The sequence below is a fragment of the Ceratotherium simum genome, chromosome 2 (assembly GCF_057802395.1).
Source record: "Ceratotherium simum simum isolate JZ-2026a chromosome 2, ASM5780239v1, whole genome shotgun sequence".
In the NCBI taxonomy this organism is placed as follows: Eukaryota; Metazoa; Chordata; class Mammalia; order Perissodactyla; family Rhinocerotidae; genus Ceratotherium; species Ceratotherium simum.
In genome coordinates this window covers 7,713,705-7,854,988 of record NC_141901.1, presented here as the reverse complement: position 1 = coordinate 7,854,988, position 141,284 = coordinate 7,713,705, and the positions used below count along the sequence as shown (strand labels likewise).

At 40.7% G+C, this 141,284-nt stretch overlaps 3 protein-coding genes across 6 annotated transcripts; all 3 read right to left on the bottom strand.

Annotated features, from left to right (window-relative positions):
• Nucleotides 1-19,606: 19,606 nt before the first annotated feature.
• Nucleotides 19,607-43,738, bottom strand: FMO4 (flavin containing dimethylaniline monoxygenase 4). Of its 3 annotated transcripts, none has more exons than XM_087437878.1 (10): nt 43,501-43,738; nt 41,768-42,055; nt 38,967-39,106; nt 36,576-36,764; nt 35,780-35,942; nt 29,676-29,818; nt 28,265-28,464; nt 26,561-26,913; nt 24,237-24,306; nt 19,607-22,014 (listed from the first exon to the last, which is right to left on the bottom strand). In XM_087437878.1, the coding sequence occupies exons 3-10, from the start codon at nt 39,096-39,098 to the stop codon at nt 21,594-21,596; spliced, it is 1,671 nt and encodes a 556-aa protein (XP_087294004.1). In that variant the 5' UTR covers nt 39,099-39,106; nt 41,768-42,055; nt 43,501-43,738; the 3' UTR covers nt 19,607-21,593. The 3 variants fall into 3 exon arrangements, with proteins under 3 accessions (XP_087294004.1, XP_087294002.1, XP_087294010.1); XM_087437876.1 differs by having other exon boundaries at nt 41,917-42,055; XM_087437884.1 differs by having other exon boundaries at nt 41,917-42,051.
• An 11,853-nt stretch (nt 43,739-55,591) lies between these two features.
• On the bottom strand, nt 55,592-83,539 carry FMO1 (flavin containing dimethylaniline monoxygenase 1). 2 transcript variants are annotated; one of them, XM_087418338.1, is made up of 9 exons: nt 71,923-72,007; nt 70,227-70,299; nt 69,816-70,004; nt 66,793-66,955; nt 63,434-63,576; nt 60,653-60,852; nt 58,549-58,904; nt 57,888-57,960; nt 55,592-56,352 (listed from the first exon to the last, which is right to left on the bottom strand). In XM_087418338.1, the coding sequence occupies exons 1-9, from the start codon at nt 71,940-71,942 to the stop codon at nt 56,010-56,012; spliced, it is 1,560 nt and encodes a 519-aa protein (XP_087274464.1). In that variant the 5' UTR covers nt 71,943-72,007; the 3' UTR covers nt 55,592-56,009. The 2 variants fall into 2 exon arrangements, with proteins under 2 accessions (XP_087274464.1, XP_014638918.1); XM_014783432.2 differs by lacking the exons at nt 70,227-70,299; nt 71,923-72,007 and adding an exon at nt 83,408-83,539.
• Nucleotides 83,540-100,840: 17,301 nt separating this feature from the next.
• Nucleotides 100,841-134,389, bottom strand: FMO2 (flavin containing dimethylaniline monoxygenase 2). The gene is made up of 8 exons (XM_014783433.2): nt 134,255-134,389; nt 124,632-124,820; nt 122,057-122,219; nt 118,520-118,662; nt 108,292-108,491; nt 106,212-106,567; nt 103,203-103,275; nt 100,841-102,181 (listed from the first exon to the last, which is right to left on the bottom strand). The coding sequence occupies exons 1-8, from the start codon at nt 134,384-134,386 to the stop codon at nt 101,830-101,832; spliced, it is 1,608 nt and encodes a 535-aa protein (XP_014638919.1). The 5' UTR covers nt 134,387-134,389; the 3' UTR covers nt 100,841-101,829.
• Between the last annotated feature and the right edge of the window lie 6,895 nt (nt 134,390-141,284).

Genomic DNA, 141,284 nt, shown 5'->3' with positions numbered 1-141,284 from the left:
AAACAGCAAGAAGTTATTTGCAGCTTTTATTGATCTTTCCTTGGCCTTTGCCTCTGTGGTTAGGAATGTATTCTGAACTTAGCTGCTTAGCTTCATATAGTTTTCAGAGCTACTGAAGCTAATGTAGAATCTGTGCTTTAATAGCATCATGAAAATCTGGGTCAATAGATATTTAATTCAGTTGGAAGTAAAATGTAATGTGACGTAGCCTACACACTCCTTTTAAAGCAGCTCTTCAATGGTGGCTTGACATTGTGTCTCTCTGAGCTGGGTGCATAACCCCTTGCTAAGGAGATAAGCACACCTATGTGCTGATACCATGATTTTATTATCAGGAATTACTGTAATCTCTTACTGTAAAAAAGAACATCCTAGATCAACTTTAGAGAATTCAGTAATGCTTGTGTGTGTGTATTTATGCAAATTTAGTATATTAAAGGTGGCGTTTCAAATCAAAGGGGAATAATGAAGCATTTAATAAATGTTATTGGGAAAATTGGTTATTATTTAAAAAAATGTTTATTCTTATCTCACAGCACTCTATAAAATAAATTCCAAATTGTTTAGAAGATTAAGCATAAGAAGCTATACTTATGATTTGCTAAAATAAAACAAAGATTATTTTAGTAGTTTTTGGGAGAGGAAAGTACAAGCAAGACAGCAAACCTAGAAGCCTCAAAGAAACAGATAAACAGAAGTCCTCTTGCAAAATTAAAAGTGTTTTCATGATGAAGGCTACCATAAACAAACTAAAAGATAAGAGACAGACTTGGAGAAAATATGTGCAACAAATATAACAGACAAAGGGTTAATATTCATAAAACAAAAAGAGCTCCTATAATCATTAATTAAAAAAAAAAAAGTCAAACTATAGGAATTGTGAAACCACAAAGGAAGAAATACAAATGGCCCATTTGCTTAGAAAGTTGCTAAAGGTTCTGCACCCAGTTACAATGTGGGACCAATTCCATTGTGTGTGGAGAGGGGGTTTCCCCACACCGTCACCAACAAGCAATTCTCCAACACCAGCTGGGTGTCCTACAATTCAACTCAATTCTGACACAGTCTACCTGGAGATAGCATCAGATCCCACAGGTCAATGAGGGCTCAGTCCAACAAGACTGCCCTCCACTTCAGATGCTAGTCACAAGTCTCAGGTGTTACCTGTGCTTCTGACCGATTGGTTATAAATCAGAGATTCCTATGACCCCCACTTTGGGTTCTATTAATTTCCTAGAGCAGCTCACAGAACTCAGAGAAACATTTTACTTACTAGATTACTGGTTTATTATAAAAGGACTTAACTCAGGAACACGGAGATGGAAAAGATACATAGGGCGAGGTATGTGGGAAGGGTGTGGAGCTTCCCTGCCCCCTCAGAGCACTTCACTCTCCCCAAATCTCCACATGTTTACCAACTGGGAAGCTCTCCAAACCCTGCCCTTTTGAGTTTTTATGGAGGCTTCATTATGTAGACATGATTGATTAAATCGTTGGCCATTGGTGACTGATTCAACTTCCAGCCCTTCTACCCTCCCTGGAAATCAGTGGGTGGAACTGAAAATTCCAACCCTCTATTCATGGTTGCTTCCCCTGGCAACCAGCCCTCATCCTTAGGTGCTTCCCAAAAGTCACCTCATTAACGTAAACCCAGTTGTGATGGAAAGGGGCTTCTTATGAACCCAGTTGTGATGGAAAGGGGCTTCTTATGAACAACAAAACACCCATTTCACTTTTATGGCTCGGAAGTGATTTCAGGAACTGAAGACAAGATACCAAATATTATGATGAAAGATGCTCCTGTTGCTCCTATCGCTCAGGAAATTCCAAGGGTTTTGGAACCTGTGAGCCAGGAACTGTAGAAAAAGACGAAACACATATGAGAAATATATTTTGGTCATCTGAATAACCAAATATATTTCTTTTCTTTGTTTTCCTTTTTTTTTTTTTTTTGAGGAAGATTAGCCCTGAGCTAACATCTCCCAATCCTCCTCTTTTTGCTGAGGAAGACTGGCCCTGGGCTAACATCCGTGCCCATCTTCCTCTACTTTATATGGGAAGCCACCACAGCATGGCTTGACGAGAGGTGTGTCGGTGGGCACCTGGGATCCGAACCTGCGAACCCTGGGCTACAGAAGCAGAGCATGCACCCTGAACCACTACACCACCAGGCTATCTCCTCAAATATACTTCTTAAAAATCACAGTATCACAGTTGCTCAACCAAGAATCAGGGAAATGTGAATCAAAATAAGATTTGGTTTTTCACATTTATTTGTAAGTTAAAGTATAGGAGATAGAAATTATATAAAAGAACCAATAAAAAAAAAGACTGATACTATCTAGATTTGGCAAGAGTGTGAGGGAAAGGACACTGAAAAGGGTTTGCCAGTGTTAAAAACAAGCCAACAGGTCCAAAATGGAGTTGCTTATGCTAAGACCCATATCACCAAACTGAGACTTAATTAGAGTTTTGGCTCTCCCAGAAATGAAATCTTAAACCAGTCAATCAGGACTTGCCTGGTCAGCAGTAGGGAGGTCATCTGCCTGTAGGGGAGGAAGACCTATCCTCTACCCACTCTGGGTCCTTTCTGACTGGGCTACGAATTAAATTGACATGTGACGGAATAACAAGAGAAAATCAAACAAAGCTTTATAACATGTATACATAGGAGAGACCCAGGAAAAATTGGGTAACTCAACAAAATGGCCGAGGTTCACATCTTAAATACTATCTTTAGCTAAAGACAAAGGAGGATGTTGGGGGTGGGGGAAAGTTAGCTATGGGAGATTACCAGAAAAGCACAGTAAACAAGAGTATGGTTAATATGCAAATTTAAGTCCTTGCCTTCCATACTGATAAGAGTTTCTAGAGATAAGGTCATCCCCCCTTCTTCCTGGTACATACCTTTACAAATGGAGATTTCCCTTATAAATGTAAATGTCTCTTACAAAGGATAACTTCTACTTTTACTTGGTTTTCAGAGCTTTGATAAGAATGGGCTTAGCAAGGACCCTCCCAGTCTATCCATACACAGAGTTATCTATGGTGATGGCCTGTCCTGGGGACAGGTCTTCTATCTTAAATTCTTTTAGGCAGTTAGTGGGGGGGAGGTCAAAGTTTCTTTCTGAGTCTTCTGAGCCTTTATTTTCTTCAGCTCGAGATAATCTACATGCCAGAGTGACACATCTTGGGGCAGCCTGCCCTGAAGACCATCATGCCCAATAGACCCCTGTTAGCCCCTAAAGGAAAGTGACTTTGCAATAACCAACCTACATTTTAGCCTAGTATAACTTCCTTGGTCCCACTCTCTTCTGCCTATGAAAGTCATTCATCTTGTACAGCTCCTCGCAGGTCCTTTCTATCTGCTACATTGGATGCTACCTGATTCATGAATCGTTAAATAAAGCCAATAAGATCTTTAAAGTTTACTCAGTTGAATTTTGTTTTTTAACAGTAGTATCTATCAATTTTGTCTATTGGCCCAGCAACCCTACTTCTAAGAATCTATCCTATAAAATTGTTATTCATGAAATACCATGTATATATATACACACATATATATATTTGTGGGGGATCTGAATTTGCCACCCCAAAATGTGTTTCTTTGGCTTGATTATTTTTAAGAACAAAAGACTCAAAGAGAAACTTTGACCTTTTCCCTAACTGCCTAAAAGAATTTAAGATAGAAGGCCTGTTCCAGGAAGGAGCTAATACTCTCAGATAACCATAGTATAATATAAACTAGGTGTGATAGATGGGGAGGAACCTAACAAGGGCCATTTAATCAAAGTCCTCTCCATTTCTCACCGTCTTTGCAAGGCATGGTCAACATTTGTTTATAAACATCTGCTTTTCCATCTCCATGTGATTGCCTTCCTCCCCATTGAAGTCTCAAGCCACTACCCCCAACATCCTCTTTTGTCTTTAGCTGAAGATGACATAAGGGGGTGGCTTCAGCCATTTTGGGGAGTTACTCAGTTTTCCTAGGTTCTTCCTATGGGGGATCAGAATTTGCCATCCCAAAATGTGTTTCTTTGGCTTGATTATTTTTTTATTTTTATTCTTTTGTGAGGAGATCAGCCCTGCGCTAACATCTGCCAATCCTCCTCTTATTTTGCCTAGGAAGCCTGGCCCTGGGCTAACATCTGTGCCCATCTTCCTCCACTTTATATGGGATGCCGCCACAGCATGGCTTGCCAAGCAGTGCATCGGTGTGCGCCCAGGATCCGAACTGGTGAACCCCGGGCCGCTGCAGTGGAGCGCACGCACTTAACTGCTTGCACCACCGGGCCGGCCCTGGCTTGATTATTTTTAAGGACAAAAGACTCTGAAAGAAACTTTGACCTTCCCCCTAACTGCCTAAAAGAGTTTAAGATAGAAGGCCTGTTCCAGGAAGGAGCTAATACTGTAAGGTAACTACAGTATAATCTAAACTAGGTGTGATAGACAGGAAGGCACTAGCAAGCCCATTTTTATCCAAGTTCTTTCTCTTGGGTCAAATTGTCTATAGATGGCTCAGCAAACACTTGTTTATCAAACATTTGCATTCCATCTCCATGTGAATTGTCTTCCTCCCCTTTGAAGTCCCAAGCCACTACCCCCAACATCCTCCTTTGTCTTTAGCTGAAGATGATATTTAAGGTGGTGGCTTTGGCCATTCTGGCAAGTTACTCAGTTTTCCTGGGTTTCTCCCATGTGTACATGTTATTGAACTTTGTTTGATTATCTCCTCTTATTCTGTTTCCTATCAATTTAATTCTTGGACAAGCCAGAAGGATCTAGAGAGTAGAGGAATAGTTCTTCCTCCCCTACAGTATATATATATATATGTTTATGTTTGTTTTTCTCTGAGCTCTGGATCCTTATTTCAATTTCCAATTGGTTACTGAATAGTTCCATTTGGATGCCTCACAGACCTCTTCAATCTATACCCCCTCATCCATCCTACTTAAACTGAACTCTTGATCTTCCTATTCTCAAATCTGATTTTCATAGTATCTCCCCCATACCAGAAAATGGTGCCTCTATCTAATCTATTTTCATGCCAGAAAACCAAGGGTATCTTTGACACCTTCTCCTTCATATCACATGTCTAATCCATCACCAAGTCCTATGGATTCTAGCTTCAAAATAGGTCTTAAATCTGTCTGTTCTCCTCCACCTTCACTGCCTGCCCCCCACAAACTAACACCATCTGCCTGCAGTAGGGCAATAGCTTCATGACTTGCATACTCTTATCCCCATCTATTCAAATTCCTAAAGAGTAAGACAATGAAAAGACAAAGCACAGACTGGGAGAATATATTTACAACTATATATCTGATTAAAAAACCCTTTTATCTAGAATATATTAGGAACTTATGACTCAATAATAAGACAATCTAATTTAAAAAATGGGCAGACAATTTGAATAAACACTTCACCAAAGAATATATACCCATCTACACAGAAATTGAAATATAATGATGTATACCTGAAATTTATACAATGTTAGAAACCAGTGTTATCTCTATAAGAAAAAAGAAGAAAATATATATATACACACAGCAAAGGAGCACAGAAAAGAACCTCGTGTTCAACACTATTATTCACTAGGAAAATGCAGATTAAAACTACAAAGAGAAACTACCATACACCCACTAAAATGACTAATATAAAAAGTCAGACAGTAACAGGTTTTGGTGAGGATGTAGAAGAAGTAGAAGACTTGTGAATTTCCTGTGGGAATGTAAAATTGTGCAGCCACTTTTGGGAAAACAGCTTGGCAGTTTCTTAACAAGTTAAACAGAAACCATGGGACCTAGCAATTCTGCTTCTAGGACTCTACCCCAGAGAAATGAAATATATGTCCACACAAAGACTTGTGGATGAATGTTCATAGCGGCCTTATTCATAGCAGGTGCCCCTTTGAAACAATCCAAGTGTCCATCAACTGATAAATGGATAAATGTGTTATATGCACAGCTTGGAATGCTACTCAGCAATAAAAAGAAACAAACTACTAATACACACAATGACATCGATGAACCTCAGAAATGTTGTGCTAAATGAAACAAGCCAGACACAAAAGTCTGCACGGTGTATGATTCTATTTATATAAAATTTCTAGAAAAGAAAACTACGCTAAGACAGACATCAGAATAGTGTTTGCCTCAGGCTAGGGGTAGGAATGAATAGGTGCTAATGGGCACAAATAAACTTTTTTGAGTGATTGTAATGATGGTTGCCTAAATGTATAAATTTATTAAAACTCATCAAAATGTAGGCTTGCAATGGATAAATTATATGGTAGGTCAATTATACCTGAATAAGGCTGTTAAAAAAATCCTTTTGTTGTACTTCTGGTTTACTGTTGTAACAGATGTCTTATCTTAGGTAAAAGCAGACGTCTTTCCCATGGCCTATACGGTCTTCATTTGTTTGGCTTGTTTGGCTTTGATTCTTCGGAATCCCCCCCTGCCAATCTCCTTGCTCACTGATTTCCAGCTGACAGGGCTATTCCCAGCAATGCTGTGTTCTCTTTTGCCTCAGGGAATTCCTACTTGCTGTCTTCTGCCTGAAATACTCTTAATCATTCGCTTTTTATTTTTTTATTTTTATTTTCTTGTGAGGAGATCAGCCCTGTGCTAACATCTGCCAATCCGCCTCTTTTTTTTTTTTTTTTTTTGCTGAGGAAGACTGGCCCTGGGCTAACATCCGTGCCCATCTTCCTCCACTTCATATGGGACGCCGCCACAGCATGGCTTGCCAAGCAGTGCGTTGTTGCACGCCCGAGATCCAAACCAGTGAACCCCGGGCTGCTGCAGCGGAGTGCGCGCACTTAACCGCTTGTGCCACTGGGCTGGCCCCAACTTTTTTTTTTTTTTAATTGTTTTATTGAGGTCATATTGGCTTATAACTGTGTAAATTTCAGGTGTACTTTATTATATTTTAGTTTCTCTAGAGACTGCATAGTGTTCACCACCAATAGTCTAGTTTTTATCTTTCGCCATACCTATGTGCTCCTTTACCCCTTTTGCCCTCTCCGCAACCCTCTTCCCCTCTGGTAACCTCCAATCTGTTCTCCGTATCTATCTGTTTGTTTATCTTCTACATATGCATGAAATCATATGGTATTTGTCTTTGTCTGACTTATGTCGCTTAGCATAATACCCTCAAAGTCCACGCATGTTGTTGCAAATGGCATGATTTTGTCTTTTTTATGGCTGAGTAGTATTCCATTGTATATATACCACATCTTCTTTATCCATTCATCAGTCGGTGGGCACTTGGGTTGCTTCCACATCTTGGCTATTGTGACTAATGCTGCAATGAACATAGGGGTGCATAAATCTTTTTGAATTATTGATTTCATGTTCTTTGGCTTAATCCTTCACTCTTTAGCTGGAGAGCTATTACTAATCCTTTACATCTCAGTTTAAATGTCACTTTCTCAGAGAGAGCTTCCTAAACACATCCCTTCACAGTTTAAATTAGGTCGTTCCATCATTGTCTCTTCCTGGACTGTTCCTTCAAAGCATTTTTCACAATCTGTAATTTTATATTTATTTTGCGATGATTTAAGTTCCATCTTTCCACCTGAATGTAAGCTCTAAGAGGGCAGGGACCATACTTATTTTATATATTGATTTTCAGGAGGTATCCTCCAACATTTCGTTGGTTCATATAAAATAAACAGGTCAATTCATTTAATTATGCAGGATTACGTACTGCGTTAGAATACCTTGAAGGGTTCACCACAAAATACACTGCTAAAATTAAAATAAAAACACTTCATTAAAGTTTTATTTTTACCAGTTAGGCGATTGGTAACATGAGCTCAGAGAATTTTTCAGGCTAAAGTTATTGCAAGCAAGCTCTATGATATAGAAGTGTGGGTTCTGGGCCGTCCCCGTGGCTTAGCGGTTAAGTGCACGCGCTCCGCTGCTGACAGCCCAGGTTCGGATCCCGGGCGCGCACTGACGCACCGCTTCTCTGGCCATGCTGAGGCCGCGTCCCACATACAGCAACTAGAAGGATGTGCAGCTATGAGATACAACTATCTATTGGGGCTTCGGGGGAAAAAAAATAAATAAAATTAAAAAAAAAAAAGAAGTGTGAGTTCTCATAGTTATCCAAATGTCTCTGTCTATATTGGCAGAATTGATTGTTAAAGTTCAGACACTCCCTTAATTGACCACATATCCGAAGTGAGCCGAACTCTCGCCAAAAGCTCATTTGAAAGGAATAATAGCATTCAGGGAAGGTTTCTAAAGGATATGTAGTCCTTCCAGAGCATCAGTTGCCTGTTTACTCATACTGGGCTATTTTGATCCCTCCTAGAATTGCTTTTACTAATTTGTGCCATCAGTTAATAGACAGAACAACATTATAAGAAAAACTCCTGCTGAATTTATTGCAGAAATGAAGTGTTCTACACTATCCCATGCTCTCTTCATAAGAACCCAGTATCTCTCAGGAGCTCCAGGCTTGAACATCCAGCAACCCACTAGGCATCTCCACTTGGATGCAGAACAAGGAGGAGAGTAAGTGGATGGCTGAGTTTAACACAAGCATAGAATCCTTTGCTATTAGAGTTAGTAGGAATGATTGGCTTCCAAATTTTTAGCAAGGTATCATTTTCCCTAATAAAATGTTACTGGGTACCCCAATATGTAAAACAGATAAAAAACCAGGAGTGTGGGTGGGTTTTTGGGAAGCCATGCTTTAATTGTTTCCTCCTATTCAAGTATCTGTGGTCCCCTGAATAGGTAACAGGGGAATTAAAAATCACTGATCTAGTCCAATCCATCCATCTGGGACTGTTGTGTGCCCTACTGAAAAACAGAAGCACACAACTCCTTTAATGAAACGTAGACATTGTAAATGACTCCTCAGAAAGATATAGGAGAGAATTTCCTCAAATGCTTAGCAGATATTAATACAGCCTACAGTGACAGGAGGCTGCCCGAATTAACACAGTGTGTGAGCAGGACCAGTCAAAACGTTGTATGAGGATTCACCAAATGTCCCTCAATCCTGCCTCGAGGACTCTGGCTTTTGAAAGCATGTTTAAAAACTGGTCAGTAGGGAGAGCTGTTTGTTAATGTTTCCATGTTTTGGGTGGGGCTTCTCCAACTTTCCTAAATGAAATAGGCAGAAGAGAGTGGGACCAAGGAAGTTATACTAGGCTAAAATGTAGGTTGGTTATTGCAAAGTCACTTTCCTTTAGGGGCTAACAGGGGTCTATTGGGCATGATGGTCTTCAGGGACATGACTTGAGAGCACTCTGCTGTTCTACTTGGAGTCCCTGTCTCTCTCTGTCTTCCTTTTGGTCCCTCCTCTTCTTGCTTGTGTCTATTATTGTTTTGGCTGCTGCCAGTGTGTCATGACATCTGATTTTTTGACTCTTGTACCTGAAAATTAATTGAGGATGGTTGAGGGAGACCAGATTGCCTGGTATGAGTAGAGTGAGGTCAAATGAGCTCTGTGCATGTGTGGTGTGGATAAAGTTCTGTTTCTGTCCTCCAGAGGGAATAGCAGGTGCTCTGATTACTATCCCCACGGGGACTCAAGAGTCACCTTGAAGAGCTATAGTGAGCTCAATTTGGGGAGGATCAAGGTGTTAGAACTTGCATGCATAAGGATAACCCAAGAAAATAAATGCTTTTGAGCTTCATTTATTTCCACTTAAGTTATTAAGTTTGTACTGTTATTAAACTAGAAAATGCAATCTCTGAAGATTAGTCTTTTTTTTTTTTTTTTTTTAAATGATTTCCTCTTAGCTTGAAGGATTTCCTTTTGGGGAGATAAATGTTCAGAAATTGCATAACAGAAGTATCTAATTGTGATGCTGAGCTTTGAACACATTTTATTGTTGAACAAGAAACTTTTACAGCTGGTTTATTTTTCATTTCTTTGAATGACCTTGCAAAATGTGATTTGCCTCATAATACTTGTTAATATTGCCTTCTTTCATTTAAATTATACTTTTATGTTTAAAAACTACAAATTATATAAGTGATAGAAGATAAAATGACTTTAATAATGTTTTTAAGATGTCGTGGGACTATGGATCATCCCTGGGACCTGTGTTTTTCTCAGCCGAGGAGGTGGGAAGACTCATAGCTGCTGCTCTGAGGGAAGCTGCTTCAGCATTGGCCAGAGCCATCACCCCTGACTAAGGCCCAAGTCTGGGCCCAGACTGGATTTTCCAATTGCCATCCTCAGTGACATGCCATACAGCAGGTCAGGCACTTGATTGGCCCTTCCCCGTCTGTGAGACCTGATCAGAAATACCTGGTCAGCAAGGGTCGGGCTAGGGCTGGGCTGAGTTTCCTTAAGCAGATCTTAGTTTCTCTGTTATTAGGATTTGAGGATTCCTGAAATTAGACTCCAAGGTGTGTTGCAAGCTCAGGTTGGCGGCACACGGCCTGCAGGTCACACTTTGCTCATAATTGTGCTAAATGGTTGAAATTGCAAAAATCTGCCAGAAAGAATCTGCAATGCCAGATGAAGCATTTATGAAGTCTCATAAATGTAGTGATTCACCCTCACCTGTATTTCAGGGGACTTGCATGGGGGCTGTAAAGGAAAAACACTCCTCTGCGTCTTCTCTGCTCTCAATACTCTGCTGCAACACTACTTCACTTCTGACACTAGAGGTACGGGCTTTCCACACATCAAGCAATTCTGGAATACAAGACTACCCCCACCCCCCACAACTCAGAGGCCAATCTCAAGTCTAGGTTGTCACCTGTGCTTCTGACCCACCAGCTGTAGATTGGTGGTTCTCACAACTGCCTCCTAGGGTTCAATTAATTTGCTAGAATGACTCACAGAACTCAAGAACACAGTTTACTTGCTAGATTATTGGTTTATTACAAAAAGATATAACTCAGAAACAGCCAGATGGAAGAGATGCACAGGGCAAGGTATGTGGGAAGGGGCTTGGAGCTTCCCTGCCCTCTTTGGACATGCCCCTCTCCCAGCACCTCCATGTGTTCACCAACTCAGAAGCTCCCTGAACCCCGTCCTTTTGTGTTTTTTTGGAGGTTCCATTATGTAGGCATGATTGATTAGATCAGGGGCATTAGTGATTAACTCCCCCTCCAGCCCCTCTCTCCTCCCAGGAGGTCCGGAGGTAGGGCTGAAAGTTCCAACCCTCTATCATCTGGTTGGTTACCCTGGCAACCAGCCCCCATCCTTAAGGGCTTTCCAAAATTCACTATATTAACATATACTCAGGTGTGGTTGAAAGGGGCTTGTTATGAATATAACATTTTTATAGCTCTTGTCACTTAGGAAATTCCAAGGGTTTTAGGATCCCTGTGCTAAGAATGGGTACAAAGACCAAATATATATTGCTTATTATAAATCATAATATCACACATACCTAAGCGACTTCTCATACAAATTATTTTTATTTAAACTTTTCTCCCAGATGTGTATATGTTAAAGCCTGTATAAGGAGATCTGAATAGACAGAGTTCTTAGGTTCTTAATTAATAGTAGTAACTCCTTACATTTGTTGAAATACATTTCCAGGCTCAAGATGGAGCCACTCCACTTTCACGTCCTGTAAATGCTCCACTTGACCAGAAATGAAGTATACACAGTCAGCCAGTCCCCACTGGCCGAGGCAACTCTGGGCTCTATACTGTACTTATTTCCTTATTCCTTCTCACCTGAAATAAAGTTGAAATATGTGGCTCAGCCAATGAGATATTTTCTATTTTTCTCTTCCTTGTTCTTGATTCTTTATCCTATGAAAACTTCCTGCCTTCTGCCCATTTTGCAATTCTCCCAATGAAGACTGTCTGCTTCATGAAGTTGTTGACCTTAAACAAATAGACAGATGGTTATTTCTCCAGTAAAAATGGGTTTATTCGTGATCAACAAAGAATTGCAATTTGGGATCTGCAACAATGGTGAGCCACATGCAAGTTCCAAGCAACAAGCAGAGAAGAAACACTTTTATAGAGGGGAAGAGGGCTATTGTAAACAAAGAGTGCATTGGAGGAATTGAGAGTTGGAAGTATAGTGGCTTTTCATTGGCTGAGTTGTGACAGTCTCTTTGTCTGAGCTGTTGCTGGGTGAGAAGGGGAAGTCGTCCTTCTTCCTGTTGGGCTCTGCCATCCTCCCAGGGAGTGAGAGCTCCCCCTTTTGGCCTCCCAACTCCATTTTAAATGAGGTTTCTGTTTATTAATTTTCACAAAGTTTTAAAGTTTGTATCACCTAAATTGTCTTCTTTAATCATCTTTAACACATTTGAATAAATTTCATATTTTAAAACCCACTTTCAGAAGAAAATATATCTTTGAATAGTGAAGATGATAAATCTGACTTGGGGAAAATATTTCTAGTTACAAATAAAAATCATTTCTCTGGAAGAGTCAAGGTGAGTAAATGTTGGTCTTAATCTGTAACTTGGATAGAAGACATTATATATGAGTGGTGGTAACAAACATATGCAGAAGAGAAGGAAATTGGATGTGGACCCAAGTTCCAAAGTGGCCTCTGGAGAACTGCCTGAATTATAAGAGGCTGACTTTTGAGGCACAGTGGCTGGGTGGCAAGCTCACACTTAACAAGGCAGTGGCTGGCACTGGAATATCCAGTTCATTGATGAAACTCAGCCCTGAAGAAATTAAGTGGCATTTAGTCCTTGGGCATCAAGTAGTCAGATGATGATACTTTCCATTCAGGACGTATGCCACAGTTGTGTGGTTCTCCAGCCATCAGGAAATGTTTAACTTCTGTAGAGGACTGATTTGAGCAACTTTGCACAAAAGTGTTCAGAGGAGGGCTGAGCATCAGTTAGAGGAGAAGTAACTGCATAAAATTTGGAGGAGGGACAAAAGCTCAGTTCCATCCATCCATCCATCCATCCATCTTCAATTGCTTGTTTGCTTGATTAATTCAACACTTATTTATTGAGTCCCGTCTTTGTACAAGACGTTGAACGAGGTACTGGGGATATAATGGAGAGCAAAACAGGTATAGTCTCTGTTTTCCTGGGGCTTACAGCATAATGGGTGTGATAGAGGTTAATTAACTAATAATTATAAATCTATAATTACAAATTGTGAGAAGAGTTCTGAAGCAAAGACACGTAATTCTGTGAGAAAAAATAATAGGGAACTTGACTTAGTCTGGGGATCAGGGCAGCTCCCCTGATGAGCAAGTGTTTCAGCTGAGATCTGAAAGAGGAGAAGGAGTTACAAGGTGAAGAAAGGGAGAAGAGTGAGCCAGCTCATACAGAGGCGCCAGGGCCGCTTGTAGTATGTATCTCTTCCCAATCCTTTGTTCAGGTTGGTGGGTTGAAGTCAGCCAGGGTGGGCATATTTGCACCATGGAAATCTGCAAACACTACAAACAGGGCTTTCTTTGGAAAGCCGTCGTGAGACATTTGCCAGCATCCTCCTGGGAGAAGGAGGAGGTAACTGATATGTGTACTAATAACCTACTAGGACTCAGGCACTATGGTAAATATTGGATATATTACTTCATTTAATGCTCACAATAACTCTGTGTAGTAGAAATATTCATCCTTGTTTTATAGACATAAAGCGAGACTTAGAGAAAGAGAGTGAATTTCCCCAAATCGTTGAGCTAGAAAGTGGACACAGTCATATTTGAACCCAGGTCTTCCTGGCTTTAAAGTCCCTGCCCTTTCCCTTGCATCCTGCTGCTCATGACTTTGGAGCAGCAGCAGGTGCCAGGCACGCACTTCTCACAGGTTTAATTGGTTGTGGGAAAGATTTACTTAGAAAGAGTCCTTGTAAATTGTTCACTCACGTCTAGAGTGTAAAAGTATAATTTTCAGAAGTTAAAAATGTAATATTTTTTGCAAACATAGAATGAACCCACGTCAAAGATTTAATCATCTCACTAATTAGTGAGGGAACCAGTACAATGGTAAAGCTGGTTCAAAGAGCATTTAAAGAACTGGGTATTTATATGCAGTTTTAATAAAGAAATGTTAGAATAAATTATCTAGGTTAGAAACAAAATGATTAATGTTTTACGGGGAAATAAGCCATAACTTTTGGGATTGTCTCTTCTACTAGAGAGAAATCATTTGCATCTTTATTGGACATAAATCTACAAGTTAACATAACTTCATCCAGTCTGAGTCCCTGACTAATAGTAATAGAAAACTCACAAATTCTCCTAGAGATTCTGGGTAAATTCTCCTAGAAAATGAAATAATCCTTGAGAAGATTGTTAAACAGTGCTTTAGTGTGACATTGAAAGGGTATGCAGGTATTCTCTTAGCCTTATTTCTGTGTTTTGTGTAATTTTTCTCGAGAAGTGTGAGCAGGTAACTTTCATTCTAACCTATGTGTCTGTGGTGGTCTAACTTTAGGGTGGTGCAGCCCATGAGGTTCAGGACACACTACCCCAAAATACGGCCCCTTGGCATATTGAATACTTTAAGCTGAAAGAGTTTGGGAAAACAGCAGAAGCAAGAAGGTCACTCTGAGCTCCCCTGCAACCCCCCACCTTCTTCCCTGAAACAGGTCATTGAACTCCCCTGTGCCAGGAGGAAGGAAGACATTCTTATCACCAGAGATGGGGAATTGGAGGTTGAGAAATCTGTGCAAACAAAGCTTGTTAAACTAACCGTTATCTTCCTAGTTACTTCTTCACCATTTACTACCCCTAGCCCAAACCACTCTGTCTTGTCAATTCTTCACAAATGTGTTGTTTCTTTGACTAAAAGGTATAAAAACTTCCTTCTCTGGTCACTTCTTCATGTCTTCACTCTCTTGTGAAGGCTCCCATGTACATGCAAAATTTCAATAAAACTTGTGTGCTTTTCTCCTGTTAATCTGTCTTTGTCAGTTTAATTTTCAGGCCCAGCCATGGACCCTAAAAGGGTCGAAGACAATTTTTCCTCCGCTACAGTGATATGTGGTTAAGTGCAGGGACTCTAGAGCAAAGATCTGCCCTGGTTTAGATGGTGGTTCCAGCCCTTAGTAGCTGTATGGCCTTGGGCAAATTAGATAACCTCTCTTCTTCAAGTTCTTCATCTGTAAAATGAGGGTAATAGTAATTGGGCTTACCTCCTAGGTTGTTGTGAGGATTAAGAGGTGATGGGAGCTTGGATTGGGCTGGAACCATATAGTCTTCTCCTGTCAGCCTTGATTGCCAGCTGATCTCTGTTTCCGAAGCAGAGTCAATATAGAGAGTAAGTTGTAGGCTAAAGTATGTTGATAACCCTTTGAGGTAGGAAGCTGATAAAATAACAAGCCAATAAATAAAAAGGAAAGAATGTGATAGTAGTAGGGTTTTTATTTGGCATTTTGATGATGTACTAGTAAAGATCATGATTCTAAGCGAAAAACTAGAAAGTGGGGTTTAGAAGTACAATTAAATGGCAATTTGCTAGTGTACAATATTGGGGTCTCAGAGTCCCCACCCCTAAATAGTAACTAATTTCCTCACCCGAGTTTTAGGCAATTTATAAAATAAGCAGTAAAGATTCAGTCCAAAATGCTCATTTCATTACTGATAGAGGTTAAGCTAGAATTTATGGGCCTGCTAACTAAACCTCAGAGTTAGGAGACTTCCCCATCCTGTGCCTAGGGCAGAGCAGAGCTTATGTTGTCTGTGGGCAGACCCACTTCCACCAGAAACACAGTGGAGCTGGTGGGAGAGCAGTTATTCTCCTCAAATTTATCAGATAGATAAATCACTATACCTGCCCAGACCCAAAAGCAGTGTGGGTAAGGGATGGAGAGAGGCCCAGGGCTATACTAATTAAGGTCCTTTCACAGGAGGAAGCATTAGGGGTAGGGGAGAAATGTATGTGGGGATGTATAGGATCCAGAAAGAGAATGGTATATTTCACAGAAAGGTGCAGAGATGGTGTGGACCACCCCAACCCTCTGTCTTGCTACAAACAATATTGCAAGGAGAGTCAACCCCTGGACCCTGTTTGGTCAAGTAAGAGTTTAACCTTTTTCTCCTCTGGGTAAGGTTGAAGTTTTGGAGTATAAGAAAGTTATCTTTAATAACCATTGACTGTTGACCTCTCTCCTATCTTGTTGACTTAAAATTGACACATTCCTTGTACCCAGAGGTACAGACTTTGGACCCGCTAAGGGCCCCATAGACCTCAGTCCCATTGCTCTAGTCATTAGACTATTCTCGGAGTCTATTGAAAATAAATCTGGGAGATGTTCAGATGTTCAGAAGCCTAATTCAATTCAATGAACTGCTTTATTGAACTGCCTTTCATCAGTTCCTGCCGTCCGAGAATGCATAACCTAGAGATGTAAAGAAATAATCACAAGGAGTCTTTCTTATCTGAGGGTTGTTATTGGAATCTCTCAAGTTACAAGACTATAGGAAAGTGAAATTGTCATAATACAAAAATATTCACTAGTGAATGTTTTAGTATTATTCTTCATTTCCTTCCGCTTTCTTGCCCCATCCCTTCCACTCTGTCAAATTTTCTTCTTACAGGTCTTCTAACACAAAGCTTCCCACCCACTGTGCTGGAGAAATTGATCCCCTTAGCCCTCAGGTTGGCCAGGTGAGACCAGGGGCCACCAGAGCCCCTGGGCAGGGGTCTGAGACTGAGAGCAGCCTTTCTGACAGTGTGCTCTGCATCATCCAGTCAGGGGGCAAGCATGATGTAGGAATGCTGCATTTGCTGCTTCCCCCGGCTGCTCTAAGGTTTGAGCTGAACCACCCGGGCAGTTATTTCACCAGGACCTGTAGAGTGTGCCATTGCCCACTGTGGACAAGGGGCCGTGGGCTTGCTGGCGGAGTTGGTATGGTGCGTTGGTATGAATGGTGGTGATGGTGGGTGGGGTGTTGAGGGGGCAGGGAGTAGGTGGGGTTTCCTGGTGGGTGCAACTCCCATTCTATCTTCACATATAATAGATAATTCTGTGCATTTGTGGCCAATGAGCCCTTTCAGTGCATCCAAGTTGCCTGCAGGGGGAATACTCTAACCAAGCACGCTCCTTCTACTTATTCGAGCTATGTCTTATTTGAATTACTTGCTTTGAAAAAGTTTGATTGGACTTGAATCTATTCCTATAATACAAAAGACTTTCAAAGTTACATTTATCGATGAAAGAAAAGAAATAAATGTTACATTCTTTAAATATTTCAACCGTTGTGATTTTTTGAACGGCTGTGAAATGGTCTTAACATTATTTTCACACCAGCTTGTGGCAACTTAAAGAGATTGTCCTTAAAAATCTTAATTAGGAATTATGCCCCCACCCTCCTAGTTTATCCCAGTGTGGCATACAAACAGCATCATTTTCTATGTGTGTCACAATGTCAACAAGGTTGCAAAGTGTTCTTCTGACATTCCTGCCTTGGGTTCTCCTTGCTGATCCCTCTGCCTGAAACAACAGCCTTCTGTAAAATATTCACGTGGGTCTTATCCTCACTTCTTGCAAGTTCTGATGAGGACATTTCAAGAGTCTCTTCTTCAAAGAGGTCTTGTCTGAGCCTCTTATCTAACCACCTATCACTCTCTGTCTCTTAAACCTACTTTATTTTTCTTCCTGGCACTTACAACTATCCAACATTTTATTGTTTATTTTCTGCCTCTCACATTGGATTATAAATTGCGTGAAGCCAAGAATGTTTTCTCTTTTTATTCACTGCTGTATGCTCCTGGTCTAGAATAGGGCTTGGAACCCAGTTGGTAGTCAATAAATATTTGTTGAATGAATTGATGAATTAACTGACCACCTAAAAATTTATTTTGTCTCAGACACATATCCTTACTCATCAGGAGAGTCTACTCTGGATGTCTTCATCAATGTCTTTGTGGTCAATCTCTAATGCTTGTTTGATATTGCATACCATACAATGCAAAATATATAACAGCAAGTGAAATTACAAATCCTTTACAATAAGAAGGATTTCGTGAAGTAGATAAAGGTAGTATTGGAGAACTGCTGAACTATTGGCAAATCTGGATCTAGCAGAGTTAAATCATGCAAGAAATTTTAAGAATGAAATGGAGATAACTGATAAGCATGATGAGAAGACAGAAGTTTCAAAAGAGAGTGATTTAAATATGAAAGAATTAGAAGAGTTATTGGTAAAATCAATGAAAACTTCGGAAACTTTTACAAAATGACCAATCTTATAAGTTTGCTTTGGAAGTCAAACATGAAGTAAAGAATATTATGAGAACGTATGAGGTGGTAGATGTTTTACCTTACTGTTATATAAATTGTCAGATAATTAGGCAATTCCCGTTAGCATATAGTCGCAATTATAATCAAAATTTGGTTAAATAAAAGATGAAGCAAACTTAGTTTTGTAATTTCTGGTTTTATTTCTAAAGTTCAAGTCTTGGTAAAACCTAAATCCGCCCTCCCCAACTATTTACTATGAAATTTTGATTCCCATTTGAAATGATTCACTTGCAATGGCCTTTTCCCGGTACACTTGTTCTTTGAGAACTGGGGTCACAGGCATGATAAGTACAATATTTAGAAGTCTATTCAAGGTTCAGGGAGGAGGTGTCCAGTTTGGGGCTTCATCAACAAGCAAACTGAGGTGGTAAGGGGCGAATGGAAGAGTTGTCTCCCAAGGCAACTAGGGAGGCAGCCTAGGCTTTAGGGTTGCATATGCTTGAGTTCAAATCTCTGTTCTGTCTCTTACTTGCTGTGTGAATCAGGGCAAATTACTTAACTTCTCTGAGTCTTTGCTTTCTCGTCTAAAAATTAATACATGAAAAAAATAGCAACGTTATATATAATGAGCAAATGAAGACATCTCAGTTCTGCTTTCTCCTTCAAGAACTTGGGTAGAGAAAGCTTAAATGTGACATTGCTCCTGTTGACCAGCTTTAGTTGGTTTTGAAGATTTGGAATTAGGTGCCCCTTCTACGGGGTGATGTTGTCTATAAACACCCAGACATATCAACAAGTTATATCAGAGGTCCACTCCTAATGATTGAGAACAATTCCTTCTTTGCTAATGTTTACCTGCTACCTGTTCTGGAGGGTCCATCTGAGGAGCACATGGGTGGAGTGGTGGTGGCGGCAGCAATGGTGGTGGCAACAGGCCTCAGTGGTTTAGTGGGAGATCCTAGCTGGAAAGTGCTAGTGCGGAATCCAAGGGGAGCAAAGGCCATACTTTCTGCCTAGGCAACAGGGAACAGAGCCAGGCAACAGATTTCAAATTCTTTAATTCAGTGAACTGAAGATGTCCTCAGACTCTTCAGCTATTAATAGTTAATTTACTGTGTACCTAACCCCCGCTATGGTCTCACTTAATGTTTGCTTTTGAGGTAAGTACTATTATTACCTTTCTCCTCATTTTCCATATGAGGACACTGAGGCTCAGAGAGGCTAAGTAACTTGGCCAAGACCTCACAGCTAATGGCAGAGCTGGGATTATAATCCAGGTCAAATTCCAGAGTTAGTTCTTTCAACCAGCACACACAGCTCCCAGTTACTGTATAACTGTATTTACTCTAATTGCCACATGGATTGACTTTCACTTGTAAAATTAGCTGTTGGTGGACCGTCCTGGTCCATCTGCTTGGCTGAGGTAATTTATCATGTTGGCAGAAGAATAGAATGTGGGCTAGAAGAGGACAGACAAGGAATGTCAGCCGATGAGGCCACTGTTCAATCATCAAATATTTATTTAGCAATACTTTGTATCAGGCAGTGTTTTAGCTGAACAAGACATGGTTCCTCTCAGGAACTCACAATTTATTAGCAGACAGATACAAAAAGGAAATTGTACTACAGTAGGAAAAGAGCAATAACAACAGTACCTGAGGGGCATTCATTATGCAGGGTGGTCAACTCTGCTTTGGGAATTTGGGGCAGGCTTCACAGAGGGAGAGAATTGAGCACTCCCTTGAAAGACAAATAGTCAGGGGTAGATTCTCGCGCCTGGCAGAGGCAGCAGCTTGTGCCAAAGTGAGGAGGTATGACAAAGTGAGGAGGTCGTTTGGTGGTACTGGATGGTAGGGTTTGAAGTGGGGGAAGCTGCAGGACAGGATGCTGGTGACGAGGGCAAAGGGACTTAGAACATGAAGGGTCTCCTCTTCTAGGCCAAGGAATGTGGATTATTATCTCTAACCAAGGGAGAAGCTTTGAAGGATTTTAAACTGGAAAACAACATGTCTGCACTGGATCCTTCCTGTTTGCCCTTCCATATACACTCTCCATCATCTTTGCTTTGCTCCGTGCCTTAGGAAGCTGACCTCCACGGACGACATCAGTCAGTGTATTAGTTTCCTAGGATTGCAGGAACAAAGTACCACAAACCGGGTGGCTTATTCCTTCACAGTTCTGGAGGCTAGAAGTCTGGAACCCAGGGGTTGGCAAGGTTGGTTCCCTTGGGAGGTTCTGAGGGAGAATCTGTTCCATGCCTCTCTCCTAGCTTCCAGTGTTTGCTTGCTCGGCGATCCTTTGTAGACGCATCTCTCCAATCTTTGCCTGTGTTCACATGGCATCCTCCAGTGTGTCTGTGTCTGTATGTCTTATCCTCTTTTTTTTTTTTTTTGGTGGGGAAGATCAGCCCTGTGCTAACATCTGCCAATCCTCCTTTGTTTTTTTTTTTGCTGAGGAAGACTGGCCCTGGGCCAACATCCATGCCCTACTTCCTCCACTTTATATGGGACGCTGCCACAGCATGGCTTGCCAACCAGCGCGTTGGTGCGTGCCTGGGATCTGAACCGGTGAACCCTGGGCCACCGCAGCAGAGCACATGCACTCAACCACTTGTGCCACCGGGCTGGCCGCTTATCTTCTTTTTATGAGGACAGTCATAGTGGATCTAGCTCACCCTACAGTATAAGCTCATCTTAACTTGATTACATTTGCAAAGATCTTATTTCCAAATAAGGTCACATTCACAGATGCCAGGGTTAGGACTTGGATATATCTTTTTTGGGGACACAATTCAATCCACAACAGTCAGCAACCTTGCCCTCTGAGTTTTGGTTAGGTTAGGCCATTGGGGAGCCAGGGCAGGGGATCAGAAAGAGGGAAGAGAATAAGGTCAGGCAATTTATTTCCCCAGCTCTGTACTTTTGGGGTCACCATGGACTGCCTTTGTCTGTCAGCTGAAGGTCACAGCTCTTGAGAGGTGGCTCCCTCTACATCGTCAACCTCTCCTTCTCTCTCTCATAATTGCTCTCTCCCCTTGCCTCATTAGGCCTAGGGATGGTAAAAATACCTTGCTGTTACTAGTCTGAGGGTATTTCATTATCCCTATGATTTCTCTATGCTCTGCCCAAACTTTTTGAAATAATCTCTAGATTAAAATTTCCACAAATTACATAGTTTGAGTGCCATCTTATTCCCACCAGGATCTTGATGGAAACAGTGACAATATTTTTATTTTAGAATAATTTCTTAGGCAGCAGAGTAGAATATGGATTGGAAAGGGAGGCAAGAAAGGAGGTACTGAGACCAGAGAAGACATTACAATAATTCAGATAAGAGATGATTGGACCTGACCTTGGATGATAGTAGAGATGATTGGACCTGACCTTGGATGATAGTAGTGATGATGGAGAGGAGAGTAGGGCTGCACAAGATATATGGAGATGGAATTAATATGATTGGTGTAACCCTTGTAACCAACCAGATTCATCCTCACCAGATACTTGCTAGGTAAGGGGAAATTCTATCCTGTAGATTATCTTGTACCAATTTCAAAACAGGTGAAGATCTACAGATCAGAAGAAGAGAAGCAAGTAGGACAGGTGCCCCCCAAGTTTTTAAGTAATGTGACATGGAGACGGGCTCGGAGGAATCAGGAACAAATCGAGTTTTTAAGGGTTTCAGTGTCCTGTCCCACTGGGTCAGGATGGCATTTCTGGCTCCATCCCATTTTCCAGGGCCTATTAGGCGATACTGGTAAGGAGTACATGGTCCAAAAAAAACTTCCCAAGCTAGTCTGGGATCCTTGAGGAAGAGAAATGGGACATTGGGCTTCGCGCCTATGCATGCAGTGAGGTCATCGAGGTAGGAAATGAAGTCGAGCTTGTCTTCACTGCTATCTTTCATCACCCCCCTGAGAGGAAAAAAGATGGATCACTTTTCATTCTCAAGTTATATTCCTCCTGCCATTTTCTTTCTTTTTATTGGAGTCAAACTATGTTTGGAAATGTTTTTCTATGTTGGAAAGAAAAAAATAAGAGGAGTTTATCTACAGAGGGTATTTGTGAGGGTAATTAATTTTGTTAAAGGAGATGGTTAAAGGAGGCAATTGCGAGAGGAGCTTTAAATAATGTTTTAGGTTCTCGAATTTCATATGAGCATAAAATCTGATCGGTCCAAATACAATAGTTGTTGAATGAATGAACATGACCAGAAAGCATCACATATGTGACCACCTAAATTATTATTATTTTTTGTGAGGAAGATCGGCCCTGAGCTAACATCTAACAATCCTCCTCTTTTTTTTTGATGAGTAAGACTGGCCCATGCCCATCGTCCTCCACTTTATATGGGACGCCGCCGCAGCATGTCCCGACAAGCAGTGTGTCGGTGCGCGCCCGGGATCCGAACCGGCGAACCTCGGGCTGCCGCAGCGGAGTGCGCGCACTTAACCGCTTGCGCCACTGGGCCGGCCCCTAAATTATTTTTATTGATGTTAATTGCGAGTCGAGAGGGCCATACTTGGTGTACCGGTACTAAACATGACACAGATATGAGTATGTGAGTATAGCCTATGATACAAGTATATCCGTATGAGTATAATGTATCTGAAGGCTTTATTCCTAACTATTTCTGTTGTTGGTAAACTTTCATGATGTCCCAAACTCATTCATTCACTCATTCAATAAATAAATATTGAGTATCTTTCACATGACAGGCACCATCCTAGGTGCTGGGTGTTCAACAGGGAATAAGACAAAGTCTTTGCTGTCAAGGAGCTTACATTCTAATGGGGGAAATCGACAGGGTATGAAAAAACAGCCAAGGGGATATGTAATATATCAGGTGGTAACGGGTATTATGAAGAAATACAAAGGAGGGTAAGGGGGAGAGGCAATGACGAGACTGGGTGGGTTGCCATTGTATACGGTGGTGCCAGAGACGGCATCTCTCTTATGAGGCCATATTTGAGCAGAGGGAGCCTGCAGGTATCTGAGGGGGAGAACATTCCAGGCTGAGGGAACAGTAAGTGCAGAGGTTCTGAGGGGGCTATGCTCGGCATGTTGAGGACCAGGGCGGAGGCTGGAGTGACGGAAGTAGTGTGGGTGAGGTGGGAGAACGGTAGGCGAGGAGGGCACAGAGATAGCTGGTTGCTCCGTCGAGCTGCGGAGCTGCAGGGAAGTTTCTTGGCAGTGAAATTGGAAGCATCGGAGGGTTTTGAAGAGCAATGTGGTGCGGTTCACTCTTGATGTGGTGTCAAGACAATAGCCAGAGTAGAAGCAGGGAGACCAGATAAGAGGTGACAGCAAGTGTCTTGGTGAGAGATGAAGTGGCCTGGACTGGGGTGGCAGCAGCAGGGGCAAGAGAAGGGTCTGGATTCTGGATTTATTTGCAGGTAGGAGCTGACAGTATTTTCTGGTGGGGGTGTGAGAGAAAAAGAGGAGAAAAGTATCCCTCCAGGGTTTTTGATTGATCAACTGGAATGAATAGCCATTGACTGAGAAGCGGAAAAGTCTCAGAGAAGCCCATGTGCAGGATGGGCGGGTGGGTGGTGGAGGTCGAGAGTTAGTTTTTGGACATATTAAATTTAGATACCTTTTACATATCTTAGTGCAGATATCTAGAGGGAGCTGGAGTTCTGGGGATGGATTTGGACTAGAGACACAAGTTTGGGAGCCATGAGTATATGGTGGCATTTGAAGGCAGGGGCCTGGATGAGGTTGCCTAGGAGTGAGTGTTAATAGAAGTGAGAAGAGCTCTGAGGATTAAGGTTGGGTTCACCAATTTTTAGGAGTGAGGAAGAGGAGACACCAGTAAGTGCGGACAAAGAGCATCCTGAGAGAGAGGAGAACAAAGACCAAATGGAGTTCCGGGTTCAAGTGAAGACAGGATTGCCCTCTGCTGGGGGCCAGCTCTGTGTTCCACTGGGGTGGCCTGGTGCCCCCAACTGACATGTCTAAGGCCACAAATCTAGTTGATGTAAGAGTAAAGACTAAAAACATGTTCTTCTGACCCTTAATGCAGTTATTTCAAACCCACCATACTGCTTCTCTAGGAATGGCTTTTATATTGAGAATCTTTTTTTTTAATGGAATATATTGGTAAGTTTTCCCTGTAGCAAGCTATAGTTCTTACCTTTCTATGAGTTGCTCCTTTTTAGCAATCTCAGCCATCAATTTTTGGGATGGGGGTATCTTGCAGAGTCCTGTGAGAAAAATTGGAAACAACATTAAAGTCACACATGGCTTTTCCTTTGAGTTCTTTTCCTGGTCATGTCTGGCCTCCCGCTGCTCCAACCTCAGGACATGTGATAGTCAAAGCTTAGAAGGGAATCCAAGTGCAGAAGATCATTTTCTGGAGGTAAGATCCCCCTCCAAACTCACTTAACCAGGGATCTCTACAGCCAGAATTGTGAGGATGGACGCCTTGTGGCCCAGCCCTCAGCCTGGTCCTCACTGGTCATCTGCACCACTCCCTTCATCTGCTCTCATATTATATATATTTACATCTCATATTATTTATATTATATTGTTTATATACCCCCACATTGTATTTGTGTGTGTATGTGTTATAGCTATTAGTTGGTTCAATGGAAACACTTAAAATGACCCCATTTTTATAACCCTGCTTTGGCACGTCTTCACTTTTGTTACACGGGGAGCCTCAGGCCTGGAAAGGGCCCGGCAGTCTCTCAGTCTCACAGAGGCTCCGTCTGCTTGAGTTGAGAGGACGTGCTTGTTCCCAATCTCCCATCTGTTCCCAAGTCTCACCACCTGGACTCTGCTCTGCTGCCCAGTCATGGCCCTTCAGGTGCCAAGTGCCCACCCCAGGGTGAGGGGTTACTGTCCACATGAGATAGGTCTGACTTAGCTCTCTAGTGTATTTGCCACTAGGGTCCCATTTATCCTGTAAAAAGCCAGAAAGACTTTACTTGGTGGTTCCTGGGTTGCCTCTTGGAGGCTCTCTGGTGAAGCAATTCCTCCTATGGTGCGAACTTGACTTTTGTCTTGTCAGCTCTCTCATTCTGATAGGCATTTTTGAGCTCATTATAAAGTACTTTAAAAAAAAAGTCTTCTGTAGTTTTAATGTAATTGGATAATGCTGTGAAAGCACTTTAATTGGTCTTAAAGAAATAAAAATATGTGACAATTTAATGAAAGGCTGTGGAATTTTTCTGTAATGTAAATAAATGAGATTTTCTAAGCTCCTCCTCCTCTTCCTCCTGGCTCACCTCCCCCTGACATTCAAATAACATGTTTGCCCACTTAGGAGAACATACAGTTTTGTTTTTTGTTTGGTGAGGAAGATTGTCCCCGAGCTAACATCCATGACAGTCTTCCTCTATTTTGTATGTGGGATGCCACCACAACATGGCTTGATGAGTGGTGTGTAGGTCCACGCCTGGGATCCGAACCTGCGAACCCCGGGGCCGCTGAAGCGGAGTGAGCGAACTTAACCACTGCACCACCGGGCTGGCCCCAACATACAGTTTTAAGGTATGGTTGATATCTCTTACATTTGTACAGTGTGATAGAAGTCGAAACTACTTAGTACTGTGTTATGTGCTATTTATAAATTATTGGTGATTGTTTTTATCCATTAAGGACAAAATTCTGCTAAAGGACAGCTGGTTGGCCCAATTGTGATTGCTGTTTATATTTAAAAGTCATACAAATGCAATTCTTTAAAATGCTTACTAATCTAAGACTTGCCCTACTTTAGGGAGAAGTGATAATAATAGGACCAGGAAGAACAGCAGCCATCACCTCCTGAGCATTTACCGGGTGCAGAGTACCCTGCTAACTGCCTTGTAGACATTACCCACTTTACAACATCCTTGTAAAAGAGGCTTTATATCACCATTTTATAGATGAAGGGGCTGAGATTGAGAGAGATCCTCACAAAGCCAACGAGTTTCAGAGTTGGGATTGGACCCAGTCACTTGTGCTCTTACAGTGATAACAACAGCAGTTAGTGTCCAGTGTCTAGAATATTTTTACAGGCATTTCTTAAAGGTTCTTATCTCCTCAGATCCCAACTTTATTTACAGTGTATGTTACTCTGATATCTTTCTTTGGAAGCAATGTAAAATTCTACTTCTAGTAATGAATGGAAAAGCTTAGGAGTAAATAGACTAGACTAGACTGGAGTAGACCAGAACAGAATAGGATCCTGAAGCTTCCAATAATTTCAGGTAATCTGAAGAATGTGATTATATTCTGTCATCCAAATTTATCCCATCTACAGAGTCAAAGCCTCTTTTTCCACTCAGCCACATTAGTGACATAAGCACACACATCATAATATTATACACATATAAAATTAATTACTCATTAAACTTTTTTTTTTGTTGATATTTTATGTTACTTTAGCTCACATCTGCTTGATTTTGGCTAAATCATAGGGCACTAATTTGAAGACTCAGTTGATCACCAGGGCTTTAAATGGAGTCGAGGTACCTTTAAATACTCGTGTGGCCCATCGTGCTTGGACCTCCGTGCCTGACAAGATGGATCCTTTCAGGCCAATGAAGCCAATGAGAGCTAGTGTTGCCCTCTCTAGGTTTGAGGGAAAGACCTGCTTGTACAGGAACAACTTCTTTGTACAAAGGCTTCTGAGAGGTTCTTCAAAAAAGGGAAAAGAAAATGTGTATCCCGTAGTGAAGATCACAGTATCGATGTTTTCTTCCACTGTCCCATCTTCAAAGAGAGCGGAGGTTTCTGTAAACTCCTTCACGCTGGTTTTCATGGTGACTGTCCCACAGAGGATACAGGTTGGCAGCTCATCATTCACAATAAATTTTGGTTTTTTCCTTTGACACAGAGGAGAAAATTACTCACTGTAGTTGTATCTATGAGACCCCTCAGCCAATGATTTATTTGGTTAATTCAGGGAAATTGTCTGCCAAGCCAAGGGAGCGAATTGACCGATGTCTCACTCAAAGTTCCCCAACTTACTGTTTCTGTAACAGGTTTGGTCTCCCTCCTTCCGCTAGGAGGCATGTGGAGAATGACTAAACCTACTCTTTCCTGCCTGGGGTTTACAATTCTCTCTCTTGGAATTAACCTCTGGAGCAATGCTTTCCTTGGAGTGTCAGGCTTGAGTCACAACAACCCGTGTGATGAGCAGTTTTGGGTCTCACATCACCCGGGCCTCAAAGGATTGACATTAGGCAAAGAGAAAATTAGTAAGAAACTTTTTGAATAAAAATAAAAAAGTCTGAATCTGTTTATACTGATAAATATTTTCATTATGAATATCATTCTACCCAATCACAGCAGACATAATGTCTTTATAAAATTTACATATCAAATCATCTATTGGCATTAATTTTCCTTATGAGTTGAAATATATCTCACCAAAGAAAAATATTTAGGTCAATCATATAATAAAAATTGCATTTAGAGCTAGCCCGGATGGCCTAGTGGTTAAAGTTTGTGGCGCTTCACTTTGGTGGCCCAGGTTCGGTTCCCGGGCATGGAACCACACCACTAGTCTGTCAGTTGCCATGCTGTGGTGGTGGTTCACATAGAAGAACCAGAAGGACCTACAACTACAATGTACAACTATGTACTGGGGCTTTTGGGGAGGGGGAAAAAAAAAAAGAACAAGATTGGCAACAGATGTTAGCTCAGCAAAAAAAGAAAAAAAAAACATTTAATGACCTTACATGCATTTCAAAGGTTTTCTTTTTCTTGCCAATGCGCAATTCTATACAGATGTATATTAAAATACATAATTCCAGGAATTCCTATTGGAAATTCATACCTCTAATCATTTAGCCAGAGTAGACATTTATTAAGGGTTAGTGAGAGCTGGCCATCTGTACTCACTGATACTGCAAATATTATATTTGTAGGTGACAGCCATTCGAAGATTCCTCAAAGCCAATTTAAATTTCCTGATTTTCAAGCTGGAAATGAAAAGTTTTCATGTTTCATTTTCTTCTAGCCTCATGAATTACTATTTTTGCTACCAGACAGAGAATACTCCTATTTCAAGAACTACTGTGGTACCTGATGGACATTGTATTAAGGAAATAAGCTTAGAACAGGATAAACAAAGACAGCATCACAATTGTTGAACATTTTGAGTTCTGAATAAAATAGAATGAGAAATACTGATTCAATAATTTTATCATTAAATAAAAAAAATTTAAGTACCCCTTTGGAATACTTAATCCATAATTCTCATGGTTAAATCTTTTATTACTCCTCCTCTCTTGAATCCACTTCAGTAAACATGAAGGCAGAACTTGTGCAATAACATTATGGCATCTTCTTATAGCCATCATACTTAATGGATAGCCTCCTTCTGAAGAGCGGCTCAGAACCCAGCTACCAGTTCTGGTACTGAGAAGTACCTAAAAAGTAAGGCAAGAAGGATAAATACATGTCCATCATTTTGTAGTATTTTTCTTCCATGTGTTTCAAACGGTCTTATAATATTCTGGTCTTATAGCAACAGAGGACTGGTGAATTTGTACATTGATCTACAAACCACTATCTGTTTCTCCCTCTGTCATTGTTTTCACAAATCACTTTGACCTGACCTATATATCTGTTAAGTATTTTCATCATGTTTAATATAAAGAATTGTAGTACCAGTAATTACGCAGTTTTTCAAAATGCAAATAATGTTGAAATTAAAGTGCAGTTTAGAGAAAGCAATTTTAACTGAATTAAATAAAAATCTATTCTTTCTGGATCTAATCATTGTCCTATAATTTATGTTAAAGTGGAATAGATTTCTGATTTGTGAATCTATGCTTGGACTTTCTAAAATCATTATGTACACTTCTTGGGCAAAGTAACAGTTGCTTTTATCTTAAAACAAAGTATAAATCTGACTTCTTTTTTTTTGAGGAAGATCAGCCCTGAGCTGACATGCATGCCAATCCTCCTCTTTTTGCTGAGGAAGACCGGCTCTGAGCTAACATCTATTGCCAATCCTCCTCCTTTTTTTCCCCTTTTTCTCCCCAAAGCCCCAGTAGATAGTTGTATGTCGTAGTTGCAGATCCTTCTAGTTGCTGTATGTGGGATGCCGCCTCAGCATGGCCAGACAAGCGGTGCGTCGGTGCGTGCCTGGGATCTGAACCCGGGCTGCCGGTAGTGGAGCGCGAGCACTTAATCGCTAAGCCACGGGGCCGGCCCCCCTAAATCTGACTTCTAACAGAAAATTGGGAGATGTTCAGAAAACAACCTCCCCTTTCTATTCTTACACGGAAGTTTTGCCAGAATTACAAAGAGAGAGTGTAAAAGAAAGCTAATTGGGCTGGCTAGAGCAATTTGCCCATTTAGCGTTGTTTCTGAAGGAGCATCTCTGAAAAATGCCTCGTGGTCTGGCATCCACAATTTTCCTAGACCTTTCTCGGAGATGGTTCAGTTCTGTAAAGCATGGATTCTTAAATAGTTGAGGGAGGATCATGAGTAGCTTTAAGGATATCAGAGGTTTTTTTCCTCACTCTGTGTCCACATAATTTAGCAACTGGCCAGTGTGTTTTATAATCTTGAATACCTCTCCGGTCACCAGAAATGATGCTGGCAGTAAGGGCATGGATTCAGAGAGGTGTACCTGAGCTGCGATTTGACTGAGCTCCACTGCAATGTCCCCTCCGGTGTTCCCAAGACCGATCACTAGGACGCGTTTGCCCTCAAAGCCATCTGGGATCCTGTATTCTTGACTGTGCAGGACCTGGCCTTTAAACTTATGGATTCCTGAGTGGAAGGAGGGATCAGAAAATCAGAAATATTTAAAGTTATAATTCCCTAGTATGCAGGCATAGGGTCTGTGGGAAAAGAGAAGTCCCAGAAACATGGCAGCGCTTTGCTCCTGCTGCTAATTGCAGGAAGTAGAACCAGCATATCATCCCCTACCCCGTTGGATGCCGTGCCCCCAGATATAGATTTAGTACACCGTGCCTTGTTAAAAATATAGGAGAACTTATATTCTGTATCAGTGTTTCCTTTTAAAGCCATTACTTAGGGAAATCAAGTTTACTGCAGACAATAAGAAATGTCTTACGCATGACCCTGAACACCCTAGGCAAGGAGTAGATTATTGATGCAAGTTATTTTACCTAATAGATATATGCTATAAGAATGTGATTTGTGTATATAACATGTTTACAAATTGAATTTTAACTCAATTAAAATTTTCCACAAAAGAAATTTTATGGCAAGTTCTTGTGTAAATAAAGTAATTATTCTTGTGATTTAGGCTGTTACTTATACCTTATGCTTATTTTACTTTATGCTTTATTGTATGCTTAATGCTTTAATACACTGTATGCTCATTTAGACTTTATTTTTATTTATATTTGTGTTTCTGACTCAACTTGCAAGCTCCTAACATTCTGCAAATGGACGTATCACTTATGATATTTACATATGTGAGAAGGGCTACCAAATATTTCTCCTCTTTATTTATTTTTGGTAATTATCTCTGTGGCATATATAAAAGACATAAATCATGGATTCACATAAACTAGGAATGGTAGTAACAGTGGAAGCAGAGGTCTTTACAGTGGAGGCTGCAGCAATGGAAATTATTCCATTATTATAATGAAAATTATAAGAGGTGCCAGAGGAAACAACAGTGATGGGGCCAGTGACAGTGACCATTAGACCCATTGATGGATGAGACGAAGCACTGACAAAGACTCAGAGAGGGAAGCTCTGCAGTTTAGAGGACCTGGCAGCCTCCCACCACAATGCTTCAAGTACTTTTGAAATTTTAATGTACAAAGATGAAACTATCTCCTAGAATATATCATTCTCCAACCATTCAGTCATTGATTCATTAATTTACTCAATAACATTTATTGAATAGCTACTATATATAACATGATGTTTTAATAGGATTCTTTGCCTGCTGAGATCAGAAAAGCTGAAAACTAAATACAATAGTTGCCACATTCCAAGTGAGGTGCTAAACCAACTATGCAGAGTTTGCAAAGAATGGTACATAGAAGACCAGTTTTGTCATCCTTGGCCCCTCACCCACCTTGAGGATGTCAAATTAATAAACAGAAACCTCATTAAATTGGAGTCAGGAGGCCAAAAAGGGAAGCTTTCATGCCCTACATCCACAGCAGAGCCCAACAGGAAGAAGAAAGACTTCCTCTTCTTGACCGGCAAGAAGCTCAGCCAATGAGAGACTGTCACAGCTCAGCCAATGAAAAGCCACTACACATCAAACTCTCAATTCCTCCAATGGACTCTTTGTTTACAATAGTACTCCCAACTTCCTCTTCCCCTCTATAAAAGAATCTCTACCCCCTTGCTGCTGGGAGACTTGCACATGGCTCACCATGGTTGCAGACCCCAAATTGCAATGCTTTGCTGATCCTGAATAAACTCGTTTTTGCTGGAGAAACAACTGGCTATTTGTTTAAAGTTAACAAGGACTTGAAGTTGAAGTGGGCCAGGAGTTGAAAATTGGAGAATTTCATGAAAGCATTTAAAGTGCGGTGGCATTTTCTATCCTTTTGACATGGAGCCAGGTTCACTGGGCTTCAAAGAGACCACTGTGAGACCTTGACTCTTGGAGTCTATGGAGCACAGAGACTGGTGTTTGACCCATGCCTGAAAGGCTGTGACTGGAACCACCTTCAAGGGCCGCTGGCTGCACTGGTAGCAGGTTGGCAGTGTTAGATACATAGTATTTCACATGGGCCAGATGAGAGCCATGTAGGAGAGAGCCCGTCTGATGCCACTCTAAAGGGACCTTGCACAAGGTAGCCATTGGGACAGGCAATGAGACCTTAACAGATTGTCTGTGTGGAGATGACCTGCGCAGGAACTAGGATTTAAGGAGTTGTAAGCGGCCAGCTCAAGAGTGTGTGGCCTGCAGCAACGGGCTGCAGTGAGAGATCCCCAGTGGCAAAGCATTTCTCTGAAGCAGAACCTATTAAAGCACCCCACAAAGCATCAATCTTAGACATCTCCAAGGCTGGAGAAAACTAGCACCTGATTGGCACCAGTCAAGGAAAACATTTGACCTGCAATACTTCTCCTCTTTCCCTCGACTTCAAATCTGGAAGATTCAGAAACTACAGCTGGTGGATGAAGAGTCTGGTGGGAGGAGGAACTGGCAGAGAAAGGGAGAAGCCGTGTTCACCATCTCTTCCCACTGCAGCTGTCAGCCCAAAGCTTCACCATTACGTGTAGTTGCCAGTTTTGACAGTTGCATGAGAGGACATTTTGGTTATGAAAAGGAGAATTTTTTGGTGATTTTAAAGTGATCAGAGGATTTTTCTTTCTCAGAGAGTGAGCAGAAAAGCAGTGGAAACTGCCTCAAATTGCAACCAGAGGCAAGGGAAGGACAAGCCCCGCAGTTCAGGTCTGCAGGGCACTACAAGAAAAAAAATATAATTGGTTAATAATTGTACCTTACATGACCCACCCTTCCAACACTGTATGCGCCAGGTTTAGGTTTAGGGGTTGTGAGGATAAAAGGCAGTCTCTACCCTCAAGGAGCTCATCTCTGGTGAGAAATAAGTAAACGGACAATAGCTAACATTTATTTAGCCCTTATGCGAGTCCCAGGAACTCTTCTAAGGGCTTTATACATATTAATTAATTTAAACCTCACCACAACCCCATAGAGTGGACAATATTATTATTCAATTTTACTAATGCTGAGAGGGAGGCACAGAGAGGTTAAGCAACTTGCCCAAGGCCATGCAGTAAGTAGCAGAGCCTGGACAGGAACTCAGGTCATCTGACTTTGGAGCTCAGCTGTCAAGCATACTATACTGCCTCCCAGAACAGGAGGTATTATAATGGCTCCAGTGGGGCATCTGGCCTAGACTGAGCTAGGAAAGGCATCCTAGAGGAGGTGATTTTTTTTTTCAAAGGACGACATTTGAAGGATGATTAGCAATTTGAATAGAAGAGCACTAGAGGGTTCCGAGAAGGTGACACAGCGTGTGCACTGAATGCATTAGAGAATGGAGCTTCAAGCCATTTACTGAGGTTTTGCTGGAAAGTAGCTTTTTGAGGGCCCCACCTTGGTTCATAGATTTTGTATCTTTCATGTTATGCAACACAATGCCTTGCAAATGATAGGTTCTTCATAATTGCATATTTGAGCAGGGGACCCAGGTAAAAGTCTAGAATGTGCAGGTAGTTCTGAGTCAATGATTATGTCAAAGATGCAGTGCCAAAAAAAAAAAAAAAAAGGAATCTATTTGGTAAATTAAAACTACTAATTCAAGAAAAAAAGTAAAAGGCAACTCATATACCTAAAAACAAGGTGATACCTTGTAGACAAAGCTTATCTTTTCAATGGATTTTTTTGATAGATAGGGTAGAAATAGCCCTGATACTTTCTATATGGAGAAAATGTTCCCAACTAAAACATTCATGTCGACATTAGTCTTAACATTATTTGTGAAAGATACTGTGGTATTAGTGAAAAGCAGAAAAAGAATCTTAAAAAGAGTAAACTTTAGCCAGATGTCAGAGTGGTTTTGACAGCATTTTAAATCATTACCCAAACAGCTGTGGCTCTCTTGCACTCTGGTGTAAGTAAAGATTGACAGAAATTGCTGTATTTATTCCCAAACTATTTGGCTTTTGGCCAGGGCTTTGTCTTCCAATGCCCTGCCATTTCCTTGAGGGAATCATAAGGCTACTTGATGTTATTTTCTGGATTGCTGGGGTGTTTGAGATATTTACTTTTCCACTGAAGGAGTTCAGGACACGCCACCCGAAATAGGCCAGGGTTACAACTTAACCAAGAGGAGTAAATACTTCTTAGTCTGGGGGAATCACATGTCTCTTAGGAAGCAGGTTCTTATGACTAATTCTTAGAAGGTGGGTAATCATTCACAGTGGGTCATGACTCATAGCAGTAGTGACTAATGTTTGTTTATAGAGTGCCTACTGTGTGCTCTGTGCTATGCTAATATTTTATGTGGATGATCACATTTAATCCTCATGACTCCTCTATAAGAAGAGAACTCATTTCCACTTGGATGAGGCTTAGAGAGATTAAGTTGACCCAAGATTATTTGACCAGTGCCAGGATTTGGTCCAGGCTGTTTCACTCCAGAACTTTGTTCATAACCATTATGCTAGAGGCCACATATCCAGGGCCATTGGCCCGAGGGAACTGCAGCAGACCAGGACTCCCCAGAAACCTTACACCATGTCCATTCACCAAGATACTCACTCTGGGAACACAGAGGAAATTGGGATTATCTGTCCTCGTGTACCCTGTAACAGATCCTTCTAAAGCCTGGTCAGAAACAAAGACCTCCTCCTCCGGAGTCTCTGAAGTCCATAGGAGTGGGTTTCTTCCTTCTCCATAATATGAGTTTTAGGGCAAAAGAGAGGGGCACCTGGATATTTCTATTGAAATCATTCTTTTCCCAGAGGTCATTAAGGTATATAGAAATGTTTGCTCTCAAAATGATCCAAGCAAGACCACCTTGCTATTCTAGTTTATGTTTGTCCAGTCCCTTTCCTCGGACCATCTCTGCCAGTTGATACACTTTACACTGCCACAAGGCTCCTCCCCTGTCAGCTCTTGATTGATCTTTTGCAGCAGCATTCTTTACATATAGTCTAAGTGGAGCTAAAGGAAGTTAGAAGTAAAGGGTGAGCCATCCCAAACCCGACAAGACACTAAATTCCAAAAGTATCAGTTGTTTGAAACTTGTAACACATTTCCCCATAGAAACACTATCAGAGGAGGTGGTTATATACTCCTGTAGTACTGTGCAATTGTGTATTTAGCCCCCAGAGGAGCAGCAAGCCCGAAGATGAACCACTATTTACAATATTGTTTCTTTGTAAAATTATGTATTGAATTCTCACTCGTTCTCTTAACACATTTTTTTTGAATAGCACATTTTGTTAATTTGAGATTACATTTATAAGATTTATATTTCATTTTTTTATATTGGTCAAGGTTTGCAAGCTTTATTCCTCACACTCTTCCTTCCTTAGAAGTTCTTTCAATTCCTTAAAGAAGTTTCAAAACTTCACTTACTCAATTGCCTTTAGGGCCAATTAAAAGTGACAGAAGAAGAGTAGCTTCACTACATCTTAGTAATCCTCATTTGATCTCAAAAGATGGAGATTTTCCAATTGTGAGAATATTAAAAGGAATGTGCTGTTGGAGTCAAAAGCATTTCCAAAAGGGAATTTCTAAAACTCTTTTGTGTTGATGGCCCCAGTATAAGAGATGTATGGATTAGTATGGTGGTGACTATTTTGAAGGGTGAAAATATTCCTTTGGATGTATAATTTCTGGTCTGTTTCTTAAAAAAAAAAAATCTGTCAAGTCTCCTTATAGTCTCACCTCCTTCAAGTTATTAAATTACAGGTCGCTGCTGATTTAAATGACCTGTAATTCAATGACAAAACTCAAAGCCTTTACTTTTTCATGACAGATATGATAGTTTTGAGCCTGATGTGATCACTGAACTTGAATCAGACAGGCATGCTAAAGCTTAAAAAATAATAATAACATTTATATTAATAAGTAAGTAACAAGACCTGATACCTACATAGTGCTTTCTATCTTTCAAAGTTATTTTTTACATATTATTTCTGAGGGTGAATATAAACTTGTCGATAATCATTAGGAATTATTTCCAATTACAAATCAGTAACTTTTCTTCGAGAAGAACCCAGAAGAGTAGGCATCGGGTGGAAATTACTCACCAGGAAAGGACTTCAAAGGAAAATGGGGATTCAAGAAGCGTCCAGTGCAAACCATGACAGCATCAAAGACAGCTCTGTCCTGCTTCCCTTCTGTCTCTGTGACGACTTCCCACTGACCAGTTTTGGAGAAGTCTGGATGCTTCGTTACGCTGCACACTGTGGTCTGAAAGCAAAAGACAAACACTTTCTACCAATCACCTTGGGACCTCAGGCAGTGATTGGTGTGGTAAACATGTCTGTTATTTTGAGTGGGCCAAGACAGTCCCATGACAGGAGATCTGTCAATATTGGTTTATCTTCTTCCTAGAGAAGTTAAGTAACTTGTGCCAAGTCTCAAAAGTAGTCATATGGACTAGGACCCAAAACGTCCGAATGCCTTCATTGGGAGGAAGAAACATTCAGTCGTTATTCCTGGCCAGAAGGAGATGAGTTACAATACTGGATGCATGGGAAAAATTTAGGAAAATGAGTTTTGACCCATTATAATTTTTGTGGTTCAGACTTCTAGTCATGTCTTCCCAATGGGTTTCATGAACAAAACTGATTTTTCCTTTCCTCTCTAAAATCTAAATTTCATCCTGAATGAGAGTTTGGATTTAGAGGAGGAATCAGGAAATTCATTATTTTAATGATTTGTTTGAGGAAAACATGAGAAGCAGAAATGAGGAGTCTTTATTATCTGGCTTATTCATATAGAGACAAAATCAGGAAGAAGTTTACTTAAGCATCCCATTTCCACTAGATCGCTGAATGGGCCAGCCCTACTCATCAAGCTTCACAACCCAAGGTGTCTTACCCTAAACTGAATGTATTTCAGAAGGTCAAAGTGCTCAGCAAATTCTTGAAGATAGTCCCAAAATTTTTCTTGGTTCATGAAATTGGGATAATCTTCTTGGAATGGGAAGTCACTGTAACACGACATTTCTTTGCAGACATTTGTCACTAATGACCTGTAGACCCTGGTCATCCCATCTTTAGAAGTTTCCTGTGGTGAAAGCATAGTTAGCCTGACGGGGTGGAGGAGACAGGAGGAAGAGAGCAGAGATCATCAGCAGTTAGTGTTCCACTTGTAAAGAGTTCCAGGAAAACTTAGCCTTGGGTCTCCATGCTATAGTTACCAGAAATCATCGGTGGGATTGGAATGATTAAATACAGTATCTTTCTCAAATTACAAAGAAGCTAAGCTAACAAAGTTTAACAGGGCTCTCCAAGACTAACACTTCCCCTATACAACGCCATGAACCCAGGGCCCATGGTCTCACTTGCTCATCTTCTCCTTCTTCCCCTGCCATGAGTGATCCCTCCACTCATACTCTGGACTTCTTCCTCTTGCTTTTGCTCAGGGAACTTCTTGCTGATTTTTCTGTTTATTGTCTATGTATATTTTTGGTCACTCTCTCTTTGCTGGCTCTTTCTCACCAGCACTTACAATACTGAAGACTCTAGTTTTAGAAACAAACAAAGCCCCCTTTCAACCTATGTCCCCTTCCAGCCTTGTCCCTCTGTACTCTCTCAATCTTCATGAAAGAATCATCATGCACTCGCAGCCTCTGTTTTCTCATGGACTGCTCAACTTGTTGTCTCGTCTCAATCTCCATCACTCAAAAACCAAAACAACAAAACAAAATGATCTATATTAAAGGCACCAATGAACTTCTTGCAGCTGCAACTAATTTCTATTTCTCCTTCAAGTCTTTTCTTAGCCGTCACTTTCTCTAAGAAGCCTTCTACGCCCCATCAGATCTGCATAAGGTAGCTGTTGTGGCCCCACGACACCCTGTACTTCTAACATACAACTGATCACACTGCATTGTGATGATTTGCTTACTGTTTCTGTTCTCCACCAGACTGTAAGGAGTGCAGGGTCCCTGTCTATCTTGTCCCCTATTGTGTCCTGGTAGAGGGACATCATAAGTACTTGTTGAATGGATGAAAGTAATACTACAATTGCGTTTTTGAATAAAAAGTATACATATGACTGGAAGAAATTACATACAAATTTTAATAGTGCTGACTGTGGATATTGGTATTATGTTTAGTTTGTATTTTTCCTTTTGTTTAACTCAATATTATTTTCTAAAGTTAATCTAGACTGCTTTAGAATAGGAGAAGGAAACCAAACCAATCGTGGGGTCAAATAGCAGAAGGTACACAAACCAGACCCAATACTTTCTTTCCATGTTGACGTTTGGTGGCTTGATGAAACTCTCAGTACATTATAAGAATTTTTTTTCCTAGTACACTATAATCCTAGGGTTGTGACCATTCCTGCTTACATATATTTGCTTATTCTATTTTCTTCACTATCCATCAAAGATTGGCAAATGCCACTTCCTCCATGAAGGCTTCCCTCATTCACACCAGTTTGAAGTACTCTGCCCCACATTGAGGTCCCACTGAATGTTGCTCTTCTCTTCCCCTTGAAGCATTTAGTACTTGGGCTTCCCATCTTCTAACACCTTACACACCACCACTGGGGCAGATCCCTCGATCCCCACTGAAGACCCTGCCACACCCAGTAACCAGGACCAATCCTGGCCAGAGGCAGGTGGTATTTAGCCACTTCCAGCCCCACTCTCTAATGCTCATGTCATCTAATGGCTGGCCTAGCCCTGACCATATCCCACTGGGCTGCATATTCCACTCTTAAGAAGGGTTGATCAGTGCCTGGGTTCCTCTTTTTCTGATAATGGGAAGGCTTCTCCCCCCCCCCGCCCCCCCGACTTTTCAAGGTCTGGATTCTTGCCTCACTTTTGCCAGTTCTCTTCCCATGCCTGGTGGCTGGGGCTCCACTCCCTGATGCCAACTTCCATCATCCCTAGAGTCCTCTGCTCCATATTCACAATGCCTTTCAGCTTACCCAATGTGACACTCTGCTGCTATGTCTTAGAATGCCCATGGTCTAGAAATCATCGTAACTTCTACGTGTACGTCTCAGACTCAACTCTTCCTTCTTCTCTCTTCCAACTGTCCCTGCCCCTGCTCTGACAATTCTCCAGGTTCACCCCCTATCACACTGCATCCTGCACAGTGTTGTTAGCATGGCACCATGCCCCAGCTTGTGTTGTGACAGTGTGCTGCTGCCGTACTTGATCACCAAAGTAGGCTAAAGCCACCACACCTGAGCAGGGACAAAGCAAATGGCCAGATTATGACTGACAGAGGTGGGAAGGTCTGAACTACGCACGGTATACTTCCATAGTCCCCCGATGTCATTACTTCTTTCAAAGCAGGTGGGCTCCAGGTCCTCATCCAAGCAGCATTTGATGGAGGACAGGCCACTCACACCAGCTCCAACCACTGCAACTCGCTTGGCCATGGTTTGCTCTGTTGGAAGAAGGTCGAGCAGAGCTTCTTTATATGACAAGGCTGGAAGGGAGCCCTTGTCACAAAACTCAACTTTTTTTTTTTTTTTTGAGGAAGATTAGCCCTGAGCTAACATCTGTTGCCAATCCTCCTCTTTTTTGCTGAGGAAGATTGGCCCTGGGCTAACATCTGTGCCCACCTTCCTCTCCTCTCTATGGGGCGCCACCACAGCATGGCTTGACAAGCGGTGCATTGGTTCGTGCCGGGAATCTGAATCTGTGAACCCCTGGCCACTGAAGTGGAATGTGCAGACTTAACCACTAGACCACCAGGCTGGCCGCCAGAACCCAACTTTTTTAGTGATATAAATACTCTCCTTTCACCTTTGAGCTGAGGCAGAATGACATCTTGGTTAAAAATTGAAGGCTCTGGGGGCTGGCCCGGTGGCGCAAGTGGTTAAGTGCGAGTGTTCTGCTGCAGCGGCCCGGGGTTCGCTGGTTTGGATCCCGGGCACGCACCGATGCACTGCTTGTTAAGCCATGCTGTGGCGGCGTCCCATATAAAGTAGAGGAAGATGGGCACGGATGTTAGCCCAGGGCCAGTCTTCCTCAGCAAAAAAGAGGAGGATTGGCATCAGATGTTAGTTCAGGGCTGGTCTTCCTCACCAAAAAAAAAAAAAAAAAAATTGGGGGCTCTGAAATCAGACTGTTTTGGTTTAAATCCTAGGATTTAGGTTAATCCTTCACTTATTAACAGTGTGACCTTGGGCTACCTGTTTATCTTCTCCCTGCCTCAGTTTTATCATCAGTTAATGTAGGTGGAAATAATAATAATAACAATGCCTATTTTAAATATTTGTATGAAACTAAATGACTGATACATGTTGGAAGGGTGTAGGAGTGTATCTGCTACATAGTAAGTGCTCAGTTAAATTTAGCTCCTATTATTAGCTAGTGTTCCGGGACCTTGATCCCCTCGGGACTTCAGATCCCCTTAGTAAGAAAGGGGCCCTTTGCTGGCACCTAGCTGCTCTGAACTCTAGGAATGGCACCCAGCATACATGTTAGTTTTTATTCAAAGCATCTAGAGTCCTGAAGAACAGCTGGTCCTGGGCCATGTCCTATCATGCAACAAAGATATTTCATGAATTGAGGGAGGTTCTTAAACCTGACACAGAGGCAAGATTGACCATAATACAGAACAACGTTCCCAAGGAAAGTCATATGGGGCATTCTAGAGTCCAAGATGAGGTCATACGGAAATGTGGATGCCCATGCTTGCCAGGGGAGACTGGAGGAAAAATGTGTCTTGGAGATTTATAACCAGTTTTTCTTGATTTTATAATTTGGGCTTCTTTTTTTTTTTTTTTTTTTTAAGATTTTATTTATTCATTTTTTTCCCCCCAAAGCCCCAGCAGATAGTTGTATGTCATAGGTTCACATCCTTCTAGTTGCTGTACGTGGGACTCGGCCTCGCGCTGGACGGAGAAGTGGTGCCTTGGGGCGTGCCCGGGATCCGAACCCGGGCCGCCAGCATCAGAGCGCGCGCACTTAACCGCTAAGCCACGGAGCCGGCCCTAATTTGGGCTTCTGTACGCCTCAACATAGCTTTGGCTTTGATCAGATGGGCTAACGAGTTAGTTAATTCCAGCAAATCAGGATCATGTCACACTCAGGCCCTTGACGTGTCAGGTGCTGCCTTTCCCTCAACCCCCTTGGCCAACTGAAAAACACATCAAGAGCAGTGGAGACCTCCAAGCATTTGTTTTATAAAATATTTATAACTGATTTGACTTTGCCTTTGAACACAAGTTACTTTTTGAAGAATGATCTTGCTGTGTAATTCTTATGTGATTTCTGTAGTGTTATGCCACTTATCATAGTGGTATTTGAGTTGGGGCAACCATGAGAGAAAATATTTATTGATCGCTAAGCACCAGGAAATGGGAGAACATACAGCATCATCATTTGACATGACTTAAGGTCACACTGCTAACAAGAGGCCAAGTCTGAAGTGTCTCTGGGTCTCTGACTCTGAGCCTGGATGTGCGCATCTCGTTGGTCTGAGAGCCCGAGGTGTCCTGTGATTTCCTGTTACTAAGCCTTTCCCCTCCCCTGTGCTCAGCTTGCTGCTGCACCTTTGGCACGGGCTTGGGGGACTTTGTCCCTATGGCTTTGCAGCTTGCCTCTTAGATCAGGACCTGCAGGCACAGAAATAGTAAATTTATGACTTTACAGGGGGCAGAAGAAGACCTCTGAGCCCTTGGACCCCTTGGACTCACCTGGAGCAGATCTAGGGACTTGCAATGAGGATCAGAGGTATTTCTCAAGGCTGCCTGTTTCCAAATCTTACTTGCCATCCTGCCCTTTGTAAGGTTGAGACCTTCGTGCCTGGCTTTGTTACTTATAGCAAAACTTACACTTCTTCCCCTTAGACTTTGGTTTATTTAAGAGGTTCTATTGATTTGGGAGAGCTAGGTAGGCTGCAGTGAGAACAGACTTTGGAGGCATCAGAACTGAGTTCGAACTCTGTCTCTGCAGCTGACTAGCCATGTGACCCCGAACGACCAGAGGTATTTACCTTAAACACCTTAAGACTTAAACACCTTAAGATTTTTATAAAATAAGAAAAATACCCATGTTGAAGGATTGTTTCAGTTTTAAACAAAGTGACATTACTTACACAAAAGTGCCGAGCACCAAATGTTTACTTAGTGTGCATTCCCTCCTCCCCAATTCCGTGTCTCCCTCCTTTCCTCTCTTCTCCCTAGAAAAGACAGCTCACACAGATAAAACTGATCAACAAGTTTGGGAACAAGTAGGTAAACATACCTGTGGTTTCCTTTGGGTTGAGGAGTAGGAGGTCTAGACAGCTTCTAATCAGAAATAAATGGCTCCACCAATAAGAATGCTGGAATTTCCAGGCCAGTAGGTGGAGGTCTGGGGTTGGCAGATCTTGGCTGTGCTCTGTCTTTGCAATAATAACATGAAAGAAATGGTTGCTAACTGCCCTGGTAAAATGCAAAATGTGCTGCAGTGAATAGACTGGAGGCAAATTAATTCATTCAACAGACGCACCCTGGGTACTTCTAAGGGCAGGTGTGGGAGCCCCAAAGATGATGGCCAGTGGCTAAATAACAGTAGGAATAAAAGACCCAGTGACTGTCCACAAGGAGATGCCACTGTGTGGAGAGAAGCCAACACACAGCTTCTGTGTCATGTGGGATGTCCTATGGCGGCAGGGAGCTCTGGGTACAAACGCTTGCACACATTCTTGGGCTGTTTAGCTATGCCTGGAGACGTAGTCAGAGACACAGGGTGGGCTGTTTCTCCAGGGCAAAAACACCTTGTCCTTTACAGACTGACTTAGATACTGAACCAGCAGCAAAAACAAATTGGGAATGCACCTCTTAAAATTACCATATTTGCAGAATATGAATTTCTGAGTGGGGGCAGCCATTTAAAAAATATCTTTATGTGAACAAGGGCAGTTGGTAAGTGAAATGGAAGTTGGAAGATCTCAGTTCTAATTCTGCTTCTGCCTCTAACCAACTGCATAAACTTGGACAAAATTCTTGATTTCCCCGTGAAATTGTTCTCACATTTGTAAAATAGAAGGTTCTAGTAGTTTTCTCTTTGTTCCCTTCTAGCTTGAAAGAACTCTTTAAAAAATGAATGCCAAATAATTGGTGCCAAAAACAGATGTGAATTGAAAGGTAGGGAAGAATACTGCAGGCTTGGAGGATCGGAGGACATAAGAATGTGCAAGCTCTTTGTAAACTATAAAGTGTGCTGTAACCATAAGGTCCTTTGTAGCTCAAAGGCTGCTTATATTTAGTTCCTTAACAGAATTAAGCCCTAAACTATTGAACTGGGCTTTTGATCATGAAAACCCCACGACAGATCAGAAAATGTAGGAATCATTTTTGAGACATGGAGAGACTTGGGTGATTTGCAAATCACGTAATCGACTATGATATATTTGAGTTTGGAATTTGATCTGTTTATATTTCTTATTTTCACCCCACCAATGCTCTGACTTTGTTACAGGATTCCCTATCATACCACTTGTGGATTCTTTTGTGTTTCCCAATGTCTGGCACTCCCATCTTATCCATCAGATGAATCAGAGATGAGTCTAGAATCACAGAAAGTCTCATGATTCTGTTATTCTCACCAACACCTTCCTGTCGATGGTTTCCCCCTGCATCATAACTTTATTTTCTTACAATGTTCCTTTGCTTCCTCACTTTCTCCTTAATTCTGTTGCTTTAAACCTAATCAAGGGGCTCCTGAAGAAGAGAATCACATTCACTCTTAGGGAATGCACTCACCAAGGAGAATATTCATCCTCTGCAAAAGCAGCTTCTGGAAACATTTCCCCATTAAAAAAAAAAAAAAATCCAGGACACTTACCTTGTTGGCATAGAGCAGATACTCTGACAAATTATTTCTCAAAGCCAATAGTCAAAGATAGTGTTCGTCTGTAAAAAGAAAATCTCGAAACTCAAAGTCTGTTCTAAAAGAAAAATAAAGGCAGGCTAACTTGAATCAAAGTGCTCTCAGTTTAAAACAAAAACCATTAGTCTTTCCTGTTGTGCTGATGACAGCAGAAAGTTATCACTGAGGAAAAATAAGTTGTGTAGGACAAGAGCTTGAGACTTCCGTGATCTCAAGGGAGGGCTAAATGACGCGTTAGAATACTGCTTTTGGATTCGAAGGACATGAACGACTTCTGCCTCTTGCCCCCACCCTCCTAAACGTCACAGTTCCGGCAGAGTCCTAAACTTAAAGGGAAGCACGTGGTAAGCGCTTTGTTCTCATTATAGCCTTTAGAGGGCGCCGTCACCCCAAATCACAGGTCTCAGTGAAACAGGCGTTCGTTCTACCTACTGAACTCTGACTCTTGTCCCTTGAACCAGCGTGGGAGCTGTCTGAAGGAGAAAGTAGTTTAGGGAACTATCACCTTATTAAGTTCTTCCATGTCTAGAGTTCTCTAACCCCAGAAGTGTGATTTTAAAATTCAGAACTTATAAGGAATTTGAGAAGTTTCATCCTTTCAGAAAGGGTCAGCAGAGGGAGCTGGTAAAATGTGTTTGAGAAAGCATAAGATTAGTTTTAGATATTAACCTAGGGCACAAGAAGAGGAATAATTACAGAAGCAGTGGCAATAATAGAATACTGAGTAGGCATGACCTTTTTTCCTTTTTTTCCTTCTCCATTGAGTTGAAAGGAGAACTCAATGGAAGCTAGCTTAAAAGACCACCTCAGGTTCACGGAAGAGTTTCTAGACCAGGAGCACGAATGCAAAGGCCCACAGGGGTCAGAAGGTAACCCAAAGGAGGGAAGAGGGCCAGATAAGATCTGACTGGAAAGCGCATCCACCATCTATTAAGTTCAGCTAAATGGTGCTATTTGAGAGCATGAGCCCAATATTCCCGGGTTTTAGGATTTTTTCAATAGAAACTAAATCTAGATTTTTATATGAAATCTTCTGTTGGCAACAAATTAATTTTTTTTTAAAAAAAATATCAAGCCCACAGAAATGTTGAAAGGACAGCTTCATTAATGAACACCAATGTATCCCTCAGCCATTTCATCAACTACTAACCTCTTGGTATATTTTCTTTTGCGCCCCCCATGCATGCATGCATGTGCGCGCGCACGCGCACACACACACGTCCACATATATCTGAAAGTAGTCTTCAAACATCAGGATGCCGTCAGGATTTTTCAGCATGTATCTCAGAAGAATAAGGGCATTCTCTCACACAATCACATTACCATTACCACATCTAAGACAGTCAATATAAATTCAATAATATCATCCACAGTCTACTTTCAAATATCTCCAATTGTCCCCAACATGTCTTTATCTAGTGGTGAACCAGATCTGGCCTGTACAGTGAGAACGTGAGCATCTATTCCAACCCCAAGTTCAGTAATATCACGGTAACTTGACAATGGTCATGGAGGGAATATTTACACCATGGAACTTATCAAACACTGCAAATATGGGATCCCCCCAGACCCCCAGCCGGTGGTTAAACATTTATCGGCATACCATTCTTTTTTGTTTAACAGCTTTATTGAGGTATAATTAATATACAAAAAATACTGCGAATATTTAATGCATATAATTTGATGAGTTTGGACATATGCATACACCTGTGAAACCATCACCACAATCAAGGTGATAAACATATCCATCACCTTTGAAAGTTTCCTCGTGCCCCTTTGTTTGTTTGTTTGTTTTAGTAAGAATACTTGACATGAGATCTACCCTCTTAACAAAATTTTTAAGTGCACAATGCAGCAATTCAACTATAGGCACTATGTTGAACAGCAGATCTCTAGAACTTATTCATCTTGCATAACTGAAACTTTATATCCATTGAACAACAACTCCCCATTTCCCCTTCCCCCCAGCCTGTGACACCACCATTCTACTCTCTGCTTCTATGAGTTTAACTATTTTAGATACCTCATATAAGTAGAATTATAGAGCTTTCTCTTTTTGTGACTGGCTTATTTCACTTAGCATACTGTCTCCAGGTTCATCAATGTTGTTGCATATGGCAGGGTTTCCTATTTTTTTTAAAGGCTCCCATAATATTCCATTGTATGTGTATACCACATTTTCTGTATCCATTCATCTGTCAGTAGACATCTATTGGCTATTGTCAATAATGCTGCAATGAACGTGATAGTGTGGATACCTTTTGGAGATTCTAATTTCAATTGTTTTGGATAAATACCCAGAAGTAGTATTGCTGGATTGTATAGTATAGTAGTTCTATTTTAAATTTTTTGAAGAACCTTCATACTGTTTTCCATAGCAGCTGCACTATTTTACATTCCCACCAGCAGTGTAGAAGGGTTCTAATTTCTTCACATCCTTGCCAACACTTGTTATCTTTTATTTTGTTTTTGGTAATTGCCATCCTAACAGGTTTGAGGTGATGTCACATTATGGTTTTGATTTGCATTTCCCTGATGATTAGTGATGTTGAACACTTTTTTATATACCTGTTAGCCATTTGTATGTCTTCTTTAGAGAAATGTGCATTCAAGTCCTCTGCTCATGTTTAAATTGGGTTATCTGTTTTTTTGCTGTTGTTGTAGGAGTCCCTGATATATTTTGGATATCAACCCTTTATCAAATGTATGGTTTTCAAGTATTTTTCCCATTCCATAGGTTGCCTTTTCATTCTGTTAACTGTCTCTTTTGCTGTGCAGAAGCTTTTAAATTTGATGTAGCATCACCTGTTTACTTTTGTTTTTGTTGCCTCTGCCTTTGGTGTCATACCCAAGAAATCATTACCAAGACCAATGTCAAGAAGCTTTTCCCCTATGTTATCTTTTAACAGTTTTATAGTTTCAGGTCCTTTTATTATTTTTGGGGTGAGGAATATTGTCCCTGGGCTAACATCTGTGCCAATCTTCCTCCATTTTTCTTGTATGTGGGATGCTGCCAGAGCATGGCTTAATGAGCTGTGTGTAGGTCCACGCCTGGGGTTTGAACCTGCGAACCCCAGGCTGCTGAAGTGGAGTGCACAAACCTAACCACTATGCCACTGGGCCGGCCCCTACTTTTTTTTTTTTTTGCTGAGGAAGATTAGCCCTGAGCTAACATCTGTGCCAGTCTTCCTCTACTTTTTATATGTGGGTTACTGCCACAGCATGGCTAATGAGTAGTGTAGGTCTGCACCAAGGATCCGAACCTGCGAACCTGGGCCGCTGAAGCAGAACGTGCCAAACTTAACCACTATGCCATGGGGCCAGCATCTCAGGTCCTATTTTTAGGTCTTTAATCCATTTTGAGTCAATTTTTGTATATGGTGTGAGATAAGGGTCCAATTTCATTCCTTTGTGCATGAATATCCAATTTTCCCAGCAACATTTGTTGAAGATTTTACCATTGTGTGTTCTTGGCGGCCTTGTTGAAAGTCAGTTGACTATACATGTGTGGGTTGATTTCTGGGCTCTCAATTCTATTCCATTGGTCTATATGTCTGTCTTTATGCCAATACCATACTGTTTTAATCACTGTGGTTTTGTTTATTAGTTCTGAGAGGTTTTTTGTGGAGTCTTTAGGGTTTTCTGTGTGTAAGATTGTGTCATTTGCAAACAGGTAATTTTACTTGTTTTCCAATTTGGATGCCTTTTATATCTTTTTCTTGCCTAATTGCTCTGGCTAGGACTTCCGGTACTATGTTGAATAGAAGTGGCAAGAGTGAATATCCTTGCCTTGTTCCTGATATTAGAGGAAAAACTTTCAGTTTTTCCCCATTGAGTATGATATTAGCTGTGGGCTTGCCGTATATGGCTTTTATTATGTTGAGGTAAATTCCTTCTATACCTAGTTCGTTGAGAGTTTTAATCATGAAAATGTGTTGAATGTTGTGAAATGCTTTTTCTGCATCTATTGAGATGATCATGTGATTTTTATCATTCATTTTGTTAATGTGGTGTATCACATTAATTGATTTGCATATGTTGAACCACATACCACTCTTTATGGTTATATTTTTCCTGATTAAAGTGCCAATCAAAGTTTACCAATTGTATTTAGCTGTTAGGTCTCTTTAGTTTGCCCTATTCTGTAACAGTCTTCCAGCCTTCAAAGGGTCCAGTTCAAGATTGGTCAATATTATATAGTTTACTACTGCTAGAACTATTCTCCTGCAATTGCCTTTTAATTAGTTTTCTTACTTCCATTTGCTCCCATATAATCCATTCTCCAGAATGATCTTTCTAAATTATAAATTAGATCATGTCACTCTGATGTATAAGACTGTTTGCTGAAGGGGATGTGTGGTCAGGGAGGGTTTTCAAAAAGCAGGAATATTATGACATATTTGTATACTGTGGAGAACAATCCTGTATAAAGGGAAAAATCCAAAACTTGAGAGAGAAGTTGGACAATTATAGCAGTGATGTTCTTGGGTAGGTGTGAAAAGATGGGATCCAGAGCACCAGCAGGAATTGACTTGAGGAGCACAGATAGTCATCCTTAGTAACAGGAGTATGGGTACAGCTGCAGGTAGATTGGGAATGTGGTGGTGGAAATCTGTTGAAGTTCTCTGCTAATTGTTACTATTTTCTCATCTGAGAGTGAGGTGAGAAGGAAGTGGTAGAGGTTCGTGATGAAAGGAGATAATATAGAATAGTCTTCCAGGAGATCAGATTGGGGAGTGAAGGAATTAGAGAAATCTAGCAGGATTAGGGGGCAGTGGGGGTAGGCGTGAGTTTAAGAGCAATCAGTTAGAGTGCTGAGTGTTTTTCCTCTACCTAAGGTCAAGCGCTCAGACGGAGGTTTGAAATGGGTGGAGAGTTGGATTTTGACAAGAGTTGGAGTTCTCATATGCAAGTATGAATGAATGAGAGGGGACAATGGAGTTGAGAGTGTATGTCAATGTGAAATTATGTAATCATGAACTCTAAGCTGGGTCATGAGGGAAATGAGAAAATGAAGGGAGGTGGGGCAGTGAAAGATGGTAGAGTGTTTGGAGTGGAAGTCCCAGGGGTTTGAATAGAATATTGTATTAGAAGGAGTTAGCTGGAAGAATATGACGTGGTTGGTGGAGAGTGGGGTGTTCGTAATTCAGACTGTGGAGAGTTGCACTTGTTGAGAACGACAAGATCAAGACCTGAACTGTCTAATACCATAGCCATCAGCCATGTGTAGCTCTTTAAATTTAGATTTAAATTAATTAACATTAAATAAAATTAAAAATTCATTTCTTCACTGGTACTAGCCGCTTTTCAAGTGCTTAACAGCCATGTGGCTATCTATTGGACATCACTGGTCTAGGGCATGAACATAGTGGTGGGTGGCTGAGACAGGTGGTGGATAAGATCATTAGAGGTAACCAGCTTTAGGAACTGAGAAGACGTGACGTGGAGGAACTGTATGCTTGATTTTGAAATCACTGAGAATTATGACAGAAGCAATGGTGAAGAGAGAGACACTGAGTCAGAGATCCATTCATTTCTCCTCCACGCGGCTCCAAGCCTCTCTGAGATAGCTGGCCCCACCCCCAGCTCCTAGTGTGGGTCTTTTGGTCAAAGGGGAATCCACATCCCCCTAGCAAATGATTGCCTGTAGAAGGAGGCTTTAATGCAATTCAGGCCATGAGGACTTAAGATATGAGGAGACATTCACTGGAGGCTTTAGGATATATATATTAGTTAGTATAAAAGGGAAGCTGATGTAACAGAGACCTCTAAATACAATGGAACATATAAGACAAAATTTTATTTCTCTGTCATGTAACAATTTGACCAATCTAGGCTGGCAGGGCAGCTTTGTTGCCTGGGTCATTCAGGGAACCTTGTTCCTTCTGTCTTGTTACTCTGTCATCTCTGAGGACTTTGTCCTTTGCATGGTTGAAGCTGGGCTGCTGCCATGACTATGATACAGCTTGCAGAAAGGAGAAAGTGAGACAGTCCAGAGAAAGCAATTTCCTTTTAAGTAAATGAGGGGGAAATTACATGCATTATTTCCATTCACATTCCATTTGCAAGAGCTTGATCATGGGGCCACACTAGCGGCAAGGAAGTCTGGGAAAGGCTGTCTCTAGCCAGGTAGCCATGTGATCAGGAAGAAGGGGTAAACAGACTTTTGGGATGCAAGTTGCTGTCTGCCATATTCTACTTGTGGAAGAATTCTGAAAGTGCTTCTCTCTTTTTCTATAGGGTGTAGTCTGGAATTGTAGCAGCTATCCTCTTAGCATGCTGAGGATGAAGCTGGTCCGGGCAGAAGGGCAGAGCCAAGGGAGTTGTGGAGAAATGGCACTCAGCCACTGGATTAAGTTAACCCTGAAGCCCATCTTACCGCTGGACTGAGTGACATGAGCCACGATTTTTCCTTGTTATGCCAGTCTGAGTTGAGTTTCTGTTTCTTGCAGTTAGGATGTTTCGCAAATTATTTAACCATTCCACTTCTGACGCTGTTATTTCTTTTTGCCATTGTTACAAACAATGGAAGAAACATCTTTGTATCCATATCTTTGTACACATGACCTTTTCTATTGGATAGATTCTAAGATGTATAATTGCTGTGCCAAAGGATATGTGCATTTCAAATTTTGGTAAATACTGCCAAATTGCCCCAAAATGCATTTTACAACATTTCATTCCACAATCACCACCCTCCTCCTCTAAAGTTCTGGAATATCTCCTTTTGACTCCTTTTATGTCTTGATTTTACAGAAGAGCATCTTGGTGACGTACGTTCTCCTTCTTTGCCAACGTTCAGGCTTAGGTTCTGTCCCCAGCCATGTGGTACACTTGCTCCCTCTCTGTTTACTAATCTGGCCATAACTCGAATCACACTCACACTCTTTATAAAGGCTGCTTGCACTTCTATGACAACAGATGTCAAATATAAAAATGTTGCATAGTCAAATAGTATAACTTTGTAGGAAAATTTGCTCAATAGTCTTATCCTATTGATATAAGCTAATAGTCTCATATTTTCCCTTTTGGTTAAACTTTTTAGGTCTACTTTAAAATGTCTAATCAAGTTCTACTTTTTGCAGAGAAAGCACTAAGTGCAGACTTTTTTAAAATCAAAATGTTCTGAAGTTAGACTATTTAAAAATACTGTATTCTATCTTAACAAGGACAGGACAACCCTAAAGGGTGTTGTTTTTCTCAGTTGTCTGCAGCTTCCATGAGAAACTTCCTAAAGTGGGAAGCAGTGGTTGAGAACGGGCTTGGGAGAACACAAGAAGCTCTTTGTGTTTTTTTTTTTTTTTTTTTTTTTTGCTAAGGAAGATTTGCCCTGAGCTAACATCTGTGCCAATCTTCCTCTATTTTGTGTGTGGGTAGCTGCCACAGCGTGGCCACCAACAAGTGGTATAGGTCTGTGCCTGGGAACTGAACCTGGGCCGCTGAAGTAGAGCATGCCAAACTTAACCACCAGCCCCAAGAAGCTCTGTGTTTTATCTCTTCTTTTTATGACCCCTGCAGGGAATGGCAGCACCCTCCAATTATTCTGGAGGTGAGTGTGGAGAAGTGAGTGGAGATGGCACCGGGAGGCCAGTGGGAAGGTAGCAGTAACCTAGACAAGAAATGAAATGGACCTGAACTAGCCAGTGAGGAAGGGGAGAAGGTGAGGGACAGACGAGTCTGTGAGATAGTAATAATATCTCACATAAGAATAATCTCACATAGTAATTCTTTAAGGGAGCACTTACTAAATGCTAGGCTCTGGGGTAAACCCTTTACGTGCATTATCTTCATTTATTTCTCCTTACAACGATGCTCAAGTTTTATTTCCACGTTTTACAGACAAAGAAACTGAAGCTAGAAGAGATTCAATAACTTGCCCACGGTTGTGCAGCAAAGCAGTATTCAGCCCTGGCAGTGTGACTCTGTGGCCTTGCTTTTACACACAGTTCCATGTGACCCCTGCTCTGCACTAGAGACACGCTTGATAGGACTTGTTGACTGTTAGATGTGAGATGTGAGGGTCAGAGGGTCAGGTGACTTCTTTTGTGTTTCAGTGGAAAACTATGGATGAATAGTATTGCTATTCCTTGAGAGAGGCGTTAAAAGATAATTTTCAAAGGAGGTAAAATCATGACTCTCATACAAATATAAAATGAATACAGTTTAAAGATTTTATTTAACTTGTTATTCAGGAGGGAATTGGTAAGATGTTACGACCAGTTCAAAGGAGACTCACATTTATAGATCAGGAATATTGACATGAATATGCAAATGGACGCAAAACTAGTGTTTTCCACAGTGGGGAATGGAAGCCAATTAAACCACTGTTGGATATAATTTACATGTCTATAGACAAAAATTATTTTGCATTGCTGTTAATTGTCTATAATTTAAAGAGTTTTACAATAGCTTCCGTAGAAGCAAAGTCAGATAACACCAAAGGGTGTGCTCTAGACAATGCATGTCTGTTTACTTACCTACTTATTTATTTAGTTATTTTTTTTGACTATGAAAGAAGAAAACAAATACTTATTGAATGCCATTTATTTTTAAACTGTGCCCTTCCATATAATTATTTATTGAAATACATTTTTTTTCCCCTACAGAGGGTAAGGAGGATGCTATTAGGGAGTGAGTAGGGGGCTGTTGGGGAAGAAAATGAGGTTAATTTTGCACATATTGCATTTGAGAAGCCCATGGCATATTCTGTTGGTAATGTCCAATGAGGAGCTAAGTCTGTGGCTCAGAAAAAATAAAGCAACCAAGAAAACATGCAGCCTGCTTAGGAAATGATAGTAATAATAGCTATTAGTTATTAAACACTTACCAGGACTTATGTGAAGCACTTTACGTGGATCACACCATTTAATCCTTATAACACTCTTACGAAGGAGTATGTATGATAACTCCTGTGTTATAGAAAGGGAAACTCTAGCTTAGGAAAAGTAAGTGACTTGCTCAAGGTCACATGGCTAGTAAGTGGCAGAGCTTCCGCACTGGGCACAGTTCTCTAAGTATCCCCCACGGCGGGGCACGTTGAAAGATCCAGAGCACCGGAATGTAAAAAGATAGACATCTTTACCTAAAACTGGCCCAGCAAGGGGTACTATTCATATACATTAAAGAGAATTTCTGAAAATGTAAAATTATTCTTGGACCTGAAATGCCTCAGGAGCCTTCTGATTTAAAGGATGTGCAAGAAGCCAAAGCATTTATGTTTCCTCTTTTGCTGGATTGCTGGCACCTAACTAAGTTTATCATTTTTTTTATGAATGGGAAAAACTAATACTGTTTTCCAGTATGATTTATGGAATAATTTCCAGACTAAGAAATAGAACCCTTTCTTCCCATTGAGTCTTTTCAAGATTATGGCCATAGAGTAGGTCTAGCATAGTCATGGTCAGAGAAGAGGGAGGGATAAACAGGGAAAAAGATGCATGTGGAGATTCAGAAACACAATGATGTACACAAGGGGAAAGACCTGCAAAATCCCAGACACAGTGGGAAAGATGCTCATCGATATAGAGGCAGGTCCACACACCCATAGGCAGAGGGAGAAAGGGAGAGAGACATACAGATATTTTCAAGGAGTAGTATCCTTGTCATATGACTTTCATGATATCACTGTTAAGACTTCTGAAGTCATTTGAACATTGGAAAGCACAGGCTTAAGTGGTGAAGTAAAGAGCCCTGGACGTATGATGTGGAGACCTGTGTCCTGACTCAGCCACTTGCTCCATCACCTTGGACAAATCAATTGACATGTTCTTGTCTGAGGTTTCTTAATTGTTAAATTGTGTAGTACAGCCTTCTTCATGAAGACAGAGCTTCTATAGCAACAAACTCAGCTACTCTCACTAGTATTTGGCAGAGATTCAAAGGCAGTCAGGGGAATTTCTTTTTATAGTGAGGAAAGGGGAAGGATTCAGGTATGTTCTCATTGGAACCTGTTAGCGCCAGGAAGGTGGGGGCAGGCTACCAGAAACAAGGCATCATATGTGACTGGTTTGGGGAGTATATTTGACTTTCTTTTGTTGGTCCTGAGCTGGAAGTAGAGACAAAAATTAGAGAAGCTGGCAGTCATTGACCAAGTCCTGACTGTTGTAGACTGATGGCTGCAGAGACTGTGGGTCAGAGTTCTGTTGTTGAAGATAGTCTGGCCATTGTCTGTTTGTGTATTGCATCTCTCAGTACAATATATTCAGTACAATAGACGAGATTAGGCTCAGGGTCACCGCTGTGTCCTCGTGGTATGTCACTGTGGTCTGGGTAGTTTACCTTGCCATGTTTCACGGTGGGCACTGAACCTCCCCAGCCAACTTCATGAAGAATGCTAAAATGTCAGCTCTGCTTTGAGGGAGAAAAAACCATCTCCAGAAGTCATCTAGATTGTATTCAGTGGAGCAGTTTTTCATTAAGAGTTTCTATGTTAAGGGTTCTGCACCCAATTCCAATGTGTGTGTGGCGTTTTCTGCTACACTGCCAAGCAATTCTTGGATAACAGCTGGGTGTCCTACAATTTCAACTCAATTCTGATATTATCTACATGGAGGTAGAATCAGATTCCACAGGTTAAGGGCTCAGTCCTACAAGACTGTTCCCCCTTCCGCTTCAGATGCCAATCGCAAGTCCAGGTTGTCACCTGTGCTTTTGAGGACCAGCTATAAATCAGAGGTCCCCATGACATCCTCCTCAGGTTATATTAATTTGCTAGAGTGGCTCACAGAACTCAGAGAAACATTTTACTTACTAGATTACTGGTTTATTATAAAAGGATGTAACTCAGGAACAGCCAGATGGAAGAGATGTATAGGGCAAAGTATGTAGGAAGGAGTATGGAGCTTCCATGCCTTCTCCAGGCCCACCATTCTCCCCAAATCTCCACATGTTCACCAACCCAGAAGCTCTCTGAACCCCATCCTTTTGGATTTTTATGGAAGTTTCATTACATAGGCATGATTGATTAAATCATTGGCTATTGGCCATTGATTCAACTTCCAGCCCCTCTCCCATCCCTGGAGGTCAGGAGGTGGGACTGAAGTTCCAACCCTCTAATCACATGGTTTGTTCTCCTGGCAACCAGTCCTCACCCTCGGTGGGGGAGGTCCAAAAGTCACCTCATTCATATAACAAAAGACACCTTTGTGCTCTTAATACTTAGGAGATTTCAAGGATTTTACGATCTCTGTGCCAGAAATGGGAATGAAGACCAAAGGTATATTTCTTATTATAAATCACATTATCACATATGTTAAAAAGTGAAATAGGTCAGGAAGAAAGTCAAAACTTGGAACAATCAAGAGGAGCTAGAAGAGCAGGCCAGAGTGGAGAGAAGTGCCTTGCATCTGTACTTTCCTACAGAGCTCACTCTTTCCTGACTCCCCAGTTTTTGAATCCCTCCCGTATCCAAACCAGGGGCCTCTCTGTGAGGTGAGGTTGGCCATCCAAATCTGACAAAGAGGAGAAGTGAAGGCCAAACCTTTTCCGGCTGTGAGTCCCATCCTCCTCAGATGTGAGAGAGAATCCAGGGCTGAGTCCAGTTGGTCAGAAACTGCCTTTGACATGGTTTTGCTTTTGTTCTTCTTTTTCTTTCTTCCCATACTCTCTCTATTAAAGACTTACTGGCTGCGGCCTTTCTCTAGTAAATTTCATTGGATTTGGTTGACTCTTAAGAGGAGGCAGCTCCGTTTGCCTCTTAAAGCAGAGTTGTAAAGGAGGATCCGAGCAGGAGGTCTTTCTCCTCTGGCTGCTGGATGCAGCTCCAACAGCAGGTGGGGGTGGCTGTTTTCCGTGGAATAGGTCTGATTTGGGTTACTATTGTGCCACCTGGAGCACCCCCTTTTGTGGTAGAGTGCATTCTAGGGGAATGAGCACCCTCAGGCAACACATTCCTTTAGAAACACTCGAATGAACTCAGTGAAGCCCCCTGTCCTTTATGGTCTTTGTTAATAGACTCTTCATCCCCTTCTCTTTCTCCCCTCATCTTCTCCCCAACTCTTTAAAAGAGAATAAAAGACCACTTGAAACAATCAATTTCTAGTTTTTTTTTCTTTTTCTTTTTAATCAGCTGATACCATGAGAGCACCATTTTAGTACAACTATATCTTTTGCAAAGTAGGGGGTTTTAGTTGATATCTATGAAAATAGTTTATGTGGGAAAGAGTTTGATTGCTCAGAGGGCAGTCTAGAACAGCTCTCTTTTCTAAGATGAACTTGGAACCTTCTAGAAGCCTTCAAATGCACAGAAATCTTGCTTATCTTCCTCTTGCATTAGAAGGAATTGGAGCTGGGATAGGGTCAGGAATACCAGTAGTAGCCCTGTGGCCCATCAGGGAAGGGTAGGGGGCGGCTTTCACTACACAGATATGGTTCGTAGCTGTGAGGGCAATGTTGCTGCAATGGAGGAACCAGAGCACTGTAAATCTACTGTGTGCATCTGACAAGCCATTAAGGTCATTTTTTATTTATAGGAAAATCAGGAAAATGGCCACAAGCAAAGCCAGAAAGCTAAAGAGTTTAAGTATTCTTGCAAAGGGAGATGTGGGTTTTTCTACAATTCGAGTTTTGGTGGCCTTGAATGTTCGATCCCACTGGGTCAAGATGGCATTTCTGGCTCCTTCCCATTTCCCTGGGCCAGTCAAGCGGAACTGGTACGAGGTACATGGGCCAAAGAAGACGGTCAAAGCTAGGCGTGGATCCATCAGGAGCATGGAAAGCAGGTTGGGTTTCGCGTTCATATAGGTCAGGAGTTCATCTACGTATGTGATATAATTTGTTTGTAAAGCATTGTAGTAACAGAAGCCAAACCTTTATAAAAGGAAGATTGGGGATAAAGGGGCAGACAAAAAGATAAAATAATGATAACCTTAGAACAGTAAAAGTGCCAAAAGTAAACAATGATGCTGCAAAATTTGGAATGACTTCTGTATTCTTCCCTCCATGCCCATAACTGTCTAATGGTCTCATTGTATTATTGAAATACAAGATGGGTTCCTTGAAAAGAGACTCTATACACACGGAGCTCCAAATGCTCGTAATGCATCTAGTATTACTTTAGTTCTTCTGTGAAATGATTAGCAATTTCTAGAAAAAGAGATCTTACATAATTTTACTATTCCTAAATCTTTCTAAAACTCAATTATTGTTAGATTTGCATAATGTAAAAAGCCACAAATATCAATAGGATGGAATTCCCTGTAATGCTGGTATTAGTCTCTAATGTCCTTGACTGGCCTATGTGACAAGAAGCTTTTACATTGCATAGCTCAATTAATTATCTATGTTATCTTAGAGTTCCATAATGGAGATCAAATCATATTTCAGGTTGAAGATGAAGAAGAAACATTTCAAATGCTTTTATTGTTTTGGGATTTAGCACTTTGACAAGGATAGAAGTTTGGAAATATGATTTTAAAACTTGTTTTTCTGCCACAGAATCCCCTCTTTTAAGTGAAAATTTATAGCAAGGTCCAAAACAGATAAACAGATAAAACCAGAGATGTTTTAGGTGGATTAGGAGTGAGCGTGGGGGGCCCCAAGACTCCCTCCCTTGCTGGCCATCTCCCTTCCATTATCCCTGGCCCTTTAGTGGTAGTCAAAGAACAGAGCACAAGGGGACACCACTCCTCCAGAGAAGAGGTTGACAAACTTATTGTGCCAAAGGCTAGACGGTAGATACTTTAGGCTCTGAGGGCCAGACTATGGCCTCTACCTCACCTATTCAACTCTGCTGTTGTAACTTGAAAGCAGCCACAGGGGATATGTAAATGAACGAGTGCGGCTGTGTTCTAATAAAACTTTATTTACGACCACTGTGATTTGAATTTCATATAATTGTCACATATCACAAAATATTCTTCTTCCTCTTCTTTTCCAACCATTTAAAAATGTAAAAGAGAAAAACAGGTGGTCAGCAGATTTGGCCTACCGGCCATAGTTTGCCAACTCCCGGTAGCCGTCTGAATTAAGACAATAGAGCTGAATACAGATTTGTGAATGAAAGAATGAGCAGACTCTTCTAGTGTCAGAGGATAAACATGGCAGTTTGCCTGCTGATTGTGAATAAGGCATAGAATACTGTATCTGGTAGATGAGGGTTAATTGAATTTGATTTAGAATCCAAACTCCATGTGGTGCTAGCTAATCATGGTCTGAAGTGATGATTTTGGGACATGGAAACTTCTCAATTTCCCTTTCCCTCCTCTCTCCTTAAACGACCGATCCTAGTTTTTTTCTCTAAGCCTCAGGTGCTTCTTCTCTCTCCAGTGTAGCTCACCTCTCTTTGCTGTTGTTTTACCAATTTCAGTTATGATTCAAAAGGGATGCATAAGTAGTTAACTTACCCACTGGGCTTGTTTTCTTTTCTTGCATTAACTTCCTCTATCATGACACTTGGTGGTGGTAACTTATTCACACCTACAAACAAACAGAAAATGCAATTTAACTTTAGAGGAGCGTGCGCACTTAACCGCTAAGCCACGGGGCCGGCCCCAATTTAACTTTAGATCTAGGTGCTTACTTGGTGGGTAAAGATGCCTTTACTGCTCATCTTTTATTTCTAGTAGCCAGATACTCATCTGTTCTTCTGGCAAAAATGTTAGCAGCCTATGTAGACTGGGTGGTATGCTCCTGGTAATAATACCACCAGCTTAAAAGAGAAGTATCTGGTTATCTCGCTAGTTATTTGATATGACAGAACCTCACAACTGGTTTGACTGAATTTTATCCCTCAATTGATTGAACTTTTGGATTTTAACTGAACCAGTTGATTCAGTCAAAATACCAGATAGATACAGCTTACATTTTTTGACCCTTCATTTATCTTTTGTGCTGATAATGGTACAAATTCATTATGATAGTGTAATTCAGTGAACAATAGAATGGATGCTGCTTTTAAAGATTCTATTGTTTTAGATAGGAGCTGGGGATGGTCTGAAGATTTCCAGTATCCAAAGTCCCATGGCAAACTGAAAACATGTGCCCAGCTGTTTCTCATGCACTTACCTTTCAGGACACGAACAGCCCATCGAGCTTGTATTTCTCCTGTGGGAACTTGGGAGCCAATGGGTTTGATGAGGCCAATAATGGCCAGGGTTGATTTTTGCAGATGTGCAGGGAACATGTACTTGTATAGCAATGCCTGGCCATCTTCAACTTTCACTACAGTCTCATCAAGAAAAGGGAAAGCAAAGGTGTATCCAGTGGCAAAGACAATGATATCGATGGGCTCTTCCTTTGGGGTGTTGTTAAATATGACGGAGTTTTCCTTCACCTCCTTTACACTTGGCTTGATGAGCACTTTCCCAGTGATGATACGGCCTGGGAGCTCATCATTTATCACAGGCTCTTTCATCTGTGTCCTAAAGAAAAACATGGACAAGGAAGAGAATTGCCAGTGAACAATGCAGTCAGCCCTCCCTCCTCGTTCCCTTCCGCTCTTCATTCTGGGACTCTCTGCTTGTCTAGGCAGGAGGTGCCAATCTTGGGAGAAGTTACCTCTGTGGGAGAGGATTCATGAATGCCCAGAAAGGATGATGAAATGTGCTTATCATTTAGTAGAGTTTGGAAGACTGAGAAGGCAGTCAGAGCTTTCTCTAGCTCCTGTTTCCCTTGCTGAATTTCAGGATTCAGCTATCACTGTCATTGTAGAGATAGCTGAATGCTGAAGGACTACAAGGGAAACCAGGGACTTCTATATCTGCTGAAAATGGCTGATGCTCTCTCCTCCTAGGAAGCAATTGTATAAGGAAAACACACATGTGTTTAAAAGGAACAAGGGCAGAATTATCTTTTTCTGGCTATGCCTTTGGAATCACTAAACAAATACTTTGTGAGATGATTTTAAATAAGTCGAGCCATATTTGGCTTATAGTGAATGCAGAGAAAGAGACAGTGTGATAAAATGGAAAGAGCACTGAGATAGGAAGTGATAAGGGTGGCTTCTTGTCTAAATGTCTATACTTAACAGAGCTTGCGAAAGTCATTTGGTCTCTACAGGCTTTCTTTTATTCATCATCAGTAAAATAAGGATACTAATACTTGCCGTCCTTAGTTCCTTGGCTAGGATGAAGAGCACATGAAATAGCATATATGCAAGAACTTTGGAAATGATAAAAGATTAACTAAATCTAAGAGAGAAGGGATTATCATTCCTCAGGCTCCTTTCACATTTTCTAGGTTTGATGGGATTAAGTCAAATTCTTTATAGTCCCATGAGCTGCCATCCAGGCTAGATAAAGCTTATGGTATAAAAAGCTCTGGTGGAAAGAGTCAAAACCCATGAGGGGCTGGAGGTAGAAGAGGGTAGGTAAGAAATAAGGAAGGAAAAGAGGAGACAAAAGAGGGAAGGGGGGATCAGGGTGAGAGGAAGGTACACGAGAGAAGGATGAAGAGAGCAAGAGGAAAGAAGTGCCTGTAGTAGGAAGGGGGCTGCGTGCCATCTCTGGTGGCTTGGGTGCCACCTGATCCATGCTGGTCCAGAGTGAACTCTGGAGAAAGATCAGACAGGTTGTGCACCCTGGTAATGGAATATCATTGTACAAACAGTGAATGAGGAGGTAAAAACCATTGATTCTTGTTGACGGGATGAGCCATAGGTTGTAACTAAAAGGACAGACTGAAATCAAGGTCATCTTGACAAGGGCAAGAAGACACTCCGATTAGAGATCGCGACAGGCAACAATGGGAGTCGATTTTTCCCACACAGAGAAACAAGGCAAGTGTGTTGCTTTTGTCAAAAGAGTCATAGACAGATCATTTTCCTTTGATTGCTGCAGCTAAGGCTTAAGCAACTTACTTTCCAAGGTCACAGAGCTCACTTAATACCAAACGAGCTTGGGCAAGTGACTGAACTTCACTAAGCCGCAGTTTACCCATAATAAAAGGGAGATTACAATGATATTCACTTTAAAGGCTATTGACAAGATGAAAGACACAATTTCACTTACCGAGAACTCCAAAACAGTTAGCTATTATGATCAAGTAAATTTGTATGAAGTTTTCCTTCATATCCAGTCATGTTGTTGGGTAATTGCCTAGTTTGGATATGCCACTGGAAGGACTGAGGCTCCTTCTTCCTAATAGCCCTTGGCAGATACACTGTATTTACCTGTCTTTTGGAGCCAAGCCATAATTTGCATGATTGAACCAGCTGTTCATCTTTTTTGCCATCAACCAAGTCACAATTGGAGTTGGGAGACAATTTATGAGCATGTTCTGAAATCGAGTTGTGAACAGCATGTCCCACGGGTACCCTGAGTCAAAGACTCGGCTGATCACCCATGACCCTTGAGTGGTGCTGAGGAACACCTGGAAGCAATCAAAGAGGTCACTCAGTTTCATACAGTGAACAGGGCTGGCCTTGTGAGACATTTGAGAAGTTTCATGAATTGAATGGCACCAAAAAGTCTGTCACTCTCAAAATACATCCCTGACAGGATAGTTTTGGCTCCCCTAACTCCTATATTAAAGTTATTCTTTTGAGATGATGGTTTGAATATCTAGAGTATTAAAACATCTTAGGGCTTATTATTGAGCACTTAGCCTCAGTGCTAGACACCATGATAAATGAGGTACTGTAGCAAGACGTGGGGAGCTTACAGTCTCCTGTAAGAAGACAATGAACAGGTGAATGAACAACTTTGTACATTAATAATTGTGGGCAGTAATAACAGGGTATGGCAGCAATTGAAAGTTGTCTATAAAGGATTTCAACAGAATCCGTTGTTTGAACTGGGAGTACAATTGGTTTTGGTGAAATTTTTTCTTTTTTTTTTTTTTTTTACAGATTGGCTGTTTGAGTTTACCAGCTGATTGAGTTCACTAAGCTAATAATTGTTTTGGTATCTATGCAATAGGAGTGGTCTATATAGCTGTTTAAAAATTGAATGATTTAGTCAACCAATGTATCACTTTGCAGATACAAAACAACTGATTTAACAGATGTTTTTTCTCCAACAAACTTGGGCATGGTGACCACAGCTACAGTGTCAGAGTTCTTGTCATCTATTTTGTTTGGCTTTATAATGGAGCAGTATACTCTATATGGGAAATGTGGGGGCAAGAACTGTGAGCATATCAATGATTCTGACATTACTCTTATTTGCACTGAACCTGCCTCTCTGTGTCATGATGCACAATCGGATAGGACACTTTGGTAGAAATGAGTTATGTTCTAAACCAAGAGGAGTTTCTTGGTTGATATAGAAATGATAAGATGGATGCCAAAGCATATTTTCTGATTGAAGAAATTTGCAAATGATTAGAGAAATAGAAATAATAATATGCTACCCACATGTGGTGATCATAGTGGATGGGACTGTGTTAATTTTGTTTCAGGACCTCCTTTCTTTTCCTTCAGGATAACTCCACAAATTGCTCAGTCTCTCCAAATCAATCAATCAATCAATCAACGAATTGATTGTTGAGTCCTTTGTCGAAAGTCCCATAAGGGAATATCAAAGTTATACACTCCCAATCCTTTTTCTTCATAGCTATTTTCACGCTTGCCATTATTGATCTAATAATTTATACTTATTTACTTAGCATCTATTTTCCCCATGACTCCATGCTCCCTGATAGCGAGATTCTTGTTTTGGTTGTTCTGTTCTACAGTGTATCCCCAGCGCCTGGTACAGCATTGGACACATCAGAAGCCAACAACTAATATATATCTGTTGGCTGAATGGCTTTCAATGAGCTTATAGCACAGTTGGAAAGAAAATGTATACTATGCACAGTAATTAGATATACTGAGAATTAAAAAGTGCCAACTGAGGAGCGTAAACAACAATTATTACATAAATTCTTACTTGGGGTGAGATAGCTGAATGTAAATGTAAATTATAAAGAGAAAAGATCACTGCAGAAGGGAGGAGTATGGTGTCAGCAAAGGGGAAAACAGAGACACGGGAATTGCAAAGGGCTGAATAGACCTGTCAGGCTGCAGTTGATCATCGTGTGGGTAAATAGTGGGAGATAAAGTTAAAATGGCAGATTTGGATCAGAATATGGAGAACTCTAGGATGCAAGGCTAATGCATCTGCAATTTATTATTATTATTTTTTAGGTAAGGGGAGTTAGAAGTTTTTTAACATGAGAGTGTCATAATGAGAGCAGTCTTTTCAGAGGATTTTTTTGTTAGTGGTTGGGCGTCTGGATGGATTATTGTGTGTGGGTGCATGGACTGGGGGTGGGGTGCAGGGATGTGGGGTAGAATTAGGAACAGGGCTTTGAATCAAAGAGGTTGGATTTGAAGACTGGCTATACCACCTGCTAATGGTACCATTTTAGGCAGGTTACTTAACGTCTCTAAGCCTCAGTTTCTTCATCTGTAGTCAAGGATACTAATAGTACCTACTTCAGTGGCTTGTTTGATGATTGGTTGAGGTAATGCAATAAAGCATATAGTGAGGTGCTTGGCACAGAGTAAGCCCCAATAAATATTAACTATTTCTACAATTATTATTAGGAGGACAATGCAATAACCTTCGTGTGAGGTGGTATGGACCTGATGATGGTGGTGGCAATTGATAAGGAAAGAAGGGAGCAAATGGGAGATCTTAGCAAGGAAAAACTGCCAGGATTTTCTGACCTATGGGACTGGTTAAGAAACAGACATCTCCCATACCTCTTGTTGGATAACTGGGAAAATGAGAAAAATAGGAAGAGAAGTGGTTTTGGAGGAAAGATGACACCTGGAATTTGCAGTAAAATTTATGAACATTTAAGAAAAAATTACTTTAAAAAATCTGTTTTGTTTATAGGTGTGTGTTTTAGACATTTTTATTCCTGATAAAGGATGAATCCTTTATCATGGTGTCATACACTGTTTGCCTGAGGCATACATCTTAAGATAAAGTGCTTCATTAAGCAACATCAAGAATGGTACCTTCTCTGCCAGGTGGCTGGCCTCCACAGCAATGTCTGTGCCAGAATTTCCCAATCCAATCACAAGAACTTTCTGGTCCTTAAATATATCTGGATGTTTATACTGTCGGCTATGAAAGTACTGGCCTTTAAAGGTATTTATACCTATAGAAAAAAATAAGAAGTCAAATAGAGAATTTAAGGGGTCAGTGAATGAAACATACATATTGTTCAGTTAATAACTGAATGATTGACAGATGATTTAGGTTCTTTTTAATAGCATACTCGATTTTAAGAAAATCTGAACTATGAATACATGACTTTACATGATACAGAAATCAGTGAGTGATTATTTATTTAGTGGAGTTGCTTACTCCATCTCAGTAGATAGGCCTCTAGTTTTATTTACTAGATGTTTAACTACTAAGTTGAAATATTGTGGCATAAAGACTTATTAAGCGCAGGTGCAAGGAGTCAATACCATTTAAAGGTTGCTAGAAATCAATGGGACAGTAATAGTTTATTTACTAATATTTGATTTATTTAGAGCTTTTCACAAGCAAGGAGCAAGAGCAGAGAAGTTAAAGGGAACTATGAGTCAGTGCCTCCACTCAATTCAGCAAACTTTTTTGGACACCTGCTATGTTCCTGGCACTACGCTAGATGATACTGGGGAAATAAGATAAATAAAATGTGGTTCCTATTCAAAAAGATCCATGTGGGTTGGGGAAGTTTACTGATAGTTCATGTTGGTGACTCATGGTAACTCAGGCTGTGTTTGCCGAGTCAGCCAGGGTTGCCTCAGAGAAAAAGGGATTATGTTAGTTACACTGGGATTAAATCTGCTGTTCTAACTCGATAGGATATCTCAGGCAGTTGACGCCAAATCACATCGAAACATCAAATGAGAATGAAGTGTTTTGGAGAATACGCTCAAGGTTTCATAACATAAGCAAAAGTAATATGGGCTATAGAAAGAACCCGTTGTTTTCCAGAAAAAAAGATAAGATATCTAGATTCTCAGGGGATAAATATGAATGCCTGTGGCAAGTAGCCTTATCAACACCTGGTAACTCTTCAGTTCATCTTGACTCATATGAAATATGACATGAATCCCAGTTAAAATCCAACCACAATCCAGAGCATTTAGAATTTAACAATTCTAAAGTTAAAATAGTAAGTTTTTAGTAACTTTGCTAAGTTAAAATAGTAAGTCAGCACATGGGTCCAATGTGGATCAGAGAACTGCTGAGAAGGGAGAACTGGACAAGTTTAACGAGAATCATGCAGTTATCCCTGGATGTTAGATTATTTCAGATTCTCTCTGGATCAGGCTCTTTTGGATCACAAATGGACAAAAATGAGACTCTGTGGCTGAGTCTCCCATCAGACGAACACTTTCTCCTCTTATATTACAGGAGGACAGAGCAAGTACATTTATCAGGTGAATGTGGTTGTGTTAGTCAACACACCAGAATGTATATATCTGAATGAATAAAAATAGTCACCTTGGGAAGTTATACGTTTATTCTACCTGTGATACCCATTATTTTTACTAAGCCTGTTTGGACATTTTCTTTGGAATTGCCTCCAGAGCTCATGACACATGTCTTTGAATATCTTCAAAGAATTTGAAATTTTGTAACAGTTAACGACTACCCCAGGGAGTATGCACAGATTAAGCAAGTCTGCTTTGAGGCAGAGAGGGAGATGGTGAGATTTGGAGGATTCCATTTGAAGTCCAAAGTCACAAAATTGTAGAGCTCAAAGCCTCCTTAACAATCATCTAGCCAGGGATTTCAAATGGCCAATTGTTGGTGGCTTGTAAGATGAAGATTGAGAAGGACTATAAGTCCTGTAGAGCTCTACTTGCTTGATTTGTGGTGTATGCTGTTGGGTAAGTGGGTGGCCCAAGCCTCTCAATTTATGGGCAAAAAAACAGAGGCTTAGAAAGCTTAAGTGGAAGGCCCATGATTATTTAGCTTGTTAGTTGTATAGCCTAGAATCTATATCTCCTGGGTCTCAAGCTCACCCTATTCAAACTGAGTATCTTGGCTCAGTTGCTTTCAGGGTATGCTTTATCTTAATCTGACCTGACTTGAGTGACACCTGGGGGGCAGATCCAGGACCATTGGAGATACATGAGTTTGTTGTAAAATGAGTGTTGATATTACCCCAGGTCATATGTAGATTGTGATTCCTCCACTGGACTCCTATAAAACTCTATTTATTCCTTCTATAAAGGCTACATGTTTTCTTACCCACTTCCATATTCTTAGTGCCTCATGCAATATACCATAGGTGCTGAATAAATGCAATGTACTCCCTATGCCATGGAACTTTCTGGATTCTTGGAGTGATCCTGTACCACGCACTCTTTCCTGGGAGTTTGGAGTAGCTAGCTGCTCAGGGATTTTCTCTGCAGGCAAGAACTGACAAAGGATTGGGTTGTCTTGTGGATGGTGAGAGTTCATTGTTGAATGTGTTCAAGCAGAGGCTATTAGAGACTCTGAGGGATGTTGGAGAAGAGTTTCCTGCATTGGAAAGAAGACTGAATTTGGTGCTTTCCAATTCAAGGATTCTCTTCTATGGCAGTTTTCAGGATATGCTTTATCCTAACTTGACCTGATTTGAGTAACCTCTGGGGGCAGATCAAAGGCCATTGGAAGTATGTGAGTTTATTATATGAGCCTTGAGATCACTCCAGGTTGTATTTAGATGATTCAGAAAAAAATTTCCTAAAGTTTTGACTTTTGAATCCTTACTGCCGATGAAATAAACCAAACCATTGCATTTTCTATTCCGAGTTGTAATCCAATTGAAATTTTGCATAAATTAACATGAATCATGGTTGCAAAAGCCAGATAAAGAAACTGAGACCCAAAGATGTCTTAACTTGCCTCCCAAGACTCATCTCCCTGTTAACGATTGACCCAGTGCCATAAACCTCTGATCTAGCTAAACCTGTATAAAACAAACAAACAAAAATCAAACGATTTTTTCCTTCTTTCACTGATTGACCATTGCGGCCTCTAAATTCCTCTCTGGCTATGTGCTGCTGCTGAGGCTAGCAACTTGTGTAAGCATCCCATGTCTTAGAAGACTTACTGAGTGCTGCCAGTCACTTAAGGAGGAGCACTGAATTTCAGTGAAGCGTAAAACTGCTTATTAGTTATTCATTCTACTCTTCCATACTAATAGATTGTTTGGAACAAATGAAAGCCAAAAACGGGCCAGAAAGTGTTGGTTAGAAAAAAACCCCTGGTACCTCACAACTTTAACTATTTAATGGAGGAATCATAGGAATTCATTCCCAGACCAATCCAGTAGGAAGCTGGCTCCCTTGAGACAAATGAAGGTCAGTTGCAGAAAATGCTATACCTGGAAAGGAGTCTAGCGGCAAAAATGGGTTAGTGAGAAAACCAGTGCAGACCATGACAGCATCAAAGATGGCAGACTGTTGCTGCGTTTCACGCAGAGTGATCACCTCCCATTGGCCGGTGAGAGCAAAATCTGGGCGTTTTGTTACACTGCAGACTTTAGTCTGAAAAAAGAATCACAGACATGATTAATAATTGTCAAAGTTCCAGTAGGGGCTTGCTGACTGATGTGCCAGTTGACATTTCAAATGTTCTAGAGCCCAGACTATACATAGGTAATAAGCATAACCCTAGAAATCGAATTGGGCTGTCAGATTAATCATAATTTCCTGGATGGAAGTATTCTAAGCTTAGAGACGTAGAGGGGTATTTAAGAGAGGTGGTGAGGTCCAAAGATTTTAAGTGATTTGCTCAAATTCTCACAGTAAGTGATAGAATCAAGATAATAACCTTGGTCTTCTGTTGTCTTCATTATTCTTTCTGTTACATATATTTCTCATAGAGTTGTCTCTTTCACAACAGTTCCATTAATAGAGAAATGGGTAATATATAATTGAAAATATAAATTTGGTCCCAAGTATCTTAGCTTGTGAAAATTCTTATAGACTATGTTGCTAGAGAACTATTGAAAAGCGCTAACTTTATGGCCTGAATTTTTTGGGAGTAGTCCAATTTCAAGTAGTCTATTTTTTGTTCTCATCAAGTACATATATGTCCATGGGTACTAGGTTCTGATTCAGAAAATATATAATATAAATGTACAAGTCAATTTTAAAAGCATAAGTGCTCCACAGATCAAGAGACTTTCTTGCCTTTTTTTCTTTTTCAGTTTTCATACAAGGCTTCTCAGGTCCTTCCTAACTGGTTCACTGTTTGGTTTACAACATTTGAAGTGCTTGTTGGATTTCTACATTTGTATTAGCAGCTCTGCCTTTTTAAAATATAAATTTTTGATTAAAAACCTTTCAAAATAAAGTTTATTTTCATCATAAAAATAATAAATGTTCATCAATGAAAATCTGGAATGTATAGAGAAGAAGGAAAAATAAAACCTCTCACAGGCAGTTGCTCGTGTGTGCTTTCTTAAAACTTTGGTGAACATCTAGCTTTTTTTTTTTTTTTTAGTTATTTTAAAAAAAGCTTGGGCAGCATGTAGTAAAGAAAATGCTTCCGATTCAGGAATTCTGATGTGTTAAAAAATATTTATGTGTATTATATCCATTCACTATGGTAGTGTTTTATTCTTACTGTATCCCTTGTGAAATAAGGAAGTGGGATAAAATACTTTTTGGAAAACTGGAGTACTTTTATTTTTCTCCAGTTTTATTGAGATATAATTGACTTATAATATTGTATAAGTTTAAGGTGTACAATATAATGATTTGATATATATATATTGCAAAATGAATGCTACAATAAGTTTAGTTTCAACATCCCTCACTTCACATAGTTACAATTTTTTTCTTGTGATGAGAGCTTTTAAGATTTACTCTCTTAACAATTTTCAAATATACAATACAGTATTGTCAACTATAGTCACCATGCTGTACATTACATCCCCAGAACTTATTCGTCTTATAACTGGAAGTTTGTACCTTTTGACTGCCTTCATCCTTTTCCCCACCCCACACTCTCCACCTCTGGCAACCACCAATCTGTTGTTTCTATGAGTTTTTTTTTTTAAATTTCACATATAAGTGAGATCATGCAGTATTTATCTTTCTCTGTCTGACTTATTTCACTTAGCATAATGCCCTCTAGGTCCATCCATTTTGTTGCAAATGGCAGGTTTTCCTTCTTTTTTAATGGCTGAATAATATTCCATTATATATATAACATACCACGTTTTCTTTATCCATTCATCTGTCGATGGACTCTTAGGTTGTTTCCATGTCTTGGCTGTTGTAAATAATGCTGCAATTAACATGGAGGTGCAGATATCTCTTCGAGATAGTGATTTCATTTTGATCAGAAGTACTTTTAAGGTTGTGAATATGAATCTTATTTGCTACTTATTTTAGTCAATCTTTCCATTCATATTGCTTTCTCTGTGTAATACCCTATGAATTCCTTACCATCCCCATCTCTGATAGGGAGGTAGATAGGAGAAGGGGAATGCATGGATTTTCATGTGTTTCTTGGAGAAGAAGGAAAAAAAGGAAAAAAGAAAGGATATATTCATTTACCTATGTCTTTCTACCTTCCTTCTGTCTCTGTCCTCTGAAATGGGAAGGGAGGTGAGTAGGCCCTATAAGAAGAACAATACTCAAAGATTTTTCTATTCCGACAGATATCTAGAAAAGATTGCCTTCAGATAGTGAGGTTTTCTTGTGTATGGGCCATTGCACATGTCGATTCCTATAAAGGGATGGTCAAGAAGAGAGGACTCAGGGGCTGGTAGGAGTTAGCAATGTCTCTATGTGCAGGCATTTGGCCCAAGCTGAAAATGTGGTTTGATATTTTTAGGTCTCTTTGGATACTTGGATGTAAGTATGGCAAATTAAAATTTCTTTTTTTTTTTTTTGTGAGGAAGATCAGCCCTGAGCTAACATCCATGCCAATCTTCCTCTTTTTACTGAGGAAGACCCGCCCTGAGCTAACATCTATTGCCAGTCCTCCTCCTTTTTCTCCCCAAAGCCTCAGTAGATAGTTGCATGTCATAGTTGCACATCTTTCTAGTTGTCGTATGTGGGACACTGCCTCAGCATGGCTGGACGAGTGGTGCGTCTGTGCGCGCCCGGGATCTGAACCTGGGCCGCCAGTAGCGGAGTGTGCGCACTTAACCGCTAAGCCACGGGGCCGGCCCCCTGGCAAATTAAAATTTTACACACCTGAATTCTTACACAAAGTATCCACCTCCACCTCCAGAGGGTGTAAGTACAAGGGGAAAAGGAATCCAGCCAAGCGTCATCTGTCTCGCCAGTTCATTATCTCATCTAGAGAGCCCAGGGCTAGGCTATAGAGAGATAACAGAAAACAGGTGGGAAATACTTCTTGACTACTATTCCATGTTTCATGTCTTACCTTGAATTGAATGTATTTCTGAAGGTTGAACTGGTTTGCGTACATCTTGAGATATTCCAGAAATTGAGAATGTGGCAAATAGTTTGGCCAATCTTCTGGGAAGGGAAAGTCTGAGTAACAAGACATCTCCTTGCAGCTGTTGGAAACCACAGACTTGTAGATGCTGGCTCTGCCTTCTTCAACATCTTCCTGTACAGTGTGTGCACATGAGCACATGTGTGTGCATGTGCGTGCACACATATGAAAGAGATGTTACAGTTAGACATTTCAAACATTGATAAAGATTAAGGTGACCCTTTCTAATGAGATTTGTTATAGAAATGGTGAACACTGGACCCTACTATGAATTTCATGATCAGAATTATAATCTTGTTCATTACGTGCTAACAAATAAACCTGGGATGAACTCACCTGTTCAGATTCACACGGTATCACTGGAAAGTACAGGAGAATATGGAAATAGACCAGAACCAGGAAGCAGCACCTGGATGAGGGACAATTGCTAGGTACTTTGGTTTCACGGGGTGTTGTTGAAAGGATTGTGGAGAAGAGGGGTTCAGATCATGAAGGATTTTGAATCTAAAGTTAAGGAATCTGGATTTTAAGGAAGGTTATGGCAGTCTTCTGAATGTTTTATCATGGAAGTGATTCATGTTACATTTTGGAAAGATAATTCTAGTTCTACAAAAGATGAATTAGGGGGATCTGGAAAGGAAGGAAGGAGGCTCGTTAAGAGCCTAAAACACGATTCTCCATGATTGCTAATGAGGGCCCATTAATTTAAATTGAATGAAATAAAAAATCTAGTTCTTTAGTCATATCAACTACATTTTGTAGTACTTATGGCTGGTGGCTACCTTCTTGGATAGTAGAGCTTTAGAACATCGTTAAACTTGAAGCAAGGAATTAGGAGTTAGTTTAGTGTTGGTTTGATTTAATTAAAAGTGATCAAGGTTCAGGGCCGACCCCGTGGCTTAGCGGTTAAGTGCGCGCGCTCGGCTGCTGGCGGCCCGGGTTCGATCCCAGGCGCGCACCAACGCACCGCTTCTCCGGCCACGCTGAGGCCGCGTCCCACATACAGCAACTAGAAGGGTGTGCAGCTATGACATACAACTATCTACTGGGGCTTTGGGGGAAAAAATACATTAAAAAAAAAAAAAGTGATCAAGGTTCCTCCGGGTTTTAGAAAAAAAGAGAATAGGAACAGCTGTAAAGAGCTGTAATATTGAGAAATGAGAACAAGCATCAAGGGAAAAATTATTGTATAAGGAGAAAAACACCATTATAAACATTTTGGGGTCAATTAGGCCAAAGCTCCCTTCCTTTTCGCTGGCTTCTGAGAGCATCCCATAGTAAATAATACTTTGTTAATAGTGTCAATTTTTTTTTTAATTTATTTTTTTTCCCCACAGCCCCAATAGATAGTTGTATGTCATAGCTGCACATCCTTCTAGTTGCTGTATGTGGGACGCAGCCACAGTGTGGCCGGAGAAGCGGTGCGTCGGTGCGCGCCCGGGATCCGAACCCGGGCCGCCAGCAGCGGAGCGCCTGCACCTAACCGCTAAGCCACGGGGCCGGCCCAATAGTGTCAATTTTGAGACGAAGTCAAGATGGCAGCGTAGGCAGACTCTGAACTCACCTCCTCCCGCGGACACAGCCAATTTACAACTACTCGTGGAAAAATTACCCCTGAGACAGAACTGAAAACTGGATAAGAGGAACTCCTGCAAAAAAGGACAATCCTAATTGAGGTGGAAGAGGCAGAAACTCCCTTCTGGAGAGGAAAAACACCGCCTTCACAAGATGCAGCGCCTCACGGCCGCCCGGGAGCAGCCCACATGTACGCAGCCCTCCCTGGAGGAGTGGGCCCGAGCCAGGGAGCGCCCCTGCTGTGGGCATTGTGTGGACCCAGCACAATCGAGACGAGTGGCATAATATCTGACTTTGCCTGCTACTAAAACATTGGGGAGTACCCCCAGAAATGCTGGTTCATAAAGAAATTAAAACTGGCTCTTAAGGGGCCCATGCGCAAACTCACCCGTTTCAGAAAGCAACCTAAAATCACCAGAAAGAAAGGTACACAGTGCTTTGGTGAAAAGAGACTCACCTAATAGGCCCTGAGTGCATCTCAGTGAGAGGTGAGACCTCTCCAGGGACTGGGACATTGGCGGTGGCCCTTGTTGTGGCCTGGTGTGGGCGTGCTGACACAGACGCCATTGGAGTTCTCCCTGGGGCTTGCTAGCCCAGGTCTGCCCCACCCGCTAGAGCACCGATTTAATCCAACTCAGCCAGGGCAGGCAGCCCACACTAGCGACTGGCCCCACCCAACAACAAGCCCTCAGGCAACTTTTGGGCCTGCATAGATTGGTGACTGGATTCTCTGATGCCTGGCAACTAAGCCGATTTCAGTGGGGCAGGGCGTGCACAAGGAGCAGGTGGAGAGTGTGGGGCAGTGGTGGAGTGTATGGGGCTCCCACCGTGGAGAGACTGGGTCCGCTTTGGGAGGTTGAGGCACGCACACAGGACAGGACTGTGTTGACTGTGTGTGTGGACCTGTGGGCAGCAGGGCTTGTCAGCTGCAGAAGACTTGTGCTTCTCAAAGACCCACATAGGGGGTTTGCCCCACCTTCCAAAGCCTGAAACAATTGGGTGCTCCCGTGCCTGAGGCCAGCCCCACCAAGCTGCAATCCTCAGAGAGCTGACAAGAGACCTAAAGGCTGGAGGCTTACAGCAATTGTAAGGCCCTGAGCCTAACAACCTGCCACGCTGGGAGCCTACTCACTTAAAAGAAATACTGCAACACAAATGTGGTATTAGAACTTGCAGCCAACTGTGTTGGGGCTCCCCACAGCTGATAAAGACATTGAAGGGCCCACAACAACTACAAGCAGCTGAGCATTACAACAGCTGGCCAGGAGCATAACTCGGCCTCCCTGGGTGCCTACAGGGAGAGCAAACAGGCCACAACAGAAGGACACACGTAGCCCACATAGGGGTCAACCCTGGAACATTGAGAACTGAGGGAAGCACATGGCAGGCCTCCTAAGCCATCACTTACATAAGGTCACCTATCCAAGAGCAGGAGACGTAGCTGACCTACCTAATACGTAGTCACAAGCACTGGGAAAGAGGCAAAACGAGGAGGCAAAGGAATACATTCCAAGTAAGGGAACAGGACAAAACCCCAGAAAAGGAACTAAGTGAAACAGAAATGAGCAACCTACCTGACAGAGAGTTCAAACAAGGAGTGTTAAGGATGCTCACTGACCTGGGGATGAGAATAGATGAACTCAGTGAGAATGTCAACAAAGAAATGGAAGATATAAAAAAGAACCAATCAGAAATGAAGAATACAATACTGGAAATGAAAAATTCACTAGAGGGACTCAAAAGCAGAGTAAGGGATACAGAAGAATGGATCTGTGAGCTGGACAAAAGACTAGAGGAAATTACCCAAGCTGAACAGATAAAAGAGAAAAGAATTAAAAAGAGTGAGGACAGTCTAAGGGACCTCTGGGACAACATCAAGCACACTAACATCCGTGTTATAGGTGTCCCGGAAGGAGAAGAGCGAGACAAAGGGGCAGAGAATCTATTTCAAGAAATAATAGATGAAAACTTTCCTAACCTAAGGAAGGAAACAGACATCCAGGTACAGGAAGCACAGAGAGCCCCAAACAAGATAAACCCCAAGAGGCCCACACCAAGACACATCATAATCAAAATGTCCAGAATTAAAGATAAAGAGAGAATCCTAAAAGCCACAAGAGAAAGTCAAGTTACATACAAAGGAAACCCCGTAAGGCTATCAGCTGACTTCTCAGCAGAAACCTTACAGGCTAGAAGAGAGTGGCATGATATATTAAAAGTGCTAAAAGGGAAAAACTTACAGCCAAGAATACTCTACCCAGCAAGGTTATCATTCAAAATGGAAGGAGAGACCAAAAATTTCCCAGACAAGCAAAAATTAAAGGAGTTTGTCACGAAGAAACCAGTGCTACAAGAAACGTTAAAGGGACTGATTTAAGGGGAAAAGAGAAGACCACAAATAGGAAAAATTATCTATTTCCATGATAAGAGGGTAACGGATACAAATGCACAAAAAGGAGGTTAGATATGATATCAAAAACATAAAAGGAAGGAGGAGGGGAGTTAAAGAGTAGAGCTTTCAGACAGAGGTCAAACTAAAGAGACCATTAATTCTGTATAGAAGAAGAAAGGAACAGAGAAGGACTACTAAAACACTGAGGAAAAAAAAAGTTAAAAAATGGCAGTAAGTACATACTTCTCAATAGCTACTTTAAACGTCAATGGACTAAATGCTCCAATTAAAAGACACAGGGTGGCTGAATGGATAAAAAAACAAGACCCATATATATGCTGCATACAAGAGACACACTTCAGACCTAAAGACACTCACAAACTCAAAGTGAAGGGATGGAAAAAGATACTCCATGCAAATGGCAATGAAATGAAAGCTGGGGTAGCAGTACTCATATCAGACAAAATAGACTTTAAAACAAAAACTGTAAAAAGAGACAAAGAAGGGCATTACATAATGATCAAGGGAACAATCCAACAAGAGGATATAACACTTGTAAATATCTACACACCCAATGTAGGTGCACCTAAATATATAAAGCAATTATTAACAGACATAAAAACAGAAGTAGACAGTAACACAATAATAGTAGGGGACTTTAACGCTCCACTTACACCAACGGATAGATCATCCCAACAGAAGATCAATAAGGAAACATTGGCCTTAAATGACACACTAGAACAGATGGACCTAGTAGATGTATACAGAGCATTCCATCCAAAAACTGAAGAATACACGTTCTTTTCAAATGCACATGGAACATTCTCCAGGATTGATCACATATTAGGCCACAAAACAAGTCTCCATAAATTTAAGAAGATTGAAATAATACCAAGCATCTTTTCTGACCACAACGGTATGAAACTAGAAATCAACTATAGGAAGAAAATCAGAAAAGCCACAAATACGTGGAGATCAAACAAAATGCTACTGAACAACGACTGGGTCAATGAAGAAATCAAAGAAGAAATCAAAAAATACCTGGAGACAAATGAAAATGAAAATACGACATGCCAGAATTTATGGGATACAGCAAAAGCAGTTCTAAGAGGGAAGTTTATAGCAATACAGGCCTATCTCAACAAACAAGAAAAATCTCAAATAAACAATCTAACAATGCACCTAAAGGAAATGGAAAAAGAAGAACAAACAAAGCCCAAAATCAGTAGAAGAAGGGAAATAATAAAAATCAGAGCAGAAATAAATGAAATGGAGACAAAAAAAACAATAGAAAAAATTAATAAAACCAAGAGCTGGTTCTTTGAAAAGATCAACAAAATTGACAAATCTTTAGCTAGACTCACCAAAAAAAAGAGAGAAGGCACAAATAAGTAAAATCAGAAATGAAAGAGGAGAAATTACAACAGACACCTCAGAAATACAAAAGATTATAAGAGACTACTATGAAAAGCTATATGCCAACCAATTTGACAATCTGGAAGAAATGGATAAATTCTTAGAATCATACAACCTTCCAAAACTGGATCAAGAAGAAGTAGAGAATTTGAATAGACCAATCACCAGGAAGGAGATCGAAACAGTAATCACAAACCTCCCCAAAAATAAAAGTCCAGGACCAGACGGCTTCCCTGGTGAATTCTACCAAACATTCAAAGAAGACTTAATACCTATCCTTCTCAAACTCTTCCAAAAAATTGAGGAGGGGGGGAAGCTCCCTAACCCATTCTATGAAGCTGACATTACCCTGATACCAAAACCAGACAAGGACAGCACAAAAAAAGAAAACTACAGGCCAATATTGCTGATGAACATCGATGCAAAAATCCTCAACAAAATACTAGCAAATCGCATACAACAATACGTTAAAAAGATTATACACCACGATCAAGTGGGATTTATTCCAGGTATGCAGGGATGGTCCAATGTTCGCAAATCAATCAACGTAATACACCATGTTAATAAAATGAATAAAAATCACATGATCATCTCAATAGATGCAGAGAAAGCATTTGACAAGATCCAGCATCCATTTATGATAAAAACTCTGAATAAAATGGGTATAGAAGGAAAGTACCTCAACATAATAAAGGCCATATATGAGAAACCCACAGCTAATATCATCCTCAATGGGGAAAAACTGAAAGCTATCCCTCTAAGAACAGAAACCAGACAAGGATGCCCACTGTCACCACTCCTATTTAACACAGTACTGGAAGTCCTAGCCAGAGCAATCAGGCAAGAGAAAGAAATAAAAGGGATCCACATTGGAAAGGAAGAAGTGAAACTGTCACTATTTGCAGATGACATGATTTTATATATAGAAAACCCTAAAGAATCCACCAGAAAACTTTAAGAAGTAATAAACGAATATGGTAAAGTTGCAGGATACAAAATCAACATACAAAAATCAGTTGCATTTCTATACACTAACAACGAAGTAGCAGAAAGAGAAATTAAGAATACCATCCCATTTACAATTGCAACAAAAAGAATAAAATACCTAGGAATAAACTTAACAAAGAGGTGAAAGAGCTGTACACGGAAAACTATAAAACATTTCTGAAAGAAATTGAAGAAGACACAAAGAAATGGAAAGATAGTCCGTGCTCTTGGATTGGAAGAATTAACATAGTTAAGATGTCCATACTTCCTAAAGCCATCTATAGATTCAATGCAATCCCTATCAAAGTTCCAACAACAATTTTCACAGAAATAGAACAAAGAATCCTAAAATTTATATGGAACAACAAAAGACCGCGAACAGCTAAAGGAATCCTGAGAAAAAAGAACAAAGCTGGAGGTATCACACTCCCTGATTTCAAAATATACTACCAAGCTATAGTAACCAAAACAGCATGGTACTGGCACAAAAACAGATACACAGATCAATGGAATAGAATCGAAAGCCCAGAAATAAACCCACACATCTATGGACAGCTAATCTTTGACAAAGGAGCCAAGAACATACAATGGAGAAAAGAAAGTCTCTTCAACAAATGGTGTTGGGAAAACTGGATAGCCACATGCAAAAAAATGAAAGTAGACCCTTACCTTACACCATACACAAAAATTAACTCCAAATGGATTAAAGACTTGAATGTAAGACCTGAAACTATGAAACCTCTAGAAGAAAACATAGGCCCTACACTCTGCGACATTGGTCTTAGCAACATATTTTCAAGCACCATGTCTGACCAGGCAAGAGAAACAATAGAAAAAATAAACAAATGGGACTACATCAAACTAAAAAGCTTCTGCACAGCAAAGGAAACCATCAACAAAACGAAAAGACAACCTAACAATTGGGAGAAGATATTTGCAAACCATACATCTGATAAGGGCTTAATCTCCAAAATATATAAAGAACTCACGCATCTCAGCAACAAAAAAACTATCAACCCAATTAAAAAATGGGCAAAAGACCTGAACAGACATTTCTCCAAAGAAGATATACAGATGGCCAACAGACACATGAAAAGATGTTCAACATCATTAACTATCTGGGAAATGCAAATCAAAACTACAATGAGATATCACCTCACGCCCACCAGAATGGCTGTAATTAACAAGACAGGAAACAACATGTGTTGGAGAGGATGTGGAGAGAAGGGAACTCTCATACACTGCTGGTGGGAATGCAAACTGGTGCAGCCACTATGGAAAACACTATGGAGATTTCTCAAAAAATCAAGGATAGAACTACCATATGATCCAGCTGTTCTACTTCTGGGTATTTATCCAAAGAACTTGAAAACACCAATTTGTAAAGGTACATGCACCCCTGTGTTCATTGCAGAGTTATTCACAATAGCCAAGACTTGGAAGCAACCTAAGTCCCCATCAAGGGACAAATGGATAAAGAAGCTGTGGTATATATACACAATGGAATACTACTCAGCCATAAGAAACGATGAAATCCAGCCATTTGTGACAACACGGATGGACATTGAGGGTATTATGCAAAGTGAAATAAGTCAGAGGGAGAAGGTCAAATACCGTATGATTTCCTTCATTAAGTAGTAGATAATAACAACAATAAACAAACACATAGGGACAGAGATTGGATTGGTGGTTACCAGAGGGGAAGGAGGGAGGGAGGAGGGCGAAAGGGATAATTTGGCACATGTGTGTGGTGATGGGTTGTAATTAGTATTTTGGTGGTGAACATGATGTAATCTATGCAGAAATAGAAGTACAATGATGTACACCTGAAATTTATCCAATGTTATAAACCAATGTTACTGCAATAAACAAAAAATTAAAAAAAAAATAGTGTCAATTTCTAGTTAACAATAATAAAAAGCTGAATTTGGAATATATACTGTTTAAGATAAGCAGAGATGTGCATACTACATACTGTAAAGATTTCCAGAAAAATTGTTCAAAAAAATTTAAAGCATTTTCTAACGACACGTTTAAGTAACAAAGAGTAATGGAGATTTACCGGAACTGAATAAACCAGGGAGCCATGTATTTTGTGGGACCTTAAAACAAATGAACAAACAAACAAAAAATAGGAAAAAAGAAAGACAATACTCTGTTTTGTCAAACATTGAAGGCCGTTGTGCAATAATGTACCACAGGTGTTAGCCGAGGAGAAACTCAAGTTTAGAGTGGAAACAGCCCTTAGGGTGGAATCCAAGACCATCTTTTTGCTCTTGTTTGCCTTTCCTCCCACTGGTTGTTCTCCTGGAAAAATACAAGGTCTGTCGTGTTTAGCATATATTCGGAGAGTTCGGGTCCAGGCCACCTCTGAATGGTGTTTGCGGTCCTGAGCCCTCCTCTCCCGAGTTTGCCTCAGTGAATAAGCAACCTGCTCCAGTGATTCCCAGGCCTTGCTGGGACCCCCAGCTGCAGGCACTCTTGGCAGTCTCTGTGTGGGTCTGCCAATCGCCCTGGCACTCTGAGTGCGGAAGCACATGCCTCCTGAGAATCGATGGACCACTTAGGGGAAAGATTTTTTTCCTTTGTCTTGAAGGGAAAAATGAGTGATGGGGAGGAAGGATGGACTATGGAGAGAGGGAAATGAATAAGAGCAGGAATGGAGGGGTTTCTGGCTTCCTGATCCACTTTGGGCCTGCAATACAATGAGAAAATCACTGCTCTCCGCTAGGACACCTGGTGGGATTCCATGAACAGTCCAGGACTTGCCTGCCCTCCTTCCTCAGCTGTGAAACAGGCTCTGGAAATGCACGGAGTGTAGTTCTTGACAGCATAGACCCCGGAGTCACACCATCTGGGTTCATATTCAAGCTCTACGTTTTTAGCTGGGTGACTTTGGGAATTTTCTTAACCTCTCTGTGTCCCAGTTTCCTCAGCTATAACTAAGAATAATATTAGTACATATCCCCTAGAATAAACTGATATGATAGTTATAATGCATTTAGAACAGTGTCTGGTAAGTTCTCAATAAATGTTAACTGTTATTCATATTATTCTTCTACACTTACCATGGAGATTTACTTTCTCAAACTTTGTGTGCTTCAGAGAGGATTATAGGCAATGGGAAGAAAGCTCTGTCAGGTTAGAGGTTTCTCTTTTCCCATTTTAAAAATAGATGTAAAATGATAAAAAGTCACTCCTGAATGGAGACAGCCTCTCCACACATGACATTCACACCTCTTTTATTATTTCCTTTCTCTTCTCCTCTCCTTTGAGCAGCCAGAACCCATTTTAGTTGGTCACCTCCTCTCCCTAATGAGAGTCAGACTCTCATTGGTGGACAGTGTCTAGTTCTTGGACCTACAGCATAGGAGAGCTGTGGAAACCTCAGAGGAAATTTGAGGAACCCCCAAAAGGATAGGGGCCTGTCAGGTGTACCCCCCCCAAAGATAATAGGAATTCAATAAATGTTTGTTGACTGTATGAATAAAAGGAAACCTACAAAGATCACTGAATTTTTAGAAATAAGACTTAAAGAAAGATTGTAGGAATCAAGCCTAAGGAAGAAATAGCTGGGGAACAATTCCTCAGTGATTTAAGGCGTAAAGTATTACACTTCATGTCGCCCCCAGTGAATCTGAAAAATATGTGGCCCATAAGGCACACAGTATGTGCTCAATAAATATTTGTTGAATAAATGAAAGGATGCATGTGCAGAGGAAAAGACCTTGATGCACATATGGAGGGACACCATTCCAGGGAGGGTTATTAAGCCCTGGAGTATGTTCCAGGGATGTGAAGGAGGAAGCTGGGTTAGTTTCTCCCAGTGTGGTATCCTTATCTCTAGACGACGTCATTGTGGCCCTCCATGAAGGCGATCTATCCTCGTCCCTTCCTGTACTGAAATTCTTTATGCGTCATAGCGAGTAACAGGACAGTTCCTCACATTTTATTTCTTCAACATTATTTTACAATCGAGGTGATCCACCTGTAGTGTTACTGACACCTCTAACCAACCTTTTGTGGAATGTGTGTGTGTGTGTGTGTGTTGGGGTAAGAGGGGGACAGGATGTCTCTAGAAAGACCCAGGAGACTCATAGCATGTTAGACCTGGAAGGCCCCTTCAAGTTCCCCTAGTTTAGGGATTTTCAATCAGGCTTTAGAGGAATCTCAAGGTAGTCCAGAGGTGCCTAAGGAAGCCTCTGTGTCGAGAGAGGGCTGCTGAGTGAAGGCAGGCTGGTTTTTCTCGCTTCCTAGCCCCTAGTAATTCAGCTTTTATCTACTTTCCAAACTGCTTCCTGTTCTCATTTTATAATGGGAGGTAATGGGGCTGGAATGACTTGTTAACTGGGCACCAACTTACTTGGGCTACTGCTGGATCACCCTCTTTCTCATCCTTTTGGTGTCCTATCACATGACTCACAGTATTTTTTCATGGCCTCTATTTTTCTTAATTCTCCACCTCCGTTCACCACCCCCACTCTTTCTTTGCCCTCCACAGACACCATATTTTCCTGAAAGAATTGAGCCCTCTGATGTGCATGTTCCTGTGTCTTCTTTCCCCTGCACCTCAAAATTTGTCTCCATGTTCACCTTTCCTTCCCCTCCAGTCTCTGAGGAAGGTGTCTCTCCTCACCTTTCCAAGGTGAATGCTTCCACTTGGGCCTACAATTCCACAGCTTCCTTTTTCTGCCAGGATCTCTTCCCAATTTGGGCTTACGTATGCAATCATTTCCCACTACCCAGATATTTTCTCTTTACTTAAAAACATATGTGGGTCTTCCCATCATGCAAACAAAACAAACATAACAACAACAACAAGACATCTTCTTCATTTTGCTCCTCATTATCCATCGCTTTCTTTTTTTTGGGAGGAAGATCAGCCCTGAGCTAACATCCATGCTAATCCTCCTCTCTTTTTGCTGAGGAAGACCGGCTCTGAGCTAACATCTATTGCCAATCCTCCTTTTTTTTTTTCCCCCCCTAAAGCCCCGGTAGATAGTTGTATGTCGTAGTTGCACATCCTTCTAGTTGCTGTATGTGGGACGCGGCCTCAGCATGGCCGGAGAAGCGGTGCTCAGGGCATGCCCGGGATCTGAACCCAGGCCGCCAGTAGCGGAGCGCGCGCACTTAACCGCTAAGCCAGGGGGCCGGCCCTATCCATGGCTTTCTAAATCGCGTATGAATCCCCTGCTCAAACATTCAGCCACGCTCCTCCTCTCCCATTATTTCTCTTACAAGTACCACATACACCAGTAAGCTATTTTATTTTCCAAGCACGCCCAGTACTTTTTCCGTACTGGCTCCCTCTCTGGTATCTCCCACTGAATCTCTTCTGCCTATTGAAATCCTTCAAAGTCCACCACGTGCCACCTCTTCCGTGAAGCCTTCCTTGGCTTTCCTCAAGTGGATGTAATCCCCACCTCATTTTCACTCCACAGCACTGTTTCTGACTTGTAAGATCCTGCACTTTTACCATCGGCCTCACAGCTCCCTGAAGGTAGGGTGAATCCTGTTCATTTTTGTGTCCCCCCACAGTGCTTTGTGCATAGGCGTTTGACCTGCCCAAGTCACACAGCCAGTGGGGCACAGCTGGATCTAGAACTCTTTTCTCTTGATTCTTAGATCAATGATTTTTTTGTGTTAATAACTAGGTGACCATGACCTATATAAGGTGTGTTTTTGTCTAGTATCCCAAGGTCTCTGCAATCACTTTTTGCTTTGACTGAGATTACTTTAACCCAATAACTCTGCTAGTTACCCCTCTATTTGAGCTGTTTCATCTTGTGAACCAACTCTCAACTCTGATGGATTAATAGCGCTTGTTTAGATTATTGTGTTAAGAAGGATTCTGAGGCTCATCAGGAGAAGGGTATCATGTTTGATTAGCAATGTCTTCAATGGGCATGGGTGTCAGGTTTCTACTATCCTATTGAAACTATACAGTTTGAGTCTTGGGAACAGATGTGCCCTTTCCCCAGTCCCCTTGGGGAGGTCTCTATGCATTGATGGTCACATTTGATGGTTGGACACATTTTCAAGATATGCAGTTCTTTATGTGAGCCAAGATGGCCTATGCTGGGAGGACTGTGACTGAACTAGCATCTTTGACCTCTCCGGAACTTTGCTCAGTGAGTTAGAAAATAATTAACTTTATTCTAGTTCCAAGTTCCACCCTTCTGTAATGGGGGAACGGGGGAATGCTTTCTCTCAGCCCCTTAGGGGATCTAAGGCCAGAATATCTGAGATCTTGCTCCTTTTCAGTATTCCTGACAGCTTTCTCCTTAGCACATTTAAGCTCATGCAAAATGTGCTTGCCCTCCAGAGAAGGAGGGAAAATAGGAGCTTTGGGGAGATCTGATGCAAATCCTTCCCGGGCTGAGCCGTGGAGCTCACTGAACACTTTTCATGCCTTGCTTCAGGGTTCAACGGCCTCAGGCAGGACCCCTGTGATCCCCCTGGGCCCCAGACCAGCCGAGGGTGGGCTGTATACTTGCCTTTCCTCATTCCTCACCCCTCTCCCCCTTCCAATCCAGGCTGGAGTCCTGCTGAGATTTGAGAATATTACTTCTCCTTAGCTCAGGGAACAAACAAGGCTCCAAAGCTCCATTCTCTACTTCTGATTGTTCTTGGCGTGGATGGGGAGTGCCGGGACAGCAGGACCTCGAGGACAGGACTCACCCTAGGCTGAGCCCTGTGTCGTTTTACTTCAGGTAGAGCAGGGCTGGACAAGGACGCGGTACAGGAAGCTCAGCCTTGCAGGTGAGGCTGAAGTGCCTGCACTGCGTTTACGCCTTTGCCCCAAATACTGCGTCTCTGGCCTGGGCTTCGGACCCCACTCCCCTTGTCCTGGGCTTTCCCGGCCTGTCCCAGCCACTGCATCCTCTCCCGCCCCTTTGCGGGCATCTTTCTTCCTCTCGGCTCTGGATAAAGTGTGTAAGGCGGCTGCCGACCTCCTGCCCAAGCTCACGTTGTGCCCTGCTTCTTTCTTCTATCAATTTCGATGTCCTTTCCTGGCATCCTGTGTAGCAGACATTTCTAGCCCCTCCCCAAGCAGCCAGCCCTTGTGGAAGAAATTCAATCTGTTTCAGCGCTGGTCAAGCCCTTTCCAACAGACGCATGGCAAAGCTGTTGAAACCCCACTTACGGTGAATCTCCACAGCCCCCCGAGGTCGTCGCTCCTCTCGAAGCAGGTGGGCTCCAGGCCTTCCTCCAGACAGCACTTGATGCAGGCCAGGCCACAGACCCCAGCCCCCACAATTGCAACTTGCTTGGCCATGTTGCCCTGCGTGGAGATGAAGCAGAGCTTTTTGTGTACAGGTGAAAGCCCCACCCCATCCTTGCCTGCTCTAGCAAACCAGGACAAAGAATCTGGAAGATTAAGAAATTTGCTCTGTTTGAATCCTGCATAGCTGCTCTCCGGTGTTGTGAATGTGATAAGAGAAATGTTCAGGTCACTAGTTCAACCCTGTGCTTGTGATGTTCCCACTCTTTCACTTGGAGCTGGTACCAAACGTGTTTGACAAGGCGATCCTTTCCTGGTATGCGGCTCTGTTCCATTCACAGGTTAGTGAAGGGAGGCTGAAGGCAGCAGCTCAGTCCCGAATGCAAAACTCTGTCCACCAAAGGGTCCAACTTCAGCCACTCTGCCAGAAGCTACAGTCTCAGCCGCAGCTGTGCTGTCCGCCCTCCTCCCACCTCCTGCCAGTGCATGGTCACCAGTGGAAGAGAGAGGGTGCTGCCCCTGAGGGAGGCACAGAAAACCATCCCTCTTCTCTCCGTCAGATACTGCTTCACCTCTGGGGAACGTGGCACTGTCACCATTGTTACAGGCGTAGGGTTATCTGGCCCCAGGCCATGGGTCAACACAGACTTGGAAGGATGCTGAGAGGCCCTATAGTGTCTTGGTTAAGCAACCAGGCTCTGGACCAGATTCCTTAGGTTAAAGCTCAGCTCTGTCAGTTACTACTGTGTGATCTTGGGCAAGTGATTTAACCCCTCTGTGCAGCATAAAAATGGAGAAAATAGTGAGTAGTTTCCTTGCTGTGTTTTGTGAGAATCAAGTGCGTTGACACATGTCAATTGGTGTAGAACTGTTCCTGGCACATAGAAAAGGCTCAATAAGTACAAGTTTTTTTCACTAGAAAAACACTTCCCCAAATTGGTTTCCTCTTCTGCCTTTCCCATCAACGATCCTCTGGTTCTTTTAATTCCTATAGCATTTTGGTCAATACATACACGTTTAACACTGAATCGTGGGATTTTAGATGTTATTCCCTAATATGTGTTTGTGACAATTTTATCTCCCCAAGTTAATAAGTGTTTAAAGCACGTGGGTCACAGAGTAAATGCGAGAAGTGCCCCCAAAAGACACTGTTTTTCTGAACATTTGCTATTTTCTTGTTTCACAGATGAACTCTCTCCACAAAACTGGGCATACATCTTTTGTGTTTTTAGGATTGGGCACCTGAGGGAAGTAGCTCAGCTATAGAGACTTCATCTGCGTTGTTCTCTGCTGTGGCCTCAGTGTCTAGGGCACCACTTGGAACATAAAGTAATTGACGCGTAATAAATCTTTTTTGAATAAAAGGAAAAGGCTCACTTTTTTCAGGTGTCACGTAAACGTGTTGTGGGGCTGGTTGCTTCCCTGTAGTGACTGGATCTGATTTACTCAGCAAGAGCTTTGGGGAGGTCATGCTCTAGAGCCGGATGGACACCACAGAATCAACAGTCTTATATCATGTCCCCCACCCTGGGTCCTAGAGGAGGAAAGTGAGTCTACATTTAGAGAGGCAGCTGACTGTATGAAGTAAGTGTGAGTGTTGGGACCAGACACCTCTGCCTCAGATCCCTGCTCTATCATGAATCGGTTTGGTGCATAGGAAAATACCTCTTTGGGCTTCAGTTTCCTCATTTGTAAAATGGGATATAATGCTATTCATTTTTGTGGGACATAGTAGATATTCAAGGAAGAATATCCACTTTTATGGGGAAAATGACTCTAGGAACAGAGTGGGGAATTGCACGTATAAGTGTGACCTTTGCAGCTGTGTGCGGCAGCATGCCGGCTCTATATAAAGACAGGTTAGATTATAGCAAGACATTCATGCTCTCAGCAGGACACCAGGAAACAAAACAGTTTCCTTTTGTTAGGGGAGAGTGAGGAGCCATTTCCGACAGCTTGGCTGAGAAGGAGGGTGGGGCAATTTCTCCAGCATGACCACACTGAAACTAAAGAGCATGTCAGCAGGGGGAGATGTAACTTCTCTGGAGTGAGGCTAGTCAGTGCACATCCTGCCATGGTGTCCAGGCTCCTGGTATAGCAAGAACTAGTGTTGTATATTTCCTTGACTAGGATGTTGTAGTTTCAGGTACATGCTGCTGATTGAAAGCACTGGGCTAGATCAGTAAGAAGAAATGCATCTATTGCAACTATTATCCCAGTCAGAGGGAAACCCAGCCAGGGACCTGGTTCCCTGTGAACTAACTGCGGAGGCCTTGGGCAAGGAAATGAACTGCCTTGGGCTCACTTTGCAAAGCAGGATATCTGTACTGACTCTTACTCTAAGGGCCTGATACAGCACTATAAACATCTGCCTTTAAACATCTGAAGGATCATTGCGGACAGAAGGATTAGAATTGTGGCCAGTGGGGGAACTGAAGATGTTATATGGAGGCAAATTTTAGCTCAGTATAAGTCCTTGCCAGTGTTTCGAGCTCTGATAATTGCTTTGTTCAGTAGAGTCTATATGATGACTTTTTGGAGATATTGTAAGTAGGAGATTAATAGATCATGTAGAGGGTGGAATCAAATGCCTTAGAGAGTCCTATCAACTCAGATTCTATGATTCATTCTCTGATTAATTTAGCCATCAAACCCTCAATGAGGGGTTTCTATTGCTAAGCCCCTGGCAAGGTATTGGCGATGCAAAAGATGAATAAGACATGATGCCTTCTTTAGAATATCTGTTACTCTGGAGGGGAAGTCAGACTCGAAAATAAATAATTACAATATTCTTTGTCAAGTGTTAAGACAGAGATATGTCTTATGTACACACTGCATTAAGAGCATGAAGGGGGCCGGCTCCGTGGCTTAGCGGTTAAGTGCGCGCGCTCTGATGCTGACGGCCCGGGTTCGGATCCCGGGAGCGCCCCGAGGCACCACTTCTCCGTCCAACGCGAGGCCGAGTCCCACGTACAGCAACTAGAAGGATGTGAACCTATGACATACAACTATCTACTGGGGCTTTGGGGGGAAAAAACTGAATAAATAAAATCTTTAAAAAAAAAAAAAAAAAAGAGCATGAAGGAAAAGGCGCTAGTTCTGACGTTGGGGTGGTAGGAAGGCAACACAGAGGAATGTTATTTTCTCCAGATTTTGAAGGGTGAATAGAATTCCAACAGGCAGGGAGTGGAGGAAGTGCACTCCAGAGACAGCGGGCAGTGAGAGGAAGGGCCAGAGATAATCCAAAGAGGCATCTGTGACTGCTAGATTCCATAGTGAGCTTGCCATTTTCTTGACTCCTCGAGGAAGTAGCATGTTCCTCACAATTCGAGACTGCGTTGCAGTGTTGATTCACTTGATCATATCTGCTAGTCTTCTCCCTGCCTAAAGCCATATGTTTCCCCAAAGTGGGCATTTCCTTTGACTTGTCTCTTATTGTCTCACAGCTCCTAGCAGAATGCTTGGTCTACACTAGTAGTTGCATAAATATTTGGCAATGGCTTGATTTCCTGATGGGTAAAATAAATTAATTCATCCCCTCATATCCTTTTCAATGAAAAACTAAATAATTGAGCAAATACAGCCATGCATCGCTTAAAGATGGAGATATGTTCTAAGAAATGTGTTGTTAGGTGATTTTGTTGTGGAAACATCACAGAGTATACTCAAGGGGAATAAAATTTGCCACCCCAAAATGTGTCTCTTTAACATAAGGATTATTTTAGGCTGATTATTTTTAAGAAATAAAAGACTCAGAAAGTTTTTCTTGTTACTTTGCCCTTAACTGCCTAAAAGAATTCAGATAAAAAAACCTGTCTCGGGAAGCAAGCTACCACCTTAGCACAACATGAACTAGGTGGTAGACAGGGAGGAACTTAGAAAAGCCTGTTTGTTGGACTCCCCTCTGTGTTCTTGTGTTTCTGTGTGGCCAAATACTTGTTTTCCAAACATTTGCTCCTTTTTACCTACCTGTGAATTGCCTTCCTTCCCTTTGAAGTCCCTGACTCTCCCCACCCCCAACATGTTCTTTGTCTTTATCAGAGGATGGTATTTAAGGTGAGAGCCTCAGCCATTTTGGCGAGTTACTCAGTTTTCCTGGCTTTCTCTCACCTACACACGTTACTAAACTTTTGTTTGTTTTTCTCCTGTTAATCTGTTTCATGTCAATTTAATTCTTAGACCAGCCAGAAGAACCTGCAAGGGTAGAGGAAAATTTCTTCCTCCCCTACAGTACCTACACAAATCTAATGGTATAGCGTACTACACACCTGGGCTATATGGTACTAATCTTATGGGACCACTGTTGTATATGTGGTCCATCATTGATCAAAATGTCATTATGTAGTGCATGACTGTATTTGCTGAGAGCTAATATTTTTGGTCAGAGATTCCTTCCTCAAAATGACCTCTTATCAAATGTGCAATAAATAGAAATTCTTTCCCCAGGCCACCACTGTAACTCAATGTGGACCAGATGTGGCGAGCCTTCTCTGAGCTTGAGGCTTTTCATGGGCCGGTGGGGAAGCTGCAAGTCAGAGACCTAGGTTTGAAGTTCGGTGTTGGCTAATTACCAGCAGTATGACTTTAGGCAAGTAACTTGTTTCTGTGTCTTAGTTTCTGTCTCTCTAAAATGAAGCTAGAAGTAGTCCTTTTTGTAAGAATGAATCAGCTAATGTAAAAAAGCATTTAGCACAATACTTGGGGCATGCTGGGACCCCGATAGATGTTGCTATGTTATTTTTACATCTTCAGGAGATTTTTCTTTAATCCAATATTTTTGTGGATATCTTCCTTGACAATTTGGGGTTTATTTACAGAGACAAAGTTACAGAATATTTGGAATCAGAACCATTGGGGCAAACTGGAAATGTATATCTAAAGGTTGTCTTCTAGCAAGTGAAGGAAATGAGTAGCGAAATAGAAGAATGATGATGAGAGAAAGGGAAAGAGAGAAAAAGAAAAATGAGGACACAAAATAGGTTTCAAAGTCACCCTTAAGGGCTTTTCCTTTCTTGCTAACATCTGCCAATCCTCCTCGTTTTTTTTTTTTTTTTTTTTTTTTTTTTTTTGCTGAGGAAGACTGGCCCTGGGCTAACATCCGTGCCCATCTTCCTCCACTTTATATGGGACATCGCCACAGCATGGCCTGCCAAGCAGTGCGTCGGTGTGTGCCTGGGATCCGAACTGGCAAACCCCGGGCTGTGGTGGCGGAGTGTGTGCACTTAACCACTTGCGCCACCGGGCCGGCCCCTCTTTCTTTAATTTTTTGATTCAAATCTGCTTAGTCTCATTTGAGTTGTTCCAATGTTTGCAAAGCAGCATGGGAATACGTAAGCACACAGGCACCCAAGGGAACAGCTGTGTTCACAGGCTGATGAAAATGAATGCTTTCAACAACTCATTCAAGTACAGATAATTATATGAAACCAAAAGTGATTAAAAAATTAATAAGTGCCTTTCAGAAAAAGTTTTGTCCTCCTTTATTATTTTTTTAACTAAAAATCATTTCTGGTCACTGACTGCTATGCTTCTAGACAGTGATTGACAACACAGTAGGAAATTGTATTAGGGTGAACAGTGCATGAATGCCGCTGATTACTGAAGTGCTATTTCACATGCTAATGCAAAAATAACGTTTAAAATGTTATTGCTCCTTGTGTGAATATTCGGTAAAAATTTGGTCATTTCTTTGTTGGAAGTTTTAAAAGCAATGTGCTATTATTATTATTGTTATTTTAATGAAAAAATCCTTCTCAAAGCTGACTAAATATGAAAGAAATAAGTAATAAAAATTAAGAAAATATGAGTAAATTGGTGAGGTAGTTGTCCCTGGATGAAAGTGAATTTATAAAAAATAACAAGTAAAATATTAAGCAACACAAAATTGCTAAATGAGTTGGGAAATCACTGTCAGTTGCATAATAGTTGCCATTTTTAACCATGGAGTCAGAAACTTGTATTCTTTTCCTGGGTATTTTATACTGCTTCTTCTACTTTGAAGAATTAAAATGCAAATATGTAAGGTACTGAAGTCATATTGAGTGCCCACTTTGGTTTATTAGGATGATACAGGGAGTCAGAACATGAGGCTAGGGCTGTCATTCCCAAAATTGTGTGCAGGGGTGCTGTAAGTTATTTTAAAATTTCGAGGAAAGCACAGTAATACTCCATATCTATTGAACACCAAGCAAAGTATTAGATGAAAGTAGTTCACTGTTTTAATATCAGGTAGGGCTGTGTTCCATTTGGTGATGTTACATCTCTGCAAAGCTGGGTTTTTGGCAGTTGCAATATGAAAAAGCAAGCCTTGCAGGATATTTGGTCCTGTCTAAAACATCTATAAGACGTTTGGTCCATAAGACATTTGGTCCATAAGACATTTGGTCCATGCCAAAAGGTCTTTGACATTTGGTCCTGTCTGAAACAACCGTGGGCATATTTGGTACATGCCAAATTGTTTTGCACAGGACCAAATATCAAGGACATTTTCTTGTGGACCAAATGTCTTACGGACGTTTTGGACAGAACCAAATGTCTGCTAATCAAAGCAAGTCCTGCACAAAAATTGGTGGAAGTGGAACAGGAAATGAAGAGATGATGTCTGATTTGAATTCAAGGGTTGAGAAGTTATGCAGTACCCAGCAGGCACATACACCTCATTGTTAAGTAATTGTGATTACTCAATAATAAAATAAAAATATTGTTTTTCTTTCAATTTGTGTATTATTTTTTCAGACAACTTTAAAGTTGTAAGAATGGAAATACTTAAGTTGTTTGGACTTGACTGCTTAATAGGAGGAGCTATAGCCTGGGGGCACTGTGAAAGAATTACTTACACACTAAAGGGCCTGTTGACCTAGAAAGTTTGGGAACATCTGGCTTAGTGTCTTACTTTCTGGATATTTTTTTATTGACCTGGAGGCTTTATCTATTTGAGTCAGGAAAATGCAAATTATTAATTATCTGAGTCTAGCACTGTATCAATTAACCCATGTTTAATTTTTTTGCAGGGAAAGATTCGCCCTGAGCTAACATCTGTTGCCACATCTTCCTCTTTTTTTCTTCCCACAGCCCCAGTGCATGGTTGTATATCCTAGTTGTAAGTCCTTCTAGATCTTTTATGTGAGCTGCCGCCACAGCATGGCAACTGACAGATAGGTGGTGTGGTTCTGTGGCTGGGAAGCAAACCTAGGCTCCCAAAGCAGTGAGAGCCCGAACTTTAACCACTAGGCCATCAGGGCTGGCTCTTAACCTGTGTTTCTTCACTGTTTCCAGTGTGACTCACCTATACATTCCCTAGGAATCCATCTTCATTGGTGCCGTCAGACTTGTATCCAGCCGTTTACTTATACATTCTCCATCCTTCTTTCTCTTCCTCCTTTCCTCTCTGTCTGTCTGTCTGTCTGTCTCTCTCTCTCTCACACACACACACACACACACACACACACACACACACACACACTCTTAGCCCATGGATACTGGCACAGATGCACAATGACACAATATTCTGAGGTGGACCGTGCAGTTCGGGAGTAATCAGAGACAGATTTAGCTGGATGGCAACTGACGGTGAGTGATAGGCCCGCTTAACCCCTGGGAACAAAAAAGCACAAACTGGAGAGAAACTTGGGTCAGCACAGGGCCATGCTCTGGGATTTCTATCCTCTAGCAGCTGTTCCCTAAGTCCTCAAGCCTATTCCCAACCACAACCACCAGACAAGAAAAATTCTTCCAGGCTCTAAATTTGCCACGCCAATTACAAGGCCATAGAAGTTCCCTAGGCTGGAGGGAAAACCAAGAAATAACAAAGAATTGAGACTTAGTGTCTCCATCTGTAAATCAGATGGCATTAAACTGGATGTCTACCAGAGATTTTCAAAACCCTTGAAATTTATAATCTTGTGAATTCAGCTTGGAGTGGATTTAGCAAAAAAGATCTGACAATAGTGTGAACGTCAAGAAATTCTGTCATAATGCAGACTGGAGCACGCATAATGCATGCTCATCTATGTGTAACGCTTAGAATGGAACACTTCTAACAACAGGAGAAAGCACAACATACCCACACATGTGAGTCAGATTCCAAAGGGAATTGCCTGTCTCTCCCAACTTGTGCCAAATGATAACATTTGGTAGGCAAACTCCCAAACAATTGTCGGATATCTTGTTAGAAGCTGTTAATGGAAACACTTAAGAAAAATGACTGATTTCCTTTTGCATTAGGAATTCAAATTTTTCCCTTTTGATTAACCACTTAATAATCTACCCAGCAGTGTACTTGCCAGTGTACATGAAAGACTTGATAATATTTGACTTTACTGTTCTGTTACAAGTAGTAAAGCATTTACTACGTCTTTGAACCTTGGGGCAGAGAGTGGCTCCACAGCTCCTCAGGGGCACAGACCCAGGAAGCGGCATTGTGCTGAGGTAATTCTGTCCTGAGGCACAATAACAAAACAGGAAAACATCCGGGCCCCACCTTCCTAATCCAAAGGAATCAGAGATTATGTCTAGTTACTTACGTTATGTACTTGCAATTCCTGGTGCCAAGGGCCCAGCCACAGTTAGGACTCTGGATCTAGTAGAAATGGAAACGGGTGAGTGTGAGCCAGTGTTGGCTTGGGAGGCCCCGGCACACTGGCGGAACCCTGTCTAAGAGGTAGAGAATGTTATGTAAAATTTGGACCCTAAGATTAACCGTTGTTTATATTTTAACTTGCTTAGTTGCAACAGTGAAATACTAGGGCAAACACTCTTGATATGCACTTTAGACTGTCTCTTGTCCTTGCAAAATAGAAATTAAGTTAAGGAGTCACAGCAGCCTCTTCATTGTTCATCAATTTCACCCTCAAAGGAGGCAGAATAAAATGAGACAATCATGTCAACAGCTGCTACATCAAAGATTCACTGTTAAGGGTTTTGGTCCATTTCACATATAGAGAAAATTATTATTTTTAAATCATACCTCACTCGTATTGTTAAATTTAATTTTTAAAGCCTTTTAAAGTCCAGATGATTGCCTAGGCCCTTGAAAAATATGACAAATATATGGGAGGAGCATGACCTTTGGAGTCACAAGTCCTGGGTTAAAGTATTTTTTCACCAATTATTATCAGAGTTATCTTAGGAAAATTATTTAACTTTTTAAAGCTTCAGTTTCATAAATTTAAAATAAGCGTAATAGGGGCCAGCCTGGTGATGTAGCGGTTAAGTTCTCGCACTCTGCTTCGGTGACCTGGGGTTCACAGATTTGGACCCTGGGCACGGACCTACGCACTGCTTGTCAAGCCATGCTGTGGCGGTAGAGGAAGATGGGCATGGATGTTAGCCCAGTGCCAATCTTCCTCAGCAAAAAGAGGAGGATTGGCATCAGATGTTAGCTCAGTGCTAATCTTCCTCAAAAAAAAAAAAAAAAGCATAATCATACTTGCCTCAGGTGGTTGTGGCAGAGATTAGATGACCATCTATGTAGTCTTGTCCATAGGATACACTCTGCAAATGGCGATGATGATGATGATAATGATGATGATGTCAATTGACAGACCAGACAAGGTGTCTTGGTTATTGATTTGTAATATTGAAATGACTCCCACAGCACAGAGAGTAACTCCAGGACAGATTGGTAAGACTGAAACAGAGAGAAGGTTCTGGAAGAATAAATCTTTTCTTCCTAATTTTCGATATGATATAACCACACTCTTTGGCCCTGTGTCCAGAGAACCTTTGTGTCCCTGAGTCTGTTGCTTGCTCATTAGACTCACCCTTTGCATCATTTCCAGCTTATTAAAGATTTGGCATGGAAACAGCATTGTTAGCTCTGTTGAGTTCAGCTGCCTTCCTGCAGCTATGAAGATGATCATATTTCGATGATTTCAAAGCTTAGTTCTTACCCAGAAAGTAAGCTTTCAAGACTACTATTAGTTCAATTGCGCTTTTAAAAAACCAAAATACGTTTGACATTGAGTCAGGGACACTTGGAGAGCAGGAGCCACAATTAGTGTCCCAAACCCCAGTTCTTAGGCACGCACATTAACATGCACATGGTGCACACCAAGGGGGTCCCTAGGCTTTACTAGACAGGCTGCTAACATTAAGTGGAAACAAAGAACTTTAAAGTGTTGGTTGAGCATAAACACGATGATTTATTATTTCATCTCATTTTCTATAATTAGCAAGAGACTTGTAGTAATTAAAAATGAGAAGACTAGCCTTTGGTGGCACCTTCACTTTCTGCTATTTTTAGGGCTTGTTGTCAATTAATTATACTTGAGGTCATGGAACAAGGAAAGCAATCCAGGACCCTTTTTGAAGCAGACCTAGACCCTAAGAAACAAGATTGGTAGACAATAATGTTCCTTAGGAAATATTTTGGACTTTCTGCCTTCTGGGCACCTGGTAGGATTGAACATCTTGGTCTCTTAGTGGTTGGTTGGGAGTATGTGACTAGTTCTGCTCAATGAACTGTGAGCCAAAGTAACATGTGTCCTTTGTGCGCTCAGATCATTGGAGTGCCAATGCGAGATCCTGTAGCACTTTCTCTTCCTTCAGCTTGGTAACCAACAACTTTCAACATGGCTGTTCCATTAGCCTGGATGCCTGAGTGAATATGATGAGCAGAGCCTACCCCTCACGGATATATAACATAAAGGAGAAATAATCTTTGTTTTATTTCAAAGTTTTGAGATTTGGGGATTGGTTGTTAATGCATGGTACCCAGCTTCTATTGACTGATGCACTAGAGGGATGGATGTTTCTCGGCTTCTTCATTGTATTTCTGGTCATCTGAAGTCTCATCTCTCTTCCTGTCTTCCTTTGCTCTGATTCATATTGAAAGACATAGAATCTTAGAGTTGAAAGAGAACATAGAATTTACATAGTTTCAGTCCCAGTTGTAAATTGGACCTACCTAGTGCAGTTTTTTTTCTTTCTCACTCCAAAAAACAAAGTTAAAACAATCACAACTCCCTACCCCTCAACCCTACACACAAAAAGCATCAAGAGGCTCCATACCTACGGGTCTTCTCCACAGGTGCTTTCTCTACAGTGTTTTGTGCTTGTTTTCATTTTAAGGCACATATTCTTAAGAGGGGGTAATTCCCTAAGTCTCTTTCACCTTGAGCTTGTTTTTCTTTCTTGCAGAACAGTAGCGCTGATAGGCGAGGTGGAGAGAGTACCATGTCTACTTAAGGCCAATTATTTTGCTTGAAATGGATCTTTTCTCTGCCAACAGTGGTGACTCAGTGACCCATACCTCCACCATCTAAGGACTGGAGCAAACAGCAGCCGTGTTCTTTTAGAGTTCCCTTAAATGTCTTTGTAGCTTGATGAGAATCTTGTGGGAAAGCCTGCAACAGTGAGTTAGAAACTGTCCTATCAGTTAAGGTTCTATCCTGTAACTGCCTAAAGAATTTGTAATTAATGGGAAATGCTTACAAGGTGACATATTTAAAAAGGCATAGTGGGGTGAAGCAGGAAGGACAGCAGCAAGGAAGTTCCTCAGCGTTCTTACCTGTAGAGTGGGATAATTATCCTTGCCTTGCCTAACACATAAGGTTGTGGTGGGGATTAGGGGAGATAGTAATTGTGGAAGTGCTTTGTAAACGCTACAGAACCCAATTATCTAAACCTCACAAGTCTGCATCTGGTTTTTCATGTTCATCTTGGTGTTCCGAGACGTAGCACAGTACCTGGCTGTGCTCAATAAATGTTCAAGGAATGAATGAACTGCAGGCTTTAGCTTCTTGCTTGAGGGGGATATCCAGGTTTTCCCACAACGTTATGTGTCTTGTAGGAGTAAGGACTCCAAGCAGGTGTTTCTTGTGATACACAGACCCTTTTAAGAAATCTTTCCAATGCCTAGACCACCTGAGAACTTATTTGGAAGATGCTATATGTAATTTGCATAGCAGATGGGGGTCTCCCTGTCCCTAGGCTCATGCCCTCAATTTCACAGTGCTCCCCATACTTCTACTTACTTCTTAATGGCTTCTCTGTGTCTGCACAGGCCCCTGACTAAGCTTCTATTGTTTTGCCCATACCAACATAAGCACAGAGCACAGCTATTCCACAAAAAGTCCACCTCCGCTAAATATTTTTTCCATTTAATACCTTTACTGAATATTCAAGGAGTCAACGGGAGAGGTCGCAGTGTACCCTACACAGCATTCTGCTATCCTAGCGGCTCTGTTCTTCCTTTTTGTTCTTATTTTCTTTCCTTCTTTCCTCTTTTAAATAACTTGAACATTTCTCTCTTTTCTCTTGAAGGACGCTATTCTGCCCAAACCTCAAGTCTTTCTTTTTTCCCCCAGGTACTTATGAGGATTTTTTTTTTTCAAACAAATGCAGTTCTCATTCTTATTTAGATACTTTAATATCTAAATTAATATAATATTTATTAATGACATTAATACATTTTATATTGTATTATTAGACAATACATTAATCAAATTTTATATTATCTTATTAGACACAAACATATTAAAAGCATTTTTGAATCTTCTTTGACAACTTGTAGTTCATCAACTTTTTAGTACTCCTGGGGATCAGTCCTATTTTTGGTGTGTGGAGAGGGAACAAAATTGGTTAACATGATATTTTATCTTGGATATAAGACAGACACTGGAAAATGAAGAAATGATAAGTGATTTTTTTATTGATTCATCATTCTGTGCGTCATGATTTAGCACAGGCTGCAGAGTCAGACAGTCCTGGCAGTAAAACCCAGCTTGGTCCACTTATAAGCCACATAACTTGGGAAAGTTGTTTAACCACTCTGAGTCCCAATTTCCTGATGCATAAGATGTGTTGTGAGGATTTAATATAATGAAATAAAATTGAATTTTTTATAACCTCTAGGACATAATAAATGATCAGTGAATGTTGGCTTTTTTACTATTTTATCCAGGTTACTCGGGTTGCTAGAACTTGAAATAGTTCAACATCAAGAGAAATTGATGCTTTTATAGAATCAATTACTTTCTACTGGCCAGTAGCTCAAAATATAGGAATGTTTAACAATAAAACTTTTTTCAATAGGTATAATTAAAATTCCCCTCCCAGAATATGTAGCATATATAGATGGACATCCAAGTGTAAAACTACGAGTTTTGGATACACACTTCTCATTGACAAGGATGAAGAAGCCGGTCCTCACAGTGGTTTGCTTGGACTGGTAGTGGAAGGAATACCAGCTAGCATTCAGGAGACATGGCTGGCCATGTGGCCCTGGACAGGGCCCTGACTTCTCTGAGCCTCCGTTTTCTTATCTGAGAGCATTCTGGTCAGTCCCCTCCACCCCTAAAATGACTCAGTGACTTGCAGTGACCCTTTGGTTCCAAAGTGTAATTCCTATTATACTTTGCATCACCCTGCAGAGTGCCAAACTATCCTAATCTCTGTATTTTCTAGAAGTTGGAGTTGGTGGCTCCTAGGCACTAAGTTGTCATCTTTGCTGTTAGTGCCAGTGAACACGATACAAATGACATTCAATGTAACCATCATTAAAAACTTGACAGTAGAGAAATTCTGATAGGGTCATAGAATACTATATTTGATGGACTTTAGTGATCATCTGACCCCCTTTTTTACGCTCAGATGAGAAAACTAAGGCTCTAAGAACTGATGTAACTTCTTTAGGGACTACAAAAGTAACCTAGAGTAAAAGGCAAGAGTTAAACATTATTGCAGAATTAAAACAAAGTGGTTTGGTAATACAGAGGCAGAGGAGACATGTTTTGGCTGGAGGGCCTGAGGAAGACCTGATGGAGAATAACATTTGACTCAGCGTTGAAGGAAGACTGGGATCTCGACTAATAGAGGCTGGGGAGACAACAGTGGATGGCATGAAGCAAGCCCACTGCAGCAGTCTTTTTAGAATACAGTCATGCTTTGCATAACGATGTTTCAGTCAATGACAGATGGCATATACGACGGTGGTCCCATAAGATTCATACCATACAGCCTAGGTATGTAGTAGGCTATCCCATCTAGGTTTGTGTAACGACACTCTATGATGTTCACACAATGACCAAGTCACCTAATGATGGATTTCTTAAAGCGTATTCCTGTCATTAAGTGACTCATGACTTGTGGTGGGGCAGTGGTTTGGCTGGAGAGCAGGTGTGGGGGCATAGAAGTGGGAGGTAAGGCAGGGAAGGTAGGTTACAGCCAGTGTGGAGGGTCTTGAACGACAAAGGAAGTGATGAGGAGCCACTGAACGTTTCTGAGAAAAGGAGTAAAGAGTCAGGCAGAAAGGAAGACCCCACAGTACCTCTCTGTTGATGCTTTCACAAACACCTTTCTAGTCTGGGATGCTAGGGAACTGAGAGTTTTGGGGGAAGGGGAGTCACACCTGTGTCTTAGAGTTGGCTGTGGAATCAACAGATGACTGACTAGTAAACTGATTTAAAAACCATAATTCAATTAATTTAAAAATACAAAAATGATGTTATGAACCTGTGGTAGCCGTGAGAATGTGCTTCACGGGTCTCTAACTACAGGGAACATAATTGACCAAGGGCTTTAGTGTGGCACCTGAGATATATTGCTGTGCTTGTGATAAGGGTCGTTTGCCCATGAGCTGCTCTCAGCAGTGACTGAGTATGGCGGAGAAACTGAAGCAGATCACTCATGGGAGAGTTAAGTCTTTTCTTTTTTTTTAATTTTTATTTATTTATTTTTCCCCCCAAAGCCCCAGTAGATAGTTGTATGTCACAGCTGCACATCCTTCTAGTTGCTGTATGTGGGACGCGGCCTCAGCATGGCCGGAGAAGCGGTGCGTCAGTGCGCGCCCGGGATCCGAACCCGGGCTGCCAGCAGCAGAGCGCGCGCACTTAACCGCTAAGCCACGGGGCCGGCCCTTAAGTCTTTTCTGGTGGCTTGAGGACTCCCCAGTGGCTCTACTGAGTCTTCCTTAGACTGCACAGCAGTCTAGGATGTTTCTACCCAATCCTTCTCCCCTCTCTCCTTCACTCAGGGTCACACTTGCTTTGCTGTCTGCTGACTCTTCCAACCTTCTCCTGCACTCTCCCTATTCTCCCTCATACGGGCATTTTTCTTAACAAAACCCTTGCACGTTTAATCTCATTTTGGCGTCTAGCCTGGATTAAGTAGACTCTAATCTCCAAAGCCTCTTATTTAGCCTCATTGATCCATGATCTGGTCATAAGGCAGACTGGATGAGAAAGTGAGTTATGTTCTGTGTAAACACGCTCTGCCTCCTGGGGAACAGCCACACGCATTGCACTGGGGGTTGCAGGTCAATAGCAGCATTTTCCAGGATGAAAGATCTGGAAGAATCTTCCTTTGCCATCCTCGTTATAATGTAAATGCTGGACTATTTCTAGGTTAAGATTTTAAAATCTTTATAATTTGAAAATTTGTTACATATCATGGCCCAAGAGTTTTATTTTTAAAATATCTTTATTTTTCTGTAAAGAACAAATGTGACATTTTGGGTCTTGGTACGGAAAATCAAGGAGCTATCATATAGAGGAGAGTTAAAATGAAAGGTTAGTAAAGGGGCACATCACAGGGAGAGATTTTGGAGGAGGGTGGTGACCAGCCAACATCCTCTCCAGGAGAAGCACAGGAATTGTAGACTGCAGCAAGGAGCACCAAGGCAGAACCTAAGGTGGAATTTGGCCCTGAGGAGTGGAAAGACTCATGGATTAATCTCTGAAAGCAGCTTTTTTAGAGAGACGTCAAACCAATGGTTCCTAAATTTAGTGTGCACAAGAATCTTCTAGGGAGCTTATCAAGACTGGAGATGCTGATTCAGCAGGTCTGAATTATTATTACATTTATATTCAGGAAACTGCCCTTCTCTAAGCTCCTTGAGATTTTCTGATCTAGATCGTCTGGATTATAGCTTGGAACAATCTATCCCAGCTGGTTTGTCTGGGACAGTTTCCCATTTCAGAATGTGTGGAGGCAGAAGAATAGACTTGAGTGAGTCTTCCTTAGTCATTCTCAGACTCTGGAAATGAACTATTTATGCTTTTAAAAAGATACTAGAATGTTTGGAAAGATTTCAAGAGATCATCCTTTTTCTAAAATTTTCAAGGATATAAATTTAGTAATAATTTTGTCCTAATGGAGCTATTTTTTCCTATTGATTCAGTGTCAACCCGCCAATTGTTTCTCAATCTGTTCCATTGTAGAAGTAGGATAATAACCACAGTTACTTCACTGGGTAGTGGTAATGATGAATGAGGCAAGTTATGAAAAATAATCAGGATGATGCTTTGCACATTACAAAGCAGGGATTGGCAAACTTTTTCTGTAAAGGGCCAGAGAGTAAATATTTTAGGCTTTGTGAGCCATGCTGTTTCGGTGGCAGCTACTCAGCTCTGCCGTTGTAGAGTTAAAAGGAGCCATAGACGATAAGTGAATAGGTGTGGCTGTGTTCCAACAAAACTTTATTTACAGAAATAGGTAGTGGGCAGGATTCGATCCACAGACGGTATTTTGCCTGCTCTTGCTATAAAGGCTTGATAAATTCTATTATTATTATTATTATTAATATAATGGCTTGTAAATAATCCTTAAAAATTAGCAAAGTAATCAGTTTTTAGTCAAGAACTAAGTATATATACATTTGCAATTTTTTTCAAAGGAATCTGCTTATAAGAGAAATAAAAAGAAAATCTTGCGTTTAAATACTGGTGTCATTTTAATGGGCTTTAAAGAAAATGTTTCTGCTGACAGAGATTGCCATCACATTGTTCTTGGCCCTTGAGGGAGAAATCCAGGCCAAAGTGAAAAAAAAAGTCCACAAAGACTATGGAGGAATAAAGGAGAAATTTGCCTAAATCTTTAATCTCTGACCTCTTCCCCCTCTTTGAAGTCCTTGGTCTGGGGTTATGGCATAGTTTCTCTCCCCAAACAGAGTTTGTTGAAACAATGGCTGTAGTGAATGTTTCATAACCAGATGTTTATCTATTATGTTGCTCAATGTCTACTGACATTGAATTGCTTGTGCTGCTTTTAGGTTTCAGTTCTAAGAAAATGTTTGCCTTTCCTAACAAACCAGTGTGCTTCCTTTTATTTATTTTAGATGACAAAGATTACATATTGTTTTGCTTTTTGACCGGGTTATCTGTAAGGGTAGAGATAAACGCAAGGCTCAATCATTATGATGCTTTCCATCTACTTGGGAGAAGTACTTTTCCTCCACGATGCTTATTTTTTTTAAATGTCAATGATTATCTTAAATGTTGTCGTATAGGTGTCTTTCATTGTAAATTCCTTCAAATGCTTTTTAGATCTAGCTAAAATATAAACCAAATATTATAAATAAAACAAATCAGATCATATTTGCAAGAAGTGTTGTTTTCTATGTAAAGTTCCTCCAAAAGTAACATATATAAGATTATAAAGAAAATAAACTGTTAATAAGTACTTGATCAATAATGGAAGGTTTTGTAAATAAATATATTACGGGGCAAGGCTATGATCTTCAATTGTAGAGTCAAGCAAAGCTGGGTTCCAATCCCAGTTCCATCATAAGACCAGCTATGTGGTCTTGGGTGTATTACTCAATTTGCTCTGAGTCTCAGTTTCATCATCTGTAAAATGGGCCTAATGGCTGCATCCATCTCACAGAATTGTTGTGAGAATTAAATGAAATAATACATATAATGTGCATGGGGCACAATGTCTGGTCTATGACAAGTGCTAAATATATCTATATATAGCTATTATGACGTTTATTTTTATTTTTATAGCAGTATTTCCATTAAAATATAAGAAATGTGGCTATTTGCTTAGCTTTCAACATGAGGCCCTAAAAGTCTGTTTGAGCATTGCTGTTGTTTTCTAAGTCCATCTTCTCACTTTTTCCCCAGTATTTTTGTGTGATTCCCCACTAAGCAAATGGATCATGATGTAACATCTGAGAACTTTGTTACCAAATAGAGTCCAGATAGGAAGACTATTGAGAACATTAAACAGGAGTTTAAACATTTACCCACAATTTAAATTTTCCAGTGATTTAAACCATGGGGCCTGCTTTTCACTCTGTGTAATTAGAGTATTTTTCCACACAACTCTCCTATATCACGCCTGGCAGCACTATTTAGCCAGTGTTATTTTATTGTTTTTTTTTTTTTTTGGAGAGTCTGGTGAACTTGAGGGAAGGGTGGAATGGCAAAGAAATTTCATGCCACAATTTTAGTTTTATACATAGACCTAATTCTGCTAATTCTCCAGTTACCTCTCTCTTACTCTGTTCCTCTTAACTCTAAAATTTAGAATATAGATTTAATATTTTTTCTTTCAGTCTTCTTTTTCCTTTAAGATGTACTGACTGACATTACCGCCAAAGGCACATTAATGCTGACAGATTAGAACCACTGAAGTTGGGAGAAAATGGCCACCACAACAGCAAGAAGTCCCAAGATTTTCAACAGGAAGGAAACTGGGAAATTAGCTGACTCTTGTAGAGCCCGCGTCTTCAAAGGCTTCAATATCCTTTGTTTCTGAGTGAGGATGGCATGCCTGGCTCCTTCCCATTGCCCAGGTCCAACCAGGCGATACTGGTAGGAGTTGCAGGGTCCAAAATAGAGTTTCACAGCAAGTTTAGGATCTTTTAACAAGAAAGAGAGGAAGTGTGGCTTCACTCCTATCTCTGAGGCGAGCTCGTCCAAGTACTCAATGTAATTGGTCTGCAATATCTGGCTTTGGCTCTTTCCAAACCTTAATGAGGAAAGCAAAAAGGCAGATTCACAAAATGTTCTAAGTTATATAAGAACATTAGGTATTCAATAGTTGTTGAAAGAATGAAGGAATGAGTGAATGAATAATGAGTTTTGAATTGATCTCTGGTGGAAAGTGTCACTTTATCCCATCACGAGGCCCATATCCCGGATTGAGAGTAAGCTGTAAAATAAATAGCCAGGAATTCATAAAAGTTCCAGGAATGACAAGATTTATAACTAGAATTATTATTTAATATTTACTAAGCAGCTTCAAGTCTCCAGGCAAGTACAAACTGGTCAGGATTACTGCAGATTCACAAGATAACACCGATGAAAGCCTAGCTCAGTGTCTTGCACAGAGGGGATGCTTAATATTTGCTTGTTCAATTATCAAGTACCTGGCACTCTAGGTGGCATATGGCAGATAATCAATAGATGGTAGACGAATTACAATCTGAACATGAGATAACATCTACCTGTGATGTAAGGCCCCCAATTCAACTTTCCAAGGGTGCTTAATCACTATTGAACCCCATTCCACCTCATCACAAAGTACAAATCCTTGAACCTTCACTTCAACCAACCTCTTTCTAATTTACTTTGATGGGAGATCCCTCAGCCAACTTTCCAGAGATACTCAGGCTACTGTCACCACCATTGCCCCCATCTCATTCTCTCTCTAACCATAGTTTGTAGGGGGTCTGAGAAGATATGGAATCTAACATGGGCATCATGCAAAACTGAAATGAAATTAAGTCAAGGAAAAATGTTCTGATTGGGTAAAATTCCTACCTTTAAGTAGTTGGTTTTTAACTAGTATGTGTAAGAATCACCTAGGAAGAACGTAAAAATACAAATATCCAGTTTCATCCAGAGATTCTGATTCAGTAGGTCTGGGTTGTGGCCTAGGAACTTGCATTTTTAACAAGCAGCTAGGTGGTTCTTGTAGGTAGTTAAATCACTATACTTTGAGAAACACTGCTTTAAGTAAAGAATTTTTGTTTAAAAAACATTCTTACAGGTCAATTCTTTTTTCATTCCTCTTGATAATGTCCTCCATCATTGTCCTCTCTGAGGGCAAGGTACACAAGCCTAGAAAATAAAAGACTGGTTTGAGTAGAGGGTTTGATTCAATATCATTGTTTTATCTAGTAGTTGATTCCTACAATTAAACATGGGCCATTTACCATGTTTGGGTGGCTGTGTCGTTGAACTCCAGGGAGCACCACTCCTGTTGAGTTCTATGTGATGCTGCCCTTGGAGCACAGGCTACAGCATGGCCTCTGAGGTACGAGAAGGGGCTGGAGAGGGAATAAGAGACTGCGGAGCCAGGAAACCAGGCCAGGTGGTTTGAGCTCTATTCTGAAGGTGATGGGAAGCTGTGGGAGGGTTTTCTTTAGGAAGTGACAAGATCAGATTTGTCTTTTGGAAAGATCCCTCTAGCTGCTGAATTTTGGAAAATGGGCTGCAGGGAGGTGAGTTTAAAGGCAGCAAGACCAGTTAAAGGGGTGGTGAAGTAAACTTAGTGAGAGAGAGAATGGCCCAAACTAAGGGAGGGCAGTGGGGATGGAGAAAGTAGATTGATGCAAGAGTTATCATTGTGTGCTTATGATCCCATCTCCTGTCCACAAATGTCCCCTGAGCTTCAGACATGTTGAAAAATGGTCAGTTCCCCCTGGAGATGGCTAGTCATCAGATATCTCAGATTCACTGAGTGCAAAACTGAGCTCATCATTGAAGCCCTCCTGCTCAGACTTGGATCTTCTTCCACATGCCCCCTCTCTATTTATAGCACCTGTCCATCCAGTTTCCATGGCCAGAGATCTGCAAGTCATCCTTGATTCCTTTCTCTTATTTTCCTATACTGAGCCAATCATTATGTCCTGCTGATTTTATCCTTAACTATTTCTCACATTTATATCCTCTTCTCCACTTTGTCTCTGCCTGGCACAGGTTGCATCATATTTTAGTACAGACTATTGCAGTAGCCTTCTCACTGGTCTCTGAGACCCCATTCTTTTCTCCTTTCAAATCTATCTCCCAGCTAATGCTGAAATAATCTATTGAAAATGTAAATGTGGGGGCTGGCCTGGTGGTGTAGTGGTTGAGTTCGCACACTCTGCTTCGGTGGCCTGGGGTTCCAGGGTTTGGATCCCAGGTGCAGACCTACACACAGCTCATCAAGCCATCCTGTGGTGGCGTCCTATACACAAAATAGAGGAAGATTGGCACAGATGTTAGCTCAGGGACAATCTCCTAACAACAACAAAAAAACCCCAAAAAATGTAAATCTGATAATATCTGTTCCTTGCTATAACTTTCATTGGATCCTCTTCCTAAAGAGCTTTCTAAAATGGAGATCGTAGGTCCACAGGCCAATCTTAATCAGGATCCTTAAGGGTCCACCAGCGGATTTTTATGTGTAGCCACATTTGGGAAGAGCTAATCTACATTTTATATTCAAGCTCCTTGGCATGCCTGAATTGACATGAGTGAATCCATGATGGCTACTCTGTGACCCTCAGAAACCATCTGCACTGAAAAAATACAAAGAAGTTGCTTGTGATGGGAACTGGCCCTTCTCCCACAATACAAACTGCAATTGTTTATGTCTCAAGACTCTAGGAACGTCGGGAGCTGGCACAGACTGGCCATCTGTGTTGGCTCTGGACGATTAGCGGGAGTCACGGTGCACGTACACACTAGATAACACCTAACATCTAAAGAAAAGACACACCAGATGTTCTCATATGGGCCTTCGATGAAATCCTAAATAAAAAACCTTGCTTAGCATTGCCCGGGCGGGAGTCTCACCTGCGGAGGGGACGGCTTGCCCAGGATCCTTTCTCTCAACTGGCACTCCCCGCCTGACCATGCTGTTGGGACTTCCCTGGCTAAAGGCGTGGATGTTGTGAGTACCTGGTTTGATGTTACTTTCATTTTGCCATTCTTGTATTCTCGTATTTTTCTGATTTTCTTTCGCTGTAGCTGCTTCAGCCTAATTTTGTATATCTCTATTAATAAACAATCACTGCTTACTTATTAGATATTTGCTCTGAGTGGTTCTTTGGGCAGGAAAGATGCTATTCTTTGACCGATCCGACCCCTTTTCCCCGGTTAAAACAACGCCTTACAAGTTTCCTGTGTCCTGGCCCCTTCTTCTCTAAGAATAATCTCTCACTCCTCTCTGCCACACACCTCATGTTCTAGGAATGGCAAATAGCTTGTAATTCTCCTCATGCCTCTGTGTTCTGGCTCAAGTGATTCCCTTTTCTGCACCTGAGAAACTCAGTCGCTAGGAAGTTTTCCTTGACCATGTGCCCTCCCTTTATCCCCCTCTGCTGTTGCTAAGCATCCTTTCTCTTCATCCCACGCACTCCATAATTGCTCTACTAAAGCATCTGTCTTATGTTAAAATAATCTGTTAAAATTTCTTTCTATCCCACCAGGTTCCAGCACAGGGCTAGATATTCAGTGAGCTTTTGTTGAGCTGAATTGAACCCTGTGGTCAGAGAGATAATAGCCCTCTGGAGTGCAAAGTGCTGCACAGATGCTCAGATAGAAACCTTCAATAGTTTTACAACTTTGTAGGGATCTGTGAGGTTGAACTGCTTAGGTATTGAGAGTTGATTTGGAGTTAAGTATGGAGTAGGCCCTAGGTCTCTTGATTTGCACATATTCTGAGGAATGTATAAACATCATATAGGTAAAGCCAGGAGTCATAGATGTTTTCCTTCTTAACTGTTCTCTCATGATTCAAAGAAAGAATAACATGTACTTAACTTTATGCCAATCACAATTCTCTGAACTTTCTAATATTTCAAAGGAATGATTGGAGATATTTATTATTATTGTATCTTTGTATTTGTTATTTTGTGAATTCTCCACTAACTTTTTAGGCCATTAATCTTGTGAGAGCAGCCAAGATTGGCAACCTTCCTGTCTGCAACTTTCTTATTTAAACTCGTTATTGAGCAAACTCCACCAGGTGTGAAAACCCTCAGCCACTCACTTGCCCACTCACTCACCTTTGAAAACTCTTGTCACCCAACGAGCTTGAAGTTCAACTGTTGGGAAAATGGAACCCAAGGGCTGGATGAGACCAATGCATGCAAAGGTTGACTTCTCCAGGTGAGGAGGGAACACGCATTTATACAGTGAGACCATATTTTCCTCTACTTTAACAAATGACTCTTCAAGGAAGGGAAAAGAGAAAGTATATCCCGTTGCAAAGACAATGATATCAATGTTCTCCTCCACTGTTCCATCCTCAAAGATGGCAGAAGTTTCTGTGAGCTCTTTCACTCTGGATTTCACCTTGATGGCTCCATAGAGTATACGACTTGGAAGGTCATCATTTACTACAGGTTCTTTCATAAGGTATCTGAAACACACAGAGGAAAACACTCAGAAGGAGCTTTTTTTTTCGCTAAGAAAGATTAGCCCTGAGCTAACATATTTTGCCAATGGTCCTCATTTTTTGCTTGAGGAAGATTAGCCTTGAGCTAGCATCTGTGCCAATCTTCCTCTACTTTATATGTGGGTCACCGCCACCGTGTGGCTGATGAGTAGTGTAGGTCTGCACCTGGATCTGGGCCTGTGAACCCAGGCCACCAAATTGGAACACACTGAACTTAACCACTATGTTACAGGGCTGGCCCCCAGAAGGAGCTTTTCATGAGGAGTCTTGAACTCTCTTGAGATTTTATGGGGTTGGCTCCTAGAATAAAGAGATTTCTTAAATATCCACAAAACTTTCCAACTTGACTAGTTGGTCTGCCCCAAATCTTAGTATCTGACTTTATTCTCATGTCACAAATCTCTCCCCTCAACAAATAAGGGAAAACATGTAGGTGATGTGGGTAAAGACAGTTCAAAAAAGGAGGCATCCCCAAGGGCTTAGACAAAATGCCAGTGCCTACGGTCAATCCCTGAGTATTCCAGCGATGTTTCTACCATTGTTTTATGTTATCTACCTTTAATTATCTTTCTGTTCTATTTAATCTCTATCTGGTCATGAGTAAGAAAGGGAAAATTTGTTGAATTCCCATTAGTTTTGAAACTTATTAAAGGATCAGTGTGAAAATTCACGTATAAAATTAAATTTGGGGATGTTTGTTGATTGCAAATATCCAAGAAGTCTCTGTATGTGATAGCATGGGCGATGGAGCAAAGTCTGTTTGTATTTCTGGAATTCCTTTTTTTGTAGATCTGAGAACCATTTTTCAAAAAAATAAGACAGCACATGCCACATGTATCAGATGTCAGAATATGGCAGTCCCATGGCATTTGTTGAAAGATTCTAAAGCTCTTTTGTTCTTCTTCTTTTTTTTTTTTTAAATTGAAGGAGCCTATTATCAACTGAAGAAAAATAAACATCCATAGTATTTGCTTGTGTTTATAAGGTCAGTGATGTATAACTTTGAGATCAACAGAGATTTGTTTTTTGGCAAAGACAACGAGTATGTTCTCAAAAGCTGCCCATGGGAAGAATCCTCGTGGTGTACAGAGTTAGCAAAGTATGAATTATCAGATGCAGAATTTGGGACATGTTTCCTACACCCCTCTGAAAGGAAAGTCACAATCTCTTCAAGTAGCCTTTTCCAATGTGGGACAGCTTGGGTATTAAAAAGTTCTTCTTGTGATCCTAGGTCTGTTTTCTAGGGCAGCTTATAACATTTCTACTTCATCTCTTGAATATTCACTTTTTTAAAAAAAATTTTATTTATTTATTTATTGTCCCCCCAAAGCCCCAGAGGATAGTTGTATGTCATAGCTGCACATCCTTCTAGTTGCTGTATGTGGGACTCGGCCTCAGCATGGCCGGAGAAGCGGTACGTCGGTGTGCGCTCGGGATCCGAACCTGGGGCCGCCAGCAGCGGAGCACGCGCACTTAACCGCTAAGCCACGGGGCCGGCCCTGAATATTCACTTTTTAAAAGACATACAGAACAAAATTGGAATTCAAACTCCAGGACCTACATGATACCTACACCGTTAGGTTGTGGTTTGAAATACTATGTTAGCAATTTGGCTCTTTGTGGAAAGAGGCACCTCTGACAACTTTGCTTACCAATGAGTATACCATAAAAAAGAAAAATAACTCTACTTGTTTTGAGGTTCAAGACCATAATTTTCGTGGTTGAACCACCGATTCATCTGTTGGTCCATCATCTGTTTTACAATTGTTCGTGGCAAAACGTTTCGGAGCATGGAGCTAAATCGGGTGTGAAAGATCACGTCCCAGGGATAACCATCTTCAGAGATACGACCCATGACCCAGGAACCATGTCTGGTGCTGATAAACACCTGGTAAGCAAAAAGGAATGCAGTTTAAACCAGGGCATCTTCTCTTTCGAAATGAACCTGCTATCTAGGTGATATGTCACATGTATGGCCCCAAAATTTGCTGACATGCTTTGTTTTAAATATGATGGACCTCACAGTGAAGTCCTTCTCATTTTCACTGCTCTGTGGCAGCTTTATCATAAAAGGGGTACCAGGTGGTATTTACACTGAGAGAGAAAGACTACAACAGTCTTGAGAACATCATAGAGACAAGAGAAAATCTTTGGGCTAATACCAATCATAAAATCCACAAGTCTTCACCAGGTTTACAGTCGTCGTTCGATGCTTTTTCCCTCTTCTCACCTTTCCACCCACCCCAAGTCTCTTTCATAGTGAAGGTGAACAATTATAATCTCAGGAAAGGTATGATTACAGCCTAATTACTAGATAGGCACAAATGTACAGATCTGTATATCCCCAGGGGAGAATAACAAGGGAAACCAGCTTCCTCCCACCCTTAAAAGAGATTCGTTATGTATTTTAAAAGTTAAAAACTCTGGAGGGGAGTCAAGATGGCGGCGTAGGCAGACTCTGAACTCACCTCCTCCCGTGGACACAGCTAATTTACAACTACTCGTGGAAAAATTACCCCTGAGACAGAACTGAAAACTGGATAAGAGGAACTCCTGCAACAACGGACCATCCTAACTGAGGTGGAAGAGGCAGAGACTCCCTTCTGGAGAGGAAAAACGCCGCCTTCACAAGCCGCCAGCTTCACGGCCGCCGGGAGCAGCTCACAGGTACGCACCCTCCCTGGAGGCGCGGGGTCCTGAGCCGGGGAGCGCCCCCGCTGTGGGCATTTTGTGGACCCAGCACAATCGAGACCAGCGGCATAATATCTGACTTTGCCTGCTACTAAAGCATTGGGGAGCACCCCCAGAAAACCCGGTTCACAAAGAAACTAAAACTGGCTCTTAAAGGGCCCTCGCACAAACTCACCCGTTCCAGAAAGCATCCTAAAATCACCAGAAAGAAAGGTGCACAGTGCTTCGGTGACAAGAGACTCACCTAATAGGCCCTGAGTGCATCTTGGTGAGGGGCGAGACCTCTCCAGGGACTGGGACATTGGCAGCGGCCTTTGTTGTGGCCCGGTGTGGGTGTGCTGACACAGACGCCATTGGAGTTCTCCCTCAGGCCTGCTAGCCCAGGGTCTGCTCCACCCGCTAGAGCACCGATTTAATCCAACTCAGCCAGGGCAGGCAGCCCACCCTAGAGACTGGCCCCACCCAACAACAAGCCCACAGGCAACGTGTGGGCCTGCATAGATTGGTGACTGGATTCTCTGCAGCCTGGCAACTGAGCCGACTTGAGCGGGGCAAGGTCTGTACAAGGAGCAGGTGGAGAGTGTGGGGCTCCCGCCGTGGAGAGACTGGGTCTGCTTGGGGAGGTCAGGGCGCTCACACGGGGCAGGACTGTGTTGACTGTGTGCGTGGACCTGTGGGCAACAGGGCTTGTCAGCTGCAGATGATTTGTGCTTCTCAAAGACCCACATAGGAGGTTTGCCCCACCTTCCAAAGCCTGAAACAATTGGGTACTCCTGTGCCTGAGGCCAGCCCCACCCAGTTGCAATACTCAGAGAGCTGACAAGAGACATAATAGGCTAGAGGCTTACAGCAATTGTAAGGCCCTGAGCCTAACAACCTGCCACGCTGGGGGCCTACTGAGTTAAAAGAAATACTGCAACACAAATGTGGTATTAGAACTTACAGCCAACTGTGCTGGGGCTCCCCACACCTGATAAAGAGACTGAAGGGCCCACAACAACCACAAGCAGCTGAGCATTACAACAGCTGGCCAGGAGCATAACTCAACCTCCCTGGGCACCTATAGGGAGAGCTAACAGGCCATAATAGAAGGACACACGTAGCCCACATAGGGGCCACCCCTGGAACATTGAGAACTGAGGGAAGCACACTGGAAGCCTCCTAAGGCATCACTTACATAAGGTCACCTATCCAAGAGCAGGAGACATAGCTGACCTACCTAATACATAGACACAAGCACAGGGAAAGAGGCAAAATGAGGAGGCAAAGGAATACATTCCAAGTAGAGGAACACGACAAAACCCCAGAAAAGGAACTAAGTGAAACAGAAATGAGCAACCTACCCGGCAGAGAATTCAAACTAAGAGTGTTAAGGATGCTCACTGATCTGGGGAGAAGAATAGATGAACTCAGTGAGAATGTCAACAAAGAAATGGAAGATATAAAAAAGAACCAATCAGAAATGAAGAATACAATACTGGAAATGAAAAATTCATTAGAGGGACTCAAAAGCAGAGTAGAGGATACAGAAGAACGGATCTGTGAGCTGGAAGAAAGACGAGAAGAAATTACCCAAGGTGAACAGGTAAAAGAGAAAAGAATTAAAAAGAGTGAGGACAGTCTAAGGGACCTCTGGGACAACATCAAGCGCACTAACATCCGTGTTATAGGTGTCCCAGAAGGAGTAGAGCGAGACAAGGGGGCAGAGAATCTATTTCAAGAAATAATAGATGAAAACTTTCCTAACCTAAGGAAGGAAACAGACATCCAGGTACAGGAAGCACAGAGAGCCCCAAACAAGATAAACCCAAAGAGGCCCACACCAAGACACATCATAATCAAAATGTCCAGAATTAAAGATAAAGAGAGAATCCTAAAAGCCGCAAGAGAATGTCAAGTTAAATACAAAGGAAACCCCATAAGGCTATCAGCTGACTTCTCAGCAGAAACCTTACAGGCTAGAAGAGAATGGCACGATATATTTAAAGTGCTAAAAGGAAAAAACTTACAGCCAAGAATACTCTACCCAGCAAGGTTATCATTCAAAATGGAAGGAGAGATCAAAATTTTCCCAGATAAGCAAAAATTAAAGGAGTTTGTCACCAAGAAACCAGTGCTACAAGAAATGTTAAAGGGACTGATTTAAGGGGAAAAGAGAAGACCACAAATAGGAAAAATTATCTATTTCCATGATTAGAATGTAATGGATACAAATACACAAAAAAGAGGTTAGATATGATATCAAAAACATAAAAGGAGGGAGGAGGGGAGTTAAAGAGTACAGCTTTGAGACAGAGGTCAAACTAAAGTGACCATCAATTCTGTATAGAAGAAGAAAGGAACAGAGAAGGACTACTAAAACACTGACTGAGGAAAAAAAAAAAAAAGTTAAAAAATGGCAGTAAGTACATACTTCTCAATAGCTACTTTAAACGTCAATGGACTAAATGCTCCAATTAAAAGGCAGAGGGTGGCTCACTGGATAAAAAAACAAGACCCATATATATGCTGCATACAAGAGACACACTTCAGACCTAAAGACACTCACAAACTCAAAGTGAAGGGATGGAAAAAGATACTCCACGCAAATGGCAATGAAAAGAAAGCTGGGGTAGCAGTACTCATATCAGACAAAATAGACTTTAAAACAAAAACTGTAAAAAGAGACAAAGAAGGGCATTACATAATGATCAAGGGAACAATCCAACAAGAGGATATAACACTTGTAAATATCTACGCACCCAATGTAGGTGCACCTAAATATATAAAGCAGTTATTAACAGACATAAAAACAGAAATAGACAGTAACACAATAATAGTAGGGGACTTTAACACTCCACTTACACCAACGGATAGATCATCCAAACAGAAGATCAATAAGGAAACATTGGCCTTAAATGACACACTACAACAGATGGACCTAGTAGATATATACAGAGCATTCCATCCAAAAACCGAAGAATACACGTGCTTTTCAAAGGCACATGGAACATTCTCCAGGATTGATCACATATTAGGCCACAAAACAAGTCTCCATAAATTTAAGAAGATTGAAATAATACCAAGCATCTTTTCTGACCACAACGGTATGAAACTAGAAATCAACTATAGGAAGAAAATCAGAAAAGCCACAAATACGTGGAGATTAAACAAAATGCTACTGAACAACGACTGGGTTAACGAAGAAATCAAAGAAGAAATCAAAAAATACCTGGAGACAAATGAAAATGAAAATACGACATGCCAGAATTTATGGGATACAGCAAAAGCAGTTCTAAGAGGGAAGTTTATAGCAATACTGGCCTATCTCAACAAACAAGAAAAATCGCAAATAAACAATCTAACAATGCACCTGAAGGAACTGGAAAAAGAAGAACAAACAAAGCCCAAAATCAGTAGAAGAAGGGAAATAATAAAAATCAGAGCAGAAATAAATGAAATCGAGACCAAAAAAAAATAGAAAAAATTATTAAAACCAAGAGCTGATTCTTTGAAAAGATCAACAAAATTGACAAATCTTTAGCTAGACTCACCAAGAAAAAAAGAGAGAAGGCACAAATAAGTAAAATCAGAAATGAAAGAGGAGAGGTTACAACAGACACCTCAGAAATACAAAAGATTATAAGAGAATACTATGAAAAGCTATATGCCAAGCAATTCAACAATCTGGAAGAAATGGATAAATTCTTAGAATCATACAACCTTCCAAAACTGGATCAAGAAGAAGTAGAGAATTTGAATAGACCAATCACCAGGAAGGAGATCGAAACAGTAATCAAAAACCTCCCCAAAAATAAAAGTCCAGGACCAGACGGCTTCCCTGGTGAATTCTACCAAACATTCAAAGAAGACTTAATACCTATCCTTCTCAAACCCTTCCAAAAAATTGAGGAGGGCGGGAAGCTCCCTAACTCATTCTACGAAGCTGACATTACCCTGATACCAAAACCAGACAAGGACAACACAAAAAAAGAAAATTACAGGCCAATATCACTGATGAACATCAATGCAAAAATCCTCAACAAAATAGTAGCAAATCGCATACAACAATACGTTAAAAAGATTATACACCATGATCAAGTGGGATTTATTCCAGGTATGCAGGGATGGTCCAATGTTCGCAAATCAATCAACGTAATACACCACATTAATAAAATGAAGAACAAAAATCACATGATCATCTCAATAGATGCAGAGAAAGCATTTGACAAGATCCAGCATCCATTTATGATAAAAACTCTGAATAAAATGGGTATAGAAGGAAAGTACCTCAACATAATAAAGGCCATATATGAGAAACCCACAGCTAATATCATCCTCAATGGTGAAAAACTGAAAGCTATCCCTCTAAGAACAGGAACCAGACAAGGATGCCCACTGTCACCACTCCTATTTAACATAGTATTGGAAGTCCTAGCCAGAGCAATCAGGCAAGAGAAAGAAATAAAAGGGATCCAAATTGGAAAGGAAGAAGTGAAACTGTCACTATTTGCAGATGACATGATTTTATATATAGAAAACCCCAAAGAATCCACCAGAAAACTTTTAGAAGTAATAAACGAATATGGTAAAGTTGCAGGATACAAAATCAACATACAAAAATCAGTTGCATTTCTGTACACTAACAACGAAGTAGCAGAAAGAGAAATTAAAAATACCATCCCATTTACAATTGCAACAAAAAGAATAAAATACCTAGGAATAAACTTAACCAAAGAGGTGAAAGATCTGTACACTGAAAACTATAAAACATTTCTGAAAGAAATTGAAGAAGACACAAAGAAATGGAAAGACATTCCGTGCTCTTGGATTGGAAGAATTAACATAGTTAAGATGTCCATACTTCCTAAAGCCATCTATAGATTCAATGCAATCCCTATCAAAGTTCCAACAACATTTTTCACAGAAGTAGAACAAAGAATCCTAAAATTTATATGGAACAACAAAAGACCCCGAATAGCTAAAGGAATCCTGAGAAAAAAGAACAAAGCTGGAGGTATCACACTCCCTGATTTCAAAATATACTACAAAGCTATAGTAACCAAAACAGCATGGTATTGGCACAAAAACAGACACACAGATCAATGGAATAGAATCGAAAGCCCAGAAATAAACCCGCACATCTATGGACAGCTAATCTTTGACAAAGGAGCCAAGAACATACAATGGAGAAAAGAAAGTCTCTTCAACAAATGGTGTTGGGGAAACTGGATAGCCACATGCAAAAAAATGAAAGTAGACCCTTACCTTACACCATACACAAAAATTAACTCCAAATGGATTAAAGACTTGAATGTAAGACCTGAAACTATGAAACTTCTAGAAGAAAACATAGGCAGTACGCTCTTCCACATCGGTCTTAGCAACATCTTTTCAAACACCACATCTGACCGGGCAAGAGAAACAATAGAAAAAATAAACAAATGGGACTACATCAAACTAAAAAGCTTCTGCACAGTAAAGGAAACCATCAACAAAACAAAAAGACAACCTAACAATTGGGAGAAGATATTTGCAAACCATACATCTGATAAGGGCTTAATCTCCAAAATATATAAAGAACTCACGCATCTCAGCAACAAAAAAACTAACAACCCAATTAAAAAATGGGCAAAAGACCTGAACAGACATTTCTCCAAAGAAGATATACAGATGGCCAACAGACACATGAAAAGATGTTCAAAATCACTAACTATCAGGGAAATGCAAATCAAAACTACAATGAGGTATCACCTCACACCCATCAGAATGGCTATAATTAACAAGACAGGAAACAACATGTGTTGGAGAGGATGTGGAGAGAAGGGAACTCTCATACACTGCTGGTGGGAATGCAAACTGGTGCAACCACTATGGAAAACAGTATGGAGCTTTCTCAAAAAATCGAGGATAGAACTACCATATGATCCAGCTATCCCACTGTTGGGTATTTATCCAAAGAACTTGAAAACACCAATTTGCAAAGGTACATGCACCCCTGTGTTCATTGCAGCGTTATTCACAATAGCCAAGACTTGGAAGCAACCTAAGTGCCCATCAAGGGACGAATGGATAAAGAAGCTGTGGTATATATACACAATGGAATACTACTCAGCCATAAGAAACGATGAAATCCAGCCATTTGTGACAACATGGATGGACATTGAGGGTATAATGCAAAGTGAAATAAGTCAGAGGGAGAAGGTCAAATACCGTATGATTTCCTTCATTAAGTAGTAGATAATAACAACAATAAACAAACACATAGGGACAGAGATTGGATTGGTGGTTACCAGAGGGGAAGGGGGGAGGGAGGAGGGTGAAAGGGATAATTCGGTACATGTGTGTGGTGATGGGTTGTAATTAGTATTTTGGTGGTGAACATGATGTAATCTATGCAGAAATAGAAGTACAATGATGTACACCTGAAATTTTTACAATGTTATAAACCAATGTTACTGCAATAAACAAACAAAAAAAAACCAAACCAAAACAAAACAAAAGTTAAAAACTCTGAGTTTATACTGTGATTCCCACTCTCTTCAAGTGCATGTCTGAATCCCCTTTCAGATGTATTCTTTACCTTGTTTACTTAGGTTTCCCTTGTTTTCAAAATGTGCATTTAAATCTCTTTTTCAAATATACATTTTACCTTGTTTACTGTTAATCCCCCATTGTCCAAATGCATATTTGACTCACTTCTCAAAATTGTACTCATACCATTCTATGAGTTCTGTTGTATAAGGTAGTCCTTGATAAACACTTAAATAATATTCTCTTGCAAGGAAACTGATTCCTGTTGGAGTTTAAGCTCATGGACCCTAGGCCCAGGACTTCTGGATCCAGACTGCCTGGGTTTGAATCCCAGCTCCACTACTTAAAAGCTGTGTTGCCTTGGGTGAGTTATTTCAACCTCTATGTGCCTCTGTTTCTCTCTCTACAAAGTGGGCGTAATAACAGTACCTACCTCATGGGATTATTATGGCAGATTAAATGAGATGATATATGTAAAGTACTTAACATATTGCCTGGCAGGTGATAAGCACTGCTATCTATTATTATTTTGTAAATTTAGGCAGGAGGAGAGGTGTTTCATACAGTGCCACACAACTGGAGTGAGCCAGAATTTGGAGACAAATTTTGCTGGGAAGGGTCTCGACTCCTTAGCTTGTGAAGTAGCACCTGCATAAAACAGTGTTGAATCGTTGGTCTGTGTGCGGTAATATACTTACGTCCTGATTTTTTCCTGCTCTTGCCATTATGTTGACTTGGCAATACTTTGATTAGGTATTAGACATCATACTTAAATAGTTCCATGAGTGTTTCTTTCCATTACCTACTGTCCACCTTTCTTCCTTAGGATCCATCCATGTTTCATATTGGTTGCTCTGCCTACTTTATTTACCCTCTTTCTGCTGTGACATTCCTACAGCAGGGATCCTAACCTGGCTAGCTCCACTAGCTGCAACAGGGCGATATACCTCAGGATTTAGGCTCAGGACGCTTTCTCTGAGATGCAAACATCAGGCCAAGGGCCAGAGATTTGGTTTTGGGTGGGGAAGTGTGTGGAGGACTCAGCACTATCCCATAGTATCTTGAGTAGTGCTTTTGGACTGTGGTAGAGCATGTGGTGTACTTATGAATGTGAACTTTCTTTAGCAGAAGCAGAGCACACTCAGGACTATGGTGAGTTTAGGCTGCAATGTTAAGCTTTGCAGATGCACCTAGTTCTGTCCCTTACATACTAGCTCCTGGAAATTCTCTGCTCGATCTTCTCACAAAAGGGTTGAGAGTACCTTACTTTGTATAAGAGATTTTATCATAATTATAATTAATGTTATTAATTTAATAAATATTAAAGAGACATTCTATTCAAAAGATTGTTTAAGGAGCTGTAAGGCACACAAATATAGCCAAGGTGGTTTCTTAATATTGAATCCGGCATCATTGACAGGCTTTTTACATGGCAAGACCCACATAAGGAATTGGATCTTGCAATCTCAGATTTGATATCTTGGTACATCTGTTCTAAGGCCAAATCACTGACCTGCAACATATAGTGGTTTAGTCTGGAGCGTCACTTAGTTGATAGCTAAGTCTGCTTCTCTCATCACACTCCCTTCCTCAAGCTTGACAGGTATTCCCAACAGGAAGGAGACTGGACCTGGGACCTCACCCTCCCCAACTCTGTTCTGCTCCAAGCCTTTACAGTTACTGCCTCCTCATTTGTTCTTCACATCAAGGTCGTAAAGCTTTGAAAAGTGAAAAGTGATTTCTTTCCACAAAAAAGGTGAGGATCTCTTGGGTCTAGTAAATCTCTTTCTGGTGCTAGAGACCTGCTCTGTCCCCAGACTGGCACTGACTGATAGGTGTCTCTGACAGGTCCCAGTGTAACCCCTTCATTAACCTGCTGGAGAGGCACCATGTTTGTTTATCACATTTGCTGCGGGGCAACTCAAGCCCTGAAAGTTTGAGACTCAGGATAGGACAGTTTTGCTTGTTGTGGACATGGCCATGGAAAGGCCTGTGTAGCCAGAAGATGCCATGCTGAGGAGGCTAGTGAAGGAGTAATAGGACCCCTGGGTCCAGGCCCTGTAGAGAGAGAATGCTTTGTGGAGAGAAACCTTAGCTATTTTCCCATCTTTGCCTAGGTCTGACCTTCCAGAAGGGATTTATTTTCCACCATTCCCAACCATCGCTGTCAGCATTATCTACATTTTGTAATGTTTGACTCTTTGGCAGCTCAGCAGTGTCATTCTTGAGAGGGTGTAAAGATGATAGTGGTTGGAAGGCCTCAGGGAACACCTAAATATCTATGGTCTTGGTTAGGGGTCTATTTAATCTTCCTTTTCATGATCCTTGGGTAACTAAGGATTATTTACATTTCAAATAGAATTCAGATATGCACTAAATTTCTAAAAGGCACTCCCCAAAATATGAACAGGTCAATCATTAAGGCCTTTTGTGCTAAAAGTCACCTGGTTCAAACTTTCCATTTAAAAAATGACAGAACCATAGCCTAGAGAAGTAAAATGACTCACTCTAGGTTATACAGCTGATTAGTGGCAGAGGTGGGAGGTAAACTCTGGCTTCTTGATTTCCAGATTCTGTATGATACCACACTGCGCAACCAACCAACCAATCAATTAATGAGTCATGGAGCCTTGGTTAAATGGCTGAGATTTTCCCATATGCCCCTCCCCTTTCCTCTCCTCCATGGTAAAAGGGAAGCAGAGAGCATCGTACCTGAGCAGCCTTCTTACTCAGCTCAACGGCAATATCTGAGGCGGAGTTTCCTATTCCAATCACCAGGATGTGTTTCCCCTCAAATCCCTCTGGGTGCTTGTATTGGCGGCTGTGGAAATACTGACCTTTGAACCTCTCGATACCTAGAGGGGAAGAAGAGACAAGTCCGTGAACTATGTCAAGTTAATTTCAATAAAACTGCGTTGTCAGCTTTTCCTTTCTGGGGTCAATCATTTGTTTTGTCTCTTCTCCTCTTAAGGGAGTTACAATAGCAAGGTCAAGTGACAAACTCAAAGTACCAAGTATATAGGAAATGTTGGGTTAAGCATAGGGTATAGGACCAAAGGAGTTCCTTTTAGAAGCTGCAGCTTACATATTTATTATGAACAAACAAACAAAGAGAACAAACAAATGTTTTTGATGAATAGAGCAGTCAGATGCTGGCTTCTGACTACCCATCATTCTATTTCAGACTGTTCAATGATACTTTAACATCACATAGCATATATTCTCTTAAATGATTCTCAAATACATTATGAAGTGCTATTATTGTAATTGTGTAATAATTAAAATAATATTTATCAGTCTTATTTTGCAAAAGCAAACAAAAACGAAAACAAAAAACCAGACATAGAAGGTGAGGGATGATTTCCTTGTTCTAGTAACTTACTGGACAAGCCTCTTCAAAGACAAGACTCTTTGTCCTTTACCAGGAATACAGGACTTTAGTAAACTATTTGCCATTGATGGTGGGTTACTTGAAAGAACCTTGAGATCATTAGTTGTCAAAGTGTGATCCCTCGGGTAGCAGCATTAGCATTACCTGGGAGCTTGTTAGAAATGCATATTCTCAGCCACACACCAGACCTACTGAATTGGAAATGCTAGGGGTGGGGCCTAGCAAGTTGTGTTTTAAAAAGCCCTCTAGATGATTGTGTTTGAGAACCATTGCTTTAGATCAGTAGGTCTCAATGCTGGCTGCATATTAAAATCACTTGAGCAACCCTTAATTGACCTAGGCCTATCCTACACCTATTGAATCTTGGAGTTGGTGCCCTAGGCATCAGGACTTTTTTTTTTTTTTTTTTTGTTTATTGCAGTAACATTGGTTTATAACATTGTAAAAATTTCAGGTGTACATCATTGTACTTCTATTTCTGCATAGATTACATCATGTTGACCACCCAAATACTAATTACAACCCATCACCACACACGTACCGAATTATCCCTTTTACCCTCCTCCCTCCCCCCTTCCCCTCTGGTAACCACCAATCCAATCTCTGTCCCTATGTGTTTGTTTATTGTTGTTATTATCTACTACTTAATGAAGGAAATCATATGGTATTTGACCTTCTCCCTCTGACTTATTTCACTTTGCATTATACCCTCAATGTCTATCCATGTTGTCACAAATGGCTGGATTTCATCATTTCTTATGGCTGAGTAGTATTCCATTGTGTATATATACCACAGCTTCTTTATCCATTCGTCCCTTGATGGGCACTTAGGTTGCTTCCAAGTCTTGGCTATTGTGAATAACGCTGCAATGAACACAGGGGTGCATGTATCTTTACGCATTGGTGTTTTCAAGTTCTTTGGATAAATACCCAGCAGTGGGATAGCTGGATCATATGGTAGTTCTATCCTTGATTTTCTGAGGAATCTCCATAGTGTTTTCCATAGTGGCTGCACCAGTTTGCACTCCCACTAGCAGTGTATGAGAGTTCCCTTCTCTCCACATCCTCTCCAACACATGTTGTTTCCTGTCTTGTTAATTATAGCCATTCTGACGGGCGTGAGGTGATACCTCATTGTAGTTTTGATTTGCATTTCCCTGATAGTTAGTGATTTTGAACATCTTTTCATGTGTCTGTTGGCCATCTGTATATCTTCTTTGGAGAAATGTCTGTTCAGGTCTTTTGCCCATTTTTTAATTGGGTTGTTAGTTTTTTTGTTGCTGAGATGCGTGAGTTCTTTATATATTTTGGAGATTAAGCCCTTATCAGATGTATGGTTTGCAAATATCTTCTCCCAATTGTTAGGTTGTCTTTTCGTTTTGTTGATGGTTTCCTTTGCTGTGCAGAAGCTTTTTAGTTTGATGTAGTCTCATTTGTTTATTTTTTCTATTGTTTCTCTTGCCCGGTCAGACATGGTGTTTGAAAAGATGTTGCTAAGACCGATGTCGCAGAGCGTACTGCCTATGTTTTCTTCTAGAAGTTTCACAGTTTCAGGTCTTACATTCAAGTCTTTAATCCATTTGGAGTTAATTTTTGTGTATGGTGTAAGGTAAGGGTCTACTTTCATTTTTTTGCATGTGGCTATCCAGTTTTCCCAACACCATTTGTTGAAGAGACTTTCTTTTCTCCATTGTATGTTCTTGGCTCCTTTGTCAAAGATGAGCTGTCCATAGACGTGTGGGTTTATTTCTGGGCTTTCGATTGTATTCCATTGATCTGTGTGTCTGTTTTTGTGCCAGTACCATGCTGTTTTGGTTACTATGGCTTTGTAGTATATTTTGAAATTAGGGAATGTGATATCTCCAGCTTTGTTCTTTTTTCTCAGGATTCCTTTAGCTGTTCGCGGTCTTTTGTTGTTCCATATAAATTTTAGGATTCTTTGTTCTATTTCTGTGAAAAATGTTGTTGGAACTTTGATAGGGATTGCATTGAATCTATAGATGGCTTTAGGAAGTATGGACATCTTAACTATGTTAATTCTTCCAATCCAAGAGCACGGAATATCTTTCCATTTCTTTGTGTCTTCTTCAATTTCTTTCAGAAATGTTTTATAGTTTTTGGTGTACAGATCTTTCACCTCTTTGGTTAAGTTTATTCCTAGGTATTTTATTCTTTTTGTTGCAATTGTAAATGGGATGGTATTCTTAATTTCTCTTTCTGCTACTTCGTTGTTAGTGTAGGCATCAGGACTTTAGAAGCTCCACAGGTGGTTCGAATGTGAGGCCTGGACCGTGAACTACTGTATTGGATGTTTTCCTGAGGGTCTTGGGAGGAAGTACGCTCTCTGAGGGAAGAGCCTGGGAGGTACCCGGACAGATGGCTGCAGGGTTCCATTGCCTGCACTCCTCCCCTGCACTCCCCCTGTCCCTCATCACTGTCCTATAGGAACACTTATTTCCAGGAGCTCTCCCCAGTCACCCTGTCCATGGGCATGGTTCTGTGGAAAAGGCTCCAAGGACATAACAAAGTCAGAGGTGTTTGGCAGGGTAGAAAAAGGCCATGGTAGGCACATGGCTAAAAGGGCTCTACCAACAAAGAACCAATTTGGGTGAGAATTCTCTGAAATTCTGGGGAAGATTTAGTGACTTTGGAGGAGGTCAGCTGAACTCTCTGTGTAATGAAGACCCAAAGATGTCAAGAAAAACAAAGATGGTGTGTGGAGTCTTTCATCTTTCTAGCTCTGTCCCCAGCTTAATATTATGCCCAGCCACAGCAGCTAATTCTGCCTGTCAATCCAACCTGCATATAAAGTACTTGAACACCTACTCTGAAAAGGTGGGAATCCCTGCAGGCCTTACCTGGAAATGACTCCAGTGGGATGTGAGGGAGGATGTGATGGCCGCTGCAAACCATAATTGCGTCAAAGACAGCACGTTGCTCCTTGCCGTTGCTCTCGGTAACAACCTCCCATTGGCCAGATGATGAAAAATCTGGGTGTTTTTTCACACTGAGGACAGTTGTCTTGAACAAACACAGAGAAGGCATCATTGAGAATTACTCTGGCATAACGTGGGCCTTGTCCAGTGCCCTGGGAGCGGGGATGGGGAGAGTGCAGTGTATGACTCCATTTAGGTTTCATTTGAATCCATTCCAAGCCCCTTAAGGCAAAGACTGCTAAGTGCACCCTATCATTCTTCTTTGGCAGGGAGCTGCCAAAGATATGCTTCTTTGTGCAAGAGGCCTGACTCAGCAGTGGGAACCAGTCTGTGAAGGACTGAATAAGGACTTGACAGAGACACAGAAGAGGAAGACAAGGTCTTCCAAGATACAAAACACATGCCCATCATTCAAGTGATCACACAATCAGTATTTATCAAGAAACTTTCATGTGTCTACCTCTGTGCAGACTCTGTATTAGAGAAGATCGTTCACGTGAAACACTTGGCAGAGCACCTGGCACATTGTTAGTACTCCATGAATGGTGGTTAATCATATTTATTATTTTTTTATTTTATTTTATTTTATTTTATTTTATTTTATTTTGTGAGGAGACCAGCCCTGTGCTAACATCTGCCAATCCTCTTTTTTTGCTGAGGAAGACTGGCCCTGGGCTAACATCCGTGCCCATCTTCCTTCACTTTATATGGGACGCTGCCACAGCATGGCTTGCCAAGCAGTGCATCCGTGCGCGCCCGGGGTCTGAACCGGGGATCCCCGGGCCGCTGCAGCAGAGCGCATGCACGTAACCGCTTGCGCCACCAGGCGGGTCCCCATATTTATTATTTTTAAAACGGGGTACATCATGTTAGCGATACAGTTTGTGATTTCATTTGGGTGAAATAATTTATTGGTTCATTGATTTTTTTTTCAATATAGCTCGCAGTCTGGAGGTCTATGAATCTTTAAAAAGTGTGCATAAACGTTGTGTGTCTGCTGTATTTAAGAAACAATGTCAAATGGAAGCGAAGCTTTTCTCATTTCTAGAGGAATGGCATGCTTCTCCTCTTTTTCGCAAGTATTTGAGTCACTTACGCATGCTTTTCAAGTTTTCAGATATTTTTCAAAATGCTGGGTTGTTAATTTTTGAAGCTGTTTCAATTTAAAAGTGTATAAGGAATAATAGTATAAAGCTTGTGAAAGGACTATAAAATGTCTGGGCATTTTCAGCTGAGAGTAAAGATTTCAGATTGGTAATTCAGAATAGCATATTAGCTCAAGTACTGTGGATTCTCGCAGCTCAAAATGTGGTTAGAGGACCAACACCTTCAGTATCGCTCAGGATACTATTATTAGAAATGCAACAGAGCCTTTTACATTTTGAGTTCAGTTCTAACATCTTATGACTTGCACCAACTCAGAGACACATAAGTGGAAATGAGTTTTCCTACCCCTCCCCAACTTCCAGAAAATAATAACAGCAGTAACACAATAAACAAGAAAAATGGTTCCCTTGCAACGCTAACATGATCTTTAAAAGAACAGATAATATAAATTACATATCATAAGAGGTTAGTATATCTGTTAAATAGGTTGATAGCTAAGTGAACAGAGACCTATAAAAGATTCTGGTATAAAGAATCTGTCATTTATAGGATGGATCTACCAGGAATTGGGGAAAAAACTACATTAGATAGAATAGGACATTTTAATGGTATTTACAAATATAGATTTTCACCGAAATCAATCATTATAAATTAATATAATACAAACCTGGAACAAAACTAAAATTACAGCGAAACTGTGTTAAGAAAATAAGCTCTACTAGCAGTTACTTATTCAGAGATATACTTTAAACTTTATTTCCTAAGCATAGTTACTGGTTTTCAGAGTGTGGGTTATTGATAAAAATTCAGTATGTTTAGTGAGAATATTGTTTTTTTTTCTTTTGATTATTTGTTTTTGAGAAAGCACAGGCAAGGCCATTCTAACTGTATTTCAAAATCATCTGGCCATCCTCATGTTGCTAGAGAATGCATCCAAAAGAAAAAAAATTAGGAAAAATAATTTCTACAGGCTTCTGAGGTAAATGGAGAGCTGTAAGTTTATTTAGTACATTTTTCTAAGAAATTCCATTTCTATAGAGAAGGTAAGAAAATGGAATAGCAGTTTGATTTTTTTTATGTTCTTTTAAGAGAAATGAGGCTAAGGGTCTTCAGTGGTTATAGATAGTTTAAATGCAGTTTCTCCATCCATATCATCATCATTCAAACCTTTAATTTTAACAGATGTTTCTTCTTCTGTTAATGAATATAATCTGTAATATTAGGGGTAATGACTTTTTACTTTTTGGGTTTTCTATCATGCTATTATCTTTTAGCAAAGAATTGGATTGGAATACTTTGTTTTATTCACAATTTCTTTTATTATCAGAGTAACTTCTCTATTTAGATGTGAGCTGAAGTGATGTAGAGAAAACCATTCCCAATACAATACCTGGAACTGAATATATTTTAGAAGATCAAACTTTTTGGCAAAAATCCTGAAATATTCCAGGAGCTTAGAATTGTGCAGGAAGTTTGGAAAATGTTCAGGCATTGGAAAGTCACTGAAGCAGGACATTTCTTTGCTGGTGTTGGTGATGACAGATTGATAGATACTCGCTTGGCCATCTTCAACATTTTCCTAAAGGATCAGATAAAAGAGCGATAAACGTGCATTAAGAAAATCCTTTGATTTCCTCCTCTTCTTCCAAATCTAACCCCTGGGTGATGTGATCCTCTTTGGTTGCTGTAGTGTGCCTGAGATGTCTGGACGATGAGGGGCAGCATATGTGCTCCACCATCCTGTATGATAGGGCCTCACTGGGGCCTTCCAGTGTTGCTTACTGGAGGCACTAGTGCCTTTGGTGGGATTGGGAGTGGGGACAATTCTTCTTTTGGCACATTGCAGGATATTTAGCATCCCAGGTCTCTACCCACTTAATGTCAGTCATGCCCCTTCCAAAATTGCCCCTGGGAGGCTACACCCACCTTCCACCTCTTAAGGAACCAATAAACCCTAGGACACTGGTCAGAGAACATAATAGAAAATTTCAGTTAAAATGAGTACTTGTGGGGGCAGGGAGTTTTCACATCTTAATTTGAACCCCCCACCTTCATTTTATGCTTTATGCAAATCAACCTTCCTCAAGCGATAAAGGTGAAAAGCAGCAATACCAATCAAATCTTAAACTTGATTCTGAATTTTAGCGAGTATGCTTTGGTAAACCAGAGGCAGCACAAGCTATGGTTGAGTTTATAATTTCCTCTACGAGAAGCGCTCTGCATAATGATAATGTCCTCTGTGTTAAATCATGACCAGAACAAAGCATGGCGATTCAATGTCCCTGAAATCAACATGTTATCAAAAAGGCTTTTATAAGAAAATTTAAATAATGCCACCCAAGACCTCCTCAATAGATGCTTCTGCACATGCAGAGACTAAGGCATAATCCAGGCAAATAGTAGTTGCTATTATGACTCAGCATTAGGGTGGGGTGTAAAGAAATGGAAGGGATGTAGGAACTCATTAATTAATTGAAATAAATTACTTAATCTTACATAAACAACACTGTAGTCTCTTCCACAGAGTAGTAAATAAAGGGAAGTAAATATTCAACTCTAATCCTGTAACCACAATAAGTCAGTTGTGCATGTTCGTTTCTCATCATTATTCATAGAAAAGCACTACTTTCCTGCCAAATCTTTAGATCAAACCTCCTTAGGTTTTTGGCAACACTGAAAGAGGCTGCCTGGACTAGCAGGAAGAGCTTTGGAGTTACACACAGGTTTGAATCCATCTCTTTCAGATTGTATGAGGCTGGACCAGTCCATGCCCCTCAGCTTCAGTCCTCTCATCTGTAACACAGGGATGTAGTAGGTGCTCAATGGTATTGTTATTATCTATTGTCATTGAGGAAGCTACGAGCTTCAGCGAAGCTGTCAGTTACAGCTCATTGTTCACTGCAGTATAAGAAAGGCAGCTTGGGTAGCTGCTCTGACACCAAAGTAACTGACATAGATGTACTCACTATCACGCCTGAGTTTTCTGACAGTTTCTGTACAAGAGGTTGTACTTAATTTCAGAAAGATAACAAAGAGTAAAGTGTGTGATCTTGCCTTTTCTATCAGCAAAGCTCTTTATATGTATTGGGCTTCACTGTGTCCTAATTTCAAGGATTATCAGTATCAATATGAGTCACCAAAGCTAAAACAATGTTTGCTCTCAGATCACATCAGTTAAGAGCAATATATAGAATTCTTGCTAAATATAGGGCTGAATTTGTAAAGATCCTCCTCCATCACACATTCCTTCTCTCTCTTTCTTTCTCATTCGTGCACTCATTTATCCATCCATCCATCCATCCATCCATCCATCCATCCATCCATCCATCCACTCATGCCTACCATAGGCCAGGAGTCAAATGCCTTTTTCCCTGAGCAATGTGTTCATCTTTCCTAGTCCAGAATCAAGGCTCAGATGATAACTTTGTTAAAATTTCAAATGGTTTGGTAAAAGCTCTTCAGATTAGGGTATGCCAGCTTTCCAGGTGATTAGAGTTTGATGTGGTGTTATTGTTAACTATATGTATTAGAATACAAAAGGGAGTTTGTATTAGAATATGAAGTGGTTTCTGTCATACACGAGGATACAATGATCTGAACTCTGGATGAATAGATCATGGTATTTTAACTTTCAAACACTTTTTCAAATTGCATATTACTAGAGTCAAACTGACGTGTAAACTCTTTTTAGATATTTCAGCATGATTGAACACAACGTCCTGGGGAAGACTGAGTGTCTGAATTTCTTACCCAATCAAGTTCTCAAAATCGGAAATATTTCATGAAGCAAAGAAATACTAATCTTTTCTCAAGACCAGATAATTTCACAAGTAGTACAGAGTAGAGGTAAACGTGAGGGCTCTGGAGTCAGACTAGGTTGATATCCTAATTCCACCAGTTTTAATGGTTTTATAAACATGGGCAAGTTACGTAAGTCAGTTTCCTCATTTTCTCCTATAAAACGGGGTTCATTAATAATTCCAAAATTCAATAATTGTTATGAGGCTTTAACAACACTACATAAAGTTGCTTAGCACAATGCCTGTCTCTCGGTAAGTGCTTAATACACGTTTGTCTCTATTGCTATTATTATACACCACTAGAGTTAATCTTACTGAACCATTCGTAGTTTTGAAACAGCTAAACTAAGACTGACTGTTATACTATAGCTAACATGTTAGTTTTTTCAAAAGCCAGTAAATTGGCTTTAAAATGTGGTTGGCTCGTCTGTCAGGGCAGTTTTAAGAGGACATCGAGTGATGAGAAGAACTGATTCTGATGTCTGAGCCCCTACAGTAATTTCAGAGCCAGGGCAAGACCCTGTTTTGGTGATCTTACCTGTGTAGTTTGTCACCAGTTGATGATGACATCACAATTCTTCTTCTGAAGGTCAAGTAATAATCTTTATTGTTGGGTTAGTTGCTATACAGCAGTTAAAAAAAAGCTTTGTGTCTATATGTGCTTCTTCCTATCTTGGCTGAAGTAAGGTAGACGTCTACGTGTTTAGACAAATCTGGGTAAAATTGGTTGAGTTTGCCCAGGGTTATAAAAGGAAGATGACTCTTATTGATTTTCTAAACAAGTATATGTCAACTATCTCTCCTGCTCAGGCTCTGAGCGTGGAGTTAATGATAAGATACAAACAGGACACATACAGTTTCTGTCTTCAGGGGGCTTATTACTATATTGAATTAAAATGCATTTGGGCTTTGGGGATAGGAAAGTGGAGACAGAAAGAGATGAGGGGCTTTGCTCTTAACCAAGACAGGGCAGGGAAACACAGCTTTCAAAACAGATAAATTTAACTCACATATTTACTTAAAATACAAGCGCTGCCTAAAAATGATATTTAAGCACAAATACAGATAAATAGTCTGAATTTCCTAGCAGATAGAATTTGCTAAAATTTACGTAAGATAAATAACTATATGATACAGTATTTTACTAATATGAAATTTTCAGAATGTCAGAAAACTATATAGCAAAACCAAGTTAGTTCAGACAGCACTGATTTAGAATTTATGATCTTTGGTTATGGGTTGAACTGAAGTGTATCTCTGACTCTATAAAAATAAAAACGTTGTAAAAACTAAACTAAGTTTAAGGAAGATTATAAAGGTAATATTTAATCTACTCAAGGGAGCAAACTTATAAAGCAAAAATGGATTCACATATTACAAATTACAAAAATGAATTACCAACACTTATAAATTAGTCTTTTCATTGTGAACCATCATTCTACTGACCGCTACCAATCAACATTTTGTTCTCATGGCTAGTTACTCTAAACAGCTGGAAATAATAAAATTGTATTTCTTTAAAAATATTCTATGATTCCATCTTTTCACCCTTTCAGGTGGACCTTATATCTATCTGCTTCATTACTTAAAATAAGTATAATTGAAGCTCTTTTTACTTACTTTTCCTTTTGCTGAGGAAGATTAGCCCTGAGCTAACTTTTGTGCCAATCTTCCTCTACTTTATATGCGTGTTGCTGCCACAGTGTGGCTGACGAGCGGTGTATGTCCGCTCCCGGGATCCAAACCAGCGAACCTGGGCTGCTGCCGAAGTGGAGTGTGCCAAACTTAACCACTACGCATAGAGGCTGGCCCCATCTTTTTACTTTTTTGTCCTACAATTTGAAGCAAGATTGTGGTTCCCAAACGCCAGTCAGTGGACTAGTTGCATTAGAAGAATTCAGGGGAGCTTTGAAAATGTAAAGTCTAAGTAGGTCTGGTTTGGGCCCAGACACATGTATTTTAAAATTGCTCTCCAGCTGATTCTTATGCACACTGAACTTTGGGAACCACCATCTTTATTAGAGCACAGCTGCGTTCTGCCATCTCTCCATGAGGCTTGTGCCTCCCTCCATCTCTGGCCTTGATGACTGACAGAGCCCCCTAATTAAACTCCTTGACTCGGATATTGCACACTGTCTTCACAGCCTTCAGGGCAAAGGGTACACTCATTGGCATAGGACACAGTTCCTCATGGTGGCACCCTGGCTATTCTCTCTAGCCTTGTCAGTTATCACCCGCCTGCGTCCTTTACTCCAGCCATATCACCTGACTTTCTATTCTCTAAGTGCGTCAGGTTTCTCAAGCTTCCATACCTTTGCACAAGCCGTTTGCTCTGCCTAGAACACTGTTTCTTCATATTCATGTGCCTGATCTCTGCGTGTTGTCAAGACAAAGAAAAGCATCTTGAGATAGTCTCTAGAAGCCTGCCCTCTTCTCTGCTGAGTGAGATTCTGTGCTTTCCACAACACTTAGTGTATCAGGCCTTATAAAATTGCACTCTAACATGGGTTTTCTTTAGTATTTCCTCTTCTGAACTATGAGCCTCTTTTGACAGCAAGGACTGTACATTTCTGTATTTTTAGCACCTAGTATATGCCTAGCGCATAGTAGTCAATCAGTCTATATGTTTGTTGAACGAATGAAAGAATAAGTGATGTAAATCAGAAGCACTTTTCCATCACTGCAAACAGCTTAATGATACTAAAATGGACATTCGGTAACATGATGGAATAAGGATGGTTTTGCTGACAGTATGCTACAAACTTTGTTCTGTTTTATGCTGCAAACATTATGGTTTTGCTGATAGTAGGCTATAAGCTGTTGTGTTTTATGCATGAAAATGTTATGGTTTTGCTAATAGTAGGCTATAAACTGCTGTGTTTTATGCACGCAAACATTATGGTTTTGCTGATAGCATGCTATAAACTTTATTCTGTTCGATACATGCAAACATTACTTCTGTAAAAATATGGAAATTTAACCAAAGTATATCTTAAATTGCTGGCAAGGAGGCTTATATTTGATTGCCTGGAGAGTTACAAGTATCTAACATGTTAAATTTGGTTCCATTAAATGGACAGCAGGTGCAAACCCTAAATCATATTGAATTATGCTGTGATAGATCCTTTGGATGAATTTATCTAAGAAAACTTCTGAAAGTAAAATAAGGGTAAGGCAGTTATCTCTTCTGGAAAGGAAATGGCTGTTTTTTCTAAGCTGGACTTGTATAATATTAAACGTTAAGTGAACAGAATGTACTATTAAAAAGAACATGCCAATAGAAACAGAAGAGATGCTGTGAGGTATAGAAAAAATAGATGGAGTACATGTTTAGGTTGGCGTGGAGATGGCACCATATGGGAAGTTCCATTTGGTGATTTCCGAGGTGCCTGCTTCTCACTTTTATCTTTTTATGATCAACATTTTAATCAATAACTTTGATGGAGACAAATACAGATGGTCAAATTCATATATACCCAAAGCATGGAGGCATAGCAAACTTGACAGAGGATTGGAATTTCAAACAAACATTTATCGACCAAGGATCAAACTAAATAATGTTTGATATGCACAAATGTGCATTTCTGTACATGGGATTTAAAAAAATCAGTTTCACAAGGATAGGATAATAATGACCTGGATCATCAATGGCTACGATAAAAAAGATCCAGGGATTTTTAATTGAACCCAAAGTCAGTATAAATTATTAGTGTGATATGAGAGGAAACATGACGGTGAAACTATGTGTGTTTAATCTCAGTATTGTGGCTGGTTGTAAGACCTATCACCTACCACACTTATTAGTCACTGTGGGCAAGTCCCTTACCCTTGCCTTTCTTACTTTTAAATTGGGATTAATAACTAATGTAGCGGAGTCTTGAGAGCATAAAATGAGATAATTCATATGAAAATAGTTATGTAAATGTTAGCTTTTATTTTGTGAATGCTGAAAAAGTGAATGCAACATTCAACTGTTTTACTAGAGGTGTAGCGCCCAGGCCAAGAGAAGCGCAAGTTACAGTGGGCAATTGTCAGACCAACTGATTATAAATTCTTTGAGGGCAGTGATTCTGTCTGATTCATTCTCCATTGTCTAAAGCAGTGCCAAGCACCCTTTTGGTTCTGAAAAATACATATTGCAAAAATAGATTCATTTGATATATTGGATCTTGGGGGAGTCACATTTTAAGTGAGAAAGTGGTATTTCAGATTGAATCTAGAGGAAGGAAACCAAGATGGAGAGACGTCTAGAGACTATTATATGGAGATTAATTAAAACAATTGCATATATATAGCTGGGAAAAGAAATATTTATATCTAAATATTAAAAAACAAAAAGCAATGTATATTGGTAACTTCCCTGTGAACACAGGTATCAGGAACACTAAAGGAGGCAGAGCAGCTTAGTGGCTGAAGGAAGATCATGCTTTCCTCTCTCAATACCTCAGTCAGGTTACTAAGTGGGAGGGCTGAGGAATCTTACAGACCTTCATTTTTGTGCTTTTTTCCACCAAGGTTCCCCTGGGCAAGTTGTTTATTCCGAACCTCAGTTTCTTCTTCATGTGTGAGTAAGGATAATCATAAGACCTACTTCCTAGGAGTATTGTGAAGACAAATGAGATGATGCATATCAAGTGCTTCCCATTGCTGGAAAAAATGCTAAGAATGTATGTTAATTACCCACCCTTCTCATGTTCCCAAGCTGCCACGAGGAGGTGCTGGAGAATGTTTTGGAAGAATTCAGCACCCTCTGAGCTGGGCTTGGAACAAAGATTCTTAAATTTGATTTTAACTCATCACCACTAAATGTGTTAAGTGATTTTAGAAGGATTGTGTGTAAATAGAGAAATTAAAGTATAACCTATTTTTAAAATCGATTCTGGAGTTGTGAAGAGGCTAAGTTTCCCTGGGAGTGGGTGTGGAGGCTCCCAGCATCCTTTTCAGCATCTGTTCCCCTTGGCTATCCCATCTCCTGGTAATCAAGACCCTCACATGGCCCCACTGGCAGCCTGTGAGATGTTGCATGTTGTACGTTTCACTCTGCAGGGAGATTCTTCGTCTTCTTTGGACAGAGAAAATTGTTCACATTTCTCTACTGGATATAGTTTTAAGAGAGATTTGAAATGTGATATTGTTACAGGTTCCAGTGAGTTATACACTTAACCATTTTATATCTAATAAGGCTTAACTAATTCAAATTTTAACATAAATTTTCCAACCCATAGGAATGTGTCTCTAATTCTGAAATTTTAGACACTGAGAATAGGATAGCAGGAGAAATATTTTGGGGCAGAAAGTACCTTCTTGGAATTCATTGAATCATATTTTTGACAGACCACTCACAGTAACTCTCACCTCTTCTGCTGCATAGCAGAATCAAATTAATGATAATCAAATAAGGAACATTTGGCTTTTCAATATTAAATCCCAAATCAAGTAATAAAACAAAAAAATGACAAATTTATTATTAAATATAAATTTGTTATAATTTCATATTTCTTCCTTAGGTTAAAAATCTACTTGGGGAAAAAGTCTCAAAAGGAATCTACATGTGACAAAAATAACACATCTTTGGTTAAGACAGGAATGACCACCTTATTATATCAGGAAAAGCTATAATGATTCTAACATCTAATTGTTCATAAGAAATGAATGCAATTCAACATGTTTTTCCACTTTCCTCTCTGCAGATTCATCTGTCCTGTATGAGGATCAACAACTCCACCATTAGCTCTGAGTTTGTTTGGATAGTTGAATGAATAGATTTTTTATTTGGTATTTGTGCAATGTTTGTCAAACGTCTCATTATAGGATTTATTTGGGACTCTTGTTAAGAATAGATTCCCTTCCTCAGAAGATTTTGATTCAGTAAGTCTGGGCTGGTGTTCAAGAATCAGTATCTTGAAGAAACCCTCTAGGGGTGTCTTATAGTCATACACATTTGTGAAACCTAGTGTTAAAAAATCTCTTTTGGCATGAGATTCAGTTCCAACTGGCAAAACATATGTGCTAGATGTCCTTGCCATCCCCCTAATCAGTCAGCTTGTAGGAGGAGCCCTTTAGATGGTCTCTGCTGATGTGAGAATCTGCTGTTCATGCACTCAAACCTTTCACTCCTGTCTGGAGTATTCCCGTTTCAATCCCTCACTTAGATGTACCTGATACATAATCCTAAAGTTGTTGCTCTTGAGTTCTGAGTTGAAACTTTTGTTTAACCTTTTTGAGCAAGAATACAAGTTAGGGAATGGTTATAAGTAGGAGCTTAGATGTTTAGGAGTCATATTGACCCAGGTTTGAATGCCAGTTCCTCGAGCTGTGTGACCATGACCAAGTTGCATAACTTCCCTCAATTTCTGTTTGTTTGTCTGTAAAATACTGTAAATATAGCTATCATAGCTAACATTTATTGTACTCTATTATAAATTCTTTCCACGAATTATCTCCTTTAATCTTCAAAACAGCCCTATGAGATAATTACACTTTTCTGTTATTATCCCTATCATACAGCTGAGAAAACTGAGATACAGGGGTATAAATAATTTGCCCAAGATCTCACACCTCGAAGGTGGCAAGCTAGTATTTCCTCAAAAGATTGTGGGAAGGAATGATTATGAATCTTTACAGCTGTCTATCTATGTATCTTTCTCATTTTTATACAAATTCAGAAGGACAGCCGGCATTACTAATATTTGGGTTTGGCTAATAGAATGAATTTAATGAATAGAATATATTTAGTAATATATTTAAAGAGTTTCCCAGCAGTTACACTAGCATGTCATCAGTAAAGTTAAGCAAACAAATACAGTTTATCTATCAGAAAAAAATAAAGTCAGTAGTAATAAGAGCACACTCGCTGAAAAAACATTTGCTCATTGATTGGAATAGAAGTGGTGTCCTGAAAAGAATCCCTGTCACTTCTATTTTGTAAAATGTTGTCTAATATTAGTATATTGCTTTGAGAACGACAAAAATATGGGCTTCAAGACAATTGCTGGATCCATAAGAAGAGATCCTTTACATGCCTGGGTTGGCCTCCTGAGTTAGAATAGCAATAGCCTGGGAGAGGTGCCAGCCTATTTCTTCGGTTCCTGTATAGCAGCATGAAACTAATCAGATCAAAGTTGCTTAGGAAATCCCTCAGTAAGGCCCATCAGTAGCTATGATTCACCCTGCAATAACAGCACAACCTGTTCAAGAAACAAGAAGATCTCACTTTGAACCTCCACAGCCCTCCGATGTCTTCAGTCCTCTCAAAGCAGGTGGGCTCAAGCCCCTCATCCACACAGCACTTCAGAGAGGCCAGGCCACTGACTCCAGCTCCAATCACTGCTACCTTCTTTGCCATGGTCTCCTGTCATGGAGTCGATCAATCAACGCTGCTTCACTGGGGCAAAAGATGAGAGAGTGCTTAAGGTGTGGTCAGCAATGGGCTTTAAATGCTGGAGCAGTGGTAATTTAATAAGCAGCACTAATTGAATAAAATGCCTGACTAGTCAAATCCCAGTCTCCTCTTCCCTTGAGAGAAGCCAAGTTGTCTCCTGAACTTCGCTGCAGACCTTTTTACAACGTCTTTGTTCAACATTTTAAAGCAATGCATTTAACAAAGCCAAACGATTCAATAACACAGTACTAGGGATATGAGCCAAATCTCCTATTATGTTCTTGACAGTGCTGAACTTTCCTTCCCAGCTGCTTTCCCTAGTAATCATCCTTACCTTCCTTTTTGCCTTTTGACGCTGCCTGCCGTCTCTTTGACAGAATAGTTTTCTCTGTTGGTTGTGTGCTGGGAGGCAGTCGGAAGCCTTTTAAGAGCTGGAGGAGGTTATGAGAAATGGGAGGGGCTCGTCACTCCTCCTTCAGCATTCTGCCAGCTGAAACTCCAAGGAGTTTGTGAAATTAAGCAAGAGGCTCATATTCTGAGGTCCAGGGTGACTATGGAATGTCTTTACAGTAACAACATCATACACTTTCACACATACAGATAGTTTAAAAATCCTTTTTATAAGGGATGTGACCAATGTTCATTAGCAAATTATTAAATATGGATAAATAAAAAGAAGTTAAAATTACTCCTAACCTCATCATACAGAGATAACTATAACCACTGTTGACATTTTGGTATATCTTTCCAGATATTTATATATATACACATATATACACACAAATAAAAATGGAATCATACTCTAAGTATAATTTTCAACTTGATTTTTCACTTTCCAGTATATTGATAACTTTTTATCTATAGCAGCCTTCTTTAGTGTCTGCATGAATTCCATTTAGTTGATGGATTAGGTGTCTAGCTAACAAATATTCATTTCAAGTGTTAGGTACTGTATCTGGCATATAACTGTGCCTGAATGAATAAGACAGATTGTGTCCTTGATCTCATAGAATTTAGATTCTTGTGTTGGCCTGGCTTTCCTAGACTTGACAACTTCTGGATCCTAGCACTCTGTGCTTACCTGTTCCTAGATGGCTTACCCTGCCAGACCATATCTCATCTTGATCTTTCCCTTAGGTGGATGCTGGCTTGGATGAACCTAGCGGGACTTCTACAATCTTCCTGTCCATTGCCCATTTTTCGGCTTGATACAGAGCTGGGTAACTTACTTTTGCTTATAATCTCAGCTATTAGTACGAACATTAAGTAGGAAGAGTAAATCAAGAGGCTATAAAGCCCTTGTGTACCTTGGATATAGCCTAAATGATGAAGGTAAAAGACTCTGTTCTTCAACCAACATGACCAGTGGATCTCAGATCCCTGAGATGTTTCTCATAAACTCATTCAACAAATATTTATTGAATACCTCCTAGGTGCCAGACACAGCAATGAACAAAAAAGACAAAACTCCTTGCCCTCTTGGACCTTGCTTTCTAATAGGGGAGCCAGAGAAGCAATTGATAAAACAAAATAAACAAGTATGGTAGATGGTGCTGAGTGCTTTGGAGAAAAATAAAGCAGAGAAGTGAGCTCTGTTTTATAGGAGTGAAGGGCAGAATGACAGTTTTAAATAAGGTGTTCAGGAAACCTCATTGTCCTGAAATTTCCCCAACTGAATTTGGTCATGATAAAAGGCTTTTTCTATCTAATAATAGAGCAACTCTGTGAAAAGAGGGAAAGACACAACAAAGGTGATGATCAATGACTAAGGAACAAGAGCTGAACACATTTCTCAACCAAAAAGATAAACCCCCTCATTGACGGTTGGGTCACAGATTTCGTAGCTGGCCTGTAAACAATTTTCCAATCGTTACCTTCACTCTCCCTTCTTTCGTTAATTATGATCTCAATAGAAGTCCTGTAAGTAGTAATTGTGCCTGACAATCGTACAGAGAAGACAAAACACATGTTAGCAAATTTTTTAGCTGACCGAGCCCATGGGAGATGACTGAACCCTTGGGCAAATGGTCTGTTTCTCCCCCAGGAGATAACCTATCTGGAGATGTTAGTGTCCTTTTATGTCAAATTGAACATATACCTGTGTTCACAGCAGCAACCATCAGCTTAGGAGCAGGCATCTTCTTGGCACAAGCACCCGCTGAGAAGCTTGCTCCGCAGAAGCCCTGCTGGTAAATGGTACTTAGGTATGCCAGGTACCGACAAGCCTCCTGAGGAGAATGGATGTGTCCTCAAATGAACCACAAAGCACCCAACAACTTTCTATTAGTGGATCTTTAGGTTCTTTCTAAGTTTTTGCTATTATAAAAATGCTGTGACGAACACTTCTCTTGTATATCTCTTCCACACTTACCTAATCATATTCTCAGGATAAACACCTAAAAGGGAAATTGCTGAGTGAAAATATATGCACATTTTAAAGCCTACAGTGCTCTTTATTTTCATTTTTTTAAATTTTTTGTTTATTGCAGTAACATTGGTTTATAACATTGTATAAATTTCAGGTGTACATCATTATACTTCCATTTCTGCATAGATTACGTCATGATCACAACCCAAATACTAATTACAACCCATCACCACACACATGTGCCGAATTATACAGTGCTCTTTAAACTTTAATATGTGTATGAAACACTTGGAGATCTTAAAAATGTAGATGTGGATTTAATAGACAAGGAATGGGCCTGAGATTCTTTATCTTCAACCAACTTCCAGGTGATGTTGATACTGCTGGTTCTTAGATCACGTTTTGAGTTGCAAGTTTCTAATGTGTTTTGCCAAGTTGTCTTCCAGGAAGCAGATACATTCTAATAGTATTTTATGTTTATAAAGTGCTTTAAAGTGTAAAAATACTTTCACATACATTCACTCATTTGGTTAGTTCAGGACCATTGGTGTTATCACCCATCCTTGTTTTATGGATACAGAAACAAGCTTGGCTTGGCTACTAGGAAGTTTAAGAATAACCAGGATGGTAATGAGCTTCTTAAAACCTTGTAACATAAAGAGCCACTGAAAATACTTTTGATGTTTAGCCTAGAGGATATATGTTAAAAAATACATTATAATTGTGTTCACAAAAGGCTGTTCTATGGAAAAGGTCATATACACATATTTTGGGTAGACAAAAGTCTATTTAGGACCAAATATGTGAATGTTACAGAAAAGCTGAATTTGCCTCAATATAAGGAAGAACTTCTGGTTGCTAATGCCAGACAAATATGGAACGGAAAATTTTGTAAGGTATGAATTCCCTGTCATTGTAAGTACTCAGACAGAGGCTAGATTACCACTTTGTGGTGGATAATAGAGGAACTCAGGCAGGGTGTGATAGTGAAGTTGTTGCTAAAGATTCTAGAGTGTGAGACCTGAGATTCTATCTTGGTCAGGTGCAGTTCTGAGAGAGGCACAAAGAGGCTGAGGAGGCTGTATACTGGATTGAAAGTATGGTGGTTATTAGGGGAACGGGAGGCTGTTGGCACTGTTTACCCATCTACATGGCTGGGGTCCTGGAGTCACCCCCCTGAGCCATTCCTGGAAGAGTCCACGCTCCCTTAATTGTGGCTACTCCCGTGAGAACAATGTATATATCAGCCTTGGTATCTCTTCCTCCTTTAATTTTAACTTTCTATTACATATTTCAACAGAAAGCTTCTTCTTAAAACCATGTCTCAATTCTGGAGAACAGGAATCACAGAACCAGGAGAACAAGTTCTCTCTTTAAGTTGCTCTAGACCTTAGGCAAATGACAAGCTAAACTAATTTTCTTATCCCTTGACCATGACTCACTTTTTTCTGTTTAGACGAACTCATCTGTATCTACTGTGTACTGTACGTAGTCCCATCACTTCTATGTGCCCTATATTTTCTGGGGCAGTTCTCTTTAAAAATAATCCCCATGGAGCTTCTGGATCAAGAAGGTGAACTGAGCAAGCACATTTACTACCCCTCCCAAAATCTCATTAAAGTGGTAGGCAAGTTATACAAAAGGAATAAATCGATGACAGCACTGAGAAAAGGAAATGTTCTATGGACCAGATTTATGAAAAACAGTTTTATTGAGATATAACTCACATGCTATATAATTCACCAACTTACAGTGTACAATTCAATGGTTTTTAGTATATCCATAGAGTTGTGCAGCCATCACTGCAATCAATTTGAGAACATTTCGTTATCCCCAAAAGAATTCCTGTACCCATTAGTAATCACTCCTCATTTCTTTCCAACATCCCTCAGTCCTAGGCAACTACTAATTTACTTTCTGTCACTCTACGTTTGCCGATTCCGAACATTTTATATAAATGGAATCATACAATACATGTTTTTGTGTGACTGGCCTCTTTCACTTAGCATGGGGTTTTCAAGGCTCATCCATGTTGTAGCACATATTGGTACTACATTCCTTTTTATTGCTAAATAATATTCCATTGTATGGATACCACATTTTATTTATCCATGCATCAGTCGATGGACGTTTGGGTTGTTTTTACTTTCTGGCTATCATGAATAATGCTGCTATATGATTGATGTGCAAATTTTTGTGTGGATATATTTTTCATTTCTCTTGGAAAAATATCTAGGAATGGAATTGCTAGGTCATATGGTAACTCTATGATTAGCATTTTGAGAAACTGGCAAACTGTTTCCAAAGCAGCTATAACATTTTACATTCATACCAGCAATTTATGAGGGTTCCAGTTTCTCCACATCCTCTCCAACACTTATTATCTGTCTTTTTCGTTATAGTCATCCTAGTAGATATGAAGTATTATCTCATTGTGGTTTTGGTTTTCATTTTTCTAAGGGCTAATGATGTTGGCCATCTTTTAATGTACTTGGCCATTGTATATCTTCTTTGGAGAAACGTCTATTCAGAACCTTTACCCATTTTGCCTTTTTATTATTGAGTTGTGAGAGTTCTTTATATATTCTAAATACAAGTCCCTTATCAGATACATGATTTGCAAATATTTTCTCCCATTCTGTAGATTGTCTTTTAACCTTGTTGATGGTGTCCTTTGAAGCACATAAGTTTAATTTTGATAAAATACGATTTATCTATTTATTCTTTTTTTATTTGTTGCTTGTAGTTTCAATGTCATATCTAAGAAGGCTTTGCTTCTTTGTGGACCAGATTTTGATGAAATTTTTGTAAGATGGAATTGAGATGGGATCATCTTGACAAAACAGAGTAGAAACCATGGCCCTGAACAGATGGGAGAAGGCTGGAACAGAGATGGGAGATATCTGTACTAAGGTGTGAGAGGCTCCATCAGACCCACCATTTATGTGGTGTATATTATTTACTAAGCATTGATTAAGTTTTACAGAGGGCCGGCCCCGTGGCTTAGCGGTTAAGTGCGCGCGCTCCGCTGCTGGCGGCCCGGATTCGGATCCCTGGCGCGCACCGACGCACTGCTTCTCCAGCCATGCTGAGGCCGCGTCCCACATACAGCAACTAGAAGGATGTGCAGCTATGACATACAACTATCTACTGGGTCTTTGGGGGGAAAATAAATAAATAAATAAAATTATATTAAAAAAAAAGTTTTACAGAGATTAACTTGGTTGATCATTACAACAATCCTCTGAGAGTGTAAATCTTGTTAGCCACATTTTATAAATGAGAAAACTGATACACAGAAGAGTTAAGGAAAATGTTGAAAATCACACAACAAGGATGGCTTTGAATCTGGGCCATCTAACTCCACAGGGTGTGCTCTTAATCACTGCATCAAACTACCTCTAAGCCCTAAGTTCAGAGGTGGCAGGTGTGGGGAGAGGAGTGTATTGTGAGACTCTAAGCAAGGTAGTTAATTAAATGAGAGTCTATGAAACAGCTGGGCTGGTTCTTCTTCCTTCATATTTTTACCATCACCTCCTAGCATAGACACTGGGAGTAGTAGTATTTGCTGGATTAATTCTGATTAACAGGATAAAATTCAAAGTCCTTAGAATAATATGTTCATTCTCATAGTCTACCATATCCTCGACTTCCTAGACTTCATTCCTACATAACTTTTTGCCTTTTCCTCAAACTTAGCCTTTTGCAAAGAGTCTCACAGCTATTACTTTTGAAAAATGTAGTCTGACAATTTTTATCTGTAATCAGAATACTGTATTTACATTTAATCTATGTCTACCATTCTACCATCTATATTCTATATGCCTCACCTCTTCTGTTTTTCTTTTTCTCCTGTTGTGATTACTTTTGAATTGATAACACATATTTATCCTTCCTCTCCCATTAGCTTGTTGGTTAAATTGTCCTCTACTATTCTTTTAGGAGTCTCCCAAAGGATTGCAATATGCATCCTTGACTTCTTAAAGGTTAAAATATATTTTTATTTTTACCACTTCCAAGTGTCAGGTCTACACAACACTTTATTTTTTTATTTTTCTTTTTTGCTGAGGAAGATTGGCCCTGAGCTAACATCTGTGCCCATCTTCCTCTATTTTTGTATATGGGATGCCGCCACAGCGTGGTCTGATGAGCGGTGCATAGGTCCGCACCTGGGATCTGAACCTGCAAACCCCAAGCTGCCAACCACTACGAGTTGCAAACCTAACCCTGCACCTGGGATCTGAACCTGCAAACCCCAAGCCGCCAACCCCTACGAGTTGCAGGCCAGCCCCCCTACACAACACTTTAAAATCATTTATTACCCTCAAGCCTTTGCAGTACTGTTGTCATGTATATTTGATTCTTCATATGTTTAACACCTCACAAGACATTTTGTTTATTACATCATACAATCAATATTCATTTAAATGTACACACATAGTTACCTCTTCATTCCCTATTATTTCCATAGTTCCAACTGGGATCATTTTCATT

Excerpts from the sequence above, each read along its gene's own strand:
- FMO2 (XM_014783433.2), bottom strand. The coding sequence starts at position 134,386 with ATGGCAAAGAAGGTAGCAGTGATTGGAGCTGGAGTCAGTGGCCTGGCC. Across the intron at positions 124,821-134,254 it reads GAGGGCTGTGGAGGTTCAAA|GAAAATGTTGAAGATGGCCA; the intron begins GTGAGATCTTCT and ends CTGATCCTTTAG. Across the intron at positions 108,492-118,519 it reads TGAGTAAGAAGGCTGCTCAG|GTGTTTATCAGCACCAGACA; the intron begins GTACGATGCTCT and ends TTTGCTTACCAG.
- FMO1 (XM_014783432.2), bottom strand. The coding sequence starts at position 83,539 with ATGGCCAAGCAAGTTGCAATTGTGGGGGCTGGGGTCTGTGGCCTGGCC. Across the intron at positions 63,577-66,792 it reads GCCGCTAGACTCCTTTCCAG|GTATAAATACCTTTAAAGGC; the intron begins GTATAGCATTTT and ends TTTTTTCTATAG. Across the intron at positions 58,905-60,652 it reads GGCTTGGCTCCAAAAGACAG|GACACAGATGAAAGAGCCTG; the intron begins GTAAATACAGTG and ends GTTTTTCTTTAG.
- FMO4 (XM_087437878.1), bottom strand. The coding sequence starts at position 39,098 with ATGGCCAAGCGAGTTGCAGTGGTTGGAGCTGGTGTGAGTGGCCTGTCC. Across the intron at positions 29,819-35,779 it reads TCCTTTGAAGTCCTTTCCTG|GAATCCATAAGTTTAAAGGC; the intron begins GTGAGTAATTTC and ends CCTTCCACTCAG. Across the intron at positions 22,015-24,236 it reads AAGGAGCAACTCATAGAAAG|GGGGGTGATGAAAGATAGCA; the intron begins GTAAGAACTATA and ends TTTTCCTCTCAG.